This window comes from Panthera onca, chromosome E1 (assembly GCF_046562875.1).
Source record: "Panthera onca isolate mPanOnc1 chromosome E1, mPanOnc1 haplotype 2, whole genome shotgun sequence".
Taxonomy (NCBI): domain Eukaryota; kingdom Metazoa; phylum Chordata; class Mammalia; order Carnivora; family Felidae; genus Panthera; species Panthera onca.
The window spans coordinates 55,062,007-55,183,902 of NC_138352.1; the positions used below are offsets into that span (position 1 = coordinate 55,062,007).

General features: G+C 51.8%; 4 protein-coding genes and 2 non-coding genes across 11 annotated transcripts; 1 reads left to right on the forward strand and 5 right to left on the reverse strand.

Moving 5' to 3' along the window:
• Window positions 1–18,649: 18,649 nt before the first annotated feature.
• On the reverse strand, window positions 18,650–82,062 carry PLXDC1 (plexin domain containing 1). Of its 2 annotated transcripts, XM_078437203.2 has the most exons (14): window positions 81,731–82,052; window positions 73,349–73,527; window positions 52,432–52,575; window positions 52,069–52,138; window positions 51,321–51,443; window positions 50,822–50,940; window positions 48,847–48,946; window positions 38,702–38,797; window positions 34,656–34,737; window positions 31,469–31,529; window positions 29,692–29,827; window positions 23,686–23,721; window positions 21,281–21,441; window positions 18,650–20,023 (listed from the first exon to the last, which is right to left on the reverse strand). In XM_078437203.2, the coding sequence occupies exons 1-14, from the start codon at window positions 81,804–81,806 to the stop codon at window positions 19,904–19,906; spliced, it is 1,503 nt and encodes a 500-aa protein (XP_078293329.1). In that variant the 5' UTR covers window positions 81,807–82,052; the 3' UTR covers window positions 18,650–19,903. The 2 variants fall into 2 exon arrangements, with proteins under 2 accessions (XP_078293329.1, XP_081647390.1); XM_081791264.1 differs by lacking the exon at window positions 23,686–23,721 and having other exon boundaries at window positions 81,731–82,062.
• A 1,822-nt stretch (window positions 82,063–83,884) lies between these two features.
• TRNAC-GCA (transfer RNA cysteine (anticodon GCA)) lies at window positions 83,885–83,956 on the reverse strand. Its single transcript has one exon. It is a non-coding gene; the product is annotated as a tRNA-Cys (tRNA).
• Window positions 83,957–84,632: 676 nt separating this feature from the next.
• TRNAC-GCA (transfer RNA cysteine (anticodon GCA)) lies at window positions 84,633–84,704 on the reverse strand. Its single transcript has one exon. It is a non-coding gene; the product is annotated as a tRNA-Cys (tRNA).
• Window positions 84,705–85,357: 653 nt separating this feature from the next.
• ARL5C (ARF like GTPase 5C) lies at window positions 85,358–92,577 on the reverse strand. 2 transcript variants are annotated; one of them, XM_060646221.3, is made up of 7 exons: window positions 92,026–92,577; window positions 90,807–90,974; window positions 90,134–90,194; window positions 88,828–88,975; window positions 88,072–88,155; window positions 87,464–87,615; window positions 85,359–86,215 (listed from the first exon to the last, which is right to left on the reverse strand). In XM_060646221.3, the coding sequence occupies exons 2-7, from the start codon at window positions 90,850–90,852 to the stop codon at window positions 86,167–86,169; spliced, it is 540 nt and encodes a 179-aa protein (XP_060502204.1). In that variant the 5' UTR covers window positions 90,853–90,974; window positions 92,026–92,577; the 3' UTR covers window positions 85,359–86,166. The 2 variants fall into 2 exon arrangements, with proteins under 2 accessions (XP_060502203.1, XP_060502204.1); XM_060646220.3 differs by lacking the exons at window positions 90,134–90,194; window positions 90,807–90,974; window positions 92,026–92,577 and adding an exon at window positions 89,404–90,126 and having other exon boundaries at window positions 85,358–86,215.
• Window positions 92,578–95,594: 3,017 nt separating this feature from the next.
• On the reverse strand, window positions 95,595–114,511 carry CACNB1 (calcium voltage-gated channel auxiliary subunit beta 1). Of its 4 annotated transcripts, none has more exons than XM_078437200.2 (14): window positions 114,209–114,511; window positions 111,668–111,754; window positions 107,830–107,949; window positions 106,843–106,965; window positions 106,242–106,378; window positions 105,948–106,024; window positions 104,529–104,548; window positions 104,168–104,248; window positions 103,684–103,742; window positions 103,409–103,518; window positions 103,111–103,262; window positions 99,960–100,055; window positions 99,349–99,534; window positions 95,595–97,459 (listed from the first exon to the last, which is right to left on the reverse strand). In XM_078437200.2, the coding sequence occupies exons 1-14, from the start codon at window positions 114,290–114,292 to the stop codon at window positions 96,995–96,997; spliced, it is 1,797 nt and encodes a 598-aa protein (XP_078293326.1). In that variant the 5' UTR covers window positions 114,293–114,511; the 3' UTR covers window positions 95,595–96,994. The 4 variants fall into 4 exon arrangements, with proteins under 4 accessions (XP_078293326.1, XP_078293324.1, XP_078293327.1 ...); XM_078437198.2 differs by lacking the exon at window positions 104,529–104,548 and adding an exon at window positions 105,377–105,531; XM_078437201.2 differs by lacking the exons at window positions 104,529–104,548; window positions 111,668–111,754; window positions 114,209–114,511 and adding exons at window positions 105,377–105,531; window positions 110,294–110,376.
• A 2,534-nt stretch (window positions 114,512–117,045) lies between these two features.
• RPL19 (ribosomal protein L19) lies at window positions 117,046–121,581 on the forward strand. Its single transcript, XM_060646213.3, has 6 exons — window positions 117,046–117,172; window positions 118,102–118,208; window positions 119,491–119,613; window positions 120,240–120,360; window positions 120,897–121,007; window positions 121,377–121,581. The coding sequence occupies exons 1-6, from the start codon at window positions 117,168–117,170 to the stop codon at window positions 121,498–121,500; spliced, it is 591 nt and encodes a 196-aa protein (XP_060502196.1). The 5' UTR covers window positions 117,046–117,167; the 3' UTR covers window positions 121,501–121,581.
• Window positions 121,582–121,896: the final 315 nt, after the last annotated feature.

Here is a 121,896-nt window from a genome sequence, read left to right on the forward strand (position 1 = left end):
ATTTGCTCTGCTCCCCCAAATGGCCTCTGTCCCCTTCCTTTCCACCTCTCTGCTTCTTTCTCGTCTGCCTACAAATCTGTTATCATCTCACCCATTCCAGAAATCCCATCTTCCTCCAACCCTACCTCCCACCACACCGCCCTGGTCCTTCCTTTCTTCTCCCCATGGCTGCCAGGGCCCTTCAAAGAGCGCTTTAGCTGGCCGCCCCCAGGCTTTCACTGCCCGCTCCTTCCCTACCAGACACCATCTGGATCCCTCAGCAGCGTCACAGTCACTGCGCCCTCTGTGGGCTCTGGTGACCTCCTGTTGTCAAATCCTGCGGGCTTTTTCAGACCTCGTCCCACTGGACCTCTGAAGCATCTGGTCCTGCTGATCACCTCCCCCTCGAAACCAGCCCCCTCCGCGATGCCGTGCTGCGCTTTCCTGGTTTCCCTTTTGTCTCTCCAGCTGCTGCTTATTCTCTTCCCTTGGTGTGGGCATTCCTCAAGGCTCTGCCTCCGAGGCTCGAGGCTTGGGTCTTCTCTCTCCTCTGCCCCGTGACCTCACCCGCTCCCAAGATTGCCACTGGAACCTCTCTGCGGATGCCCCCCGGCTCCAGAGCTCCCGCTGCATTGCCTCTTGGCTAGCTGACTTTGGGCACGACCTGAAACTCAAAGTGTCCAAAATGAAAATCATCCTTTGACTGCCTTCCCCCACCTACGTGCTTCTCCTCCTGGTTGTCTTATTTCTATTAATGGCCCCATCATTTTCCCAGTCATCCTAGGATCCTTGTTTTTGCTTTCCACCCCCACTGGCCATGCCAGAGATGCTCTTACTGAAGTACTGTGGATCGCCCACCTGACCATTTCTAACTCCTCCGTCACTGCAGAAAGGTCTCTGGTGCCTCTCCCCAAACCATCTTCATAGCATACCACAGGTTTGGCTTTTTTTTTTCCTTCCTTCCCTCCCACCTTTCTTCCCTTTCTATTTCTTTCTTTCAATAAATATTTAATGAGCACCTACTATGTGCCAAGCTCTGGGGAAACAACGAATTAATGCAGTGCAGGACCGGACTCAAACTCACGAACCACAAGATCATGACCTGAGCAGAAGTCGGATGCTCAACCAACTGAGCCACCCAGGCGCCCCATGTCCTTAGCATATTTTAATGGGTTTTCATCAAGTGCCCAGCCTGCTTGTTCAGATGCACCTCCATGGTTTTCCCTCTCTGTCTTCCCCCATGGCCCACCCTCTAGATGGGGTTCCCTGAACATGCTCTGTTCCGGCTTCTGTGCCTTTTTTTTTTTGTGTGTGTAAATGTTTATTTATTTTGATGTGGGGGGGGGGGGTCGTGTAGAGACAGAGAGGGAGAAAGAGAATCCTAAGCAGGCTCTGCGATGTTAGTACAGACGTGGGGTTCAAGTGAGATCATGACCTGAGCCGAAATCAAGTCGGACACTTAACAGACTGAGCCACCCAGGTGCCCCATGCATCTGTGCCTTCTGCTAATAGTTCCATCCCCCCGTCACCCCTGCCTGTAAAAATCCCAACCATGGGTCTATTTCCAGCCCTGATTCCGGGAGGTATAACTCTTTCCTCCGTTGGTGCTTCAGACCATTTCATCATCCCTCCAGTGTGCAGGAAACCACTGATTCGGTGAGCAAACCCGCTGCTGGAGACACAGAGAGCTGCAGCATCACCCAACTGTCTGGGGTCAGCAAGCAACCCCCCGAGAGCCATCACCAGCAGCAGCCAGGCTTCCACAGTAAGTGTAGACAGCCCAGAGCTGTTAGGGGGCACCTCGGGCTCATGGAGGAAGAACGCAGATGGGACCAGAGCCAGCGACACTCGGTGAGCCCCCGCACCGCTGTCATGGTGAGGCGATGCTGAGAGTAGACCCAGCGGGTGGTCTCTTGAGTCTGTTTTACACGGGGTGTAGAGCATGTCACAGAGTCCTGGGGGACATGCTACATCTCAGGTGCCACCAACGCTTTCCTGAGTTCTCCAGGTCACGCTTTACTGCTATCACCTTTCAACTCCCATGACGTGCTGTTTTTTACACCAGTTACCCAGTTGCAACCGCGACAGTTGGGATGTTCTGCCTTGGAGTCCTGCTTATTTGTGTACTTTGTCTTATCCCCCCTGCTAGACTCGTAAGCTCCCTAGGATGGGGACCACGAGCCCCGTGGCATGAGAGACGGGGACTCGCAAAGTATTTGCGGATTTCAATACAGAGAAACTTCTTCCACTGCAGTATAAAGCAGGAGCTATATTCTATTCTTGGTGTTTCCAGGGTGACTCACACACACGTGTTCTCAAGAAATACTGCTTGATTGATGGATCCAGCCCTTGAAGGGTCCCTTCCATAGTATTTCAGTTGAAACATTATGATGAAATCCCAAACCAAACGGAAATGCGAACCACAAAAATCAAATCTAAATGTTTAAAAAAACCCAAGCATTGGGTTCCTGCCACATAAAAATTCCTAGGTCAGCGTCTGACATATGGATGTGCTGAATAAATGTTAATGTTATTCCGTGAGCACTGGACAGCCAACTCAGTAATGTGTCCTGAGATAGCACAGCTGGAAGAAACTGGTTCGGTAACATTTTCTTTATTTTTTTATTTTTATTTTTTTACATTTTCTTTCCTATTTATTTTTTTAATGTTTATTTATTTTTGACGGAGAGAGACAGAGCATGAGCAGGGGAGGGGCAGAGAAAGGGGGAGACACAGAATCCGAAGCAGGCTCCAGGCTCTGAGCTGTCGGCACAGAGCCCCACGTGGGGCTTGAACCCACGAGCCATGAGATCATGACCTGAGCTGAAGTGGGACGCTCAACCGGCTGAGCTGCCCTATGTTTTTTCTTTAGAGAGATGCTACTGGGGGTAACAGGCAGGAAGGTTTGTCCATATGGCCAGGTGGGCGGGTCTTCATGGGGTTGGGCTGCCAGAGGGGCATTTTTGGACTTAGCAGATCATGACTGTAGCCTCCCCACATTATGCTGAAATGCCACAGGCGGCCAGGGAATGCTTCATTCCCCCCTGGGGGTGATGTAAATCTTACACTTTTTCTGGACATTCTGTGGCAATCTCTCACCCGGGGTCATTATTTTGAGGGAGTCAAGAGCACAGATTTAGAGGATCTTTCTCTTTTAGAGATACAAACTGAATTGTTAATGGATAAAATGGCATGATGTCTAATGTTTACTTCGAAGTAACCTAAAAAAAGAATGGGCAAGCATAGAATGGCAACAAAGGCTCTGTGTTGATGATTGTTATAACTTGGTGTTGGGTATATGGCTATTTGTGGTGCTCTTCTGTATGTTAGAAATTTCCCATAATAAAATTTAAAAAACTTTTTATAAAGACCTCTTTATTTTTTTTTAAGTTTGTTTATTTTTTAGAGAGAGAGAGAGAGAGAAAGAGAGTATGTGTGCATGAGCAGGGGAGGGGCAGAGGAGGGAGAGAGAGAATCCCAAGCAGGCTCCCCACTGTCAGCACAGGGCTCAACACAGGGCTCAAACTCACGAACCGTGAGATCATGACCTGAGCCAAAACTGAGAGACGCTTAATTGACCGAGCCACCCTGGTGCCCCTTATTTTGTTTTTTAAAGCACAGATTTTAGAGCGTTGGCAGAGCTGGCTTCAAATCCCTTCTCTGCTACTTTTTGTCTGGTTGATCTTGTCATTTAATTCTTCCGAGTCCGGTTTCCACATTTCCAAAATGTTAATAAGAATAATTCCTGGCTCACACATTTGTGGCAACTATGTAGATAGAGACTTAGGGCAAAGCACATGGCTGGAATCAGTAATGCTACTGGGGGTTTACGTGAGCCTAACTATGCTAGTTACACCAACTCTTAGAAACAGTCGTGGTTAGAACCACAAACCGTGGCTGCTGGCAGACGGTAGACCCGAGGTCTTGACCACACGGGGCCTGCCACGGCTTCTCTAGATGAATTGCAACTGGGGATCAAATTATAGGCTTCAGACCCTTTACTAAAACCCGTAAAGAGCATTTCTTTTACTATTATTATTTTTTATTTTGAAAGTGGCAGGGAGGGGCACTTGGGTGGCTCAGTCGGTTGAGCGTCCGACTTCGGCTCAGGTCACGATCTCACGGTCCGTGAGTTCGAGCCCCGCGTCGGGCTCTGGGCTGACAGCTCAGAGCCTGGAGCCTGCTTCCGATTCTGTGTCTCCCTCTCTCTCTCTGACCCTCCCCCATTCATGCTCTGTCTCTCTCTGTCTCAAAAATAAATAAACGTTAAAAAAAAATTTTAGAAAGAAAGTGGCAGGGAAAGGAGGGAAGAGGCAATGGTAAGGTTTAGTGATGCCAATTCTCATGGCTGTGAGTGTTCTGGGTTCACAGCTCTGTTGTCACTGTGAGGGGGACAGACCAGGAAAGCAGACCCCTGGAGTATAATGTCACGGGAGCTGGGTGGGGGGGAATCCCTTTTGCAGATCCCTCCTCTTGTATTCTGTCCTCGACTTTACTTATTTATTTAATTGGAAAGAGAGAGGGAGGTGGCAAAGAATCTTTTTTTTTTTTTTTTTTTTAATGTTGGGGAGAGAGACAGAGACAGAGAGAGACAGAACATGAGCAGGGGAGGGGCAGAGAGAGAGGGAGACACAGAATCGGAAGCAGGCTCCAGGCTCTGAGCTGTCAGCACAGAGCCCGATGCAGGGCTTGAACTCATGAACTGCAGGATCATGAACCAAGCCGAAGTCGGACGCTCAACCGACTGACCCACCCAGGCATCCCGGGGCAAAGAATCTTAAGCAGGGTCTACACTTAGCTCAGAGTCCAACACGGGGCTCGATCCCAGGACCCTAGGTCATGACCTGAGCCAAAATCAAGAGTCAGATGCTCAACCGACTGAGCCACCCAGGCACCCCATGTCCTCGACTTTCATCCGTTAGCAAGCAGCCAACAATTCACAGGCTGCACTGGGACTCGGGGTTCCATCTACCTGGGCACATTGCAAGCTCCGGCTGGCCAAGCAGCCCTGTTGAGTTTTGCAGAGGAGGGTGTGCTGGAAGGAGAGTGAGATCACAAGGAATTCATTAGCATCCCAGATCCTTCCTCTTCTCCTCTCTATGCCTCTCCCAACCCTGAGTCCCAGTCCCTACCCCCAGCAATGTCTTTTTTTCCCCTTAGAGTAGCTGAGGGAACCTGTCAAAGCCAGGCCAGAAGCTTGCCTTTTCTAAAGACACAGCATTCAGCCCTCACCAGATGGGAACCTGTCAGCACAGCGGGCAGATAATTATCCTTTCAGTGCTGGGAAGCCTTAGCATGAATGGAAATTCAGATGTTTGCTGCAGCTGTGGCCCCACAGCCAATCAGGGAGGCTGTCTGTGCACATGAAGCAAGTGAGATTTACCTAGGTCAAGTCTGTAGGACGTGCTGGGCAGGGAGGTGGCCCGAGTCGTGTGTAGGGCAAATTAGGGCACCCTTCCCCACAAAGCAGTGATGAAACTGCCGGACCTGTATCTGAGACCTCTCCTTAGAGGCCAGTGCAAGCCAGCCTGTCCTTTCGGCCTAAGCTCAAGTTGGCTGCCTCCTCTCTGAGTATACGAAACTCAAGGACAGAACTTAGGATGATGTCTCCTCATTTAGTGGAGGAAAATCTAATAAGCAGGTGGCCAACAATAGGGCATGCTGCCAGGAAAGGTAATGACCTCCCCATTACCATAGGTATTCAAGCAGATGCTAGCCGTCTGTCTTCCAGGAATGCTGCAGAGAGATGACCTGACTTGGGTGGGAGTTCAGCTCCTCTGCCCTCTGTCAAAGGTTCCAAATAGCCAAAGCAAAGCCAATGAATCACTGAAGCAGTAAATAGGAGAAATTTATTGTGCACACACCAAAAAGGCAGTTTGCAAACTGGGAGCACTCAGACCAGAACATGGAATGAGGCTCAGGAGTATATTGCTGTCAAGCAGCTTAGATAATGAGAAAGCAGTGATTGTTTATTCTTCACAGTGATTGGTTACAACGTGACAATTTTCAGTGGTTCCCTCCTAGCAAGCTGGGAAACAGTTCAAGTTTTGCTTATCGTTTGCAGAGGCACAAGCAAGAAATAATCCAGGTCAGGTTAGCCTTGCAAAATAAGCTAAATTAAGCTTTGCCTGCATGACTAAACTGGTTCTGTCTCCTCAGGGAACCTTTCAAGGCCGGTCTCTCTCTCTCCCTCTCCTTGATTTTAACACCTCCAAAGCCTTCTTACCTCTGTAGTTTCTCATGGGGATGAGAACATGAATGAGGAGTTGTCATAGATCCAGGTTCGAGTCCTGGCTCTGCACTTGTTGAATGGATACGGGCAAGTCACTTAATGTCTTTATTTAAAGTAAATTACACATAGTTTATTTTCCTGATAAAGGATGATCATGGTTAAAAAACCAATTTAATGGTTAAAAAACCTGAGTGGCTCAGTCAGTTAAGTATTCAACTCTTGATTTTGGCTCAGGTCGTGATCTCATGGTTCATGAGTTCAAGCCCTGCATTGAACAGCACAGCACAGCACAGAGCCTGCTTGGGATTTTCTCTCTCCCTCTTTCTCTTTTCCTCTCTTTCTCCCTCTCTCTCAAGATAAATTAATGAACATTAAAAAAAAAAAAAAACAATTTAGATGGATTCCATCACAATACACATAGTTTTAATTTACCCCCTTATTTTATTTTTTAATCAAATTTTGATTTAATCAAAATTTTAATTTTATTTAGTTTTTTAATCACACATTAAGGGAGTGAAATTAATTTTAATAACTTATATAACTCAACATAGCCAAAACATAATTTCAATAGGTAATCAATATCAAAATTATTAAAGACATATGTTTACAATCTTTTCTCTGGTATTAAATTTTTTAAATCCAGAGTGTATGTTACACTTATGGCACATCTCAACTGGGACCAGCTGTGTTTCTTTTTTTGTTTGTTAATTAAAAAGTTTTTTTTAACGTTTACTTATTTCTCAGAGAGACAGGACACAAGTGGGGGAGGGGCAGAGAGAGAGGGAGACACAGAATCCGAAGCAGGCTCCAGTCTCTGAGCTGTCAGCACAGAGCCTGACACGGGGCTCGAACCCACAAACTGTAAGATCATGACCTGAGCTGAAGTCAGGCACTTAACTGACCGAGCCACCCCAGCAGCTTGTGTCTTTTAAGTGCTAAGTAGTCATGTGTAGCTAGTGGCTCCTCTACTGAAAGGAGCGGCTGGAGATCTTCCATCTTGGTTTTCCTTGGGGCTACCGTACCTCCGTCTGAGAGTTACCAGTTTAGGCCATAAATGTGGATTCGGTTCTATGGTTCTCTGTTCCATGCGACCTCATCTTTCTCGCAGACTCTACCTAAGTACCGTAACTGTGACTATGCGACTAGCTCCTCTTTTCTATATGCCCACATCTCTTGCTTTGCAGGGTCCAAGGTCAGGTGCCCAAGAGGCATGTTTTCATTGACATCAGTGGGAATCCCCCATGAGTAAAGGTCATGGCCTCCCTTCTTATCTTCTGTTGAAATGCCACCGAAATGCTTAGCACTGCAGGACCACAAAAGACACTCCATAACCTTAGCTGTCCTTGCCATATTATTGGTGGTGGGCTAAGGTGAAGTTCCCATGCGGTGTTCCGGTCCGAGGTAGTGGGGCCTGGGAAAACCATTAATGCTCTGAGCTTCAGTTTCCTTTATCCTTACAATGAGATCTAGTTTCTACCCTGCCAACCTGGAAGAACTAGGGAGCTCAGACCATAACCGAGATATTGAGAAAATGTTCTTGACCACTAAGAAGATTAATCGCTAAGACGTATAGTTATGCTTATACGGAACTCAGCATCGTGCTCGGCTGGGGCTGGGGCTGGGGCTGGAGAAGGGACAGGCAGTCGAGTGTCCCCAAGGCTGGATGGTGTGAGCTCTGCTTGCCCTGCCTTTGAGACCTGAGTGTGTGAACGTGTTTTGAAAGCTGTAAAGCCCCCTAGGAGGGATGCTTTTATTCTGAGTGAGTGTGGAGGTGGGAGAGGAGCCCTGTATATGCCAAACTGCTGAGGCGCTTTGTTTTCCGGAGTGTAGGAAATACAGGTGGTGCGGGAGACTCGAGCTCATTTAGGCTCCTATAATTGCTAGTTGTCAAATCTGTACAGTTGCCTGAAAGGAAGGAACTCAGACGGAAGTAACAGAAACCGCCACAGCGGTGAATTATTTCTTTAACCATCAGATCCAAGTCAAGGAACAGAGAGAAAGCCTGGAGGAGACCCTGTGGGGTCTGTTCTGCGTCTCTGAGATCTCAAAGGCAGTTACTTCCTCAAAGGGCCTTTTTGGTAAATCTTCACTAACAAAGGAAAAGAGAAATTCCTTTGTAGCCTTTTGGTGCTTGATTCTAACCCGCCCTGGGCCATGATCCCACACCACCCACTCTCCCAGGGTGTTTATATAGCAGTAAGTGATTTTCCCCAGAAACTGAGAATCTGAATTGCGAATACCAGGCCAGGAAGGAATTCGTTCCAGAAATGCTCCAGAAAGGCACCCGGTGCCTCTGGCAGCTTGCTCTGCATTTCTTCATTTTGTGTCCTTTCTTTATGCAGCAGGGCTGACTATGAGTCATCTATTTGGGTGCTGAGGACTGAGTTAATTTATGCTTTTTTGCCAAATAACCAGAAACCAGCAGACCCAGCCTGTGCTGTTTCTGGAAGCTGTTGGGACAGCGACCTTCTCTCCTGAAGGAGGGGAAGCCTCCAAAGGGAGAATTGAGGGTTCTAAATTTGGGTTTTCTGGGTATCCTGTGGGCCTAGGGATTAGAGGTCCCCTCCTCCTGCTCTCCCTGGGGCCTGTGAGCCTGCAGCCCACCTGAACACATACCCTATAAGAGAGCCACATCTGGACTTGTCTTGGCCTTATGTGCCTTTGGAAGAAAATGAAGGCTTTTCACCTTTCTTTCTTTTTTTAATGTTTATTTTTGAGAGAGAGAAAAAGAGAGAGAGAGAGCGAGCAGGGGAGTTCTGTTCTGAACTGTCAGAACAGAGCCCACCGCGGGGCTCAAACTCACAAACCGTGAGATCGTGACCTGAGCCAAAGTCAGACGCTTAACCAACTGAGCCACCCAGGCACCCTATAGGTGCTTTATTAGTTTAATCTGTTTTGTTTTTTTTTTTTCCATTCCAATATAGTTAACAGTGTTATATTGGTCTCAGGCATACAATATAGTGATTCCACAATTCTATACATTACTCAGCACTCCTCATGATAAGTATACTCTGATGGGGTTTTGGGGGTATTGGTGGAGGTTCTGAGCTGACAGCTAAGAAACAATTCTTGAAGTCGTCTTTGGTGTGAAAAGGTGATTTTATTAAAGCACAGAGACAGGACCGTGGGCAGGAAGAGCTGCACTGGGGCTCTGCAGAGTGACTGCTTATCTACTGTAGAGCTGGGGAAGGTAAAGTCAAGAGGAAGTTTTTTAAAGGGATTTCCATATGCTAAAGAGGGTTTACAGATTCCTGGAGGCATAGGTATTGCCAAGCTAAGGTTGTTTTTCCCTCTAGGGAAGCATTATTAAGATAGTAGGGAGTTCCTGGAGATTAGGCCTTTGATGAGATATTTGTAAACTGATGGAGACTCTATCACTTTAACCATTTGTTTTCTGTCCTTCCCTTTGTTCTTGGGCAGCCTGGAGTGCCTGAGTAATGTCACACATACCCCACCTGGTGGGGGGAGTGGGGGGGCGTTGTGCTAGCTTGTGCTTGGCCCTCAGCTTCCTTATGGCTTCTCATCATACTCTAATCCCCATCACTCATTTCACCCATTTCCCTTCCAATAACCATCAGTTTGTTCTCTATAGTTAAGAGTCTGTTTTTTGGTTTGTCTCTTTTTTTCTTTATTCATTTATTTTGTTTCTCAAATTCCACACGTGAGTGAAATCACGGTATTTGTCTTTCTCTGACTTATTTCACTTAGCATTATACCCTCTAGATCCATCCATGTCATTGCAAATGGCAAGATTGCATTCATCTTTTTTTTTTTTGAAAGAGTGTGCGGTGTGCATGCGTGCACAAGCAGGGGAAAAACAGGGAGAGGGAGAGAGAGAATCTTAAGCAGGCTCCATGCCCAGACCATGAGATCATGACCTGAGCCAAAATCAAGTCAGACACTTAATCAACTGAGCCACCCAGGCGCCCCTCCCAGATTTCATTCTTTTATGGCTGAGTAATATTCTACTGTGTGTGTGTGTGTGTGTGTGTGTGTGTGTGTGTATCCTATCTTCTTTATCCATTCGTATATAGATGGATACTTAGACTGCTTCCATATTTGGGCTATTGTAAATAATGCTGCAATAAACATAGGGGTACATATATCTTTTCAGATTAGTGTTTTCATACTCTTTAGGCAAATAGCCAGTAGTGCAATTGCTGGGTCGTAGGGTAGTTCTATTTTTAATTTTGGGGGGAACCTCCATACTGTTTTCTATACTGACTGCACCAGTTTGCACTCCCACCAACAGTGCATGAGGGTTCCTTTTCCTCTACATCCTCGCCAACACTTGTTGTTTCTTGTTTTTGATTTTAGCCATTCTGACGGGTGTGAAGTGGATACTTCATTGTGATTTTGATTTGCATTTCTCGGATGATGAGTGATGTTGAGCATTTTTTCATGTGTCTGTTTGCTCTCTGTATATCTTCTTTGGAGAAATGTCTCTTCATGTCTTCTGCCCATTTTTTAAAAAGTTTATTTATTTTTTGAGAGAGAGAGAGAGAGAGAGAGCACAAACAGGGGAGAGGCAGAGAGAGAAGGAGAGAGACAGAGAGAGAGAGAGAGAGAGAGAGAGAGAGAGAGAGAGAATCCCAAGCAGGTTCTGAGCTGTCAGCACAGAGCCCTAAGCGGGGCTTAAATTCACCAACTGTGAGATCAAGGACCTGAGCTGAAACCAAGAGTCTAGTTGGATGCTTAACTGACTGAGCCACCCAGGTGCCCCATCTGCCCATTTTGAAATTGGATTATTTGTTTTTTTGGTGATGAGTTGCATAAGTTCTGTTTATATTTTGGAGAGTAACCCCTTTATCAGATATGTCATTTGTAAATATCTTCTCTCATTAAGTAGGTTGTCTTTTGTTTTGTTGTTTCCTTTGCTATGCAGAAGATTTTTATTTTGGTGTTGTCCCAACAGTTTATTTTTGCTTTTGTTTCTCTTGCCTTAGGAGCCATCTAGAAAAATGTTGCTCTGGCCAATGTCAGAGGTATTACTGCCTGTGCCCTCTTCAAGGATTTTTATGGTTTCAAGCCTCACATTTAGGTCTTTAATCCATTTTGAGTTTATTTTTGTGTATGGTGTAAGAATGTGGTCCAGTTTCATTCTTTTGCATGCGGCTGTCCAGTTTTCCCAGCACCATTTGTTGAAAAAACTGTCTTTTCCCCATTACGTATTCCTGCCTCCTTTGTCAAAGATTAATTGACCATATCATCGTGGGTTTATTTCTGGACTTCTCTATTCTGTCCCATTGATCTGTGTCTCTATTTTTGTGCCAGTGCCATACTGTTTTCATTACTACAGCCTTGTAGTAGATCTTGATATCTGGGATTGTGATGCATCCAGTTTTGTTTAGTTCAATCTGTTCTTAATTTAGGTTTAAAAGGAACTAGAAAAGAAAACCCAGTGCCTCATCTAGACTACTTACAAAACAGTCAGCCTTGGGTACTGAGACCCTCCTTCAAAATTAATCGCTGAGAGCAGTTTTCAGGGGTTGATTTCTGCGGAAATTCTGCAATATCCCTTTCTCATATTCCTCTTTTTTTCCCTCTAAAGAACACGAAACTAACTTAGTGTTTTGAAGATAAATATAGAAAGCTAAGAGTGAAGAGTGAGGAGACATTTCAGTGCCTGTTTCCTTTAGAGTCACAAGAGCCACCCCTTTGCAAGGATGTCTGTCGACGACGTCTGTCCCCACCCTGGGGTAAGTGGGAGGCTTTCTGAGAGAGAGATGCTGCCTGCTGAACAGGTCGCCCAGCAGAGCACCATCTTCTGGTGGAAACGACACCCAAACATACAGGCAGTAGAAGGTGCTAGAAAATCCATTCGCCCCCAGTGATAATACATCATGCTGCAGTTAGTAATTAACAAGTGAAAAAGAGGCAAAGAGGGGCCCTTGGGTGGCTCAGTCGGTTGAGCGTCCAGCTTCGGCTCGGGTCATGGTCTCAACGGTTCGTGGGTTCAAGCCCCGCCTCGGGCTCTGTGCTGACAGCTCAGAGCCTGGAGCCTGCTTCGGATTCTGTGTCTCGCTCTCTCTCTGCCCCTCCCCTGCTTGTGCTCTGTCTCTGTCTCTCCAAAATAAATAAACGTTAAAAAGAAGGAGGAGGAGGAGGAGAAGGAGAAATGGAGACCTGGAGAGCACTTTCTGAGTGCTCTGCAAATGCTAGAATATTTAATCCTTACACAGCCTGATGAGGCAGGTGCTCCTATTTTCATCGCTTCCGTTTAGCTGATGCTGTAAGTGAGCAGGGATATGGAGCAATTGTGTGAGGTGACAGAGGGGGCATGTGGCATCGCCAGCATTCAACCGAGGCCCAGGGGCACCAGAGCCCCTGTGCTTTACCCATCGCACATGCTAGCTCTGAGAACCAGCAAGCCTGGGCCCTCCTGCTTTCTCTGTGGCTGTGGGAGAGTCATTCTTGGCCTTCACGGGGCTCTGCTTTCCCTCTGTAAAACTAAGGGGTTGGGGAACTGGACAAAGCCATTCTTGTAATCTGGGCTCTTATGGACAAGAAAACATCAGGTAACAGTCTTTAAGATGTATGACCCAAAGGATAGGAGGAGCACCACAAGGGGGTTCATTTCTAGAGAGCTTAACACCTAGTGAACTGGGCGCCCCATCTGGGCGGCCTGAGAGATTTAAAACCTGAGGCGATGTTGCCTCTTTTGATCTAATTCCATTCCCTGGCTTCCATGGAGGACAGAGTTCACAGGGCCTTTGACGGAGGGCAGGCCTGACCCCAGGAACCAAAGCAGAGACATCGAACAATAGGCCAACTGACTTCTAGTTACCTTTGCCAAGGTTTAGTTACTTTGCCTGAGCGACCTAGCTGGTGATCTGGAGCAAATTTCCTCCTGTGCTTTGCACCTCAGTGGCCTCCTTGTAAGGTAGAGCTAACAATAACACCTGCCTCCTAGGTGATAATACAAATAAATCTCATACCACATTGCCTGGAATATAGTCAGCGCTTAGTAAATGTGAGCTGTCTGCCACCCGCCCCCATCATCTCAGAGGACAAAAGTAAATGGGATCAGGGCTTTTGTAAGTAAGTTTTGCCAATGCCCAATTTTGTTTGTTTTGGTTCCTCCCTTGCAAGGAAGAGGGCTGGGTGCTTGTCTCTGGAGGCAGAAGAAAGAGCAAAGGCAGCTGGGAAGATTTTGCTCAGTCCATAGAGGTCTTGGGGGAGAAGAGTCCCAAGGAACAGAGAGGAGTGTGGACCCTCTAGAGAGGGGACAGGGTGGGCCCTGGGACCGGCTGCCCTCTTGGCCTTGAGGAGAGGCTCTTTGAATCAGTTACTGTTCCTTGGGAGAGAGGAGTCCGGGCAAAAGGCTCACCATTAGGCACTTGATTCACCACATCTGAGTTTCTTGAGACCTGTGGGTCCTTGGGAGAGAGATGGGATTTGTTTTCTTGAGGATTTTCAGACTTTCCTCAGCTGGACCTGGTGAGCCTTAGATTATACCTTCTGGACCCTCCATCTGATCCCATGGTGGTGACAGTCAATTTCTGAATTGAAAAGGAAACACTGAAGCTGGAAGGGAAGGTTGGATTGTACGACGGGGAATGAATGATGAAATGTTATTGGCCTATATTCAGATATTTCTTTTTCAGTGCTTTTAACTTTATGGAAAACTGTGGGCATGATTTAGCTATCTCGAGGGACCAAATGTAAAAATGCCTCATGAACGTCAGAAAAATCGTCCCCCAGAGACTTTCTCTTTGGTTTTAGCAGTTCAAGTGAGGACTCCCCCTTCCCCCCTCCCTTCTCTCCAGCCTCATTGTGGCAAATGAAGTAATCAATTATCCTCCATTCAAGAAGAAAAATAGCACAGAGGCATGGTCCTTGTTCTGTAAAGCCTTATGGAAAGTGCTTCCAAATCTTGCGGAGAGGGTCTCCCAGGGGGGGACGGGGTGGAGGCAGCAACAATGAGGACCTTTTCAAGCTCTTGGGACTGTGGAGATAAATACCTGATAAGCTCACAGTTCCAGGAGCCAAGAATGAGTATCTGAAGTCATTGTTTTGCATCTTTTTGAGGCTCCCGACAGGCCTGGGAGGACTCCGTTTACTCTGCAGTCAGCTTCGACAACTGAACCGTGGCTGTGTGGTTCTGGTGCCGCCCTGTGGTGCACAGGCAATAACCTCTGATGGGAACCCCAAGTCCTGGGTGTGGAGATTGTCCCGGCTACTTAACTAGCTATGTGACCTGGGGCAAGTCACTTAATGGTACCCAGCACATGCCACACGGTAGGTGCTTAATGAGTATGGGTCAAAATTAATAAACAAACAAGTATAACCCCCCTGTCTGAACCTCAGTTTCCTCATCTAGGAAACGGGGGAATAATGCCTCCCCAGTGGGCTGGTATCATGTAGGTAAAATTGCTTCCTGGAAGTGCTTCCTAAACTTTCTTGGGTTTCACATGAGTCACCTTGGGGAGCTACTCAGGCGCAGATTCTGACTCAGGAAGTCTGGGTTGGGTGGGCCTGACTTCTGCATTTCCGGCTAATCCTTAGGGGTTGCCTATAGAGACCACACTTTGAGTAGCTACGTCCAAGACTCTAAAGTCCTTGAAAATTTTTGTACCATTTTTTTTTTTTTTTTAAAGTAGACTTCACACCCAGTGTGGGGCTTGAACTCAGGACCCTGAGGTCAAACGTTGCCTGCTCTACTAACTGAGCCAGCCAGCCCCGCCCCTGCCTACAGTGCTTGAAATTATTAATCTTATCTTTTCAGCCTGTGGAGTCTGGATAGACTCTAAGGCTAGACTAACCAACTGGTGCTAGTCCTTGAGAGGTTTCCTGGGACACAGGACTGTCAGTGTTAGAAACAAGAAGGTCCCAGGCAGAGTAGAACAAGTTGGTAACCTTATCAGGATAATGGAAAAGGAAGGGTCGCTTGGGTCTGAGGTGCTGTGTGAAAGGGCGAGGGTTGTGGGGTGGGAGGTGGAAGGAGGTGAGGCTGTTTGCTAAGAAGACGAGCATATTCCTACCCAGAGAAGTTGGGCGACTTGGCCCACATCACACAGCTTCTCAGGGACAAGGCTGGGGCTATAGCTCCCACCTTCTGACCGGCTACATAGCTTAGTCTTTTCCTCACCAGCCTTTGTGGCCTTCTCCAACTCATTCCTCCTTACTTGGCGACGTGGCATGTTTATTTATAAATCAGCTTGTTTGGAGCCTGAAATTTGGCATAGCTAATTTTGGCCGTGAGGAGTTCAAATTTTTCCTCTCTCTGTTTTGGTCTGCCTAATGGTGTTTTGTGAACAAAAAAAACGCAGAGTGATAACACAAAGAGGCCGCTCAAGTGGTCTGACCGGAAGACATCCAGAAATGTGGCAGCCTCCTCTTCTGCAGATTGATTTTACATCTCTAGATAGATTAGAAACCCGCAAGGGTTACTTCCAGGGATTTACATACCCCAAACAAATAAATAGCTGGGATCTCTTTCCAGACTGTTTCTCCCGGAGGTAGGATGGGAGGCTGGGGGAGGACCCCTGATGGGCAGGTTGCTGGAGTGCTGCACCTACGCTCCTTAGTGCAGGAACTTTGCCGGGAGCAGCGATGTACAGGAGGTACTCAAAGTTCTTGGCACTTTATTTTGCACACAGCAGAAGTCATAGAAGAAAGTTGCTTTTTTATTATTAACACTGAGTGTAAGTTCAGGTAGTTTTTTTGTTGGGAGGTGGGGCAGGGGAAAAAGTGGGGAGAGAGAGAGAGAAGGAGAGAGAGAGAAAGAAAGAGAGAGAGGTTGGCTGCATTTGATCTGTGACGCTCCCGGGTGTGGGTTCCCAAGGCCAGGGAGCCTGAGTGCAGCCCCTGACTGATCAGTGCTCTGTCCAAATCTGTTATCTTTTCCAGGACTGGGAGAAGAGAGTCTTAGCCTTGCCCACAACCAGATGAGTGATCAGTTCAAGTGTTGAACACTCTGCTTTTCAAATAGTGTGGTGGGCTGGTGGCTTTTGCCACTGCCTTTTTTTTTTTTTTTTAATGTTTTTTAATGTTTATTTATTTTTGAGAGACAGAGTGCAAGTGGGGAAAGGGCAGAGAGAAGGGGAGACACAGAATCCCAAGCAGGCTCCAGGCTCTGAGCTGTCAGCACAGGGCCCAGATGAGGGGCTCAAACTCATGAACCGTGAGATCATGACCTGAGCCAAAGTCGGAAGCTCTACTGACTGAGCCACCCAGGGGCCCCAGCTTTTGCTACTGTCTTAAGCCTGAGCACAGCTACAGCTCCATCCAATGTTTTCAGCAACAAAATGTACATGTGTATGCACATATGTGTATGCATGCCTAAATATATACACACACAGGGGAGCCCTGCTAAGACACACAAATTGAAAAACTTCTAGTGGTCCATAGAGGACCTCTGATGGTGACAAAAGAACATTCTCAACCTCAGGCTGCAGGCTGAGACATGAAAAAGTGGCCTCTAGTGTCACCGCAGGCCTGTTGGCATGAGCGGGTGGCACTTGATTCTGGTGGGGGGGAGATGGCCAGTCATTCGAGTTTGGAAACCTCGTCTGCAATACCTGGGGCATTCCTGGTGCTGGGGTTGATGGCTCAGCTCATATGTTCTAGAATCCGAAACCCCAGGACCTTCCCGGACAAGCCCGCACATCTGGAGGCAGCAGAGTGAAGGAGTATGGTTGGTGCTGTTAGCCTGACCCAGGGCCCCTCTCACACCCGGCCTCTGCATTCCTCTTCTCCCCTCACACGGGCTCTCTTAAGAGTTCTGGTATAGGGGTGCCTGGGTGGCTCAGTCAGTTAAGCGGCCGACTTCGGCTCAGGTCATGATCTCACGGTTTGTGAGTTCGAGCCCTGCGTCGGGCTCTGTGCTGACAGCTCGGAGCCTGGAGCCTGTTTCGGATTCTGTGTCTCCCTCTCTCTGACCCTCCCCTGTTCATGCTCTGTCTCTCTCTGTCTCAAAAATAAATAAACGTTAAAAAAAAAAAAAAAAAAAGAGTTCTGGTATAAAACAGAGCTTCCCTGAAAACTTCCGATTTCTGGATACGACACAGCTTCCCAGAGCCCTGTTTCACAGAGTTGGAGCTTCCTGTCGCCGCGGTGAACTTCCACGGATCCTGCCCTCCCGCCCCGCAGTGAGATCATGGTGAGGACACCCAAAGGCACCACGTGGGAAAGGTACCTGCCAATGACCTGCTTTCCTAGGAGACTATCTGCCTGTGGGACAGAAGGTCCTGGAAGTCTGCAAGCCCTCTGTGGTTGATCGCGCACTTATGTGAGGTGCTACTGGCCTTGCTGGACTGTCACCCACACGTGGAGGGTTGACCACCAGACCCCTGTGTCTCCTTCTGGCCACTCATTCTCCAAGTGAGGTTCTCTCGAGCACCCCCGCTAACCTGCTCTAAACCTTGGCGTAAAACTCCCGAGTCTAAGAAATGCTTATCTTGTCACAGATCCTAAGGGTAGCCGGGAACTGGCGTTAACTCTGTGAGATGCCTGCCTCTATAACTCAGGAGCATTGGTTATGTGTTTTGGCTCGAGAAATCTAAAGACTCTTCATGTCCAGGGGCCTCTCCTAGTGACACATTTTTAGCTCTTTTTGCTGTAAACAAACAAGGCCACCTGCTGCCAAACGGCTCCACTGCCGTCACCACTGTCAACACAGGGGTCAGCCGGGCTTGCTCTGACCTGGTAGAGGCATCCCGAGTTTTCTCCACCTGCGGGGGCTACGGCACAGGCCTCACCGAATCCCCATGCCTTTCTTCATTCTCCATGTTCTTTCCCTTCAGGAATCCTGAACAGTGGGCAGAGCTGCCACTTGGGAAGAAGCTTGCTGGAGTTTGGGAGGGGGGCGAATGGTGCTGTGCCCTGCATTGGGCCACAACAGAAACTGCCCCACTGGCTTTTTTAGACACGTAAAGGTCATAGATGTTTTGCTAGACAGGCAAGGGCAAAAATCACCCTCCTGCCAGCCGGGAGTGCTGGGAGCCCAGCTCATTTTAGCGCCTGGGCTGGCCTGGCTGCTCTTCTCTCATTAAGAAAGCTCAGTTATAGACCTTTCTGTCCTTCAGCAGCTTGGAAAGGACCCCTATTCTCTTGAGTGCACTTTTTTTCTTTCTCAGATTCTGACCCTCTCCATAGCTCTTCCTTGTCTGGTTTATGGGAAAATATTTATATGCATATATAATATATATTATTATATATTATATATTATGATTATATATTATATGCATATATTATAAATATAATATATATTATATATATATATATATATCCAGCATTTTCCCCACGTGGCTGTCAATAGTGGCCTCACTGAGGATAAATCACGAAGCATCTGGAAAACATTGGGTCAAGTGTTCCCATGTGTCTGGTTATTGGCAGACTCCCTACCCCCACCTCAGGAGGCCTTGTACTTTAACTTCTTTCTTCTGCAGTGTCCCGGGTGACACACGGCAATACGCATAAAAGGGCGTGACTAAGTAGAGGTTGATTTAGCATTTATTTGCTGCTGCTGTTCTTTACTTTGAATGAGGTTGAGCTATGGATTTTAAGTGTAAAGGCTCTTCAGGAAGCAGCCACAATTCATCCCTGGGACAGAATTCCCTTAAAACCAGGTGAAGTTTGCGAGCCTAGCTCTTTGCTCCAAAAGCTTCCACCGGAGCTGGAAAAAGATGGAAGCCACTTTCCAGGTCAAGGTCGCGTGGAAAGTCCTTCCTGCCCGTGCCGGCTTCCTCTGGCCCATCCATTCCGGCCGCTTTGCTCCTCAACAGAATCCAACTGAAGTTCCCTGCCGAGTAGGTCTCCAGAAGCCCTCCTGCCACCCTGTTTCTTCTCTTTTTAATGGCTAGAAACATTCAGCTCAGAGGAGGAAAAGAATTAGTCTGGCAGGCCCTGCCTTTGAAGGTACCTGCTGACACTGACAGGCCAGGCCAGTGAATTCAATGGCCGCCGGACGTGCCATTGGAATCAAGAGCCCCACACCGCGGATGCGGCCACACACAGCACGGCTCGCCAGGCCAAGGCTGGGCCGCAGTTGCGGTAAAGGCCATGATGTGGGCTGCACGCACGTTCGTTGCGGAAGGACTGGTTGCCAGCAGAAAGGATAAGTCAGTCGAGAGAGGGTAAATGCAACTTTCCCCCCCAGTTGTTTTGTCTCCTCCCATTTGGCTTTCCTCTGATGACAACCTGCCATACAAAGCCATCCTGTGCTTAACAGATGGATAGAACTTCTTCAGACTTCCAGAACCACAGAGGCTGGGGAAAATACACTGAATCCATAGCCATGAGGACCAGCTCTGGAGTCTATGGACCCTGGAATGGGGCCGCCCCAATCTAGAGTTTTGGCCTCTGTGTCACACGGAGGGGCGTTAGGCGACCGGAGCAGGGTGTCTGGCCATCTCCAGGTGGGAGGGGCCTCTGGGGCAGTACCACCGAGGAGACCACTGAGAGACCGAGAAGGGGACAGAGACCCCTTACATCAAAACAGGATGAAATCGGGTTGTCATCCCTTAAAAACCTCACGTGGTTGCTTTTCTGCCCCCTGCTTCAGGATATGGGGTGTGATGGCCAAACTGTGGCTCTGGCGACACAAGCCATGGTCTCATCTTCATCTTCCCAGCCAGGACATGTTCAGAGGAAGCCAAGGAAAGTCACTTCTCCGCTTTGCTTTTGACTGGTCTTTTCTGGGGTCCCGGGGTCTTCTTTTCTGTCCTTCCAAGGGGAGACCGGGTGCTCTCAGCACTGTTCAGCCTCCACGAAGCCCTCCTTCTCGTGGCCCGAGGGCTCGACCTCCGTGTAGGTGGCGTGGTTGGGGTGGTTGCGGAATTTCACAGCTGGCCAGTGGTGAGGTCTCCGCTGTCGGGGGCACAGACGCAGAGTCAGCGGGCACGGCCTCACCCACCTGGGACTCCTCCACACCCCCAAGGACAGTGCTGAGCACCGAGACTCTCTTTACAAGGGTGCTGGGGGCCTACTGTGAGCCAGGTGGAGTTCAGGGCCCTCCTCCCCAGAAGCCTCCCCACTGTGATCCATCAACAGCTGGGAACCTTCCTGGGAGCCCGAGGAGTTTGAGAGGAGGTCATTTCGCCGCTCGCGGCATTGACTGCAGGACTGTAAGAGCCTGAGCAACGTACCGCATGGAGCCCTGAGACTGAAAAGTGAGGCAGTAGGTGAGAGATGGAATGATCTGGGAGGTTCTGAAGAAGCCACGGCAGGACAGGTCCTGCAGCAGAGTCAGCTGGGGAGTTTGTAAACATGCAGATTCCTGGACCTACTTCAGACCTACTCTGTCAACATCCCTGGGGCTGGGTGATACTTAAGACTGGTTAGGGCTTACAAGAAACAGGGGCTTCTAAACAAAGAGGAAAGCCCCTCGCAAGCACCCACCTGCGCCTCTGATTGATGAGGTCAATGGGCCTGTGACCTTTGTGGGGAAGACTGTGGGCACAGAGGCAGCACTAATGGACCAGAGGCAGAGCTGGGAGGGACTGAGAGCGGAGGACAGGGGAGGGAGCTGCTGAGCCCCCGTGGCCCAGAGAGAAGAGGGCTGGCTTTTACTTCCCCCGCTGCACTTTGAGCTGCTTCTTCTGAATTCTGAGACATTCCAAACCATAGCATCCTCAACGAAAGCTCCCAGAGAGAGCAACTCTTAGGATTATCATGCCTTGTCAATTCTAACCTAAAAACCCCCAGAGCAGGCAAAGAGGCAGAGATCCCGGTTCCATTATGGCTTTGAATAAACACCAGGCCTGGAATATGGGGGTGAGAGACCACAAATCATTAAGGAGGGGCTGCGCAATCCCTAGTGATTTCTCTTTCTTTCCTCTGGAGGCTCTTCTGATTTCAGAAATGGGGGAGCAAAGGCAGACGGGCTGTTCAACAGGACAGGAGGGGTGCCGCACTCCCGGGGGAGCCCTCGGGGTTAGGGACTAAAGGGGCACCAGCCAGTGCACAGTGTGCAGGATGGAGTCAATGAAGTCTCCTCAGATTGGAAGAGGAGTCGGACATGTGGGTGTGAGGCGTGAGGTGGGGAGAGGCAGGTACCCAGTGGCTGGGGAAATGCTGATGCAGAGGCAGACAGACAGCAGAGCTGTGGCCAAATTCAACACTGACCTCGATGAAGAAAAGCGCAGCGTTGGAGGTGGGGTGGCCGTTGATGTAAATCCCAGCCAGGATGATGGCTGCTACCAGGAGGACGGCCAGCACGATGCCCACGATGGTGCCCAGGTGCACGGGGGGGCCCTTTGTCTTGGGGGACAGGTTGTTCTGAAGGCCTGTGGAGAGACCATTTAGGGTAGGGAGTGGCCACAGGGGAGCAGGGAAGGTGGGGCCATGAAGCCCCAGGTTCTGACAAAATCTCAGAGATGAAATCTAGAAGAACCTCAGGGTCTGCTTATGAAATATGTAAAAAGGTGGGGAAGGAGTGGGTGGTGTCATGAGCATGGCATTTATGTTGCCCTTGGCATGGTTCAGGTGGTTTTCCAAAACCACTTAAAAGTTGCCCAAATTCCTAAAACGGATCGCAAGAGAAGTTTTTTCCAATACTCGCGCCACAAGTGCCTTTAAGGAATCCTCAAAGGGTATGAGATGGTGAGGAGTTTCGGATCTGGAGTATGGCGGCATGTTCAAATCCAGGGTGTGCTAACTTACTAGCTGCGTGACTTTGGGCAAATTATATAACCTCTCTGTGTCTCACTTATCACTTCTGTCGATGAAGGATAATAATGACTACCTAATAGAGTTTTTGTAAGGGTCAAAACTAGACAATTCACGTCAACTGCTGAGGACCAGGGCTGGTGTCTTGGATGACCTCAGTGTTAGCCATTATGATAACAAAATGACCATATTTTCACTTGTCACTGTCCACTACCAGACTGTGGCCTCCTGGAGGGCAAGGACAGTGTCTTATTCATCTCTGTGTCCTTAGCTCTTAGGAAAAATGGCGGGCCTCATGGTAGGAGCTCAATAAAAGAATGAATCAGGTCCTCTGAAGGCTCATATACCAGGAGGCAATCTCTGAGAACACCCTGAGCATTTGAGATACATCCCAAGGAGGAGACTGAGTATTGCCGTAGACTATCAACCTGGAATGTCATCTAGTCCAACCCCTTTCTTGTACGGCTGGGATAATGGAAATACAGAGAAGTAAAGTGATTTGCTCAAGGACACAGTCACGCCGACCACTAAGAAGCCCATGTTCCCTTATTGCCTGCGGTGGCTATTTGTTTCTGCTCCCTACCCTAAAGGGATGTGGAGAGAACGAAGTAGAAAAAGACAGATGAGCACATAAGCAAAAGAAATCATTTTTCTTTTTTAAAGTAGGCTCCATGCCCATTGTGGAGTCCAACACAGGGCTCGAATTCACGACCCTGAGATCAAGACCTGAGATCAAGGGTTGGATGCTTAACTGTCTAAGCCACCCAGGCGCCCCTCAAATCCTTTTCACAGAGCTAGTGGGTGGAATGAGAATCAACAGGAGGTGGGGATTTTTAATGGGATGTTGCATACATTCCAATCCTCGCCCTCCCCAACCCCTCTTCTCCGTAAGCAGAGGAAACCCAAGTAGGGAAATTGTCCCCGGGGCACTCCGATGCATGGTTAGTGCCACTATCTGCCAACAGGTGGGACAGTTGAGGTGACACACCCCAAGCTAGCTTCCCCTGACCTGGCAGTCAGCCCGCAGCCCAAAGTGACCCTGGTGATCTGATGGTCAGGGTTTGGGGCTGATGAGCGTGTGGTGCAGAGCAAGGGGAATGTGGCCCAGCCCCCGCCCCAGACACACAACACACACTCAAACCAGCTGCCCGCAGAGCAGTAATGGCTTCACCTCTGGTGGGAGACTGGATCAAACCATGCTGCTTTAACAGCCTCTCCTCTCCTGCGGGAACCCAGGACAACAATCTCCCAGTCCCTAGAGCTGGAAGGTATTTTCATCTCCCCCGTGCAGTGGTTGCAGCAAGGGCCAGAGCTGGCTCTGGGCAAAGGGCAGGGGAGGTGGGCCACATCACATCACCGGAGAGATTATCCTCCCAGGTAATCTTGGGAGCAAAGGACCCCAACTTCCGGCGCCTACAAAAATTGGGGTGGACAACTTTTGTGTACTCTCTGCCAACCCAGGCTGGGAATCAAAGGAAACCTGATGTGGGAAAAGCTACTCTCCACCCCTCATGGACCATGAGGCCGGTGGGGACAAGAGGCCAATGGTGAGGGGCCCCGCGCTACCGTGCCTGCTCTAGCTCAGCCTTTCTCTCCTCTCGCTGCTTTCAGGACAGTGAGGATTCAAGACAGATCTACAGGAGGTTCCTGGCTGATGACAAGTGTCTAGACACATTCCTTCCATCTAGTGGGCCCCTGCCCAGGAGCCCAGCAGGAGGTCTGGGAAGCTCAGGCTGCCGTTGCTCCCCTCCTCCCCACCTCAGAACGGAAGCAAAGAGGCCAGGTGACTGATGCACCCTCTTCTGGGGGGTAGTGGGGGTAAGGGGTGGTCCAAGGGGCAGGGCAGGCAGCTCAGTACTCACCATCTCCTCCTGCATAGGGATTCAACTTGGTGTCGTCTTTAAAGAGGAGAGAAGGCATAAGATTAGTGGAATCATTTAGGTCCAGATGGGACTTTAAGGAGGTTTAGTCCCACCTTCAATTTAATTTTTTTTTTAATTTTATTTTTAAGTCATCTCTGCACCCAAGGTGGGGCTCAAACCCACAACCCTGAGATGAGTCGCATGCTCTACTGACTCAGCCAGCCAGGCGCCCCTCCGCCTTCATTTTAGAGGCAGAGAAACTGAAGCACAGAGCGGGGAGGTGACTTGCTTAAAGTCACACAGCAGTGTAATGACAGAAGTCCGCAAACAAACCAACTTTTCCTAGTCTTGTGTTCATTCATCCAAGCAGGATTTACTGGACGCCTACTACTGAGTTGAGCACTGGGAGAGGGTACTGGGGGTAGACACGGTCTCTGCCCTCAGGGAGTTAACAAGCAGGAGAGATGGAGTGACAATTAAAACCCAGCAAAATGGAGCTCTGACTGGGGGCCTCATCCAGACAAAGGGTGTCAAGATGGAGGGGTGAGATGTGGGGCCGGGGAAAAAGGGTTCCAGGCAGAGGAAAAAGCACGAGCAAAGGCCCAGAGTCAGAGAAATAAAAGGCAGTGCAGTGCCGCTGGAGGGTGGAGAGGGTAAGAGATAAGGCTGGGGGTGGGGGATGGCTGCCTGCAAAGCCTGGGTGAGGACTTTTCCAGTTCTCCTTCCCCTACGGGCACCCGGGAAGCTGAGGAAAGGGTGTGTCACCAGTTCAGATCCGCTGGAAGACCACCCCCTCCCCACGCACAACTTGAAGGACAGATATCATGCCAACACCCTTTCTACAGCGCCAGGTGTGTGTCCTGTGGTTTCCTACATAAGTTCCAATGGTTGACCATTCTTCCCCAAAGATTCTCTGGGGAAAGGCAAGCAAGAGTTCCATGTCAGGAGAATGCTCTAGAGGACAGAGGGTTACTGCTTGAAGCACCGAAACGTGAAACAAATTGAACAACCCGGAGTGTGTCGCCTATAAGGTACATTTCATTCCTCTTTCCCTCCTGCACCTCCATTGCCCATGTCATTTTAAGGACTTTTACGGGTGGGGGGCTTCTGGGGGGCTCTGTGGGTGAAGCATCTGACTCTTAATTTTGGCTCAGGTCATGATCTTGAGGTTGGTGAGTTCGAGCCCTGCATCAGGCTCTGTGCTGACAGTGCGGAGCCTGCTTGGGATTCTCTCTCTCCCTCTCTCTCTGCTCCTCCTCTGTTCTCACTCTGTCTCTTTCTGAAAATAAATAAACTTAAAAACATAAAATAAAATAAAATAAAATAAAATAAAAGTTTTTACTGACTCCCCTTTGCTCACAGATGTTCAAGGCTCTTCACAATCTGTCCCCTCTCTTCTTTCCTCTTGTCCTTCACCACAACTCAACACCACGGCAGTGGCCATAACAAGCCGCCCAAGACTCCCGAGACCTTGGAGACCTCTCAGACCTCTGTGTCACTGCATAAACTGTTCCTCCTGCAGGGAATACACTTCCTCCCCTTCACTATTCCTCTTTGAAAAGTCCCACCCCTGAAATGCCCTCTGTAGGCCTGGGATTAGCTCACACAGTGAAGCAGGGTCCCATTCTGTCTTTTTTTGAAGTTTTGATGTGTTGTTCATTGTGGAATTTTTGGCAGCAATTTTGTTGTTGTTTTTTAATTTTTAAATTTTTATTAAAAATATTTATTTAATGTTTTTTTATTTTTGAGAGAGAAAAAGAGAGACAGAGTGTGAATGGGGGAGGGGCAGAGAGAGAAGGAGACACAGAATCTGAAGCAGGCTCCAGGATCCGAGCTGTCAGCACAGAGCCCGACGCGGGGCTCGAATTCATGAACCGTGAGATCATGACCTGAGCCAAAGTTGGACGCTTAACCGACTGAGCCACCCAAACTCCCCTATTTTTGTTTTTATAAATATTGCATTAAAATATTATTTATATTGATTATTGCTTTCTTTTTTGGTGACTCCTTGAATTTTATACCTGAGTGGAGAGCCTCATTTGCCTCACCCCAGTCCTGGCCCTGTCACTTCCAGAGGACAGGTGGGTGTGTCCTCCTCTGTGTCTTATTGCATTTTGGTATCTGTTTCTACATCTCAGGTCCCAGTTTTTTCCCTGGACTGCAAATCCCTCAACATGCAGCATATTTACACTCCCAGTGCCTGGATGTGGCTTCCTGCTGTGCTATGCATTTCCAATAAATCTTGAAGTCTCAAAAAAATCACATTGATCTTAAAAATTCTTGTTGTGGAATCATTTTCTGGCGAAATCCCTTTGTCAAGCAAAATTTTCGGCCTCATGGGAGCTGAAGTCAGACAAGTTTTTGATGAAGTTAACAGGACTTTGGTGAGCTTGTAATTCTACTTTATATCCTGAAAGATAGTTTAAAAAAACAAAAACAAAAACAAAAACAAAAACAAAAACTCCCAAAGAAAATCACTCCGGTCTGAAAACTCATCTTTGGGGGGAAGAGTTAAGTGTCCAAGGTTATAACAGCTGATGAGGTCAGAGGGAGCTGGCCTGGCAACTAGACTCTGCCCCTCCACAGTGGACGGCTTCCAGCAGAAGTGAGTCTAAATTCTCCAGTAGACGATACTGATACCAGGGAGGACAAGGGAGTGGGTAGGGTTGGGGTATTAAGATACAGGCTACTACATTTTATCCAATGGTGGTGGGAGAGGGGTACCTGGAGAAAACAAAGTCAATCTTTTCCTTTTTTGAAACGAAGCTAAAACATGAAGAAATATATTTTTTGTTCAATAAACATGGGATAGAATTCCAACATCCCTAGCCACAGGGCCAGTTCCACTGAGAAGTGAACAGTGGGGGCTCCAAATTTTGCAAGCATTTGGGGAGAGGGGAGAATTGGCTTTCTGTTAATTGGCAAATGTTCCAAAGAGTCTCTGTTTTCGTTGGGAGGTGCTATTATATATACACATGTATGGACCAGAGTCTCTGATGAGTTTATAAGGTTCAGAAGAGATGGTTGATAAAATCTTGCGTTTTGCTAATTTATACCAGTACAAGCCCAGTAGAACTCAAAAAAAAAAAAAAAAAAGCACATTGGATAATGGGGGAATAAACTATAGATCATTAAAAAAAATTTTCCCCCTATAGGGAAAAGAGGACTGGGTTGAGGGGAGAAAACTAGAAAGTAAAATTATTTGAATATACCTGATTTTCTAGATTTGACTTTGGATCCATGTAAATCATCATTTAATTATGAGATAATTATAAAAATTAAATTTACAAAGCACCCCTAAAAAGTGAAAGTAAAACAAAACAAATAGAAAATTGTAGACCTATTAATAGATGTTTTCTTCAGAGATTTCAATAAACAAGGGATTTTAAAAAATATCTTTTATAGTTCATTTTTTTATTTTGAGAGAGAATAAGCATGAGTGGGGGGAGGGGCAGAGAGAGAGGGAGAGAGAGAGAATCCCAAGCAGGGTCCACTTTGTCAGCATGAAGCCCGATCTGGGGCTCGAACACAAAACCATAAGATCATGACCTGAGCCAAAGTCAGAGACCTAACTGACTGAGCCACCCAGGCACCCCAACAAGGGATTTGAAAACAACACTGAGTCTATTTTGTTACTGCAAGTGGAAAACAATGAATTGGCTAGTCGAACCAACCAACATCACCCTAAACATCATTGGGAAAATTAACCTGATTCAAATCAGTTTGTTTCTAATCTAAACCATTGAAAATCCACTATAGCCCAGTCCACATCTACCACTGGCAGACAAAAAAGACCTAGTGCTACCTACAGCCCGTCCCTCCCATAGTGACTGAAGGTGGCCACCCTGTGCCCACAACAGCTTTTCTCTCACTCACCAAGGGCTGGTTCCCGGCTGCCATCTTGTTGGGGGTCCACGGAAAGCAAACTGGCTCCCCAATTAGTGGATTGCGGTAGAGTCCCGTGAAGACTCACAAAGTGAAGAAGTGTGTGTGATATGTATTGAATGAGTGGTCATTTCTCTGAGTGAGTTGTCACTTCTTGCTGCTATATTGGGGTGTTTCGTTCAGCTGCTCATGAGATGAGCCTTTAGATTATACACAGTTATTCTGGGGGAGGGCCTGGCTCTGCTTGTAATAAAATGCATGGGCTTTGTGGCAGCTGCTTGCTACTCAGAGGTCATTCTGGTTCACTTCAGTGGGTACCGTTCGATTGCAAACGAAAACTCTTAAAATCCAGCCCTATACCTCCTGCCCCCCACCCCCCCCCGGCCCTCTCTGCTCCTGTGCCTGGCTGGTGCCAGAGGGGTCCACGCACCCTCCAGCATCCTGCTCCCACTAACTCCTCTGCTCTCTGGCTCTGTGCTGCCCAGGCGAGTCCCTTTGGCTGTATCCCCTTCGTTCACATCTCCTTGTACCCCAAGATAGACTCCAACTCCTGGACTGAATTACAAACTCCTGAGGACAACCCATCTCTTCCTTTTCTTTTTTCACTGAATACACTTAACCCCTGTCTCCCCCTTAGCAGCCAGGAGTTGCTCTCAATACCCAGCCTTACCCAGCTCCCTCCGGACAATTTTAGATTAATGGAAGCTACCCGATCTGCCTTGCTTGTTCACCCTTTGCTGTATTTCTCCAGTCCCCCGAATCCACAAAGACCTTTAAAAAATTCTTTTCCAGCACCAAGGAAAGCAGTCGAGGGACAAGATTGCTGCTTTTGAGCTGAATGAGACCTGACCACCTCTTCCTGGTCGTGTGACCCTGGGCAAGTCACTGACCTCCCTGAACCTTCGTGTTTCTTCTATAACATGGGGATCTGACATCATTAACGTGCAGGATTGTTAGGAGGACCAAGTGAGTATTAATGTCTGCACAGCGTTAGCACCCTACCTGGCACATGGTTAGGCCCCTCAAAATGTTAGATCACCTTCATTTCTTCCCTTTCCTCTAGGATTCCCTCTGGCCGGATCCATGGGATCTGGCTCTCCAGTTCTCTAGGCTGCAGTTACAAAGGCAGGGGGCACCAGGGAAAGACCATCCTGCCACTTACCTTTCACGTAACCCCGAGTAACCGACTTTGCCCCTACGGGCCCTTTTCCACACACACAAAATGGGACTGTGGCTGAATAATGCTTTCAAACATTTGGCTTTTTCTTTTCTCCTTTCCTCTTTTCCATTTGTCCCTTTATGTGGCTCCGTAGAGGTGGTAAGAGCCCACATCTTTCATTCTGAGCCTAAGGAAAAAGGGCTAAAACCTAGATGTGATGTACCGAAAAAAGATGGGACGGGAATTTTTCAGTGGGAGCCAAAGGATCCCGGAGGGGCTTGCACAAGGCTTCTCCGGATGCTGTGTGGTACCTCTGGCAGGTTGCAAGACCCTCAGGCCTTAGGATGGCGGAAGTCCCCGGGGACAGCCAGATCCTGAAGAGGCAGGTGCGGATCGCCAGCCATCCTCTGGGACACAGCTGCCCCCACTCTGACCCTCTGTCCACACAAGGTCACAGGAGCAGGAAGCCAAGCCCCAGAACAGCGGAGGTCCACCACTCCCCCCGAGCAAGGGTTCAGAGCCAGAAACACCACGGTAGAAAAATGAGGCAATCTTTCTCTCACGTCTGAGTGTGTGGACTGAGTTCACACCTGCTGCGGGGCTGAGAAGACCTCACGCTTTCTGTGAGGAGTGCTACTGAGATGAACTGAGGTGGACTATATATAAAATACCGGGCCCTGAGCCGGGACGGTAATTTTCCCCTCGCCGCAGTGACTTCCATCCCACAGTCCCGATGTGGGCCAGCACAGCAGTTGGAGTCCGGGCACGGAGTCCACTTGTTTGAAACCTGGCTCTGCCTCTGCCCAGCACGCGAGCCCAGCTCTCTGAGACTTAGGTCCCTCATCTGTGAAAGTCAGGGCGATTCCTATTCCCTGAGCTAATCCCTGGCAGGAATAGTTGTGATGTCCCAGGGCGGTAGCCCTTTCCCATGGCTTCTTTCGCCGCTGGGGCTCAGGCCTTACCTTCGGTGGTGAGGCTATCGATGAAGAGGGAGGAGGAGGTGGTGGTGAGGTCCCCGTCAAAGGGGCTGAAGGAGCCGTTGGGGGAGGACGAGGAGTGGCCCTCGTCCTGGAAGTCCTCACACGTCCTGCCCTCCGCCTGCAAGAAAGACCCAGCGCCACCCTGGACCTCACCGGCCAGTGTGCTACGCAGAAAAGAGCCCTCGAACGGGAGGACGGAGGGGGCCCCTTCACCCCTCAGCGGCCAGAAAACTTAAGACTCCCGTGCTTGGTTCAAGCATGGTAAACTAACCAAAGCTGAGCCCTGAGTGCATTTAAGCCTCCCACTTTATCCTGAAAACGTCTTATCTCCCAGGGCAATTTATCTGTCCGCTGCTTCGAATCCTTCCTCAAGGAAGGAGCTGAGATGCCAGTCTTAAACAAATAAAGCAAATCTGTACATTCAGCACAGCCAGTGTCAGAAGTGGGCTGCTAGACAAGATTTTTTTTTAAGGCCTTAGAAAGCTCATCCAGGCTTACTAATAAATAGGTGGTGGTGAGCACACAGCCGTGGGGTCTGGGGGTTTATGTTTATTTAAAAAAATTTTTTTAACGTTTATTTATTTCTGAGACAGAGAGAGACAGAGTGTGAGTGGGGGAGGGGCAGAGAGAGAGGGAGACACGGAATCCGAAGCAGGCTCCAGGCTCCGAGCTGTCAGCACAGAGCCCGAGGCGGGGCTCGAACTCACCGACCGCAAGATCGTGACCTGAGCTGAAGTCGGACGCTCAACCGACTGAGCCGCCCAGGCGCCCCTGGGGGGGTTTAATGTTTAAATGTGGGGCCTTGTTGGGGTGCCTGGGTGGCTCAGTCGGTTGAGCGTCCGACTTCGGCTCAGGTCATGATCTCGCAGTCCGTGGGTTGGAGCCTGCTTCGGATTCTGTCTCTTTCTCCCTCTCTCTCTCTCTCTCTGCCCCTCCCCACTCGCACTCTGTCTCTCTCAAAACTAAATGAACATTTAAAAAAAATTCTTTTTTAAATGTGGGACCTTGCATTTTCACTATCCCACCGGTTGTGAGAGGCAGATCAAATCATTATATCTCTCTATGCCTCAGTTTTTTGTTCTGAGCAGTAGGGGGCACCGGCCCCCAGCCCCTGGAGCTGCTGGGATTCAATCCGAGCAGGTGTAGGCACTTGCAGGGAAGGGCTGGGCGCACACAGTGTGCTCATACTGCAGGACGGGATGGAGAGAGGAAGGAAGAGGAAAAGGATGCACGGATGAATGGATCTGTCTGTGTGGGTGGAAGGTGTAAGAACAGGATGCTCCCCGCCCAGAATCAAAGCCGTTGTGCGTTCCGGAAAACTTGAGCAGTGAGAAGGAACCTGTATGGGATTCCAAATAGGAAATCCCCTCCTCACTCCCAGAACACTCCTTTTCACTCCCTGAAGAGCCTGAGGGCTGGAGGCAGGGCAGCTGCTCCGAGAATGTCACCAGCCTCCCAGAGGATCCAGCTGTGGCCAACACCATGCCCAGCACACCCTCTGCAAGCACCAAAACAGCTCCCGGAGAGCCGCCCACTCAAGGCCAAGTTTCCAGAAGGGCTTTTTTCAGGGATCCGCAGAACCCTCTAAAATCTCCCGAGTCTGATCTAACTGGCTCAGAGCAGTCTGAGAGACAAGTCCCAGATGGAAGGGAGAATTTCTTTGCCAAGAAACCAAGACGGCTTGCAAAGAGCTACAGGGGGGACGGGTCTGCTGGCAGCCCTGCCCCTCCCCACAACCTGGCTCACTTAAGCCTCTCACCTCCTGGGCACAGCCGTAGGCCAGCCACTCCTGGCGGTAGCGGTCAAAACCACTGGAGCACCTGCGGGGGGACCAGAAGGTAAGAAGTGTGATGGGATTGACGGAGAAGCCCTCCTCTTCACTCTCTCCTGTTCAGTAGCAGCTCTCCGATGACGGGGCAGAGGGGGCTAACATCCCAGGGCTGCGGTGATCCGGACCACCGGGCAGGTGCCCTCCTTGTCACCTGGCACCTGTGGGATCAGGAGTCAGACCCTTCTTCCCCAACTACTCCTCCAAAAGGAAGGGAAGGTGTCTGGCGTCTCCACTCTCCTCCTGACCCAGCTCCCCAGGACCAAGGTCACATCTGCCCAGATGTGTGTATATAGGGAGCTAGATGAACTGTATGACCTCAAATGAGCTCTAAGATCCCCTTGACTCTAGGCGGCCATGAAATTGCTGAGAGTTCAGGGAATTCACAACAACGTCTTCTGGGGAGAGTTTCACTCATTCACAGACAATCCTTTTTCTTTGTGGAGGGGCCTAAACTTGGCAAGGAGAAGCTGGGCTGAAGGTGGACTTCAGCACATTTAGCCAATACCTCCTGTGTGATCACTAAAGGGCAGAAAGGAGGGTCCTGCCAGCAGCTAGGAGAGATCGAAAACCAGCTGACCAGCGTCCCGGGAGAGGACACTGTGCAGCTCAGCTGGGCTGGAAGGTGCCAAGTGCTTCCCTAGGGAAGGGATGGGGGTATGTGGATGAACTAGAAAATGTTCTCCATGGCACCGTGCTCAAATGGAAATTCTTCACTCTGGTGCCAGGGGAATCCACCAAGCCCTGCTCAAGCTCTGGAACATCTGCACGGGAAGAATCATATCATGAGCCACCAGTGCTGAGGAAGAATTCATCGCTAGTTAATTTTCTCCACTAACAACCGCCCACCCATCTGCCAGGGACCCAGTGAGGCGGAGGTCAGTTTTTCCTTCTGAAGATGCCTCCTGGGGCTCCGAGCTGCCCCTCCTGCAGCAGGGACAGCTGAACTGAGCCCCCCCCCCACTACCCCTCCCAGGTCCTCTGTGCCCACTACTCTGGGACATTGAGGACTAGGCGGTCTAATGGGGGCTGGCAACTAAAGTTTCTTTTAAGCCAAACTAATTGATTCTTCCAAGCACTGAGCCTTTGACATAGGTCTGGGAGCACCACGTTCTAAGCTCTGAGCCAACCAACCCAGATGCAGAGAAGAAGGACATCAGGCATGGCCACTATTGGGCACCTCCTGAATGCCAAGTGCCGCCGTGGCCATATGCTGCTCCTATAGTATTTCATGGGACCCTCACAAGGACACTGTAAAGCAAGGATTATGACTGTTCATTCCCCGGGCCAAATCCTGCAGTTAAAGTCATTTTAGACTCCAGAGTGGGCCCTTGGGGCGGGGGAGGGGCAATGTGGACTAAAAGGAAGACACTGGCCCTGGTAAATGAAATGATCTAAACCAGATCCAGCCCCAGGGCAAGGAGGGGAAGCTCTGGGAGGCTGCAGAAGGCTGAGTGGGTGGCGAGGAAGGGGAAGCTGAGAACCCACACGGTGACTGCAAGCAGCTGTTGGTGGGAGAGTCCATGGGGCTGGCCCCTCTGCACCAGCCCTGCCCTCTGGCTCTGTAGAGACCTGGAGTTAGCTCTCAGTTGGTGCTGAGGCTCCAGAGAGCTGGCAAGGAGGGGCCCACGCTGGGGTGAGCCCAGACCCATGGGCATCTGGGGACAGGATTTCAGCACCACGTCAGCCTTGATTGCTCTCTGATGGAACTTCTGTGCCCTATAGCTGACATAACCACAGCAAAAGCGGTGTCCACACCCAAGGCCTTGCCCTCCCCTAACCTGACCAACCCTCATTAAACTGTCACGGTCTCTGGGTTTGGGCGTATGTGTTAAATGGGGATGTGTCAATGGGAGGGTTTTGCTTTCATCTGACCCATTTTGAAGTTCTTATGGCTCAGCTCTCGCTGGATGCTGAGTCATGTGGTGGCAGCCAGCCCCAGGATTCCGGGGCTCATCCGAGGTCACCTGGATTATCTCTCGGCGCTGAGACAGTAGCTCTCAAACTCGAGAGTGCATAAGATGGATGGTGCTGCAGAGCTATTCTCCAGGAGGACCCCAACCTCCAGGTAGGAAGGACACGGGAAACCCCTCTCCCCTTGGCCCCCGGGGCTGTGTCCTGTGCCGGGCAGGCCACCTTTTAGTTCCTATTTCTGCCCTGGGCTATTTGAAAGGAGCAAAGGAAACACTGACAGATGCTTGCCAGCTGCCTGGAACTCAGAGACACTGTAATTTGCAACTTTCAAGATTGCTTCATAGGGCTTCCCACTCTCATGAGAGCCCTGGTCCCCAAAGAAGTCATTTTGTTTCATTTTGTTTTCCCTTCCTGCTATTTATTTATCTTGGACAGGAGAACAGGGCTCGAATTCTGAGTCTAATCTGTGAGGAAATGATTTCAGAACAAGGAGTGGAAGATGAGTGGGGATTTAAGAAATTTATCCCTCTTTATCCCTCAGCCTGAATCTCACCCAGAATTTTCCCTGTTTCCAACACCAAGCAAACACAGCTTTGTAGCTTGCCCCAACTTTCCACGGATGCCCGCAACTTCCACACCCCTGATTTTCAGGAAACCCCATTACAGCCCGAGAAAGATCTTAAGGCGGTGTTTGGGGGGGTCACGGGACCCTCATCCAACCGCAATGGGTCTTTGGAGCTGGCGGGTCTCACATTTGTTTGCAGATGAGGCACTGTGTTAATATGCAGGTTTCTGGGCTTCTCTCCCAGAGATCCTGATGCAGGGGTCCTGGGGCAGGTTCCAGGAATCTGCATGTTCAACACGAGACCTAGCTGATTCTGGGATCCTCACATCTGTGGACCGTTCTCTGGGAAGCCCTGCGCTAGGATGAACCAACCCTTCCGGGTGTAAGGAGGCGCTACAGTAGATAAAATCTCTGAATAATCTTCCAGAAACCTAGTGTCACCATGGGGACCCTGCCACACAGTCACCTTGACTCGGGGAGAAACTCACTTCTGTGACATTCTTGTGCTACGGGGCACAGTGGGCTGGCTAGAGATGCTCTCATGTTGGCAATGAGGCCCGAGGCAGGGAGGGGGCCGTGCCACCCTCTGCCCCTCCTTCAAGGCCTCCTGGGGAACCAGAGGGTCAGCCCAGCACAAACCTCTGGAGGACGTGGCACCAGCTGCAGTTGAAGGTCAGGTCCGAGGACACGCAGGCATCACAGGTCCGATGCTGCAAGCAGGCTGCAAGAGAGAAGGCAGTGGTCCCTGAGCATCAGACCCTCCACAGACCTCCAAAAGGCGCAACTCTCCCAAATGCTGGGTCCTTACAGAACTACGGAGTCTCTGACTGGCAGGGACCCTAGAGGTCATTAGTGCCACCCTCCCTTGAGTCCAGCCCTGATTCTTCCATCTCTTTCTCACTCCTTCCCTTTTCCTCCTTCCTCCTTCCTCCTTCTTTCTGTCACCAGGGGGGCAGGCCCCCAGCGGGTGCTGGGGATTCTGCAGGAAGTCGTCTATGCAGAGGCAGACTCACTCAAACAGATAATCAAACAAAAATAACTACATAATCACCATTTCGATGAGGTTTGTGAGGCACGTACAAAGGGATCTCACCTAGTCTGGGAAGTTATACTGCTGGGCTGTGGCCCACAATTACAGGGTTGCGAGGGAGTTCAATGGACCTACCAGGTATTCATCCACTCATGCATGCATTCATTCATTCTTTCAACAAATATTTACTGAACGCTTACCACGGGCCAGGCCCTGTCTCGGGTGCTGGAGATGCAGTGGTGAAGGGGCAAAGACAGAAATGCTGCCTGCATGGACCCTGCAGTTGAGTGGAGGAGACGGCCAACAGATACACAGACAAGGGGGCGCCTGGGTGGCTCAGTCGGCTAAGCATCTGACTTTGGCATCAGGTCATGATCTCACGACTCATGAGTTCGAGCCCCGCGTCAGGCTCTGTGCTGACAGCTCAGAGGCTGGAGCCTGTTTCGGATTCTGTGTCTCCCTCTCTCTCTCTCTCTCTCTCTCTCTCTCTCTGACCCTCCCCCCGCTCACACTCTCTCTCTCTCTCTCTCTCAAAAATAAATAAACATTAAAAAAACAAATACACAATGAAGTCTACACTAGGGTTTCCAGCACGGGACTGTGAAAAAAAGTGGCACAAAACAAAGAGGCAGAATGACAGGGGCGGCGGGGGGATGCATTCTGGTCAGGGAGGTTGGTAAAGGCTTCTCTGAGGAGAGGTCGTTTAGGCAGAGCCTGGGAGAAGGCAGGAAGCAAGCCCGGCTGCTCTCCTGGAGGAGGCGAAGTACAAGCAGAAGAGCCCTTGCACGCAGAGGCCTGGGAGGAGCGTGTTTCAGCCTTTCAGCCATGTTCTCAACAGCAGCCGGGATGCTAACAGGCTGGGTGGAGTAGACAAGCTGAGGGTGATAGAGGAGGAGCGAGAGCTGGGGCCTGGCCTGGGGCAGTGCAGAGCCAGAGAGCAGAGGGGTTAGTGGGAGCAGGCTGCTGGAGGGTGCGTGGACCCCTCCTCTGGCACCAGCCAGGCACAGGAGCAGAGAGGGCCGGGGGTGGGGAGGGCGGGAGGTATGGGGCTGGATTTTAAGAGTTCTCATTTGCAATCGAACGGCACCCACTGAAGTGAACCAGAATGACCTCTGAGTAGCAAGCAGCTGCCACAAAGCCCATGCATTTTATTACAAGCAGAGCCAGGCCCTCCCCCAGAATAACTGTGTATAATCTAAAGGCTCATCTCATGAGCAGCTGAACGGAACGCCCCGATATAGCAGCAAGAAGTGACAACTCACTCAGAGAAATGACCACTCATTCAATACATATCACACACACTTCTTCACTTTGTGAGTCTTCACGGGACTCTACCGCAATCCACTAATTGGGGAGCCAGTTTGCTTTCCGTGGACCCCCAACAAGATGGCAGCCGGGAACCAGCCCTTGGTGAGAGAAAAGCTGTTGTGGGCACAGTGTGGCCACCTTCAGTCACTATGGGAGGGACTGGCTGTAGGTGGCACTGTGTCCTTTCAAAAGAACGAGAGCTCTCTGGCTGCTTCGTTCCCTGGTGTATCCAGAGGTCCCAGAATAGCACCTGGCACGTGGTAGGCAGTTTACAAATGTTTACGCAATTGATGTATTGATGCTTTCGTTATCCCCATTTTACAGAGGAGGGAACTGAGAGGCTTACAGAGAGTCATGAAGCTAAGAGTGGCAGGTCTGGGTTTGAGCTGAGGTCTGTGTGAGCCAAAAGCCCGAGCTCTTGGCCTTGAGATCCCACTGTGGGTTTCCCTGCCCCCTGATCCCACCCTCAGCCCACGCCACCTCTTCATGAGTGTCTCTTCTAGACAAGGGACCGGGAAGAACCAACCACAGAGCACAATGGCTTAGAGACAGCCCATCCACACCTCTGGAAGAATCTTGGCTAAGTCCTCCTCCACCCAAAGGTAACAGAGCCATCCTGCACTGGGGGGATGCAGAGTTTTCTCAGGACCAAGGTAACCAGCCTTCCAGGGGTTCAAATCACAGCCATGGTAGCGCTGGCCCCTCCCCTGCAGCTGTATCTACATGGGCGCCCACACAGGAGCCCATGGCCTGCTCATTCCAGTGACTCCAGAGGCCCCTTGAAAGGCTCTAGTCAAAAAACCCTGGGAGCTTCCGTGAGGTACGTGTAAAATCTACTGACCTTTAATTCTCGTCTGCATTTCAGATGTCCTGTGCGCTATTAAATGCTCACGAAATTCACCGGAGGGGTGAGAAGTGGCTGAAACATACAGACGGTGTCCCAGAAACGTATTCCCAGGACGTTTCACTTCTGCCCAGGCAGTTACCCTGCCCTTGGATGTCCTTGCTCCTAAGTGCAGTTTATTCAAGGGCTAGGACTGAGGTTTGCTCTCAGCGTCCTTGAGGAGCCCCTGGTTCTCAGGCCCCACGTCTTTCCTGCCCGGAAAGAGCGCAGTGGGGGTGAGAGTGGCGCTGTGACCTGCAAGTGGTCCTGTGACCCTGTGGTGTCTGTGTCCTTCCTCTTTTCCAGGGGAAGACACCTGCTGAGCCCAAATAAACCTTAACAATTAAAAAAATAAAAAACAAATAAAAATGCAAGAATAAGGGACACCTGGGCGTCTGGGCATCTGGCTCTTGATTTGGGCTCAGGTCATGATCTCACCGTTGGTGAGTTCAAGCCCCATGTCGGACTCCAGCCTGCTTGAGAGTCTCTCTCTCTCAAAATAAATACATAAACCTTTTAAAAAATGTTTATTCATTTTTTGAGAGAGAGACAGAGACAGAGCATGAACAGGGCGGGGGTGGTCAGGGGGAGTGGGGGGCAGAGAGATAGGGAGACATAGAATCCGAAGCAGACTCCAGGCTCTGAGCTGTCAGCACAGAGTCTGACGCGGGGCTCGAACCCACAAGCCGTGAGATCATGACCTGAGCCAAAGTGGGACGCTCAACCGACTAAGCCACCCAGGCGCCCCCAAATAAAGAAATAAACTTAAAAGAAAATGGCAAGAACAGGAGTGCTGTCCTCCTCTCCCTCTCTCTCCCCAGCTGCCCTGACCATATCCTGAAGAGCATCTAACCTTGATCCTGTGGTGTCAGCAGCAGCTGGGGCCTCAGCCATAGTGTGCCTTCAACTGTAGGTGAGTGGGGTGGAGGGTGGAGGGTGAGTGGGGTGCGGGGGGGGGGGCGGTGCAGAGGGCCTGGCCATGGTTCTTGGAGGGCTGCAGGATAAATTGCTTTACTGCCTCCTGCCTGTGGACTCCCACATTGCCCCTCCTCTAAGGAAAATGCAATAAGAAATTTAAGGACTGATCCGTTCAGTTCCTGGATTACCTTCCCTGGGGGCTGAGTCTAAAAATTCTGGGAGGTACACCTTCCCTGGGTTTAATTGTGTGTCAGTAACAATAGCTGTCATGTGCCAAGTACAAACCACGCCCCAGGCCGGGGATGCGCCAGTTGGTTGTCAGAGCTTCCATTCACTCATGTCCTCGACTCTACTTACTGTGGTTCTCACTCTTACCACAGCTCTGGGAGGGAAGGAGTGCCAGGCCCATGTGACACATGAGAAATGGCAGCCCAGAGAAATTACGTGGCCATATCCACCCAGGGATCAGTGGTGGGCCTGGGAATGGAACCCAGATTGTCTGACTATAACGCTCTTTGCAGGACAGTGGGAATGACCCCTACTCACTTGGCAGTGGGGTGAACTCCACAGCTGACATGCTGGTGACCTTGCTGGGGTCCAGCTCCACACGGTGGTATTCGAAGATAGTCCTCCGCCGAGATTCTGAAACAGAGGCAGAGCCTGTCATCAGGAGCACCTCACGGCCGGAGGGCTCCAAGGCTTGTACCTGGAGCCTGACAGGTGGGCAGGGGATTGCAGCCAGTGGAACAGGGAGTCAATACGCAGCCATTGAGGGCAGGAAGTAAGCTCATCAACCTGGGACAATGATGTTGGAGCTGCAGGGAGACAGGAAGACAAGAACTGACCCTGAGAGGAGAGCTTTGTATTCTAGGCAGGTTAAACTGCTCAGGGCAGAGGCCCGGCTGCTGCTGTCAGGACATAGGAGCTCCCATGCATCTGCATGGCTCTGAGCCTTCACAGCTGCTGTTCTCTTGATTCATAATGTTCTTCCACCCCTTCTCTCTTTGTCTAGCTCAACCTTCCAGATCCAGCGCAGGGTTCCTTCCTTAGCCAGCTCCGTCCCCGTCTCCATTCAGGCCAGGTGCCATGTTCCCACTGCACTCACCATATTGTGTGGTCATTAGGGTCTATTTGGAGGGCGGAGCCATTAGACTGGGAGCATCTGGTCCTGAACCTGACCCACAGTGAGCACTCTGCAAACATCTGCAGATGCACAGGCTGAACTTAGAGAAACTCTCCCCTCCCGGATGGAAGCCAGAGCAAGGTTTAGGGCCTGGGGCTTGGCTTATGTCCTGCCTCAGTCCCTGCACGAACTCCCTACAGGACATCAGAGTCAAGAGACCTGAGTTCTGATTCCAGTTCTGCTCCCCTTCTTAGGCCTCAGTTTCTCATTTGTGATGTGGAAAGACAGAAACACCTCCCACAACACCCTTGGGAGGAAAAAAGTGGAATTGTAGATGAAATGACTTCTCCTAAAATGACAATCTGTGATGCTTTGATGTTTCCCACGACATCCCCATACCCACCCAAGAACCATGACTTGGGGTTGATTTCCTTAGGCTCTGAAAGGCAGGCGGGTAGGTGCTGAGCTTTGTGAATGAGCTTCCCTACAAGGGGAAGGGGTTGCATAGTGTTTGGTCTGCCCAGCACCCCTTCTTCCTTTAGGAAACAGCATCCCCTTTGGGGATACTACCCCTAGTCCATTCCTACATGTGGCCCGCCCTGAAGCTACCATTTTCCTCCATGACCCCGCCTCCCTGGCTACACAGTGATTGGTCCAGGGCTGGGCATCTGATGCAAGCTGGGCCAATCAGAGACCTTCCCTGGGACTTTTCAACTGTAAACAAAAGACCCTTTGCTTTCTAGTAATGAAGCTGAGAAAATGCACGCTCCAGGTCTGTGAATGGCCACAGGTCCAATGAAGCAGGAAGTTCTGGTGGCTTTCTAGGCTCTGGTGTCCCAGGACCTGCCCCGGTGCCTGTCTCCCTAGCCATCAATTCTTCCTTTGGTTCTTTGGGCTACTTCATATCCCCTTTTCCACTTAAGCTTGTTGAGTTGGGTTTTTATTACTAGAAACCCAGAATAGGCAAGGATACATGTTTCTCTCTCAGCTGAGCATCTCAACTCTCAGCATCCTGTGCAATGGCTGGATGTCCCATCCCCCCACCCCCTCCTGAATGAAGAATCCAGGGGAGCATCTGCTTCCTAAAAGAACATCTCATCTACGTTTCTATCATATATTTATCCCCAATCTTGGAATCAATGCCTCCTACTTAACCCAGGATTGAACCCCCAGTTGGTCTGGTGCTAAGACATACTGTCTTCCTATGACCCCACACTGCTCTGCAGCAGAGTAATGATGGACACCTCAGCCCCTGAAACATTCCCAACTGCAGAATGTCCTGGAAACATTCTATGCAATGCATGAGTCCTGACTTGTGGCATCTGCTGATTTCTGTGATGTAAATACTCCCCGTGCTGATTCCAAACTACCAGTTTGGAGTCACTGAACACAGAATTGGGGAAAGATGTGGTCACTCTGCTCGTGTGACTCCTCACAAAGGTCTCTAGCGCACCATGGTTATGGTTTCTTTTTTTTTTCTTTTGAAAAAATTTTTAATGTTTATTTTTGAGAGAGAGAGAGACAGCATGAGTAGGGGAAGGGGCAGAGAGAAAGGGAGACACAGAATCCGAAGCAGGCTCCAGGCTCTGAGGTTTCGGCACAGAGCCCGACGCGGGGCTCAAACTCACGCAACTGCGAGATCATGACCTGAGCCGAAGTTGGACGCTTCACGGACTGAGCCACTCAGGTGCCCCCATGGTTTCTTTACAGTAGTCCTCCTTATCCGCAGTTTCCCTTTCCACGGTTTCAGTTACCCGCGGTCAACCATGTCATTCGCCATGTCATCTCATCACACAGGCATTGTATCAGTCACCTCCCATCCTCGCGAGAAGGGTGAGATTGGTACAATAAGATATTTTGAGAGGGAGACCACATTCACATAACTTTTATTACATTATATTGTTACAATTGCTCTATTTTATTACTGGTTGTTGTTAATTTCTTACTGTGCCTAATTTAGAAATTAAACTTTATCATAGGTAGGTGCATATAGGAAAAAACATAGTATACATAAGCTTCAGTACTATCCTGTGGTTTTAGGCATCCACTGGGAATCTTGGAACATGTTCCCTTGGATAAGGTGGGGGACTACTGGATTTGTGTTTCTAAAAGAGTAGAAGGGAAACGTGTACTATTTTTTTTTAAGAATAAATAATCAAGGGGGCGCCTAGGTGGCTCGGTCGGTTAAGCGTCCGACTTCGGCTCAGGTCATGATCTCACAGTCCGTGAGTTCGAGCCCCCCGTCGGGCTCTGTGCTGACAGTTCAGAGCCTGGAGCCTGCTTCGGATTCTGTGTGTGTGTCTCTCTCTGTACCTCCCCAGCTAGCACTTTGTCTCTCTGTCTTACTGTCTCTCTCAAAGATAAATAAACATTAAAAAAAAATTTAGATAGGGGACACCCAGGCAGCCTTCCACAGCTCCATCCCACCCACCACCCCCAGAGGCTGTCTCTCCTTCTGAAAAATCATCCTTTTGAGCACAAAAATGTAATAGGGGGGAAAAAGTGAAATTCCAGGTCTTCCAAGGAGCCTGAGACCATGGGGTCTGGAGTCTATGTGAATCTTTCTTCCTCTATCTGCTTCCTCTTTCAAGGCTAGCTCAAAGGTCATACCCTCCTTGAAGGCTTCTCCACCCTCCTTGGGCACAGTTAGTTGGTGGCCCCTCTTCTGAGCTTCACAGCCTCCTGCACAATGTCTAGTGTCACCTGTTACACTGCTCCATCAGTATCAACTTTGCTGGCCACCTGCCCCACCAGGCTGTGGGCTCCCCCAGGGCAGAACCTGCTAGTTATTTGTCTCTGTCCTCCAGCCCCTAGCACCGGGCCCTGCGCATAACAGGGCCTCAAGAAATGACTGTAAATGAATGAATGGATTATAGGTAGCCACAAAAACCTCAGCAACTTATTATAACTTCAGCCCACAGCCCAAAGGAAGAATGCCCTTCCTCCCTAGCCCACCACAGGCCACGGCTTCTCCCAAAAGGGCGGCCCCCAATGGGCTGCAGAAAGCCAGACATGCCCCTTCCTAACTGAGAACTCCAAGTGGAGGGAGAGCTGGCTTTCAGGATTTCCCCCCCTGCAAGGATGTGAGAGAGACCTTGCACCCAGGATCAGAAGGAAGGAGAAATGGGAGGGACCAATGGAGCCAGGGTTGGGCAAAATGGAGGCATGAACTTGTCAAGGCGCCCAGTTCAGGGGTAGAGACAGACACACAGCAGCCAGGGAAGGCGAGGTTCCCAGCAAACCTCACACCAGAATCTAGGGATGGGTCTCCCCACCACCTGGGCTGGGGAACAGAGTTGAGGATGTGCTTCAAGTGAGGATGCAGCCAGACAGGGTCAGATGCCCTGCAAAACCTGACAGAGCCCTAACCCAAGGCAGGGGAGATGAGTGTGGTAGGAAGGGGAGGGGGTGAGGGTGGGTGTATGGAAATATACCTCTGATTAAAAATATTTGCTCACTTCAACTGTTGGCAACTTGTACTTGATTGAGTGTATGGCTTTGGGAATATTTTTATTTCTCTATAAACAGAACTCTTAATATCCCCGCCTGAGTTATTTGCTTTTGGATTAGCTCGCCAACATCTGGGGCTCACCCAAGGACGATGACGTCCATCTGCATGACCAACAGATCTCTCCAGAACTGAGACAGAGGCTGCCCCAAAGCCACATTTCTGGCAGTTTGAGACATTCTGCTTTATCTCTGTTTCCACTCATCAAAGATTCAGAAATACTAGGGTCCAGACACAGAAAGCCCAGCTGCCCAAACAAGAAAATTAAAAAAAAAAAAATTTTTTTTTTAATGTTTATTTTTGAGAGAGCAAGTGAGACAGAGTGCAAGCGGGGGAGGGGCAGAGAGAGAAGGAGACACAGAATCTGAAGCAGCCTCCAGGCTCCGAGCTGTCAGCACAGAGCCCCACGCGGGGCGTGAACTCACAAACCGTGAGATCATGACCTGAGCCAAAGTTGGATGCTTTAACTGACTGAGCCATCCAGGCGCCCCACCAAGAAATGTTAATGGCTCAAAAGAGAGGTTTGCGTGTCCCGTTTTGTTTCAAAACAAGACACCAGTGGGGAAGGGTGGGATCAGTCAGAAGAGATCAGACTGACAAGTCCTGTCACAAACTGCCCTCCAAAATGGGTGGGTCACAATACAAAAGATATAAGATGGCAGTTCCAGAAAAAGTCTTCACTTACTCGTTCACGTATTTCTTTGCTCATTTGATTATTCATTCAATAATCATGAATGGAGCCCTAGCAGGGACCCCCAGAGGTAAACACAAAGGAACAGGACTACAGTTTGGAGCCCTTAATAATGAAATCCTCATTAACTGATTCCACTAATTCAGCATCTCAGTTTTGTCGTCGCTACACTAACGTTGCTTTTATGCTGTCCATGAAAGAAAGAGTTTTTTAAGCAAATGAATAGAGGAAATTATGCTGACTTGTGGGTGAATAGAGGAAATTATACTGACTTCTCGGGGCCCCTGCAGCCAAATAAAGAGCATGTAAGTTACCCTGTGTGTTTTGCCTGCCTCTGCAAATAGCTGCTGCTAACTGCACGTAGATCTTTGCATCAGGCACGCTCTGCAGATTCTCTGCTGCAAAATCGATGTAGCAGTTTATATATGTAAATGGCAAGAAGAACTCTGGCCGCTTGCAGCACCTCCTCCCCTCAATCCCAGGAGTGAGACTGCTCTGAATTCCCTCCACCCTCAGGTAAAGGTGGGAGGAAGGTATTTGGAGCCTGGGGAAGGAGACGGTCCCCCAGGCCAGGTTCAGGGGCTGGGGGTTTCTGGAATAGTGGGGAAACCAAACTCCACCTCTCCTGGCACTCCAGGCAGGGAGGAGCTAGGTTTCAAAGACAGGGACACCCTCCATTCTGGTGGCGGTGTCCGAGGTGGGCTTGAACAATGGGAATATCTGTGGCGATAATGGGAACTACAGACCAGAGAGCTGTCCTTGGCTTTGCGTCTCATTTAAGCCATGGTTATTTGGGATTTACTGTTATTTGGCAGCTCAACGTAAGCCAAACGAATTCTCTACTTGTGGGTTGAATAGCAGACCCAGAGGAATCTGACCTCTCAGCCACATCAAATCCATCACTCCCCAAAGCAGAGGTGGTGGCCCATTTAGAAGCCCCGTGAAGGCCATGGATGCTGTCCCAGAAAAATGCATGCATATGAATATGCCCCACCCACACCTCAATCTTCCTCTTCACGTCTATGCCTGGAGCCCAGGCTAGAGATGCAACTAATTACCCAAGTACTCGCTCCCCACCGCAAGTGACATCAGGCCCCTGTTCTCACGGGGGGGCACCAGAGAGCAGAGGACAAGGTCCCTTCGGTGACACTCATTCTTGTGCGATTTTTTCATTTTTGAGTGTCTGCCCCGCGGCAGGCACAAGGCTGAGCGCTGGGGAGAAGGTGCTTGAGGAAACCGTGAGTTCTGCCGCACGGAGGAGGCAACATCTGAGCTGCAGCAGTGGATGGGGAGAGTTTTGCCAAGTGGCAAAAGAGTTGAAATGGGGGCCGTGTTAGGCAAGGAACCGGGTCCTAGAGATGTGGACAGCCCTTGGCATGCTTAGGGAACAGAGCATGCAGACCGGTGATGCCCTGACAGAGAATGGCAGGTGATGGGAGGGTCTAGAGAGGAGTCTATGAAGGTAGGCCGTGCCAGCTGCACGGGGCCTTGAATGCCGCACTAAGGATTTTCACTTCATGGTGCAAGCAACAAGGAGCCAGAGAATGACATGATCAGATCTGGCAGTGACGAGAAGGAATGGGGGACAGGAGGAAGGGGATGAGAGGCTGGGAGCGGCGGGGCAGTGTCTGGGGCGGGGGGGGGGGGGGGGGCAGGTGGCGGCTCTCCCTGGCGGGTGGACCTCACACCTCAGCAAACAGCACCTGGAGCCCCTAATCCAGCAGCTTCCACAACACAGCCCTGCCTCCTGTGGTGTCAGCTGGGCTACCCCCTGCCCTTCCTCCCGCCTCCCCGTATCTCCCTGGCTTGCTCTAAAACAGCCTTTCATTCCAGAATCACAGAGAAACCTCAGAGGCAGACACTCCCTGGGGGATCCGACTTCCTCTAATTCACCCTCATACAACAGCTGGATCCAACACACATTTCCTGAGACTCCGCCAGCCCACAAAGCCCTGTGAGGGAGCCACCGAGGAGGCAGGCGGGGTTCGGCAATGCGCACGGGCAGCGGGACGTGGACACTCAGAACTGCCTTTCCCGCAAAACAGCCTGGGAGGTGTGGGTGTTTTGGGGAACTGAGGAGGAAAGGATTTACCCCTCTGGTTGGAATGGGGGTGGATTAGATTTAGCAAGTCTCAATGGTCGACTCCAGGGTTTAAGAAAAACAGAAGATCTGGGTTTCAGGTCTCTCTCATAGCCACGTGACCACAAGCAAGTCATTTCGCGTCTCTGAGCCTCTGTCCTCATTTAGAAAGTACAGACCCCACTTACAGTGCTGGGAGGATGACTACATAAGATGCTGTAAAGGTCAGGGGCGCCTGGGTGGCTCAGTCGGTTGAGCGTCTAACTTTGGCTCAGGTCACCATCTCACGGTTCGTGGGTTTGAGCCCCGTGTCGGGCTCTGTGCGGGCTCAGAGCCTGGATTCGGTCTTCCTCTCTCTCTCCCCTGCCCCCCTCTCGTGCTCTATCTCTCTCAAAAAAAAAATAAAACATTAAAAATTTATTTAAAAAAAAAAAAGATATTGTAAATCTCAGAGCCTGGGGATGGGATTATCCGTGTGGTGATCAGGCAGCCTCTAACATGGCCCCCAGTGGCCCTGCCTCCTGGTGTTGACACCCTGTGGAATCCTGTCCTGAGTGTGTTAGACCTAGCGACTTGCTTCTAACCAGCAGAATATGGCAAAAGTGATGGGATGGCACTTCTAAGATTAGGTTACAAGAAGACCGGCCTCTGTCTTGCTCACCCTCTACTGCTCTCTTGCTTGCCTGCTTTGGTGGAAGCCAGCTAGCATGTTATGAGCTGTCCTATGAGGAGGTCCACGTGTCAGGAGCCAAGGGGGGGCCTCCTCAAGGAAGTGAACCCTGCTAACAATCACGTGAGAGCTCTTGGAAGCAGACCCCCACCCCAAACAGTTGTTGAGAGGGCCGTAACCTGGCAAGCACCTTGAGAGCAGCCTGTGCAAGACCTTGAACCAGAGGACGCAGCTAAGCTGTGCCTTGCTTCCTGATCCACAGAAACTCTGGGATAACGTGTGTGTGTGTGTGTGTGTGTGTGTGTGTGTTTAAGCTGCTAAATTTCAGGATAATTTGTTACGCAGCAATAGCTAACTAATACAATCAGAGTGACACTGAAACTATTTAGCAACCAGCTCAGTACATGTGCTACCCAACCAGTTAGAACTGATGCTGCCTGGAGCAGAGGCTTGGTGAGCTGCTTGCTAGTGTCCTGGGTGTTCAGGGAAGGTCAGGATGGGTAGGTGGAGTAGTGGGAACATATTTTATGGAAATACTCACAAAGGGGCATAAAAATAGCTGTTTGCAAGAATATTCACTGCAGCGTTATTTGTTGTAGCGAAATATTGGGAACTGTAAAGCCTATGTCCAGGGGATTGGCTAAATTAAGGTACATCTATGCAACAGGCTATCAAGTAGCCATTAAAAAGAACGAGGTGTGGGCTGATACGGAAGGATGGGCAGGATATACTTTGTTCAAGTGCAGACCAGTGACACCACATGCCGTTCTCTGTGTTAAATATCCAAACATATACTTACCTGTAGGCTTATAGCTCTAGAAATAATCGGGTAGCCCTGGTGGCCTCCAGGAAGGGAAATTAGGGGACAGGGGTCGGGGATGGGAGAGAAACCTGATTTTTTCTATACCGCCTTTTGTATCTTTTGAGTTTTAGACCGGATACATTTATTCATGAAAAAAAATATCATCTTATAGATTCCGATAAGGGAGAGCATTCATAAAGAGCAGGATGGTAATTCATGTTTAATGGCACAAATCTCCAAGGTGTGGTGCAGCAAGTGCAAACAGCCACTCTAGCATGTGACTTTTTGCTACTCGTTGCAGAAGTCCCATGAAAGTGCCGTGGTCCTGGCATCTGACCTATGACACACCAGCATCAGGACGTCACGTGCTCCTCTTTCTGCACTGTTTGCTACTGTACCAGACGCCCTGCTGGACTATAAAATACTGAGTCGCGTGATAAAGGCTGGCAGGGAAAGATATTCTAATATAGGACTCACAAACTCGACGTGCCAGACATCAGGCCAAACACTTATTGGACGTCACCGTGTTCATCTTCACAAGTCACTGCAGGGAGCATGAACCACTTATATCCCCAACTGCCGACAGAGAAATCAGCTCTAAGAGGTTAAGTGACTTGCCAGGGGTCAGACGCTTACGGAGAGTTTGGACTCGAATCCACGCTTCCAACTCCAGAGCCAAGCCCCTAGCACTATACTCAACCTTGCACGTGGCGGCTCCTGGATAAAGACTTCTAACATGAGCCCTTGGTCCCTTCCCTCAGATTTCTGTTAAGGACAGAGGCTCTGCTCAGATGACGAATCCCTCCATATCTTCCTCTTCATCGTATCTCAGTAGCACCCAGAACATAGTGGCCCAGTGCATAGCAGGAACTCAGAGCATGTGTATTGATGGAACTCAACCAACAGATGTAAGTAAATACGCTTCCCCAGGAAGCCCTGGAGTGTCCAGAAAGGTAGTGCCGTGCCCGTCTACAGGATAGCACTTTGGTGGCCCCCAAGCACATCCTCTCAACCAGCCTGGTGTGGCTAGGGTGGAGTTCAGAATGTTCCTTGGTCCCATCAAGCACCGGTAGGGACAGAGAAGAGCAGACAAGGGTCTCCTGCTTGGGGTCCTGTAGGTTAGACAGAGGGACTTTTGTATACACAGCATAGCAGAAGAGGTCGGGTTCAAAAGACTCTGAGCCAAGGGTCCAGAAGCAATGGATAGTGTGCCTACAGTGCCTCCCCCAGAAGTGTGAATTCAAGACCCCCATGGGGGTGAGCAGGGGATCAGAAGAAGAAAAAGTGCTGTGATGCCAAAAAATATCAGAACTGGAGGAGGACCAGGAAAGAAAAAGCACTGTTCCAGCTACACCCCCATTTTACAGATGAGGCAACTGAGGATAGAGAGATGTGATTTCCTGAAGTAGACGGTTAATAATGTGGCTGGGACTGGCCTCCATCCCCTGAACCCCCAGTGATGCTCCTATCACGTGGGGTGGGGATGTAATCATGGTTGTGTTCTGGAAGGACTCAAAAACCCTAATCTGGTGCCTGTGGAGAATTTCTAAGTGGATGCGGTGCTGAGTGGCTCCCCTTCCCCTCCAAACCCAGAGCGTCGCCTCCCACTGGAGATTTCATTGGGAAAACATGGTTCCTCTGCTTTAATGAAGGAAAATCAGAACTCATTATATGTTTCATCCTCCTTCAGCGCCCCTCAGCAATCAGCCATCCAGCCACCTCCACCACTGCCAGTCCCCCCGCCCCCAACCCAGTCTGGGTCAGTCGGAGCTCAGTCCAAGCCCGCTGAGCGCTCCACGGAACCCCTGGGGACTCACCTGGTACATCCGGGGACGGGTTGAGAATCATGAAGGCATCTGACAGGCCTGCTTTGACGGGGTGCTGGGAGGAGCTGATTTCCAGGACAGACATAGGGATCTGCAGCCGGGGAGAAGAGGCTCCATCTACCCCCTCAAAACACCCTTGGACCAGCCTGGACGTCCCCTCTGACCTCCACAGCCCTCTGCCTGCTCCGTGCCACCTCTTGGAGGACTCAAGGACATCTCAAATCCAGTGGGTCCCCATTCAAATTGCAAGTCTACTCCAACCATCTCCAGCACATTTCCTTTTTCTTTGCCATACCTCCACGCAGGCCGGAAACCTGGGAGTCACCCTTTCTTTCATCGCCGCCCTCCTCCACCTCACACATCTCTGAATCCTATTAATTAGCCTGCTAACTGCCTCTTAAATCTGTCCAGTTCTCTCCATCTTACCCTACCCTACTCCAAGCCGGCAACACCTCTCTCCCCAAAACCATCTCCCAACCTTTCCTCTGAGCCACCAACAACCTGTTCTCCATTGTGAAGCCAGAGTGACCTTTCTCAAAGGCAAATCTGGGTGTTCTCCTGCCCTGTCTTGCTCCCCACTCTCCCCTCCAGTCTGGCTGTCTTCTTTCTATGCTTTGTACCAGCCATGCTCTGTCCTGCCATAGGACCTTTGAATGTGCTTTTCTCTCTCTTCTTTGACTCCTCAACTCCTACACATCCTGCAGATTTCAACTCTTTTCCTCAGGGAAGCCTCCCCTGACCTCTGCTGAGGTAAAAAGCCTCATGAAAGAGAGAAAGAGAGAAAGAAGGAAGGAAGGAAGGAAGGAAGGAAAGAAAGAGAGAAAGAAAGAAAGAAAGAAAGAAAGAAAGAAAGAAAGAAAAAACAAGAAAGGAAACAAGAAAGGAAGAAAATAAGGAAGGAAGAAAGGAAGGGAGGAAGAGAAAGAAAGAAAGAAAGAAAGAAAGAGAAAGGAAGGAAGAGAGAAAGAAAGAAGGAAAGAAAGAAAGAAAGAAAGAAAGAAAGAAAGAAAGAAAGAACAAGAAAAAAAACAAGAAAGGAAGAAAATGAAGGAAGGAAGGAAGGAAGGAAGGGAGGAAGAGAAAGAAAGAAAGAAAGAAAGAGAAAGGAAGAGAGAAAGAAAGAAGGAAAGAAAGAAAGAAAGAAAGAAAGAACAAGAAAGAAAACAAGAAAGGAAGAAAATAAGGAAGGAAGGAAGGAAGGAAGGAAGGAAGGAAGGAAGGAAGAGAAAGAAAGAAAGAAAGAGGAAGGAAGAGAGAAAGAAAGAAGGAAAGAAAGAAAGAAAGAAAGAAAGAAAGAAAGAAAAAACAAGAAAGAAAACAAGAAAGGAAGAAAATAAGGAAGGAAGGAAGGAAGGAAGGAAGGAAGGAAGGGAGGAAGGAAGGAAGAAAGAAAGAAAGAAAGAACAAGAAAGAAAACAAGAAAGGAAGAAAATAAGGAAGGAAGGAAGGGAGGGAGGAAGGAAGGAAGGGAGGAAGAGAAAGAAAGAAAGAAAGAAAGAAGGAAAGAAAGAAAGAAAGAAAGAAAGAAAGAAAGAAAGAAAGAGGAAGGAAGAAAGAAAGAAAGAAAGGAAAGAAAGAAAGAAAGAAAGAAAGAAAGAAAGAAAGAAAGAAAAAACAAGAAAGAAAACAAGAAAGGAAGAAAATAAGGAAGGAAGGGAGGGAGGGAGGGAGGAAGGGAGGGAGGAAGAAAGAAAGGAAGGAAGAGCATCATGAAAGGCTCCCTTCGCACCAGGCACCTCGACTTAGGAACACTTGTCACAGTGGTGATTCTACGTTTGTCCCTGCAATTACTGTCCATCTCCCCAACCAGACTTCTAGCTCTACAAGGGCAGGGCCTATGGCCATCTCAGTACCTGCTGTCTGCCCAGGACCGAGGCCTATGCCTGGCACGTTGCAGGTTCTCTACAGATATTTGCTGAATGAAAAACTCCAAGACCCGGCCGCCTCTGCAGCTAAGCTCACTCACCTCTTTGTAGCCAAATACAATGCGGCCGTCTTGGTGCAGAGCTGCCTGGAAAGTGAAGCTGCCTCTGTCTTCCCGGCCTTGGAGGTAGACGTGGTCCCACTGAACAATAAAGACCGTCCCTAGGGAGGGGAGCAGAGACCCGGCTGGACAGGAAGGTAGTGCAGGGAGGAGGGCCCCGCAGAATCGGCGGCCCACATAGGTCTGAGGGTGATTGGGTGCTCAAGGGACAATCTGGTGAGAGTAAGAAACAACAAAGGTCTCTGATATTTGTCACCTCTGCTAAGAGCCAAGCACTTTTCTTCTGTTATCTCGTCAGACCCTGCTAGGTAGCAGGCATCTTGTTGCCATCTTCTAGATGAGGAAATTGAACACGGGAAGGTGGGGTGGTGGCCTTGCTGTGTGCCCGTGGGTAAGTCCCTTGTCCTCTCTAGACTTTGGGCTCTGCTAAAGGGGCTGTGCCCTGGAGCCAGGTGACTTAAACTCTGAGATCTGTTCTCACCATTGTCAAAGTAAGCGACTGTTGAGTTGTCAGAGTAGCCAGGGTTGAAGTTGGCCATCAGAGGCGCCACATACTGAGTAGCTGTGAGCATCCGGTGGATCGTGTCACCCATGAAGATGAAGCCTGGGGTGCGGACAAATGCACAGAAGTCACTAGAGAAGGCCTAGAGAGGTTGCTTCCTTGTTCAGGAAGGGACAGTGCAGGTGGAGCCGTAAGAGAATCTTGGACCTCTGTCCCCAGCCCCCACCTGCTGGGCTCTGGGTCTGGTGTGTGGAGCAAAAGGGCCCCAGGCCAGAGAAGGTTCTCCCTGCCCCTCCAGGTGGGCACAGAACTCCCACCTCTCCCTGTCCCTGGGAAAGGGCACAGGAATCAAAGATGGGCCCCTCATCTTGACAAGGAGCCTGATCCCAAGAATCACGTTCTCGTGAAGTCTCCTCCTCTCTCTCATTCACAGACTCAGAAGCTCAGGGACCACAGGGACTGCCCACGCTAGCCTGAGCTGGCCCAGAGGGACACACGCACACACACACACACACACACGCACACAGGCAAGTCAGCCAACATCAGGAAGGTGGTCCAACACACACACACTGTTCTCCCTCCTGAGAGTGAGGTCCCGAGAGAGCCCAACGAGGTACCCTCCCCAGTCTCTCTATATACCCCTGTCTCCAATAAACCTCCCCAGGTAGGTCCCTCACGTTCTGGCTGAGACTCCAAATCTCCCCCAGTCCCACCAACACAGCCTTACCTCCGGTTGCTATGGTGATCTGCCGCAGAGGATGCCCGTAGAAAGGAAAATCAAAGGACAAGACCACTCTCTGCAGGGCACGGGAGAGAGTCAGCATGGGCCATGCTGTAGGCCAGGAGGCTGGGCGCCCACACTGCCCCATGCTTGTCTGGACAACGTAGGGGGCAGGCACGTCCAGGGCAAGCCCCCAGGACCACAGGTGGCCACCTTAACTCTGGCCACCGCCCCCCTTCCCAGGGTTCCCCGGAAAGCATCTCCCAGATCACAGACCTCAGGTCACAACCATGCCCACTGAGCGGGCATGGAGGGTTGGCCCCCAGCCTCCCAGCCCAGGGCAGCGCTGCCAGGGTCTGGCATACTCACCGAAGCCTGCCGGTGAGTGTTGGAGAGGATTCTGTGGACCTTCACTTGGCTCTGGTTGGCCTTGGCCACGTCTACCCACAGCTCCCGGCTGCGGGGCTCGCTGGGGCCGTATAGACGGGACACATAGTAGCTGTGGTTGTCTTCCTGCCGCCACCAAGACAGAGCCCACGGGAGTTATGAGGAGCAGGTGGCCAGGAGCCATCCTCTGCTCCCCCCCCCCCACACACATGCGAAGTCACAGCCCTCCCTGACACTGGGCCTGTAGCCTCGAAGGCTCGTGTAGGCCTGGATGTCCTGGGCTCCCCTTGGCCCCCGACGACAGTTCAGTACCAAGCCCCTCGCCATGCCCCAACGGCTCTGGCCCCAGCCAAATCCACACCCGCTGTACCCACGCTTAGCCCTGCCGTTCCCAGACAGGCCAGGAGGCTTTCCCTGTGGCCCCTGAGTACCCACAGAGCACGCCCAAGGCAGAGCTCAGCTTGGGACATGAGGGAGAGACGGACAAGGCAGCCCCAAACAGAGCTCTTGTCTTTGGGGAGCCCCCGGACTGAAGGGGAGACCCAGTCCTTGCCCTGCGGTTACCCTGCTTAAGGAAAAAGAAAAAAAAAAATGGATCTTAGAAGCCACCAGCCCAAAGATGGAGGCAGACCCTTGATCTTGGGAAATCGCTAGTCTGATGGAGGAGGTGGGACTTATGCGAATGGAACACACAGACACAGACCTTCCCGCAGAGAGAAAGGGTAGAGAAGCAGCAATGGTTCCTTCGAGACATATTTTTAACTTCTGCTACGCGCCCAATGCGGGGAGGTTAGAGAACAAGCCAGAACGCGGCAGGCTGGGAGTTCATTCTGTAAAGCCTCTTCTGCACGGGAGAATTTAGGGCCAGGACTTTTAAGAGGACAGAAAATAGCAGAAAGGGTGGCAGGGCCAGGGGAGGAGGCGATGTCACAGCATTTCGGCCCATCTGGGAGCGCCAGCCATGGGGGGAAGGAGGCAGAACAGGCTGGTTCGCTTGGCTGCCGCTGCCGAGACGGGGCTGCTGACCCGTGAGGAGACCTGGACGCGGTGGGTCATTAATCAGGCTGTCCAGTGGCAGTGGCTGCAGACACGTCAGAGCAGACCATGTTGTCCCTGCCAAGCCGCCAGCTGCCCAGCCAGCTCTTGCCCCAGGACCAGCATGAGCAGCGACGAGGGATGCCTGTTCTCTCCACCCGCCAAGAGGCAGACTCTGCTCTTCTGACAAGGGACATGCTCTGGGGACCTGGGGTCAGGGCAGGGTGGGAGGGAAGATGAGCAGAAGAAACATGGTGTGGCGGGGAGGGGGCGATCTCCACCGCCACTGCCTGGTTCCTTCCCTCCGGCCTCCAGACTGCCCACCCCTCCACCCACCCTCAGCGTGGCTGTCAAACACACATAAAACACGTGCGAGGCCACATCGCTCTGCTCACAAGCCATCTGGGGCTCCCACCATCCTCCAGACAAAACCCAAACCCTACCCTGACATGCGAGGTCTCATCAGGAGCCAGCTCCACTGTCTCTAGCATCACTGCTCTTGCCTTCTCTCATGCCCCGTGCAGCCTTGTGCACCCACTCACCAGCTCAGACTCCCCTGACAGTCTCAGGCCACCAGTGGTCACTCATGCCTTTGCACGTGCTGATCCTCCTGCCTGGAACGACCTTCCTTGCCTTCTCCCCTAGCAGATCCCCACTTCTTCAATGCTCAGCTTAAACCATCACCTTCTCATCGATCTTCTCCCCGCTACTTGCCCAGTGAGGACATCCATCCTTTGCAAATAGCCCCCGCCATCCACGGGAGTTCTCAAGAGGTGACTCGTGTGCTATTTGGGTCACATGGACCCACCTTTGTTGGATTTCTGGTTTTACTCATAAGACCACCTGAGGGGCCCACCCTGATGCCACCACCCCTGGGGTAAGGGCCAGTGCTCCTGCCAATGATGCCACCTCCCATTGCCGCCGGTTATCCACCCTGGGGACCCAGAGGAGGAAGCGCTGCTTCCTAGCTCCGCCCATGGGCACCGAAGCCACTGTGCTGGTGCCCAGAACTCACAGCCTCCCTTGGGAAAGCAGTTCCTTCAGGGTCTGCTTCTTACACCCACTCCCCAGGGGATCAGATGCCATATGTCTTTGCCCCCTGCACCTTCAGCTCTCCTCCACCTCTGAGGAGGATTCCCATCTTGACCCCCAAAAAATGAAAACAGAAAAAAAAAATCACCCGCCAAGAAACAAAGCTCTATGCACACCGACTTATGCAAAGAGATGTGCCCAGAAGACGAGTGTGATGGCCCCCAGCCCGTTTCCTGGGACTCACGTGTGAGTAGTTTTTACTCCACCTCAAAGCAAAAAGGGAAGGGGACCTGAATAGCACTACACTGGACAGTCTGAAGGACCCCAACTCTGAAGCCAGTTTAGGGTCAGCTATGACCACCTGCCACAGCCATGGCTCCAGCCTGCATTTCCCCCCACTTACTCCAGACAAAGAAGTGGTTTATTAAAGGGCATCAGTGAACCTAAAATTTTGCCTGCTGGAAGAAAGGCACTCACGTTTAGATACCATTCAGCCCATTATTTAAATGTCTGCTCCCTCCATGCCTCCCCCTACCCCAAGCTATGAGCCACTGACACGCAGGGATGGGTGAGGCTGCCCCTGCACCCGCGACTGAAGACCCTCACATGCTCAGAGCTGAAGACGTATTTGCCAAGGTGAGGACAGCCCCGTGCCAGGAGCCCAGACCCCTTCCTTTTGCCTCGTACCTGGCACTGGGTCAAAATTTTGGAAGTAAACCCACCTCCCTAATTTCTGGGCTGTCTTCACGGGTGAGGGGGAAACGAGTAGCCCAAGAGAGCAAAGCAGCATCTAGATGGCACATTAGTCCCTTTGCACGCCCTCCAGGATTGTGTCCTACAAAAAAGGTATATTCAAGTCCCAACCCCTAGTACCTATGAATAAGACCTTATTTGGAAGTAGAATCATTGCAAACATAATCACTTTAAGATGAGATCAGACTGGGGGGTGCCAGAGTGGCTCAACTGGTTGAATGTCCGACTCTTGGTTTTGGCTCAGGTCATGGTTCGTGGGTTCGAGCCCCACACCGGGCTCCACGCTGACAGTGCAGAGGCTGCTTGGGATTCTCTCTCTTCCTCTCTCTCTGCCCCTCCCCTGCTCGTGCTCTCTTTCTCTCTCAAAATAAATAAATAAACTTTAAAAAAAAATGATGAGGTCAGACTGGATTAGGGTGGGCTCTAAATCCAATGGTTGGTGTCCTTGTAAAAGAGAGAGAGAGATTTGGATATAGACACACAGGGAAACGGGGAAGAAGGCCATGTGACGACAGAGGCAGAGATTGGAGTGATGTAGCTGATGAGCCAAGCAACACAAAGGAGAGCCAGGAGCCACCAGGCTAGGAATAGGTAAGGCAGGATTCTCCCCTCGAGTCTTCAGAAGGAGCATGGCCTCTCTGACACTATGATTTCAGACTCCCAGCATCCCAAACCGGGAGAGAATAGATGTCTGTTGCTTTAAACCACAACGTCTGTGGTAATGCGTTAGAGCAGTTCTAGAAAACTGATATGTAGGCCGAAAGATATGTGTTGCTGTGACTCAAGTAGGGCAACCCTGAGTCGTCTCCCCCTTCCATGTTATCGCCCTGCTTAGAACGATCTATGGCTCCCCAGCTGTATCAGGATGCAGACCACGCTCCTTACCATGACCTACAAGGCCCTGTGGGGCAGACTCTGGACATGCCTATACAATATCTACTCCCTCCTCCTCTTTGCTAACAGAACATTGGGCCTGTAGCAAGCAGCGATGTAGCCAGCTGAAACACCTCATTCCCTGGATGTGTTAAGGGTTACCACGTGCTATAGGCTGGCTAATAAGTGAAGATTCTCGTGCAGCTCACATTTGACTGCTTGTCCGTCTTCCCTTTGCCCTTCTCCTTATTCCTGCCTGGAATGTAGATAAGATGATGGGAGCTTCAACAGCCATCTTGTGAGGATGAGGACAAGAGCCACGGAAGTATGGTGAAGTGATGAGCTGGATGGAACCTGGGTTCCCAATGATATTCTGGAGGGATGCTCGTTCAGCCCTCTGTGACACGAAAACACAAACCCTTCCTGATACATGGTAGTCTGGCTCCCACCCACCACCCCCATGTACTTCACACCCTGTGTGCTTCAGCCCCGCTGGGCTTCTTCACTTCCTGAAATCACCAAGTGCTGTCTGCCTCAGGGCCTTGGCACCTCCTGGGCCTCAAAACCTCTCTCCCACTCCATTCAGGAGCTGAGTCCTCCTTTTCCTTTAGGCCTCAAGTCAGCAATCACTAGCTCAGGAGCACCTCCCTGATGCCCCCGTTACTCACCCCACCCTGGATTTCTCCCTCCCAATATGCTGCACACTTGTGATGATTTACTTGGTTTTTAGACTTCTTATCCTCACACCTACCTTTCCTGTGAGACCATTCCCACACGGGTGAGCTCTGCCTTTAGCTACGGTGGTTAAGCACAAGAGTATAGGCTTTATTGGAGGACGTGCTGACGAGTGAACGGTCACAAAGCACAGCCCGTCGAAGACCTGCTTATCCTCTGTTTTGTTTCTACCACCACGCATTCTGGTGTCCAGAATGGGATCGTGTTACCCAACAAAGCGAGGCGGCACCAGACGGGGACCAGACACCCGCCGGTGTGGTGGGAGTCAACCAGATGCAGCGCTCAGCTAGGAACCTGAGCAGACCTGTGTTTAAAACCGCTGCTTGGAGGCTTGGAGAAGGGTCTGGTTTCCATGACCTCCTTCCTGGGACTCACCAGTGAGAGCTTTTGCCAAATCTCCACGCATCAGACATGAGGGGCCTGGGCAGAAGCCACGCTCTGCGGTCGGAAAGCCCAAACAGATGCTAACACGTCTCTGCTGCCTCAGCTAAGACGGCAGAGGGTGGGGTGACTAGGGACGCGTCTCACTGGCCCCATCTGAAACCGGGGCAGTCACGCGCCATGACAATGGCTTTTCCTCTGTCTGTTGTTTCTCGGGTCTTTAAGTTACTGCCCCACTGGAAGGTGCCGTGGGCCACTTTTCAGTCATTGGTTAAAACTTCTCACATCAGAAGGACCAGCGTGGGTCCTTTACGGGACACAGAGCTTAGGGGACCACGTCATGCTCATCTCCTCACCCCCAGCACCTACCTAGTGCAGGGTTTGGCACCTGGCACCTGGCAGGCGTTGGGATCTGTCTGCTGAATGCGTTCAGTCACAAGGATCCCGCAGCCGACGGGGCCGGAGGCTGTGCCGAGGATGCGTGGTCTGGTGACAAGGACAGCATCCTCCCTCAGCACCAGTGGCAGGTGATACAAAAGCCACGTGTGAAGGAAACAGCTGCTTCCTCTGGGAAGACTTTCCAAGTCTGTGGAAAGCATCCCATAGCCGGGACGTCCTACACACAGGAGGAAGTCCCCTGACTCCTCAAGCTCTTCTCTGAGGAAGTGAAAGTAGCTAGGGAGTCGCTCTCAGAGCAAGGAAGAGGTGCCCTCGGCTCCACCAGCTGAGACACAGCAGAGTAGGGGCGAGTCCGTCAGGGCAGCAAGCGCAGAACGTGGGTGACTGTGTCCTAAGCGTGACTGCTTGTCCACAGAAAGGAGAAGGAAGACCTCATGTGCATCTGGCTTCAATAAATAGATGCTGGGTGAGTAAAAAAAAGAGACAAGAATTGGGGCTCCTGGGTGGCTCAGTCGGTTGGGCATCCGACTTCGGCTCAGGTCCTGATCTCACGGTTCGTGGGTTCGAGCCCCGCGTCGGGCTCTGGGCTGACAGCTCGGAGCCTGGAGCCTGTCTCTCTCTGCTCCTTCCCTGCTTGCACTCTGTGCCTCTCTCTCAAAAACAAAAATAAAGAAAAACATTAAAAAAGAAAAGAGAGAGAGGCCAGCACTGAGGTGGGCCTGAAGACACAGAGAAAACAGCCCTGGTTTCTGACTGACTTCCGGGTTTCTGAGGTCAGGCTGTCCGTTATCTCCATTCTTTGGATCTCACGGTAGGTCTCTAGCCCTCGGTAAATATATATTACTTTTTGAGAGAGAGCGAGCGCATGCCAGAGGGCAAGCAGGGGAGAGGCAGAGGGAGAGGGAGGGAGAGAATCCCAAGCAGTTCCACACCCAGCACAGAGCTGACAATGGGGCTTGATCCCAAGACCCTGATTTCACGACCTGAGCCGAGATCAAGAGTCTGACGCTCAACCACCTGAGCCACCCAGATGCGCCTCTACCCCTCACTATAAACCTTTCTCCTGACACAGTTCAAATAGCTCCTCGGAACCAAAAGGGCACTAACTAGAAGAGTCTTGTTCATGGGGTGATCAGAGGGTCATCCAGAGAGACCCCAGACGTCCTTCACTGGCACAGACAGTGAGAATATGAATGGGAAGAGAGAAGTGAGAAACTCAGTTTCTGGGAGAATTTTCCCTGACGACACACAGGCCGCCATGTTTTTCTTCTATAAAGCCAGTCACTGATGGCTTCTTGACTGACTACAGAGGGGAAAAGAGCCAGTGTGGGATTCCCCAACCTTAGGGGCATTTCCCATTTTCTCCTGCAGGCCTCTGTTCATGCTGCCACCAGCACCAGCAGTTTTGATGTAGGAAGTTCACCCGTGACAGAGCTGGATAAATGTTTCCCAACAACCATTCTCTCCTTCTTCCTTTAGAAGCAGAACCTTCCAGGGTTTTTTAATGTTTGCATTTTATTTGTTTTGAGAGAGAGAGAGAGAGAGAGAGAGAGAGCATCTGAGCAGGGGATGGGGCAGAGAGAGAGAGAGAGAGAGAGAGAATCCCAAGCAGGCTCCTCATGCTCAGTGCAGAGCCCCATGTGGGGCTCAATCTCACGAATCATGAGATCATGACCTGAGCCAAAATCAAGAGTTGGACGTGTAACGGACTGAGCCGCCCAGGTGCCCCCCTTCCAGTTTTCATTAGGCAAATGGCCACTCACCTAAGACTACGTTTCCTAGCCCTCCTTACAGTTAAGTGTGGCTACATGACAATGTCTGGCCAGTGGAAGGCCAGGAGGATGATTGTCCTCAGTAGGAAAGGGGAGCCATCTTGGACCACAACATAGAAGACGTAAGTTGCAGAGGGGAGAACAGCAAGATAGAGGGAAGCTGGGTCCCCAACACCATGGAGATGCTATGTCAAGCCTGCTTACTTATGCTCACACTATTACATGTGGGAGAAGAATAAACGCTCGTGCCCAAGTCCATCATCAGTTGAGCATTTATTAAAATAGCTGAATGTGTATCCTAATTAATACAAGCAACTTGCCCCAGGAGTTCACCCAGTTCGGGCCTGTCACTGACTTGCGGTCTGTGGGGAAGTCCCACTACCCCTGAGGGCGGCCCTCCAGACACTGTGGACTGCAGGCTAGAAGCCATGACAGTGGTGGCCTGACCTCACAGAGGGTCGGGGGCATAGCCTGAGCCAGATGACTTGGCAAGTCCACCAAAGAGAACTGTTTCCTTGAAAAGCCCCGCTCCGCAATCCACATTCGTTCTGGCAGGCGGCATGATGTAGATTTCAAACATTCTTGGTCATGAAATCCTTTCTTCCAATTAATCTTCCGTGGAAACTTAATACATGCATCACATCAAAGTATGACTGTTCTGGGGGAAGGAAAAAGGGCCTGGAGCCCGGCCTGCTATGAGACTTCCTTCTCCACCACCCTCCATTCCATGGCAGTCCGTGCAGGAAGCACCTCTGCGAACCCTTAGGGTTCCACGGGGTGCACTTTGAAAACCACTGCTCCGAAAAAAAAAAAAAAAGAAAGAAAGAAAGAAAGAAAGAAAGAAAGAAAGAAAGAAAAGAAAAGAAAAGAAAAGAAAAGAAAACCACTGCTCTAGGATCAAGTGCAGGGTCTGTGGAGTCAAACGGACCCAAGTTCAAAAGCTGGCTCTACTACCTAGTAGCTGGTGCCGAACATTACTCTCCTCTCTGAGCTTCAGTCCCTCGTCAGTAACGTCGCTCACAGACTTCTTGAAAGGATTAGACACAACATATCAATGTGAAGCTCTTAGCCCAGTGCCTGGTCCACAGTAGGTGCTTGCTAAGTAGGAGCTATTACGATGATTTTGTGGGACGTTTCCAAGACAGGTTTTCATGGTGGAGGCTGCCTCCTCAAAACCAACCCCAGCTCCATCCTAAACGTCCGCTGTTACAATGTCTCTTCTGCCTCAATTATTCATGCCTGGAGCCCGCCAGGCACTTCATTTCTGACAGCGGGACAGCATTTACCTTGGCTGAGCTCAAGACGTTTCTGGACAGGAACTCCGGCTAAGCTGTCACCATCGGCCCATCAACTGCCAGCCAACTGGCAGGTGAAAATGCTGGGGCAGGCAACCAAGGGCACCCTGCGGGGCCTGCTGGAGAGGCCTGGCCAGCCAGGCTTGTCAGGACGGTGCTCCAGGCAGCTGGGTCCAACCCAGGAGGTGCTGGTGGGATTACTGGGGGAAGGAGCATCCCGTTCACTGCCACCCCCATTCCATGAAGCCTTATGAGACCCTAGAATGTTTTTCTAGATCCCTGCTACTCAAAATATGCCCCACGGACCAGCAGCATTTGCATTACCTGGGAGCACATTGGAAATGCAGAATCCTAGGCCCCACCCCCAAACCTGCTGGGTCAAAATCCTAATTTGAACAAGCTTATCAGGGGATTCTTTTGCAAATAAAGCTGAAAATCACTTGTCTAGAAGCACCCCCTGTCTGGACCAATATGCCACTCATTTTCCACAATGAGATAGTGGTTAAATCATTGGACTCCAAAGGCAGAAAGACCTGGGTTCTTGTCCTGGCTCTGTCACTCATGAGCTCTGCAACGTTGGGCAAGCTCTTCACCTCTCTGGTCCAAGATAGTATTAGAAACATTTGCCTCCTGGGCGGTAGGTGGGTGAAGTAAACGTAAGGCCAAAGAATGAGGTCTGCACTCAGGAAGGGCTCCTATAACATCACCTGTTATTCTTATTTTCCCTTGCCTCATGTATCCACATAATAACCTCTATTTGCCCTCTGGAGGTATTCGAGCCTCAGGTTGAAATAAACCCGCACAGAACACTTGTCACCACAGAAGCGCAGAAAGCCCTGGAAAGGGAGGGACCCAGGCCGGACAAAAGGGCACTGGCATCAGTACTGAGGGCCTAGTGTAAAGAGGTGTCAGGATGGATGAGGCTGACCTAGGGAGGCCCTGGAAGTGGGGGGTTGGACCAGACTCAGAAAGAGGGTACGGACCAGCTTTCTAGACCAAGCATTTCTTAATGCCCCTCACGCTTCTTGGAAATGGAAGAATCATCTTATCCTGGCTCTGACTCAACATGTGGGCTGTGGGAGGAGTATCAGCCAACCCAAGATTTTGACGGCATAAATATATATCATACAACCACACAGAATTAGGACAAGGAAAAACAAAAGCAAAAACAGACTCCCCCATCCCTCATCTGTCCCATGCTGGCATATCTCCTTCTCGTCTTTTCTATGTGTATATAATTTCACACGGTTATAATCCTGCTGATCATCCATTTGTGTGGCCTGCTTCCGCCAGGTTTCATGAATACCTACAGCAGTTTTTGATGTTGAACGTGATCTTTTAACTATCATTTATAACAGCTCCCTGGCCATCTACTCAGAAGAAAACCCACAATTTTCCTAACTATTTCTCTATTGTTGGGCATTTTGGTAGCTTCAAATTCTTACGCTCTCATAAATATTCCTGTGATTAATTTCTTTTTTTAATGTTTATTTATTTATTTTGAGAGAGAGAGAGAGAGAGAGAGCACAAGGAGGGGCAGAGAGAGATGGAGAGAAAAAATCCCAAGCAGGCTCCTCACAGTCAGTGCAGAGCCTGACGTGGGGCTCCAACTCACAGACTGCGAGGTCATGACCTGAACTGACGTCTGGACACTTAACCGACTGAATCACCCAGGTGCCCCTCCTGTGACGAATTTATTGATGTACTTTCCACATCCAGGATTGTTTCCCCTGCTTGAAAGCGTTTGGCACAAAGCAGTGCTTCTCAAACCTTGATGTGCATACAAATCACCCGAGAATCAAATTCTGATTCCATAGGGTCTAAGTTCCTGCGTTTCTTTCTCTCTCTTTCTTTGTTTCTTTGTTTCCTTCTTTCTTTAAAAAATTTTTAAGCAATCTACACCCAATGTGGGGCTCAAACTCATAACCCCAAAACCAAGAGTTGCATGATCCACCAACTGAGCCAGCCTGGCACCCCTAGGCTCCCAGGTGCTGCCAACACTACTGGTCCCCCACCATACTTTGAGTAGTGAGGATACGAGGCATAGCACCTGAAGTTTCAAGGCCAGGAAATCCTCTTTGTTGCTAGCATACTGGTTTTGTAGTTCCAGGTAAGATCTGGGGGGAAAGCAATACCTTTTCCACCCCCCTACCTTTCTGGTTAACCTTCTCAAGAAATTAACTCACCCGGGGCGCCTGGGTGGCTCAGTCGGTTAAGCGTCCGACTTCAGCTCAGGTCACAATCTCACGGTCCGTGAGCTCGAACCCCGCGTCGGGCTCTGGGCTGATGGCCCAGAGCCTGGAGCCTGCTTCTGATTCTGTGTCTCCCTCTCTCTCTGCTCCTCCCCCGCTCATGCTCTGTCTCTCTCTGTCTCAAAAACAAATAAACGTTAAAAAAATTAGAAAAAAAAAAGAAAAGAAATTAACTCACCCAATTTTTATAACAATTCCATGAGCCATTCTCAGTCCCATCTTATAGATGAGGAAACTGAGGGGGTGCCTGGGTGGTTCAGTCGGTTAAGCGTCTCATGAGTTCGAGCCCCACGTCGGGCGCTGTGCTGACAGCTCAGAGCCTGGAGCCTGCTTCGGATTCTGTGTCTCCCTCTCTCCCTGTCCCTCCCCACTCATGTTCTGCTTCTCTCTCTCTCAAAAATAAATAAACATTAAAAAAATTTTTTTTTAATAGATGAGAAAACTGAGGTTTAGAGCGATGATGTGGCAAGGATACCTAGTACGTACCGTCCCTGGGACCACAGTAGGTTGACCAGCCATCCTAGTTCACCTGGTGACTGGGATCTCCCAGGATGTTGAAAGTTCATTGCTAAAACCAAGACCATTCTGGGAAAACCAAGATGACTGGTCACCTAGACCAGGGCCTAATTCAGAGTCAGCTAATGTTTATCATTCCTGCCCCTGTGCCAGGCCCTGAATGTACATTCCTGTAGAACACCTTTGCAATTACATTTAGACAACAGCATCCCCATTTGACAATGAAGTGAGGTTAAGAAATCTGCCCAAGACAAAAACACAACCCAATTAAAAAATGGGCAAAGCAGGGGCACCTGGGTGGCTCAGTCGGTTAGGGGGCTGGCTTTTGGTTTCAGCTCAGGTCATGATCTTACGGTTCATGAGTTCAAGCCCTGAGTCGGGCTATGTGCCGACTGACACGGGCTATGTGCTGACAGCATGGAGCCTGCTTGGGATTCTCTCTCCCTCTCTCTGCCCTTCTCCCGCTTGTGCCTGTGCACACACTTGCGCACAAATGCTCTCTCTCTCAAAATAAATAAATAAACTTTTTTAAAAAAGAATAATTTTTTAAATGAGCAAAGTGGCAAAGGAGACATTTTCCCGAAGAAGATATACAAATGGACAACAAGCACGTGAAAAGATGCTTAACATCATTAGTCATTCGGGAAACACAAAGCAAAACCACGATGAGATACCACCTCTTTACACCCCCTAGGATATTATAATTTAAAAAAAAGAAAGAAAGAAAGAAAGAAAGAAAGAAAGAAAGAAAGAAAGAAAATAACAAGTGTTAGCAAGGGTGTGGAGAATTTGAAACCCTCACACATTGCTGGTGGGAATGTAAAATGGCTCAGCTACTATGGAAACCAATTTGGAGATTCCTCAAAAAAAAACGTTAAACATAGAATTACCATTTGACCAGCAATTCCGCTCCTAGGTACATGGCCCAAATAGTTGAAAACAGGTCCTTAAAGAAATACATGGCCACATGTTCACAGCAGTACTATTCACAACAGCCAAAAGGCAGAAACAGCCCAAGTGTCTATCAACAAATGAATGAATAAACAAATTATGGTCTATCTGGACAATGGAATATTATTCAGCCATAAAATAGATGTAGACGTGAAAACATCATGCTAGGTGAAGGACACCAGACACAAAAGGTCATACATCATATGATCTCATTTATATGTGAAACATCCAGAATAGGTAAATCTATAGAAACAGAACACAGGTTGGTGGTTGTGAGGGAATGAAGGGACAGGGTTTAAATGGTACAGTATCTCCTTTTGGGGTGATGAAAATGTTCAGGAAGTAGATAATGATTGCACAACATTGTGATGTATTAAATGCATTTCACTTAGAAGTGGTTAATTTTATGCTATGTAAATCTCACCTCAACAAGAAGGAAAGAAAGAAACCAACCAACCAACCAACCAACCAACCAACCAAAAAATCTACCTAAGGGAAAGGAAAAGGGTCACAAGACTAATCTTTGTGGGAGATGGACGTCCTGGGTCTGAGCAACCAGGATGGTCCTTGGCACCCGTACTGAGCCCGGAAGCGGGTGGGTGGGGAGATGACAGGATCAGAGAACTCATCATGTGCCTCGCATTTTGCTCTAAATTTTGCTTTAAATCTCACCCTAATAAGATCAGTATCTACTACCCCATTTGGGAAATTTGAAACTAGTAGGGGTTTGCAGGGGCTCCCAATGCCGGGTTCATTAACTCAGGGGGTAAGCATCCAGCCCAGGGTCAGGCAGCTGGTACACGACTGGGGGCCGGGACTGCTGGACCGTTTCCACAGTGCTGGAGATGAGACGTCTGGGCTCCACACACCCCCTCCCAAACACCCCTTCTTCCTACAAAATCTCTTTTTTTTTAATGTTTTTTTTTTTTAAATTTTTGAGAGATAGAGCATGAGCAGGGGAAGGGCAGAGAGAGAGGGAGACACAGAATCGGAAGCAGGCTCCAGGCTCTGAGCTGTCAGCACAGAGCCCAGCGCGGGGCTTGAATTCATAAACCACGAGATCATGACCTGAGCCAAAGTCGGATGCTGAACCGACTGAGCCACCCAGGCGCCCCTATCCTATAAAATCTCTTATCTTCTCTCTTCATGACCTTCCCCTCCCTCCACCCACCTCACACGCTACTCTCAGAATTCTCCCAGTACTGGCCTCCTCACCTCATCCCCTCCGCTGGCCCACCATAGTGTGGTCCTTCCATGAGCACTGCTTGTTCTTCAGGCGTCTGTGCTATGAGTCTGTCTGTGCCGTCTCCTCCAGGCCCTTCGATCTGGGGAGGAGGCCTTCTAGAAGTCTCCTTTTGGAAACTCTGTCTTTTGAGAGGTTGTAAAAACCAGGCATGTATTGCACTCGTTTGTCCCTCTTGCTGTCCACTGTCTCAGACAACATGGTGCCTGCCTGGCTGCAGGGCCTCTCAGCATTCTTAGGCCCACCATGGTGGGGAAAGAGCAGGGAAGTTTTACTTGGGCCAGAGAGGAGAGGAACTTAGGGAAGCCGGGCCATAGGGAAGCCTGGAGCGAGGGGACGGAGCTCTTCCTATCACAAAGAGAACTATTCAATTACAGGGGAACCTCCAAATCTGAATGTTCTCAAGCTTGGTTCCTCCCAAACTCTGGCCGAGATCTGAAACACAGAACCAAGAAAACCTTGCACTATGACTGGAAATCCCCAGGCTGGAAAAGGAATTTTGTCCAAGGCCTCCCCTTTCCAGCCTCTCAGAATAAACTGTGCCACAAGCCAGGGTCTCTGACTTAGCACTATGGCTCCCCCAACCCCCACCCTACCCCCTCCAAAAACAGTTTCCAGGGTTCCAGGGCCTCAGAATTGGTCTTTGGTGGAAAATCTGTGGAAACCTGGTCCAGAAAAGAGTCCTATTTCCACTGGGACGTTGGTGGTAGTGTGGGCGTGAGAAGAAAATCTAAGGAGAGGGCTCTGGTCAGGGCCCTTGGGGCTGCCAGCTCACCCTGGGAGGGCTGGCTGGAGGCCTCAAGGCCTCAAAGAGAGACGGTCTGAGTTGGAAGGAGCACTGTGTGAGGTGGCCAGGCCGGGGATGCTGGGCAGAAGGGATTGAGCAGAGGACGCCCATCAGGGAGGCTGGGCAGAGGGGCTGGGTAGGAGGGCTGGTTAGAGGTCTGGGCAGGGATCTGGGGAGAAGGGGTTGGGCCGGAGGGGGCAAGACAGGAAGACGGTCAGAGAGACCGGGCAGGGAAGGTCTGGGATGGGGGCTGGGCAGAAGGCCCGAGCAAGAAGGGAAGCCCACGGCCAGGAGGGTGTACTGAGGAACAACGAAGGAAGATGAGAGGCCTCTGGGGTGGGTGTGTGGGGCAGCAAAGGGAATGAAAGCCCACCTGCCAGGCCCTTGGCCCCTTGATTTGGCCCCAGAGCAGAGGCATGTAACAGGCTGTGATATAGAGAAGTAGCAAAATGCTTTCCTGTTGAGGCTCAAGAAACCCTTTTAAAACAGACCAAACCAAATTAGCTGAAATATCTTCTTCCTACCACTCCCCTCTCGCCCAGCCCTTTGCCACCAAGCCATTGTCTAGATCTGGTCTCCTCCAGCCAAGCAGACCCCAGCTCTCAGGGCCACTGAGCAGAGACTCGGGAGAAGCGGGTGTCTCTGGGGCCCTCTGCTGGGCCCCTGAGTGGCTGAGGCTGCCCCACTGTCCAGGGCAGGGTGGGCACAGAGCCTGGACAGGGATGGGAGGGGGGCCTTGAGGCCTGGCTGTGCTGAAAGGGGTGGTCCTCAGTGTCCCCCATCAAACACCGCCCGGCGCAAGGCCTAGTGGGTTCCGGGCAGAGTTGGGAATGGAGTGGAGGCCGTCCTGAAGCCCAGTTGGGTGGCGGCTGTATGCACACATGTTCTGGTGTGTGTAAGCACTGCCGTTCTCTCACGTGTGTGGGAATCCAAGAACCAGTAGAGTTGGAGTCCTTGGAGGCACTGAGTCCCAGGACAGACCCCAACGCAACCTCTTCTCTTCTACAGTCCCGTCTTCCGAGGTCTCTGGGGATGGAGAAATCCCTACTTCCTCTGTTCCTCCAAAGGAGGAGCTCCTACTGTGTGCCAGGCACTGACAGCCCGGTCCTCAAAGTCTCGGGTCTCGTGGTGCTTCCATTCCAGGCAGAGGACAGGCAACATAAACAAATAAATAGATAATTCGGTGCAGGAAGTGACAAGTTCTATGGAGAAAAATAGTCTATTCCCTCTGCAGCAGTCACAGCCCTGCAGCTGTTAGAACACAGCCAGAGTCAGAGCCTTCTCTAGACCAGGCTAAATGCCCACGGGCTTCTTCAACCATTCTGGAGTCCCCTGGTTTCTAGATAGCCATCTCATAGGGGGCACAAGCCCTCCAGCTTTATGGTCAGGTCAGGAAATACCTCCATAGGACCTCCAGAGCCCCAGCACTGGTGCCCGGATTTCTGTGGGTTTCCGTGAACACAGCCAGCTTTCCCACCTCCACCCTTGGCAGCCACTTCACACTCCTGACTCATCCCCAGCCCACAAGCAGTGAGGAGCCCCACAACTTTTCCTCATGAAGTAGCGCTAAGCCACATCTCTCCCACCTTAGTTTAAACGAAAGTGCCAGGATTTATATTTATCCTGGTAGTTTCATCTGGCATGAAGCCGACAATCACTCAGCCTGCCAAGGCAGGCTTCCGGATCCCAGTCTGACTTCTGAACTTACTTGCAGCTAAGGTAGAAGTCTGATCCTCCCGTCCTGCCGGCAGAGCTGGGCACAGCCCCCCGGGGCAGTCAAAGGGGTTTCCTGCCGGGGGCACCTTGCTCCTTCCCAAGGACGCTAGACGTGTGGCTGTCGAGGGGGCCACAATGCTCCCGGGATGGGGGAAGTCATGTAGTCAAGTATAGCCACGTGATACCTGGGAAAGCTTCAGGTTCTGGTGGTCGTTCTAGTAACTGCTTTCAAAACTGGCTTGAAATATTACAGATCAGAAGTCCCCACATCTAGATGACCATCAGGATCACATGGGAACTTTTAAAGGAACAAATTCCCAGTCTCCATCTCCAACGTTTCTGAACCAGTCTGGGGTGGAGCCCGAGAATTTGTGTTGTTTTTTAAGTTCTGGGGTTATTGAATCCATACCGGCTCTTAATGATCCCCACTGCCCTTTCTGAATCCCCACAGACGATTGCTTCCAGAAGTCTGCCTCTTTGTGGCTCTCTTCTGCAAGGGCCTCTCTGCATGGACTGGGACATGGCCCTTTGACCATGGTGTCCGGCCAAGAGCAAGTATCAGTCCTTTCACTAATGGCCCAACAAAGCTGGGGCAGGGGGGAGTGGGGAAGGGTGTCCAGGACCCCTTACACCTCTCCTGCCTTGGCCTTCCACCCCATCACCCCACCATGGCTCCTTGGTTCTAGAGGATGGAGAAGACAAGGCACAATGGGAAGTGAGTTGGGGCTTCGTTCTCTGAGGTTCTACCAGGTTCCACCTCAAAGATTAGGTGAGGCGGTGAGGCCCTGACCTCAGGTATAATGCTTAAGTTGGCACTAACAAACCCAGTCATCAAGAGAGAGGAAATTTTAAATATACATATTTTTAAGTTTATTTATTTATTTTGAGAGAGAGAGAGAGAGCACATGCAGGTATGTGAGCAGGTTAGGCTGCAGAGAGAGAGGGAGAGACAGCATCCCAAGCAGGCTCTGTGCCATCAGTGCAGAGCCTGATGCAGGGCTTGATCCCACAAACCATGAGATCACGACCTGAGCCGAAATCAAGAGTCGGATGATTAACCGACGGAGCCACCCAGGAGCTCCAGTGTAGAGGATATTTTAAAGCAGTATTTTAAAACAGAAATGAGTTCCAAAAAATCCACGATCGGGGCAACTGCATGGCTCAGTCGGTTGAGCGTCCGACTTCAGCTCGGGCCATAATCTTGCGGTTCGTGAGTTTGAGCCCCATGTTCGGCTCTGTGCTGACAACTCAGTGCCTGAAGCCTGCTTCTGATTCTGTCTCCGTCTCTCTCACTCTGCCCCTCCCCTCACTACACACTGTCTCTCTGTCTCTCAAATATAAACATTAAAAAAAATTTTTTTAATCCATGGTGAAAAAAATATCAAAATTGTAAATAAAGACAGGATCAGTAATAGTGCCAAGCTTTACGGGAGCCTGAAGTAAAAGGAAAACTAAGTCACAGAAACAATAATGCAGAAAGAGGGAGAGTTTAGAGCATTTATGACTCTGCTCCCTTCCTACCAGGCTGCAAGTTGGCTCTGGTCCCTCTTCAGTCCCCACTGCCACAGCTCTTGGAAGCAGACCCTCTTGCAGAGACAGTCACAGCTCTTGCTGGTTTGGGTAACCACCCTCCCTGCCAGCACAAGTGTAGACGTCTTAACGGCTCCTGCTGCTGTTTCTAAGACACTTTATCATCCCCTGCTGTTTTCTTCACCCTGCCCACTCCTGGGTAAACTGTCCCTGCATTCAACTCCCCCACTAGAAAGCAAGACAGGAAAACAAAGTCAAAAGACAAGAGGGAAGGAAGGAAGGGAGGGAGGGAGGAAGGGAGGGAGGGAGGGAGGAAGAAAGGAAGGAAGGAAGGAAGGAAGGAAGGAAGGAAGGAAGGGGGAAGGAGGAAAGGAAGGGGGAAGGAAGGAAGGAAGGAGGAAAGGAAGGAAGGAAGGAAGGAAGGAAGGAAGGAAAAGAAAGGAGGAAGGAGGGAAGGAAGGGGGAAGAAAGGAAGGAGGAAAGGAAAGGAGGAAGGAAGGAAGGAAGGAAGGAAGGAAGGAAGGAAGGAAGAAGGAAGGGAAAGAAAGGAGGAAGCAGGGAAGGAAGGGGGAAGGAAGAAAGGAGGAAAGGAAAGGAGGAGGGAAGGAAGGAAGGAAGGAGGAAGGAAAGGAGGAAGGAGGGAAGGAAAGGGGAAGGAAAGAAAGAAGGGAGGAAGGAAGGAAGGAAGGATGGAAAGAAAGGGGGAGGAAGGAAGGAAAGGAGGAGGAAGGAAGGAAGGAAGGAAGGAAGGAAGGAAGGAAGGAAGGGGAGGAAGGAAGGAAGGAAGGAAGGAAAGAAGGAAGGAAGGAAGGAAGGAAGGGAAAGAAAGGAGGAAGGAGGGAAGGAAGGGGGAAGAAAGGAAGGAGGAAAGGAAAGGAGGAAGGAAGGAAGGAAGAAGGAAGGGAAAGAAAGGAGGAAGGAGGGAAGGAAGGGGGAAGGAAGGAAGGAGGAAAGGAAAGGAGGAGGGAAGGAAGGAAGGAAGGAGGAAGGAAAGGAGGAAGGAGGGAAGGAAAGGGGAAGGAAGAAGGAAGGAAGGAAGGAAGGAGACAGGAGGGGAGGAAGGAAGGAAGGAAGGAAGGAAGGAAGGAAGGAAGGAAGGAAGGAAGGAAGGAAGGAAGGAAGGAAGGAAGGAAGGAGGAAGGGAAAGAAAGGAGGAAGGAGGGAAGAAAGAGGGAAGGAAGGAAGGAAGGAGGAAAAGAAAGGAGGAAGGAGGGAAGGAAGGGGGAAGGAAGGAAGGAGGAAAGGAAAGGAGGAGGGAAGGAAGGAAGGAAGGAAAGATGGAAGAAGGAAGGAAAGGAGGAAGGAGGAAGGAGGGAAGGAAAGAGGAAGGAAAGAAGGAAGGAAGGAAAGAAAGAAGGGAGGGAGGGAGGAAGGAAGGAAGGAAGGGAGGAAGGAAGGAAGGAGGACAGAGCAGGAAAAAAAAATATTTAAAATTTTAAATTATCCTAAGACAGAAAAGATCTTACATCCATGACACAAGAACAGAATGCCTTTTATTTTCCTAAGGAAAGAAATAATCGGAAAATAACAAAGAGCTCTTAGAAATTAAAAATGATCATAGAAAAAAGAATCAGTAACATTCAGAAAATAAAGTTGAGAAAAGCCTCCCAGAAAATGGACCAAAACCAACAAGCAAACTCTGCAAATAAACAACAGAAAAGAGAAGTTCAGTGATCAATCCCTGAGATGAACATTGAATCAAGGAGACCTACAGAAAGAAGGAACTAGGCAGAGAGAAGATTGTCAAAGAAATAAAACAGGAGGACTTGCCAGAACTGGTGGGTGTAAGTCCCAGAGTCAGAGCACATCACTGCACTTTCAGAATGTGGGGGTTACACCTCAAGAGCTTCCAGAGCAGGGAGGGAGCACATATAAACAAAGGACAAGAGTAAGAAGGACATCAAACCTCTCAACAGTGACACTGGAAGCCAGAAGATGCCTGCAAACCTCTGAAGGAAAATTATTTTTAATCTAGAATTCTATATTCAGCCAGACCATCAATCAAGTGTAAGGATAGAATAAAGGCATTTTGGGGGCACCCGGGTGGCTCAGCCGGTTAAATGTCTGACTTCAGCTCAGGTCGTGATCTCACGGTTCGTGGGTTCCAGCCCCGTGTCAAGCTCTGTGCTGATAGCTCAAGAGCCCGGAGCCTGCTTCGGATTCTGTGTCTCCCTCTGTCTCTGCCCCGCCCCCAATTGTGCTCTGTCTCTCTCAAAAATAAACATTTAAATAACTAAAAATAAAAGAAAAATATTTTTTTTAAAAAGGGCATTTTCAGATATGTGAGTTTTCTAAAGAATGTTCCCTCCTGTGTAACCTTTCTCAGGAAGCTAAACAAACAAGGGGGGCAAGCAGGAAAGATTGAGAGAATAGGGCACCCAACACAAGAGACAGATAAGGGGGTTCCAACCTTGGAGGAGAGGGAGATCCCACAACGACCGTGGGGTGGGCAGGTGGGCAAGCAGCCAGCCCAGGTTGGAGCAGGACAACAGGAGAGAGGTTTCTGGGGGGTGGGGGGTGGGGGTGGGAGGAAAGGACAGGTTGTACCACACCAAAAACTCTATTTGAAGCCAGTAGATATATAAGAATATATAGCTATGGTAAGTACAGAAAAGTAAACAAACAGGGGGTTGGGGCAAGGATCCAGGAAAAACAAAAACTGTACAAGAAAGTCAACAATAATATTACCCTGCTTGGATTAGTGGTGAACAATATTTACACGATTATCATGATATAAAGCAGAGCACACAGATTTAACAAAAACACTGGCAGTAGAATGACAGTCGAGGGAGTGCATAAAAGGCAAATTTTCATCTACACAACAGGTAGTCAACAGACAACGTCTAAGGAAATTAATCAAGAGGCGGCAGCGTGAGCAAATTACTTAGAAATACGGTGGTAACCCACCGTATATTGTACATAATATACAAAAACCGTCAGATGCAGGTGCGAACACACGCACACGTGACGACAGATTCACCCCCAGACACAGAGGCCCCCCGTCGGCCTCCCAGAAAGCCCGCTGGAGAGCAGGGCCACACGCTGGGAGGACAGCACCTCCTCTGGGCCTTGACTCTCCTAGCCCTGATGCACCAGCCCCAGAACTGCCCCAGGCAGACGTTCGTTCTCGTTCTCTCGTTCTCTCACTAATTGTCTTCTCTACTCAGTGCCCTGCCCTGAGGCTAAGCAGCCTGAGCCTCTTTGGCCGTTAACCCTTTGGGGCTACAGGGTCTGTAAATGGTGCAGGAATGAGAAGGGAGAGGGGCCTGAGCGGGCAGCTAGATGTGACCAATAATGCCACCTTCATTCAGTGTTTAGCGGAGGCCTCGGGCCACGCAAGAACCCACGGCCAGGAAGCCTGTGCACATGCTGTGCATCCTTGAGCAAGTCACCTCACCTCCCTGGGTGCACGAGGAGGTGGGCGATCTATGAAGCTCTGAGATGCGAAGATTTAATGTCCCAGGCTGGGCCCTGCTCTCATCCCCTCCCCTGGGATCCCTCTCTCCATGCCGACAACCAAGGCCAATCCCAAAGGATATGTGATTTGCAGGGCTGACAAGTTTACTCAGGGCACCTGGGGAGTCCCTCACCGCCACTTCCCTCCCCTTCCACGTTCCTCCAGCACTCACCACCACCCTGGTCCCGTTATCTGGCAGTGTGTCAATGGCCAGGGTGCCCCCACCCGGGTCTTGGCTCAGCTGGGTCCTGTCCGACTCTGATGCCTGCCCGGGGCTCTCTCGGGCTCTCCGACTCCATCCCTGCGTGATCCGCTTGGCAGCCCGCCCAGAGCCTCCGCCTGCATCCTGACCTGGGAGAAGGAGACAGTAAGCTGAGTCCCGGCAGTCCGGAGTGAAGGTCCAAGCAGGGGAGCAGCCCATTTACTCTGCAGAGGCCCCAGCGCCACGCCATCACTGACCGTGGGGACAGCTGCCAGGGCAGGAGACACCCATTGTGCACTGAGCGCCATGTGTCACCTCCGTGCCACACACTGCACACGGCACACCGTTAGTCCTCACCCAGCCCTCCGCAGGAGATAGGATGCTCTCCATTTTGCAGACAGGAATCAAGGGCTCACAGAGGTTAAAGAGAGTCGCCTGTTGGGTTAGGGAGGGAGATAAGTTCCAAATGTCCAAAGGGGTAATTATTCTCAACCTCTGCTGCACACAGAATCATTGGAGGAGCTTTAACAATTCCTACTGTCTGGTTCCCACCCCAGAGATCCTGATATAATTGTTCTGTGGTGTGGCCTGGGCATTAGGATTCTTAAATAATCCCCAGGGGAGCTTTTGGGAAGCCCTGAACCTAACTCTGTAAACAAGGGTGAGCACCTTTGCTCTGGAACATTCCAAACCAGTTCCTGATTTCTCTGCCAGAAATGGCACATAAGCTCATCTTCCAGGAGACTCCAGGGACTAGAAGTCAGAGAGTAGACTTCTTTGAGTTCAGGGCTTCTCAACATTAGCACCACTGACATTCTGGACTGGAGAATTCTTGGCTGTGGAGGCTGTCCTGAGCATTGTAACATGTTCGGCAGCATCCCCGGCCTCTGCCCACTAGATTCCAGTAGCACCTCCTCCCAGACTGTGACAATCAAAGATGTCTCCATAGCGCGGACCACTGTGTAGTCCTGTGACTACCTGCAAACACCTTGGGCAAGTCCCTTTCTCCATAAAACATGGAGCTTAGCCTCCATCAAAGATGGCAAATAGGTTTCATCTCAAAAGCCATCTCCGGGGCGCCTGGGTGGCGCAGTCGGTTAAGCGTCCGACTTCAGCCAGGTCACGATCTCGCGGTCCGTGAGTTCGAGCCCCGCGTCAGGCTCTGGGCTGATGGCTCGGAGCCTGGAGCCTGTTTCCGATTCTGTGTTTCCCTCTCTCTCTGCCCCTCCCCCGTTCATGCTCTGTCTCTCTCTGTCCCAAAAATAAATAAAAAATGTTAAAAAAAAAAAAAAAAAAAGCCATCTCCAATCAATTAGTGACAGCCAGGAGTGCTCTAATCGAGACAAACCCTGAAGCCCCATCAGTGTTTAGCAGGAAAGATTGTCACAGTCGATTAACGATGTTTGCCAGGGCCCCGGATGGGGAAGTGGCCGCACTGGCCATTCTGCAGCCATTCCTAGACTCGGTGTTCTCTGTCCCGCCTAGGTCATTACCTTTATTCTGAATGGCACAGAAACCATGTTTTTCCTTTTTAGAAAGATTTGTGCCCCTAAAGATGTGTCTTATATTGTCACTGCAATTGTCACACCCAGCCTGGACGTGTGTATGGGACACAGATCACCAGAGAGGTGGGTCTGATATTTCCTGTGATATTCATCGATTTCAGGCCGACCCCGTGTCCAATGCCCTTGTCCGCCACTCGCTAGAGCTTCTGGATGTAACCCTCTTTCCTAGAGCACCCACTGTGCGTAACTACGTGTCTGTCCCTCTGGCAGACGAGCTCCCCCAGGACTCTCCCCACCTCCTGCAAATGTGCATTCTCAGTGTCTGGCAAACAGTAGGTGCCCAATCACTGTACCATTGAGGACGCGATAGTGGAGGTAACTCTTGGGAGCCTGCAAGGACAGAGGTTGAGACAAGGCTTGGCCAGCACCGGGCCTGGGGCTGGGGCCAGGACTCTGCTGTGGGGCCCTGGTTTGTCATTAGACATTTCATCCAATTAAGTCATTCTTGGCTGCTGGTGCTTGCTGGACCCTTGCCGGCCCTCTCTCACTTCTCTGCCCCTAATCGCAACCAGATGCTCTGGAGGAGGTGGGGAGTGGGGCGGCCCCCAGGCCTCTTCCCCAGGTTGCCCACTGGCTGAGACGGGCCTAAGCCCAGGGCTGGGAAGGCAGCCTGCCATTGGCTCAGACCCCAAGCCAAGGCTGTCTTGCCCCTCTCGGGTGGGGCCCACAGCTGCTTCTGAAGATAGAACGGTTTGTGCTGGGCTGCTCTGCCCAGCTCCCCGGGTCCTCCTGCAAGCAGCCCTCAGGCCTGGGCTGGAGCCAGAACAGGAAAGGAACGTGTGCAGAGCACGTAGAAGAGCTTAGCCGGCCTGGAAAGGGATGCTAGAGGTCTGCACGCATCACAATCCTGCAACTGAGACAGGAGGGTGCCTGCAACGTGGGGGCCCAAGGCCTGAGAAGAGGGCTGGGAAGGGGGGCCCAGCCAAGATGAGGGGTCAGGGAAGGGACGCCCGCGCCCAGAAGCTGTTTGACCTTGGACCCATCTGCTTACCTCTCTGAGCCTCAATTCCCTCATCACTAAAACGGGGGTGACAATCATGTCTACAGGGCAGGCTGCCATGAGCATCAAGTGAGAAACAAATGAGAAGGCTTTAGAATTAGAGGGTTCAGGGCCAAGGTCAGAGGCAAAGAGTCCACTAAGTCGGACAGGGAAGGGGATGGAGAGGGAGACTGCCCAGGAACCTGCCCTACCCTGGCCCGGCCCTGAGTCTGACCCTCTCAGCCCCCACGACATCTGTCTCCCTGCCACTCTTCCCCCTCCCAATTGGCGAGGACAGGACATCACCCCCTCAGCTTGTGGAAGGAGCCAACGCAGCTGGTTGCTCACGTGTATCTGTGTGTCGGGACCCACGTGCCTGTGCACACGCAGACTTGCCTGAAGGTCCGGGCCGTCCCCCCTGCATGCTCACACATGTGTTGCACACTCTTCCAACCCTCGGCCACTCTCTGCTCTACCTTCTGTCTCGCATCGGACAGCTTCACCTTCCCAGCACCCACGTCACGTGAGTGCACCTGCCCGTAAGTGACGGTGAGAAGCTCCCGGAGATCACGCCGTTCTTTATTCATCCACGCATTCACCCATGGCCCCAGGCAGCATGCTGTCACAGCGGCAATAGGAAGAATAAAAATGACAGCTAACTTTTCGAAAACACTCACTCTTTGCTACCACTCTTCCAAATGCTTTAAAACACATTAACGCATTTAATCCTCCCAATAACCCCTTGAGATCGGTGCTAGTTTTAGATCTATTTTACGAATTGGGAACTGAGACACAGAGATGTTAAGGAATCTCCCCAGGTCACACAACGAGTCCATGGCGAGATTGGCACACAGGGCAGGTTGACCTTAGGGTCTGCTCAGGCCACAGAAAGTGTAACAAGAAGCGCCCAGCGACCCCAGGCTATTTCCTAAGGTGCAGGGGCAGCCCAGGGAAGGACAGGCGTGTGGGCTGGGCTTACTGGGGACCACTGGGCCTGAATTTTGGAGCTGCCCTGGGAGACTGTGTCCCCTGGCATGCAGGAGGGCGGCCCAGCAGCAGTAGAACCCCAGGTCTCTCCACGTGCCACTGCCCTGCTCTGGCACAAGAAACCACGGGCTGACTTCAGGAGGCCACGTCATGCCACCCCAGTGCCTGGCCAAGCCACCCTTGTCCCACCCGTCACCCAAGCTCGCCATTCCAGCCCCACAGCCACAGCCTCCGCCCTTAATGCCCTCCAACTAGTCTCTCACACTCTCTCCAGGGCATTCTTTCTAGAGGACACACGTGATTCCATTTCTCCCATGCGTCCAGCTCTCCACAGCCCTCCAGCTGAAGGCCCTTCCTGACCGGATCCCTCCTCTCTCCTCCGGCCTCCTGCCTCCCTAAAGCCCTCGCCAGGATCCAGCCCTGCTCTCTCTGGCCACAGGGCCTCACACACGTGGCTTTCCCAGCCGGAACCACTCTGCTCCATAAATGAACCCTTCTTCTGATGACCTTTTGATCATCTTTCAAGTCCCATAAGATGTCATCTCTCCCCAAAGCATCCCCTGACATCTCTCCTCCTCACCCCAAATGCTACATGCATCATCCCGGCCCTGATCCCAACATGTTGTGACTGCCTATGCATCTGCAGGCTCTAGGTACCTGATACAGAGCAAAGGCTTAGAAAGTACATATAGATGAAGGAAGGAAGGAAGGAAGGAAGGAAGGAAGGAAGGAAGGAAGGAAGAAAAGAAAGAAAGAAAGAGAAAGAAAGGAAGGAAGGAGGGAGGGAGGGAGGGAGGAAAGAAGGAAGGAAGGAAGGAAAGAAAGAAAGAAAGAAGGGAAGAAAGAAAGAAAGAAAGAAAAAGAAAGGAAGGAAGGAGGGAGGGAGGAAAGAAGGAAGGAAGGAAGGAAGGAAGGAAGGAAGGAAGGAAGGAAAGAAAGAAAAAGAAAGGAGGAAAGAAAGAAAGAAAGAAAGAAAGAAAGGAAGGAGGGAGGGAGGGAGGAAAGAAGGAAGGAAGGAAAGAAAGAAAGAAAGGAAGGAGGGAGGGAGGGAGGAAAGAGAGGGAGGGAAGGAAGGGGAGGGGGATCTTTAAATGCCTTGGTTACTTGAGATCCGCAAAGCTGAGAAAACCCTTCCCCTGGGGCACAGGCCCACTGGAAACCCTCACTGCAATGCCACAGCAATAAAGGAGCACAGGTTTGGAATCACACAAACTTGAAGTTGAACCCTGAATCTACTACTTACTGACTGTGACGCTGAACAAATTACCTAATCCCTCTAAACCTCAGCTTCCTTATCTGTAAAAGGGGAATGATAAAACCTACACTTGGAGTCTTTAACAAAATACTATACACAAAGCACCCAGCAAAGTTCCCCTGCCTTCTCTGGATTTTACATGAGAACCAACTTTCCAAGGAACTTGAGAGAGTCTCCAGACTCTGAGCTGAAATCTTGTGCCCTAATACAAAGTCCCCAGTTGCATCCTCTTGCTGGGAAACCCACTGAGGCTCCCACCATGGACCTTCCCCTGGGGAGAGGGAAGGAGGCACAAGGGATTAGCAGGAAGGGACCACCAAGTAGTCAGAGAAGAACGGGAGAGCAGAGAAGTGTGAGTTTCTCTCGAAGGGAGAGTCTGGGGTCCGTGACCACCTCTGATTCACTCACTCATTCAATACACACTCATTGAGACCCTACTGTGTGCCAGGCACTGCACTGGGTGCTGGGGCAACAAGAGGGAATGGGCAGACACAGCCCCTGTGCCCGTGAAAATTCCAGTTGGAAAAGACTCCTGCAAAATGAAGAATGTGGTGAACAAGAGAGCGTGCGGTGGGGACGGGTGCTCTAAGACAGACGGAAGTGTTGGGCTTTATTTCTACCCTGGGCAGCGCCATCACGGTGAGCCTGTGTGCGGAGGAGGAGGTGGCCCTTGAGCTGAGACCTGAATGAAGAGAAGCCCGTGTTACTTGAGGACCAGAGGGGACACAGCCTGGATGTGTTGAGGGATGGACCTGGGGAGCATGAGAGCAGGTGCCGGGATGGGGGGGGGGGGGGAGGGAGGCTATCCACTCTAAGAAATTTGGACTTTAAGGCAATAAAATCCAAGCTCTTATTTATTAATGTTTTCCTGAGAAATGGAAATTTTTCCCAATTGGAAAACAAAACAGAAATCTGGACTTTAGTCTCAGTTTGTTTGGAAGTGTCTGGTGGCAAGAAGGAGGTTGGAAGCAGAAGCATGGTTATAAGGGGCCCTAGACACAATCTGGCCCAAACCCCGTTTTATAAAAGAGGAACCCAAGGTGCAGAGAAAGGAGGAAGTGGCCAGGATCACCAGGGATTGGGGTTGGGCCTGATCTCCCGACTCCCAAACCAAAGACATGCCCTCCAGCTGCCTCTTCTCGCTATAGCTGTTTTAGGCAGCGCTGGTCCCACTGGGGCCGAACCCTGCTGCCCCTGCCAGTGCCTCCTAAGGCCATCTTCCTGTCTGTCCCCCTCTAGTGGTCTTCCCTCCCCTCCTGACTATATCTTTGGGTTACTCATCTTTCTCCTGCTTCCATTCTAATGATGGATGAAGTTTCAAGGCTCCACCAAACAAGCCAACCCATCAAGAGGGAGGGGAGACCGCAGCTCCCTCCTGAGGTCCCCCTGCCCACAGAGCTTGGAGCCTTGGGGCTGGATGATGCCCCTTCACATCCAGCTCCCCGCTGCCCTTTCACCAGGCCCCAGGGCTCCGCCACTGATCTGAGCCAGGCTGTCCCTCCTTAGAGGCCTCCCCTAGAATATCCACCCCTCCACCTCTTCCTCCAACAGACAACGCCCCCTACCTCCACACAGACCTTTCCTCCAATCCAGCCGGGCCTGGTGAAAAAAACCGCTGGACCGAGTCAATAGCTGCCCCCTCTGGCTTCCTAGAGCTTCCTTAAGTCCAACCCATCTCTCCTGCTGCAGAGAAAGTCCATTTTTTCCTGGCTGAATCTCTGGCAAAGCTGAGAAGACAGGGTGTCCTCTACTTAGAGATTTGAATTAAGTCTCTGCCTGCCCCCCTCTTCCCGACCTCCCCAGGTATCTACGACCCCAATCCGACTCTGAGGAGGCAGCCCTCAGCCAGGCCCCAGTCTGGCCACCATCCCCCAGCACATGCTTGTTACCTCTCAATTCCCCTTCCCCAACCGTCTCCACAGTTCTCCCAACTCAGCCAGGGGTCCAGGGCCCACCCCCCTCATCAACCCAGTCACATCCTGGGTTCAAAAGATCCCACCAGGTTTGGGGCTGCAAAGGACTTCAAAAATTGACCTGTCCAACCTCTTCCTTTTTATATCTATTTTTTGAATTATCAATTACCCACACATGTCACAACAAATCTGAAAGGGCACGACAGTCATAAAAAAGAAAAAAAATCTCTCGGAATCCCACCACCAAGAGGTAAAGATTTTGCTCACAGCCTCCCTTTATAAGTGGAGAAACAGGCCCAGAGAAGGAAAGTAACTTGTTCAAGGTTACACAGCAAGTGAGATGTTGGGACAAGAAGCCAAGTCTCTGGCCCTTGCCTGTGTGGTCTCCCTGAAACCTGGTGGTTCTGAACCAACAGCCTCTTGCCACATCAGCTTCCACTGCTCTCTGCCCACATTTTCACCACCAGTACCCTTTCCCACCCTCCTTCTCAACAGGGACCCAAGCTTGTCTCAGCTACATACAAGGACCATTAAAGTCAAGAACGCTGTCACTGATGCTGTGCCTGATGTAGCACACCTCAGAGACAAAGCAGCCCCAACTACAGCATCTCCCGGACAACCTCGTGCCACTGCTCTGTCCCATTTAAAGGACACCTATGTCAGTGAGGCATAAAGCTCTGTCTTCCCAATTCTGTCAAGAGGCTAGACTGCAAAGCACCCACCTCCCCAACCCCAGAGAAGGTCTGGGTGCCTGAGGAGAAAGGAGGGGCATGTAAAATTGCAAGCTGAAAAAATGGTTCTTTTATAATATGAGAGACTCAAGGTAGACCTCAGAAAGGACTTCCAGGTGGGAGAGATGATTGTGGAGAACGGTGTAGGGGAGAGGAGTGTGCAAATAGGAGCCCCCCCACTATCCAGAGCCAGAGCAACTAATGGCCAGAGTCCACAAGGACAGTACAGCAAGAGTGACAGGGGGACCCTGGAGGCTGGGGAAGGGGGGAGCAGCAAGTTGCTTCTTCGTGGGCCCAGGACTGTTCTCCAGGCTCCAAGCAGGGAGACGAAGCCTACTAGCAAGCCAGGCTGCTACAGAGCTTCCTCTGGGAGAGATGCTGGGTCTCCACCATTCCCCTGATTGCTCCCACCCAGCCCCAAAATCCGACTCAGACCCAACCGGGGTCAGCTTGGGGGTGGGGGTGGGGGTGGGGGGGCGGTGGGGCAGGAAGAGAAAGAGGAGGCAAAGCTGGGGCAGGAGGCACCCCAGGCTCCCCATCTCATCAGATTCATCCTCCTTCAGCGTGACCAGGGGTCTCTACGACTCCCCCACTGTCCCCTTTGGGGCCAGAGTCACTGCCTTATGTAGCCCCCTCTACTGGGGTCCCTCCAGTGTCCTTCCAGGAGGAAAGAAGTGGGGGGTATCAGTGTCTGCCGCCTTTACTCTCACTCACGCATGTGTTTAAAGAAAGTGAGTGGGTCCCTGTCCACCTGCCACAGCCCACAGAGCTCTTGGCCCTCCGCGGACAGTGCCCCCCCCCCCCCACCTCCAGCCCGACATCGCCAGCCGGTGGGTACTTGCTCGTGCCCACGCCTGCCTGACTGCCCCCTCCCGGGCCCCGGCCCACCCCCCTCCCCCCCCCCAACTCCGGCCAGTCCTACCTGCTCCGGGCGGGGGGCTCAGCGCCCGGGCAGCCTCCCTGAGCACCAGCACCAGGAGCCAGAGCTCTGCCCGCATGGTGGGTGTCGGGACCCGCCCCCGGCCCGCTGCGGCCCGGGCCCCGGCGAGGGAGGGGCCGGGCTCGGGCGGCGCGGTCCCCGGGGCTGGCGGGCGGAGGAGTGGGCGGCGAGGCGGCGGCGGAGCGCGGGGCCCGGCGGGGCGGCGGGAGCGGGCGCGGGCGCGGGCGCGGGCGGGCGGCGAGCGAGCAGAGCGGCGGCCTCCCCTGAGCGCGGAAGGGGAGGGGGCGGGGCGGGGGGGCGCGGCGCCTCCCGAGCGCTCCCGGAGTCTTCCCGGGTCCTCCCAGCCCTCCCGGAGCGCTCCGAAGGCGGTTGGGGGGGGGGGGGGGCGGGGGGGGGTGCTGGGGGCGGAGTAGGGGACGGGGCGGGGGACCCTGGGCTGGGAGAAGCCCTGGAGAGCAGCCGCGGCACCCCACCCCGCACCTTAGCTCCTGCCTCCCTTCCCCTCCTTCCCTCCCGTGGGAAAGCCGGGGAGACAAAACCCTGGTGGGGGGTGCACACTCCAGGAAGGGACAGGCCGCCTCTTTCCTCGGACGATGGACTCCTGCCATACCGACCCCCCAAGCTCTACCAGGCTTCCCGACTTTCTGGGCTGTTCCTCAGAGTTCTGTGGCTTTCTGATGCCCATCCCCACCCCAGGAATCTCCCCTTGCAGCAGAGACCCCCCAGCTTCTCTCACCAGTACAGGCCCGAATTCCACCCACCGACCCCGTGGCTCCTTTCTTTTTTTCCCGTCACTCCCCATTTCCAGCACCGTCTTGCCCACCAGCCCAGCAGACACGGGAGGCGGGGGGGGGGGGGGGGGGGGGGGGGGGGGATGAAGGGGGCCTGGCTCACACCTACTTTAAAATAGCCTGCACCTCCCCTCACCCCCCGGCCAGAAGGTAGCCGAAGCCACCCTTCTCTTTGGGGACTCCAGGCCTGCTCAGGGTCCCAATCAATCTTCAAAGCCAGCCCCACAGCAAGAAGACGTCTCACCCCACCTGCCACCACCTTATGACAGACTCTGGGGAATAGATCACCATTTTTTTTTTTTTTTTTCTTCCAGGACAGAATAAAAATACCCGCAATTTAGGAGATTTAATAGACGGCAGGGAATCAGGTCAGGACACGGAATTGTCTCTTCCCTCCCCTGACCTACTTTGTGCGATACCAAGGAGCTGGAGCACCGGGGGGGGGGGGGGGGGGGGGGGGTCGCGAGTGAGGGGTAAGGGGCTTCTGGCTTCTTCTGGGGCTGGGGCCTAGGGACTGGACAATCGCGGACAGGTAGGGTATGGACTCTGAGTGCCCTTGGGGGAATTCCCCAGGAAGAGGGATACGCGTGGGGACAGGAGAAGGAACAGCATGGGCTGGAAGAGGGGTGTTCCCTGACAGGCCAAAGGAAGGACCTGAGAAGGAAACAAGAACTAAAAGACCCCCTAATCCCTCAGAATCCCAGTTCCTCCCTCCTCTGGATTCGGGGTCCCAGAAACAACCTCCTCCAGCCCTGAACTCTTTAATCCTTTACAATGGGACAAGGCAAGGCCTGTCTATAAGTTCTTCTCGTTGTCTAATTCAAATCCCAATTTTGCCCACTCTCAAGTGGGAATAGGCATCCGCCTCCAGCTGTGGCTTCTTGCTGCCCTCTAGTGGCCACATGGAGAGACGCGGTCTGTCTTACAAGGTTTCTTTTAAGGGCTCAGGCTGAAAACAGCAGCTTGGAAATAATTAGAAGCAAGGGACGTAAATTTTTTTAAATGTAAGCCTCAGGATCTTGAGTGTACATCAAAATCACCTGGAAGGCTTATTAAAACACAAATTTCTGGACGCCACTCCCAAGTTTCTAATTCAATAGTTCTCAGAAAAAGCGAGAATCTGCATTTCTAACACGCCTCCAGGTGGTGGTGCTGGTCCGGGGAGCACATTTTAAGAACCATAACTTGAGAATTCCCGCCTTTTGCAGGCTCTCGTCTTTCTTGCACCAATTGTCGTCTCCCCAAAAGAGAGGTGGCGAAGGAAATGTCAACATGAAATTGTGGACAGGGGGAACCTTTAAATAAAAACGCGCATGGACACCGTGGTCCACGAAAACTGATCCTAAGGGGGCACCCGGATTTGAACCGGGGACCTCTTGATCTGCAGTCAAATGCTCTACCACTGAGCTATACCCCCTCTGCTGACGTCTTGGCGCGGTAGCGTCTTAGTGCTTCTGCTGCGCAGGCGCTTTGACGGATTTGCGAAAAGTGGAGTCCGACGTTTACGAAAATTGGGAATGATCTCAATCTCAAAAGATTACTCTCCTGAGCGCAGAACTTGTTTCCCGAAAATGCAGTTTGGGAATGTGGGAGGAGAAAGCCCTCGAGATCATTCGAGAGCCCTCGATTCGGAGACATTCTCTTGCGCCGGGTTCCCAGTTTCCTGCCCTGCTAGAGCTCCTTTATTGCTTCTTGGCGCCCCTCTTTCCGTCCCGCACGCTCAGGCGCGCTTTTCTGGGCCTTCCTTCCCCAGCCCAAGCCTGGCCCTTAGATACTCGGCCTCCCTCCCCAGGAAAAGCCGTCGGGTCACTGGCCAAGCGGACCTGGGAGTGGGACCGCCTCAGCCGTAGCACTACCGAAGTGGGCCGTCTGTATCGTCCATCTAGGGTTAGCCCGGAGCTCCTTGCCCTCGCACTGCATCCCTCTAGTCTACACACGCGACCTGAGTGCGTGGGTCTGCGAGGCCGGGACTCCACCCTGGCCTTCCTGCAAAATGAAGTAACAGGGCCCTAAGTTGCACCCCCTCTCCCTTGCTAGGGCACTTTGAGAGGTGGACTGCAGGACAAAGAAAACACGAAAAGGCTGAAACACAGAGGGGGCACCCGGATTTGAACCGGGGACCTCTTGATCTGCAGTCAAATGCTCTACCACTGAGCTATACCCCCAGCACGCCTTTGGCTTCTTCTTAGAATAGATCTCTGTAGTATAAGAAAATATCAAATTACGCTGTTACCTGAGAGCTGTGCCAAAACGATCTAATGGAAAGAGCAGAATCTGAATGGGGATGGCTAGGATTGCTGAGTTCTTCCTCCACAATCACGCCTCAGGAAAACCACAGGGTTAAGGAATCCTGGGACCTCTACAACTGTGTCCTGACTGTCCCCGAGATGTCCACTGCCTGACTTGGGAAGGAGAGAGACCCACAGGTTCCAGGACCATCCCAGGTCTTATGGGGTAACGGCACTGCTCCCTGTATACAGATGGACAGCCTGGGTTTCCATCCTGTCTTCAGCTCTACCGAGATAGGACTGCTGGGCTTTTCAAATCCCTAAGGGCCTCTACTTCCCTCCTCCATGAGTCAGCATCAAGCCCCTCCACCCCTAGCCCCAGGTACAGCCGAAAGTTCCCAGTCCTGGCAAGCCAAGTGTCAGTTACCTGGGCAGAGGGTGATAGAGCCCAGGACCAAAGAGCCAGCCAGTCCTCTGGGCAGATGGACCTTAAGGCACCACCCCCTCTATTTCCAAGGAAGATTTCCCCCTACCTGATAGCCCCGTACAAAAACCAAAAGCTAGTTTGAAGCACAGGTAGAAGGAGCAGGCAGAAATAAGAGGTGAGCAGTTTTCAATGGCATTTATTACACTTTTATAAAAATTCTAAAACAATGTGGAAAAAAGTCATTACAAAAGATGGTCAAGATAGGCACTCTGTAGGAATCGGGGAAATTTGGGAGGAATGGGATTCACATTGGAAGGACCGGGAATGAAGGGCATAGGATGAGATGGCTGAACGCTCACAAGCTGTGGTCAGAGCCAGCATCTCAGAGGGAACAGAAAGGCCTGGGAGGAGTGGGACTCCCCGCCATGCAAGGGACTGTCCCTGTCTGGGGTGTCCCGTCCTCCTCCCTTCCCACCAGTTTTTGGCTTTGCCCTCCTTCCCCTGAGCCCGCCCCTTCACCTCTCTGGAATCTCCTTTCCTCAAAGATGGCTGAGGGGCCAGAGAGCTGGGGTGGGAGCCAAGGGGCCAGGGGTGGGGTTCTAGGAAATAAAGAGCAATTCCACGGGTCTCTTACTCCGCCCCCCCCCCCATTTTTTCCTCAAAGAGGCTGCAGGCCAAGGGGACTGGGCTCCACGTCCTAATCCCTCAACATGTCCAACAGCTTGCCTGGTGCCTCCAAGGACACCTGCTTCCACGGAGGAAAGGGCAGCTTTTCTGCTGTCCTATCTACAGCAATTCAGGGCATGCAGTCAAACTCACAGGGTTGGGTGGACTGTGGCAATCTCACCTCACTGTCCATAGCCGACCCAGCTCCCATCCGAGAATCGTAGAAAAGGAATAGTCACTTGGGTTTTCCACCCACGTAGTCCAAGCAAAACCCCCAAAGTATTTGGATGGCCTCAGCCTGGGACATCAGTTGGCAGTGGTCTGAGACTGCATCCACTGGAGCCCCGCGGGCAGCCTGCAGGGAAGGTGGAACAGGGCAAAGATCAGCATATCCTGCAAGGATGACGGCCTCCAAGCCCCCGGCCCCTACCCAGAGCTGACGGAGGGGACAACCAATGTCGCATCCAATCTCTCAATCGACAAGCATAAATGGACTGAGTACATCAGGTACTGTGCTAGGGGTTGGGGTTACTGGTGAAAAAAAACAGACATGCCCTCTGCGGTCTACCGTCTGGCAGAGGGGATGGATGTGGGTTGCGGGAGGAGGGTGGCAAGGACGCTATCAGAAACATGTGGTTCCTTGGGCCCACCTGCCTAAAGTCTCCGGGCGCCTGGGTCCCCAGCCTGCTGTGATCCCACTTGAGAGAGAAAAGAGAACTTTCCAAGCCTGACTCAAGGCCCTTTCTATGTGACCGTGACCTGGTTCCTTCACATCCTTCAGGTATTTATACTCAGCAGCTACTTTCTGGTGGCCCCTCCCTGGTACCTTATCCAAAATGGCAACATTTGCCCACGTACTTCCAATCTCCTTTGCCTACTTGATCTTTCCCAAGCATTTATCACTTTCTAACTTACTATATATGTTTCTTATTTTTATTGTTTAGTGTCTGCCCCCCCCCCCCCATGGAAAGTAACCTCCATGAGGGCAGGGGATTTTGTGGTTTGTTCGCCGCTGTTTCTCTGGTGCCTAGAAAAGTGCCTGGCACAAATTCAGGGCTCGATAAATGTTGAATGATTGATGTCACGTGCTCTCAACAGGAACTTACAGAGGGAGTAGGTATACTCACCCTCCTCTTTACAGATAAGAAAACTCAAGGTCAGAAAGAGTCAGCAACTTCTGCCTGGAAGGCTTGCCCCCAGGTCTTCCCATGGCTGTGGCCGTCTTCTCCCCATTTGGATTGCAGCCCAAAGGTCATGTCCTAGTAGAGGGCGTCCCTGACCACCAGAGCTGAGTCAGACCCAACCCTGCCCCGTCTATCACTGTTAATCCAATTTCACTTTATTCAAAGCACCTCTCTGTACCTAAAATGTTTGTGCTGAGGTGGCCTGTCGCCTGTCTTTCAGAATGAGCCTGAGCGCAGGCACTCTATCCTGCTCACTGCTTACCCACAGCATCTCAGCTGTGGGTGGGTGCTTGACTGACTCGGCCCAGGATCTAAGTGTGAGCCAGATCCTGACAGGAGAGAAACAGGAGAAGGTTCTGATGGTCAGCTGTTCATTGGTTGGGCCGAACCCTGGAGGTGCAGGTGGGGCAGCCACTAACCCTTCCCCAGTGAGGGCACAGCATCCCTGTATGTGCCACGGGTGGTCTTTGATGGCACTAAGAGTGAGGAATTGAGAGATTTCCACGGTGGTCATGGAGTTCTTCATATCCTGCTTGTTGGCAAAGATCAGGACGGAAGCATCTCGCAGAGCCTGTGGACAGAAGAGCCCAGCCCCAGTCACCTGCAGGAGAGGCCCATGCCCAGGTGGGACAGGGATAGGGCAACCACATCAAGTGAAAACAACCACATCCATGGACACCGACAGCTCACGGAATGCCTCCCAACCAGCTCATATGATCCTTACAACGGTCCCATGAGGCAGTAATTTGGTGATCCCTCCCATTTCATACTTGGGCAAACTGAGGATGCGAGAAGTGAGGCGACCTGTTGGGGGGTCCCACAGTGAATGAGAACCGGGGTCAGGACCCGAACCAGCAACTCTGGCTTCTGTGACCAGTCGTGCTGAGGGCATTATTGCTCTTCAGACTGCCGGGGTGGAGGCTCTCAGAGACTGGGGGATCAGGAATGAAGCTCAGAGAGGCTAAGAGAGTCGGCTGAAGTCACACAGTGAGGACACTGGGCTCTCTCCCAACCTCAGGGGCCTTACCTCATGGGCCAGCATCCTGTACAGCTCCTCCCGAGTGGTCAGCAGCCGATCCCGGTCCGTGCTGTCAATCACAAGGATGATGAACTGGCCAGCAGAGGGGAACTGTGAGCGGTGGGCTTTTCCTCTGATGAGCGTGTCTCCTGCCCACTGTGCTCCCGGACCAGCCTCTGCACCACCCGGATGTAAGCCCCACAGAGAACTGGTCTGGTCTCAAGCTCTCACTGCCTCGTTGCATTTTAATTCCCTTTTCCACCTAGGCAGTGGGGGAGGCGGGGCACACAGCACAACCTCTGATTGCGCGCCAGAGGCTGGGCCAAGCCCTGGCCATTCACGACTCCGGTCAGGTCCCCCGTGCCGTTGGGACCATTATGATCCCCATTTACAAATGAGGAGACGCGTTCCGCAGGAGGACAGATCTTGCTCTATGACACACAGCTGGTGAGTGGGAGAAAGTAAGGCCCCTGGAGACCAAGGGCCTACCCCATGCAGTGTATCAAAGTGCAAGCAAACAGATCTGCCAAGGAGTATCCAAAAATCTTAACTGAACGCTGTGCTGCATTAAGTATTTGAAACATATGCATTAGCTATTGTTTTATTATTTAAATTTCACAACAATTGAGGGAAGTCATTGCAATCTCCACCTCACCAAGCGGGGACTGGGGGTGGGGGGGAAGCAAGGCTCAGAGAAGGCTCAGTGACGGGCTCACATCACACAGCTGCCTTGAAGGCCCCTTCCGGCCCCGACACTCTCCTCACCTCAGTGTTGGAGTAGTACGTGTTCCAGGTAGAGCGCAGAGCCTCCTGTCCCCCTATGTCCCACATGAGGAAGTGTGTCTTTTGCAGAACAATCTCCTCCACATTGCTACCGATGGTGGGAGATGTATGGACCACCTCATTCATCAGGCTGGGGAGGGAAGAGAGGTCACCAAGAGCATGGCCCGTTCTGTTCCCACCCCTCTGCTCGCAAGTCAGGCTGAATCAAACTCAGAACGGCTCAGCCCCGGGTTGACCAAGTCTCTGGGCCCAGGGGAGTGCAGGCAGGAGTAAGACCGAGTCTTGCCCTGGTGCAGACCCAAGAGATGGGAGTCTAATTAGAGCAGTGTCCCCAAACTTTAATGTGCAGCTGAATCACCTGGGAGTCTTGTTAAAATGCAGGTTCTGATCCAATGAGCCTAGGCAGGGGCCCAGTGTTTTGCGTTTCTAACAAGCTTCCAGTTGATGCCAATGCGGCTGGTCTGTGGACCACCCTTTGAGTAGCAAGGGATTTTGGGAAAAGGAGACCGATACAAGCGAAGGCCATCAGAGAGGAGCTTTAACATAGAAAACACTCACCGTTTTATATGTAGGGAGTGCCTCTGGAAGATCCGGGCATTAGGGCGGGGAAACTTAGTTTTCACTGTATGCGTGTGTAGTGTTTGATTTTCTCTTTTCTTCTGGTTTAAAATAACCATTTACATACACTACTTTTTCAGGGGAAAATCTTCCTAAGTAAATACTCTGGAGGCTCCAAAGGAGAGAGTTGCCATCCAGAGACTGCATATTGGGAAAAGCACCGATGGATAATTAGTCAGCACTTGTGTCCATCTCGGCTGGATCGGGAGCCACAAAGCTCAGCCAGACTCCAAACTGCACCCTCTCCCTTTTGGGTGTGAAGAAGGGGACAAAGTTAGGAGGCAAAGGTGAGGTGCGGGAGTTAGAAAGGAGAGACCGGCCGCTAGGGGGAGCGAAGAGCAGGGAGGCGGGAAGAGAAGTCCGTTTCTGACAGCTTCAGGGCTGCACAACCTAGTCTGGTCGGTTCGGGGCCGGGGGCGGGGGGGGGGGGTGTATGGCGGGGAACACTAGGGCTGCCCATACGAGCAGGATTCGAATCCCAGGCGAGGGGCCACAGGTCTGAAGGCTCACTGTACCAGGAAGGTCACACCAGCGTCCCCCCCTCACCACTCCTCCTGGCTACTGGAAAAAAACCGGGGACCCAGGGAAGGGCTCCGGTGATTGGTCCAAATGTCTGTCAGTCTGGTGGGAAGACCCAACCCCCACCTCTTTCCATCAGAGGGTCACTTACAACTGGTAGAGAATGGTGGTCTTTCCCGCATTGTCCAGTCCCACGATGATGACCTTGTGCTCTGGAGTCATCCAGGGGGAAGGACAGGGTCAGGGCCAAACTCAGTAACCAAGGGACCGTGTGCCCTATCGGGCTTCCCCAGAAGAAGACGAGTGTTTCCAGCGGGCTGGGAGACCTCTGCCCACTGTACCACTTCTGCTCCCCTACACCCCTCCCCCACACAAAACCAACTGGACAGGTTTGCTTCCCACCCAGCCCCGGACACCCGCGCCACTCCCAGACAGTAGAGACGAGAGCTGAGCGCCACCTCCGTCACTCCATATTTCCAGAAAAGTGGTTGTCCGAAAGGTCAGGGGAGCCCTGGGCTTGCCAAGAGAAGGGGTCTGGGGAAAGAGCCGAGCGCGAAATCGCCATCGCAGGAAAAGCGGCGGCGGCTTTTAGCCAGGAGGAAGGAGGCTTGTCCAACCCTGCGCCCCGGGGTGCACCGTAGCGCGCGACCCTCGAAGAGCAGGCGGGGAGGGGGCAGGGGAGACCGCGGAGTCTGCAAGAAGTGCCCACGCAGGGCTCTCGGAGCCCGAGGTCCCCCAGCGCATCCGCCCCCACCCCAGATCTGGGGAGCCCCAGGTGGGAGCCGGATCAAAGCCGTCGCTTGAAGGCACTGTGCGCCCTTTACCCTGGTTCGCGAAGATGCTCATCAGCTTGGCGATCAGTAGTCCCATAGCGCGTCCCCGGCCGGAGAGGGGCAAGACTCAGCGACCTTCGGGCACCCGGGTCCTTCGGGCACCCGGGTCTACCCAGGGTGCTTGCAGCCCCGCCCCCCGGGGGGGGGGTCAAGTTTTGCCTGTGAGGTCACGGAAGTCCCACGAGTCACCTGCGGAGCCTGGGAATCCCCTGGGACGCTGCCCCCGCCCCCCGCCCCGCGTGTGCTATGGATGTCACGGTGACAATGAACAAGCTACTTGTCTAGAGCCCTGCAGGTGCAAGGAAAATGGGGTCCAGACTCCACATCCTCCCCTTTGCCCTGAGAAAACTCCAGAGGTTCTCTGGGCGAACTGCTCCCTCACTGCATATCAAGGATGCTCACCGCAGTGACCCACAACCAGGCCCCAGATCTCCCTTCTCCAAGTGCCATGTCTGGGTCACTAGACTGAAGCAAAACCCTACTTTCTGCACCTGCCAGCTATGGGAGCAGAGGGCTCACTGATCCTCTCTGAGCTGGGAGAATATTCCAGCTCTCAACGGATCTCTAGTGGTTTCACTAGTGTGGGGCTTGTAGGCCCCCTCAAAGTTAGTTCTCTTAGGGAAGGGCAGGGTCTCCCAAATCCCTTGGTGAGAGGCAACTTCTAGAAATAAATCAGTACTGCTTCTATAATTCATTAGCAAACCGACTGCTCAGGCGCAGCCCCCAGATCGTGGGCTGGGGGGGGGGGGGGGGTTGGACATCTGAAGATAGGGATGGAACATAAAGAGAGATCTCACAGCCAGAGGCCGTATAGAGGGGCGCCCGATACTAAGAGCCAGGAGAAGAGAACCTGGGCCAAGAGAGAGCCGGGCTGGAGAAGGAAGAGGAAGGAGGAGATTTTTGTTATGAATTTCCTTCTTTGCTTAAACTGGGAAAAACCAGAAAACAAAAAGAGAAGTGGAGAAGGCAAACCAACCTCAGGCTGAGGGGGCAGTTAGTTGAGGCCGTTATCACACAGGAGAATCAGCTCCTTCTGCCCCACGGCCACTGCCCTCCTAGAGCCATTAGTGCTCCGCTTCGCTAAGGGAACAACCTCTAACTTGTCTCCCTGCCTCTGCCTCCCCCTGACTCAGCACAGCCCTATTCACCTTTGTAAAGCACAGCTCAGATGATTGCCTATCGCCCACTGGCTTCAGATCAGTCTCCTCACCTGACGTTCAAGAGCCTCTGTGAGCAGCCCTCACCTGCCTTTTCAAGTGATCTCTTATGTCCTGCATCCACTGGTCCTTGCCCACATAGGCCGAGCCCCTTCCAACTCGGCTTTTGCTTCTGTGTTCCCTCCACCTGAATGCTTTCACTTTCCCAGGAAGGTGGATGGACTCCTAAAACTTACTAGCTGCCTTCCATAAAAGCCACCTACTTCCCAAGCCCTGGCCTGGTGCTCCAGACAAATGGGGCTTCTCTTTAGCCTGAGATTGTAGACTGGCCTGTTTGTGCCAATCAGCTGTGAGACCTAGAGGGTGGGGTTCATGTCTTGTTCGCCTGTGTTCTGCTCCCCACTCCGGGCCTGGTCCCCTGCCTGGCACACATAAGAAATGTGCGGCTATTGAAGTACAGTAAGTTATGCCATAGCTTGAGAGATGGTGTTTCGAACATTTAAAAAGAGGTGTGAGCACAAGTTGAAGAGGAATGAGGAAGGCTGGGAAGTTCATGGAGAGAAGAGGGAAAACAATTGGCTAAATAAGGAATTTTCATCCCACCCGCCTTGGTGCCTGGAGTTAGAAGGAAGGAGAATTGACTACCAGAGCCCGTTTCAGCCCCAGGAAAGGAACGCGGAGTGTGATGGCAGGTGCAGGGTGGGTAGCGGGGTGGGGGTGGGGGTGGGGACACAGAAAGGTGCTGGGGGAAGCAGCAATACTTTAAGCCCTTTTACCATCTGTTTCCGGGGGGTGGGGGGGAGGAACCTCAGTGCATCCTGCTCCCAACCCCCCCCCCCATTACCACCACCAAATTGCAGAATTGAAAGTGACATTCTGCTAGCTGGAACACATTCAGTAAACAGACAAGGGCTGCTTCTGCTGTGAAACCTAGGGCCTCGGTCTTAGGGGGCATTCATTCATTTATTTGACAAATATGAGTCAGGAGTTAGGAAACATGCCAAGTAGACAAAACAGACCCGGTCTGGCTCTTTTGGAGCTTACGGTCTAGTGGGAGAGAGAAATATACACACCAAAAAAACAAAAACAAAACCAAACCCTGAGAGACAGTAGGTAGGATGGCCTGACTTAGAAGGGAGTCACAGCTCACTTTTCTGAGGATGTGATTTTGGAGCTAAGACAAGATTTTCCTCTAGGGTACCGGCTGGAACACCCCTTGCTCCTGGGCCATGGAGGTCCCAGCTCAGCTCCCTTGACTTTCTGGAAGGTGGAAACCTTCAGCCACACCCAGGACTCACTGTGGACAGAAGCTACTGGTCAAGGAATGAGATGAGGGGTCCCAGATAAGAGGGGTCCCAGCACCTCAGTTCCCCACTCCCTGAGGTGACCGTGGTGGTAACATCAGCCTCTCTAGACCTCATCCCAGCCGACTTCACGGTTGTTGAAATCTTCACATGTTGACAACCGCCAACGTGCTGAGTGTACATCAGTTGAGGGCTTGTGGTTACCAAAAGACAAGAATCTCTCTTTCTTCATCTCTCACTATCTCCACGCTACCTCGAAATGCCCCCGCCTGCAAGTTCCGGGCAAATGCAATTTCAGGCAGCAGACGCACGAAGAGAAGACAAACATATTCAGACACCTGCTTCCTCCTCCCCTTGCAGAAGCTGGAGCGGGGGGATTAGCACTAGATTTAGGGCTCACAGGCGCCACAGAACTTGAACTCCAAAGATCTGAATTCAAGTCCTTGCTGCATACCTGTGCAGCTATGGACAAGCTGCGAGCTTTATCTATAAACTAAAGTTAATCATCTCCGCCCTTGATTCAAAATATCAGCCTCCACCCCAGATAGAGCTCTCTGCCGTTCCCCGATTCTCCAGACCAAGCACCCATCTGTCTCCTGCTCTTCTCTTGGACATCCTCCCGCAGGCACCATAAACCCACCTTGTCCAAAGCTAGACATCATTTCTGTCTCTAACCTGGTTCTTCCACCTGCTTCCTCTATGTCTGGAAAGACCATCACCCAGAGTCACCCCGTGATGCCTCCCTCCTGCCTCCCTCCCTCTCTCTGGCCACCTCCAAGAGCCAGATTGGAGAGCTCTTGATTCTCCCTGCTAGATGGAGGCAGCCACCGCCTCCTTTCCCATTCCACTGTTGTGGCCCATTGCAACCCCGCCCCCCGCCTCTTACCTGGAGTATTGCAGCCGTTTCCAGGGCAGGCCCTCCAATTTATGCTCCAAACTGCAACCAAGGCAACTTGGCCATTGCTACTTACAATCCTTCACTTTCTGCACACTAGCTTCAGGACAAAGTCCAAACTCCTTAACATGACTCAAGGCCCCCATGACCTGGTCCTGCTGACCCCTCTCTGACCATCACCTTGAAAGCACACTTTGCCTGTGAAGTGCCAAGAAGATGCCACGCATGCCACCCGCTTCCTCTGCCTTGAACACTTCCCCCCAGGCTAACTCCTAACCAGCCTTCTAGATTCCACTCGAGCCTCACCTCCTCTGAGAAGCCTCTCCTGTCCTCCCCAGGTTAAGGGCATTACCCTTCTTCCAGCTTCCCATAGAACCCAGTGCTTCTCACAGCAGAGAGCTCATCATAATGTCCTGAATTGTCTGCAGCTCCCTTTCAGACTTGGGCCTGGTACTTGGTAGGTGCTCAATAAATGTTCAGAAAGGAGTAAAGGATTGATTCCATTGAAAGGCAGTGGGGTGAGAGCTAGGCTGGGAGGCAGAGACTGGAATCCAATCCCAGCGGTCTTTGCCATCAACTCCCAGGGACGTTGGGCCAGCCACTTGGGTCTGTTAACCTCTCACCTGAAAGGCCTAGATGTCTGTTGCCCTACACACACACACACACACACACACACACACACACACACACACTTTGGGCAGAAGCATTCAGATGAGAGACCCAGGAGCTCTAGTTCCCCAGGTCCACCATCCCAGAAACAAGAACCAAGAGAATGGAGAAATGCCATGGCGAGTGCCATGTGAGGGAGACACAGGTGAGAGCAGTCACAACGGTCAGAGGTCCACATCCTGCCAGCTGGTAATGTCACCTGCTGACTGTCACTCTTGATGTTCTCAGGCTGGGGCTGGGGGAGTCTCCGTTCTCTCTCCCCCGCCCCCCAAGTAGACCTCTTCCCCTCTCCCAAAGCTGGCTAGCGGGGCATCAGTGGATGAGGGAGCTGGTAGGAACTCAGCCGCTCTCTCTCAGGTGTTGGGAAGCAGTAGAGGCCACAGGAGCAGAAGAACGAGCACATGCCCTTAAGACATCGTGCCAGTGGGTCTGGATCTTACCCACTGAATAGTGCCCGTGACACCCCATTTCTCCACCTCAGGTTTCCATTTTTCCTGGCTCTACTTACAGGGAAACAGGTTAAGACTTGGGGCTGGCTTGAATGGGAAGGTGAAACTGGCCACACTGCTCCCATCAAGCTTGATCATAATGCATCAGAGCCACAAAACAAAGTACCATCTCTCCTGCTGAGTAAACAACTTGGGGCACAGCTTCCTGCGCCCACCTCTACCTCTCCCCCTGCATGTGGGCAACTCCCACATGCCCGGCTGGCCGCCGTGTGGCAGGAACAAAAAAAGCAGGCTCGGGAGGCAGCTGCAAAGGACAGGACGGCGGTTTTATATGTGGCAAAATACTTCTAGGGGAGTACAGACAAACAGACAGACAGGTGGGGGCACAGGACACCAGACAGGGAGGGAGGAAGGTCGGGCAGTGGTGTCTTCTAACCAGTAAGTGGAAGCTGCACCCCACCCCAGGTGGGGGGGTGGGACAACATTGGCACAGGAGGTGGCGAGACAGGCATGAGGTGCCCATCCCTGAGGCGGGCAGCCGGGCAGGGCCCAGTCCTCGTTGGCACAATCGGCTCTCTCTGGCCCAGCTGGGTGCTGGAGAGGGGCAGGGCTGCTGGGCTGTAGGGATGCTAGGCAGAGGGACACTCCAGGGCAGAGGGGGTACCAAGACCTCTCCTAGAGGGAGTGGACATGGGTAAAGGACAGGGTCCCAAGAGGCAAATCCAGAGCAGCAGCAGCAGCAGCCAAGCCCCCCAGGGGAGATCCGAGGTCCCGAGGCAACCGCTGGGGTGGTGATCGCCTCTTGGGCACCCACCCCCAGGGCCTCTCCCCTGGGGCCTCCGGGTGAGAGTGAAGGAGCAGTTTTTTGGTTTCAAAATGAGGCGGACTAGAGTGTTCCATGGGTGCCACACCCAGGTGAAACAGGGTGGGGGGCTCAGACGCAGAGGGGCCCCCCTCTTCAGACGGCAGTAGGCAAAGGATGTTGTAGGCAAAGCTCATTCCTGGGGTAGGCGAAGGCTGAGGCATGGAAGTGGTGGGGTGGGTAGCAGTGTCTTGGGCTGCCCACTCCTCAGGGGTCTAGGTCCTGGGCAGGCAGAGGGCACTACATCTGATGCCTGTCCCCTTCTACCCAGACCCCTCCCCAAGACAAGCTCCCCATGGGGCTTCCGTTCCATAGCTTCCACCCACCAGACAACGCTGCCAGGAAGCTGGGGAAGGGGTGGGCACGGTGAAGGACTCTGGACCTGGGGTTTGGGGAAGAGAGCCCTCGTGGGAAAGAGTCTGTGGTCTCCCTCTCCAGGAAAAGCCCCCCACCCTTCCCAAATACTCCAGGTTGGGGAAAGAAAGGGCTACCCCATGTAGGACCCTTATTTAGAGCCCCAAGTAGAAAGAGTTAAGGAAGTGCACCTTTTCTCTGGGAGTGAGGGGAGAGAGCCCCCTGATGTGGGGAAAAGGGGACACTGCAGAAAGGTGGGCATCCCCCTATCCATCCACAGCAGGTAAGTGAAAAACCTACAGTTGGGGCTTAAAGTTATCCCAGGAGGTGGGATGCTACCACCAAAGAAACCCCAAAAATCGAGCAAAGGCATCTGAAAGGTGGGAGACAGCGCCCCCTGGAGGAAAGATACATCCCTGTGGTGAGTCCCTCTGTCCCGCCCCTCCCCCGGGCTCAGAGCCCTTCCCCCCACTGTGTGGCCCCTGCTTCTCAGCGGATGTAGACACCTCGCCCCCAGCCTTCCAGCTCATTCTTGTTGCGCCCCAAAACTGGACCCCCACCCTCTGCGCAGTAGCGGGCCTTATTCCGGCCGCGGTTCCGGTTGTCGGTCAGCTCCTCTTCACAGTCTTCTTCCTCATCCTCCCAGGATCCCTGCCGGGCTGGTGGGGTGCTGCCCCCTGCAGGGTCTCCAAGCCCTGGGCCCTCTGAGGGGTCAGTTTCCATGTCCACACATGAGTCTCCCAGCTCCGTGTAGGCAGAGTTTCGGTTGCCAGAGGTGTCGGCATCAAACGTGTCTTGGCGAGACAGTGCCCGAAGGGTGCCCGCCCGGCCTGGTGGGTGGCTGCTGGGATAAAGGCCTGGGGGCTGGCCCAGCTCCCCCGGGTACTCGTGCACGCTGGCGTGCTCCCCGGTGGCCCGTTCCAGCGACTGGTCCCCGGAAGCAAGGTAGGGTCCCTGGTTAGCAGACGGACAGCACACACCATGCAGATCAGGCAGGGGTGAAAGAGACACAACAAAGCAAGGCAGGTTAGTAATGGCACCAAGATACACAGCCTGGCTACAGGAGGTGGGTACTGGCTCTAAGGGATGGGCAGTCAGGCAAACGGCTCTACAGCCCAGCCAGAGGACAGACCTCAGGGCATTTGCTCCTCTATTGGGACGGAGGCACCCAACATTCATAAGACGTGAGGAGGCATGAACTTTTCCGGTAACCATGGTAGAGAGCCCACGAACAATTTGTCATTGCTTCCTCAATGCACGTCATTAATGCTGTCTTGGGCTAAATCATCATTAACAGCTCATTAGTATCGCCACTTGTTAGTGGTTGATTGGGTTAGTCACTGCCCCAGTTTTCCAAATACACTAAGGGAATTTCAGCTCAGAGCTCACTAACCCCAGCTCCTTCAGCCCAAACCAGACCCCAACCGCAGGCTTCCAGAACCCCTACGCTTTCCCCTAGCCAGTCCCTAGTCAGAGAACAAAGTTTCCAAGGTTGATGAGATTCCCGTGTACCCCCAGCAAAGATCGAAGCAGCAGGCTGGAGAAAGCCAATGGGTCTCTATCCCCCAGTAGAGACAATGAGGTGGCCCAACATCCTCAGCACCAAATGCCACGTGAAGGTGATCTGATGGAGGTGGTTGGGTGAGGTGCAAGAAGGCCTGGGTTCTGGTCCCATCCCCTGCCACTTCAAGCTGTATGACCCTGAGCAAATGACTCTCCTCTCTACGGCTCAGTTTCTCTGTGGTGGTGTGATAGGGATTAGACCAGCAGTTTCTAAGCTGTTCCCTGGAGACCGAGGGTGGAGTGGGAAGGGCACAAAAGTGCTTCAGGGGTCCCTGAGGAGGTGAAATGGAAGCTAAGCCACCAGCTCTCTCCGAGTAGAGCAAGGACACTTTATATACTGAGGCTCCTTGTAAGTTGCAATGAACAAATGGGCTGTTACTGAAAACAAATTTGAAAAGCAATGGTCTTAGAATGATTTCTTGGCTTTCTCCTGGCTCTAATCTAGAACCAAACAGTGGTGCGAGCTCAGAGATGGGAAGCAGCTCCCATGGGAGGAGGCTGAGCCAGGGCAGGGCACCCACAGGAGGGCCTTCCCTGGAATGTGTTTCACCGGGAGAAGGATGGGAGGTATGGCATCAACTCATAGAAGATACTTCATTCTGGGGCCCCTCTGAGGAAACTCCTGGGATTAGGGCTCTGGGAGAGGGGACAGTCTCTTTGGGTTTAATGGCCCTGCTCCGTGGGATTCCCTGGGTCTGAGGGCCCTAGCTCTATTGGGTCTAAAATGCTGTGACTTCTGTGGGGTCTAAAATGGGTGTGGGGGCACCTGGCTGGGTCAGTTGGTAGAGCATGTGACTCTTCATCTTGGGGGTCGTGAGCTCTAGCCCTACACTGGGTGCAGAGATTACTTTAAAAACTAAATAAAAATAAAAATAAAATGAGTGTGGAGTCCAGTGAATGAAAATACCAGTCTTCCTTATGTTTTCTTCCTAGTCAATTGTCTCATAAGGCCCCAGTCAGGCCTCATATCCAAAATCCCCTAGGGCAGCAGATACAGTCCTATGGGACCAGGCCCAGGGAGGCACCACGAGCCAGCCCCAAACCCATCAAAAACCACAGACACCAGAAGCTGCCACTCACCACATTTTTTACAAAATAAAGCTCTTCCCTTCCTTCCCCATGTTCCCTGAGCTCCAGTCCCGAGCCTTGGGCAGGAGGGGAGATGGATGGGACGCCTACATGGCGTGCTCCTGCTGCTGGGGCACCGACCTGGCCCTCTGCGAGGCGTCCAGCCCGCCCCAGAAGCTGAGATTTCTCCTGAGTGAGGTGAGCACCTGTACCTGGAGGTTGGAGACAGGGGCGGGGCTGGCGGCCAGAGCTGCAGTAGCCATGGTGCGGTTCAGCAGCGGATTGGGCGGAGTGCTGCTGGGCGGGTGTGTGGCCTTCCAATAGGCTTCCAAGTATTCGGCCAAGTGCTCGCAGGCATCCTCCAATTGGTTCTCGTCCAGGATGATGTCAAACATTTCCTGTGGAGGCGGGGTTAGGGGGCAGGGCTGGGATGAGCTGGGCGTGACCAAGGGGGTGAGGGGTGTGGCCTGGGTGCAGTGGGTGGAGTCAAAGGGTTGAAGGACAAAGTTAAAAAGAAACCTCTGGATGTCCAGGAAGAGGAGGACTCTCAGATACATACATTGTCAGAACTACCAAAGGTCTTGGCACCCAGAATAGTCCGACTCTCTCATTCTAGGTAGAAGGCAACCAAAGCTGGAAGAGGGGCCTGTCTCCCCACAGAGAAGTGGTGCTTCCGGGGTCCAGCACCCTTTTCCCCTCAAGACCAGGGCACTCTAACAGACCCCACCCTGGTGCTCTTGGTCACTCTGTCTCTGACGCAGGCCAGAGGAAACAGGACAACCCCAATGTCCCCCTTTCCCTTTCCCTGGGTCTGAGCACTCACCGGGGGACACTGTGCCAGCTTCTCTGAGGCCGCTATTTGGACATTGAGGTGTTTGGACTGAGACTTCCCTCGGGACTTGATGAGCCTCTGAAGTACCTGGTTTGGGAGGAGAGAAGAGGAGCTAGAGGGACCCCACAACACATCCTATCAGAGAGGCAGGTCCTGGTTGGCCCCAGTGTGTCAGAGCCGGGGGGATGTTAGAGGACTCTCAGCCCTGGCCACGTCTTCAGAAATGACCTCCCCTGCCCCGTGTCTGTCCTACCACAATGCCCAGGCTCTCCTGGGAAGTGGCTATTTGAAAGGGGGTGATTCTCCTTCCTGAACCCTCTAACCTTCTTCATAGCTTCATTCTCCAGGCAGACGTCTCCACGTTAACAGCAGCAGCCAGCCTTTATGGGACACTTGCTCTACACAGGCACCATGTTGTGCTTTCGTGGTCAATTCATTTTGTCCGGACAATAATCCCATTAGGGAGCCACGATTGCTACTCTCATCTCAATAACGATAATGTTTACCAGTGATAATGGTAAATAATAGTAAACATAAAGCCACAGCCTTAACTAAAGGATCAAAGTTAACATCACCAATTACACAACAGAGACACATCGCTCTGGTGCTATTCCCACCAAAAATGCAAAATCTGAACCTCATCACAATGAAATATCAAGCAAACCCATACTGAGGAACAGTCTACTAAATCAGTGATCTGTACTCTTTAAAGATGTCGGTGTTGGGGCGCCTGGGTGGCGCAGTCGGTTAAGCGTCCGACTTCAGCCAGGTCACGATCTCGCGGTCCGTGAGTTCGAGCCCGGGGTCGGGCTCTGGGCTGACGGCTCAGAGCCTGGAGCCTGCTTCCGATTCTGTGTCTCCCCCTCTCTCTGCCCCTTCCCCGTTCATGCTCTGTCTCTCTCTCTGTCTCAAAAATAAATAAACGTTAAAAAAAAAAAAAAAAAGAATGCTAAAGAGATAAAGCAACTAAATGCAACACATGATCCTGGGTTGAGGGGGAAATTGCCAAAAAAGGCATTATTGAGACAACTGATGAAAAATGATAGACTGTTTTAAAATATTTCTTGGGGCGCCTGGGTGGCTCAGTCAGTTAAGTGTTCGACTTTGGCTCAGGTCATGATCTCACAGTTCTCGAGTTCGAGCCCGGTATCAGGCTCTCTGCTGTCAGGGGCTCTCTGTTGTCAGCGTAGAGCCTGCTTCAGATCCTCTGTCCCCCTCTCTCTCTGCCCCTACCCCCACTCATGCATGCGCACTCTCTCTCTTAAAAATAAACATTTGGGCGCCTGGGTGGCTCAGTCGGTTGAGTGTCCGACTTCGGCTCAGGTCATGATCTCATGGTTCGTGGGTTCGAGCCCCGCCTCGGGCTCTGTGCTGACAGCTGGGAGGCTGGAGCCTGCTTTGGATTCTGTGTCTCCCTCTCTCTCTGCCCCTCCCCCACCCGTGCTCGCTCGCTCTCTGTCTCTCTCCCTCTGTCTCTCAAAAATAAAATTAAAAAATTAGCATTTAAAAATAAATAAACATTTTAAAATATAATATTTCCTGAATTTGGCAACTGTACTATGGTTATATAAATTAACATCCTCGCTGCTAAGACATACATGATGAGGTATTTAGGAATAAAGACATGATATCCGCAATTTACTTTCAAATGGTCCAGAAAAAATATATATACATATAACATAATACATATATACAGAAGGATAAAGTAAGTGTGGCAAAGTGTCCAAAATTAGTGAATCTGAAGAAAATTGAATAATATACTTTAAATGGCTGAATTGAATGGTGTGGGAATTATCTCAATAAAGCTGTTAAAAAATGAGTGAATCTGAGTGAAGGGCAGTCAAAAGAATGGCAGTTCTTGTACTATTCTGGCAGCTTTTCTCTAGACTTGGAATTATCTCAAAACAAAAAATCTTAAAAAAAGAAAAATAAAAAAGTAATAGCCGTAGAACTTGGTAGGTACCAGGCACTTTGCCTGGTTAATTCACTTATGCAATCCTCACCACCACCATTTGAGGATCCCTACTTTGCAGGCGAGGAAACGGGCACAGAGGAGTTAGGGGGTTTGCCAAAGGAGCACAGAGCTGGGGAGCAGCAACGCTGGTAAACTCTGGGCATTCTGGCTCCAGAGTCCCCACCCTCAACCTCAGTGCCCAGTGGGAGAAATTGAAGCATCTGTTACTTTCTAGCTCACAAAGTGTTTTTGTATCCATATTTCATTTGATCCTTTCAACCACCCAGGAAGTACTTAAATCCTATCATTCCCTTTTAGCTCATCAGAAACTGAGGACTCAGAAAGGTTAGGGTTAAGGAACTGGGTAGCATCACGAAATAAGAGTTACCGCCCTTGGTTGTCATCATGAATCAGACAGAACTCTGGGCTCTTTACATTATCACCTGAAATCCTCTCAACGATAACAAGGGAGGGTTTTTAATTCCCATTTTATAGGTGAAGAAACTGAGGCTCAGAGGCTAAATAAATCCCCCAGAGATCCCAAGCTCAATAAACAACAACAACAACAACAACAACCAAACAACAAAATTTAATTAATGAATTAATTAATAAAGACTTGAACCCAGTGCTATCTTCTAACTTCAAATACTGCACCTGAACTCGCCCTCCACGTTTCTCAAACCCCCACTAACATCTAGGAGGAAAAACTCACAGAGCTGTAGTAGGAAAAATAAGTAAATTAGCCTTCCTACTGATTCATCTCTATCAAGGTCCAACTGAGGACAGTGCAGCAAAAAGGGACAAAATCAAATGACAGTAAAGACCTCCCAACTGCCAAGCAGTTGGGTGGCACTGCAACAAAAAGCACAGAATTCTTTCAGTTTCCTCCACCAAGGATGGGAGGTCAACCAGAGTGGAGACAGGGGACTGGCCTGCATGACCCTATTAATGATATTTATACTAGCTAATACATGAGGAAGCACATTATACCAGACACTTTGCTAAGTGCTAAGCATTCACATTAGGTTCAATCTTCACCATGTCCATTTGATGGAGTTTTACCGAGCAGGCAAATAAGGCTCGGGGAGATTCAGTCACAGAATTAATAAGCAGTTGCTGAGATTTAAACATAGGCCACCCGACTCCAGAGCACTGCTGTCCCCACTAAGGTTAGGCTCCCACACCCACCTTTGGAGAAGTAATCTTGATGTAAACAATGATGGGGGCCAGTGAGGTCTTGGAGAGCTGGGCTGGGTGGTTGATGGTGTCAGCATCCAGAGCCACCAACTGAAGGGTCCGGGCCAGCTCAAAGATTCGCTCGATCTCGCTCTGAACCTCAGCTGGGAGACATGGAGTCATGGGGAAGGGGGCATGTAGGGGAGCCTCCCCAAGAGACGGTGGGCAATAGAACACTTCTGGAGATGCCCCCCCACCTCCCTCCCTTCCCAGGTCTGGGCCCGGAAGGGGGGTCGCAGGGTGGGCTCACCCAGGCTGGAGCGTGTGTTGGAGCGCTCAATGATGATGTGTTTGCTAGGGTTGTTGAGGACTGAGCGCTTAGCCAGGGAAATGTCCGCCGTCACACGAGTGATGGAGATCCTGAGGGATGGGACAGGGGGATTGAGGGGTCAGGATGGGCTAGAATCCGCTGCCCACTCCCAAGGCTCCAAGTCCTAGACCTCAGTCCAAGAGTCCCAGAATCATCATTCAAGCCACCCTGCCCATCCCCAGCAGCACAGGACTAGAGTGAGAGTGGGGTCTTACCTGCCATCAAATCGATGCTTCAAGAAGTCAAATAAAGCTTTCTGCATCATATCTGTAACCTGAGGTTGGGGGTTGGGGGGGAAGAAGTCAGGTGTGGGTGGGCTGCTGAGTATTTACACCCTCACATTCTATTTTCTTCTCAAATTCCTGAGATAAATGGGCCTCTAAGGGGGGGTGGGGGAATTCTTTCTGGGTGTGAGGAGCTTCCAATGGGATCTCTGATTCCAAAGGTTCTTCTAGGTGGTATCTCTGGGGGGGACCCTTCTCGGGGGGGGGGGGGCGGTCTTGGGAGGGGGGAACCAGATACTTCTGAATGGGTCTCCCTGTGGGTCAGGCCCCTCTGGGCCTGTAGGTCTGTAGCCCTCTGGGGAGATACCCTGGGAATCTGGGCCTTTCCAGGAGATCTGTCTGGGGTATGAAACTCTGTAGCATCTCTCTGGAGGTCTGGGCCCCTCTGGGTCCACTCCCCTCTAGGGGCTCCTACCTCATAGCCCTTGAGCGACGGTCCCACCAGGATGATGGGCCTCATGGAAGGTACCACGTCATAGGGGGGCACATGCTCTGTCTGAGGGGGAAGCAGGGAAGGGAAAGCCCAGAGTGGGGATGACATTAGCCCCTCTTCCCCAGCCTCCAGGCTCCCCCATGCATTCTTTCCTCCCCCAGGTCCCAGAGCCCAGATGTGAGGATTGAGGTGGGATGGGGAGGGATGGCCAAGGAGAATCAGGGAGGGTGAGAGAAGGGTGGGGCGGGGGAGAGGTGGGGAGGGCACAAGAATGGGTGTTAGAAGGTCCCACTAGCTCATCCCAGGAGGTGGGGAGGGGGACACAGAAAGCTGTGATACTCACCGACTTCTGCTTCTGTTTGGCTGGGTCCAGAGATTGCCAAGAGTGGGGAGGTGGGGGAGAGAGGGAAGGGCACCCAGGCAGGGGCAGAGGGCAAGGAAGGAACCAGGACAAGAGAGGGAGGGAGAGCGGGCAGACGAGGAGAGATAACAGGGCATGCGTGTTAGTGACAGACAGAGCCAGAGAGAGGGGACGGGACCCCATGCCAAGGGGGAGCCAGAGATGGCCCTAAATCAGGGCTGGGAGGGCTGACAGTCAATCCAGCGGATTTGGGAATATTCAGACATACCCTTCCCCTTTCTGGGTCTTGGGAAAGAGCTGGGAAGGGTGACAGCCCCAAATTTGGTGCCCATCTCCTACCCCTAATGCAGTCCAGGAACCTTCCCATTTTAAAGGTTCCTTTAACCGTCCTGCTATGCAGCCAGGAGACCCTCATGTGCCCACACTAGACCCACAGAGTCCACAGAGGACAAAGAAGGGTCACCATCCCAGTGTCTCCTTCGCATGCAGGGGCGAGGACATGGAATATCCCAGTGCTAGCGAGGGATGAGGCCAGGTTTCATTAGCACTGAACCCTGATTCCAGTGGTGGTGGGGTCAGGGGGTACCGCCTGCCAAGAGCAGGGGTGTTTCAGCTGCAAGAACCGTCCCTTCCTGGGGGGTGGGCCAGAGTGGGGTTGTGTGTGGAGCCCGCTGTGCCCATTCCCCACCCGCTCCCTGCTCCTTGGCAGGAGGCCCTGCTCCCCACAGAATCAGGCTGGTACCGCATCTGAATCCATCCTGGTCCCCTCCTCCTGCCCCAGAGCTGGGCCCTGACCCCTCGCCCCCTTGCCAGGGCCCAGCAAGAATTACCTTCTTGAAGAAGGGGATGCGTTTGCCATGGGGTGGCGGGGTGGTGACACTGCTAACACTAGTCTTGGCAGAGCCGCTCTGCTCCCCGAGCTCTGCCTCCTCGTCCTCTAGCTCTAGGGGGTCTAGTTCAAAGGCTAAGTTAGTCATTTCATTACCTGGACCGCAGTCAGGAGAGAGGAGGGAGGCGAGGTGGGGAGGAGTGGGATGGACATGGAGACACAGTACAGAAGGCAGGGATGGGATGGGGAAAAAAGAGAGAAGAAGAGGTGAATGGAACAGAGCTAGGAGAAATGAATGGGGGTGGGGTGGGGGAGGGAGGCAGAGAGACGGAGCTACCAAAGAAATGGGAAGGAGAGACATGAGAGAATGGGCGCGGATGGGCCCAGCTGGGGGGGGGGGTACCCTACTCTTCACAGAGGGGGTACCGCTGGGTGTATTTGGAGGACTCGGGACTGGGGTGCCCCCTACTGCAGGGAGAAGAGAGGACAGGCGATGGGAGACCACCCCACCGAGGAGCTCCTCCCAACGGCCTCCCCCCGGCCCCGTTCCCTAAGGTGGCAACGGCTCTTACCACTGGCAGGGGGCGTGGGGCGGCGGGTGCCAGTCACCACGTCTCCCAGGCTGGAGCTGGAGTTGTCACCTGATTTGCTGTGTGGGCAGAGAGGCAAATGGAGCTGTGAGCGGAGGGGTGGGCGTCAGGGTGGGGGAGCCTTGTTCTCTCCCGTGCCGCCTGCCCCCCACTCCCCTGGAGACCCTCCAGCCCCACTGGTGATGCCAGAGGCAGCTCTGTGCGCTCAGGGCAGTGGATCGACCCTCGAGGCCTAGTCCCAGCTGGATGGCCTCTCTGCGGTCCCCAGCTAGACACCTGGAGCTGAGGCGGTTCTGGCGCAGCTTCTGTTCCTGCAGAAGGCGCAGGCTGTCCAGTTTGACGGGGCTGGGGATGAAGCCAACCTCACAGCCCTCCTTCACCAGTCGCCCAATCCACCAGTCATTATTGTATTTCTGCAAACAACAGCGGGTGGGGTGGGAGAGACCAAGAGGGAGATTGGAGTGGCGAGCCAGCAGCTACTGGACCCGCCAACCCTGCCCAGGAGGCGGCACCTTCAAAGAGCCGGCCCCTGGCTCTGCCTGTGCCGTGGACCACCCTACCCCCAGCACATCCCTGTCCCACCACGTGCCCGCCCTACCCTCGAACGGCAGGGAGAGGAGTAAATGCTGACCCCTACGTGTGCCTGCATGCCGCCTCTCTACCTCCAGACCTCGTCACAAACCCTCTCAACAACTGTGTGACCTGGGCATCGCCGCCCCATTTTACCAGGGAAAATTAGAGGCTCAGAGACGTGAAGAGATTTGTCTAAGGTCACACAGCGGATTCCGCCAAGCTCTGCTTGGCTCGGAGCTCCGGCTGCCCATCTCCTGGTACCCACCCCCCTGCCCTCCTTCCAGATACCAAGTGCTCTCTCCACCTCTTTGATGTGCAGGAAGTCCTTGGGCTCGAAGGTGATGGCCACTCCCTGCACCGGCACCTCATCCCCCGGAGACGGGTTGTAGCCGACATTTGTCCTCACAGCAAATGCCACCGGCTTGGTCTAGAGGAGGTGCACGGGAAGGATAACAACCAGAGGGTTAAACCACAATGTAATGTGCCGGGGGGAGGTGGGGGCATGATGCGGAGGTTTGTTTGGTTGATCGCTAAAATGTATACCGAGTGGTTTCAGTAGTGTTCCTGTATGTATGTTAAAGTTCACAATAAAAAAATAAAAATTGACTTCAGCCTTCTCAGGATGGAGGGGGCCACGGGGGACAGTAGGTATTAGCCCAGAATGACACCCAGAAAAATCTTAGTAATAATAATATAATGACAGTAGCTATCATTTACTGCTCCAGGCATCGTGTTACATGCTTTACAAGCATTACCTCACTTATGTATCACAAAAACCTTAGGAAGTTAACTACTAGGGGCTTCCGGCAAGCTCGGTCAGTGGAGTGTGTGACTCTTGTTCTCGGGGTTGTGAGTTCAAGCCCCACATTGGGTGTAGGGATTACTTAAAAGAAAAATACTAAAATCTTTTAAAAAACAAAAAAGAAGCTAACTACTATTATCATCTGTATTTTAGTGAATGAGACTAAAGTTCAGAAAGGTTAAGTGGCTTGCCTAAGATCACACAGCTAAGAAGAGTTAGCCCAGGAAGTATGACTCCAGAAAGAAGTAGAAAGTCTCAAGTTCTTATTACGTGTAGAAACACTATCAGGCTCTTATTATACTATATAAAAAGGCAAGTTTTATAGCCCACATTTTACAGCTGTAAGACAGAGGCATGTCAAGGCCCTGGGGTACACCAGCTAAGAAGTGGCTGGGACAAGACTTGACCCTGGGTCTATCCAGGCCATCTCTAAGGCCTGGGGGTAAGAGAAATAATGCCAGGACAGCCCCCTGATTCTGTATTTCTCACCTTGGCTTTCTCGAGCTGGGCTAATGCCTGGCGTTCTGCCTCCTTCCTTAAGGCTTCCCGGTCCTCCTCCAGAGACACATCAGAGTCCGATGGACGGCTGGTGTAGGACTCCGCTGAGCCCTGAAAACAGATACAGGGCCAGCTCAGGGCCAACACTGCCTCCCAGTTCCTGGGCCTCGGAAGGCACAGAGGTACCAGCCACCTATCATGGATGCCTCAAGCCCCAGCCAGCCCAGCGTGATGCCACAGGGGCTAGGAAAAGGTGGCATTAGATGAGAGAAGCCAGGGACTGAGATTTGCAGGCCCCTGGGGAAAGTGTGGCCCTAGGAAGGGTGACAGCAGCAAGCAGGGGGTTAAGGCAGATCCAAGGACAGCTGCTTGGGGCCCAGGGAGGGGTGGGAACCTGATAGGGGCACAGCGCAGGGGAGGAGTGCCAGGGGACGAGTCTCCGCTCCCAGTTCCTCCTTCCCTCCCCTGCCCCCAGCACCAGCTGAGATAGACTCAGCAGAGGCCCACTGAGTCCTTCCAGGGACAGTAGCCACCAGCTTAGGCCTGAGGTCTCTGCACTGTGGGCAGAGGGCAGCCTGCTCTTGCTCTGCATGACGGGGCCGCCAAAACTTTTGCTATCTTCTGCTCAATGGTGAGGGAAGATAGAATCCTACTTCTCCGGCCAGAATCAGAGAAGCCCCAACCCTCAGGCTCTCACGAGATACAAAAGAGAACCCAAGATTCCTGGGGTAGTGCAGGCAAAAGAGGCAAGTTAAGAGCAGGACAGGGGGCAGGCCCTCTCTCCAATACTAGGGCTGCTGGCTGCTCGGGGTAAGGCAGGCCCAGAAGTCTGGCTAGGCCAGGAAGCTGGCCTTGACCACACTGACCATCCCAGAGCACAAGAAACTCTGTCAGGGATGCGGGCACATGTGTGAGACATGTAACCTGTCCAGACCCAAAGTGTCAATGAACATGCTTATTCACAGGCGTGCTTGGATGTGCAACTTCAAATGTGTTTAGAAGGGTGCATTCTATGGTATGTGCTGAATATACATGACTGAATGCATAGAGGGGCACATGAGCGCAAACAGGGGAGCGCCCTAGGCGTCAGTGTCCCTGACGATGTGTGGCACGTGAGGGCAGGATCCAGGAGGTGTGAATTTGTGTGACTGGGAAGTGGTGGTGTTGCTACAGGGGCAGGAGGTGATGTGGGGAAAGAGCAGGACTGCAGACACGTGACGGTTCTTTCCTGAGGCCATGAAAGGGTCACTTGGCCAGGAATGCCCATTAGCTTGGTAAGGAGGGGACCTAGGAAAGAGAAAAAACGAAGTCCCACCTCCCCCAGAAGGACCTGGTCATTAGCTAGTGAGGTTGCCCATTCCTTGAGCAGCCAGAGCACAACAATGGGAGACTCGGTGAAGGCACCAAGATCGGGGTGGGGGTGGAGACGCTAATGGAAGGTAGAAAAGAGACAAGAAGGATCAACAATAGCCAAAGTATGGAAAGAGCCCAAATGTCCATCGATGGATGAGTGGATAAAGAAGGTGTGGTATATATACAATGGAGTATTACTCGGCAATCAAAAAGAATGAAACCTTGCCATTTGCAACGACGTGGATGGAAGTGGAGGGTATTATGCCAAGCGAAATTAGTCAGAGAAAGGCAAAAATCATGGGACTTCACTCATATGAGGACTTCACGATATAAAACAGACGAACGTAAGGGAAGGGAAGCAAAAAGAATATAAAAACAAGGAGGGGGACAAAACATGAGACTCTTAAATATGGAGAACAGGGGCGCCTGGGTGGTTCAGTCGGTTAAGCGGCCGACTTCGGCTCAGGTCATGATCTCGCCGTCCGTGAGTTCGAGCCCCGCATCAGGCTCTGTGCTGACAGCTCAGAGCCTGGAGCCTGTTTCAGATTCTGTGTCTCCCTCTCTCTGACCCTCCCCCGTTCATGCTCTGTCTCTCTCTGTCTCAAAAATAAATAAACGTTAAAAAAAAAAAAATTAAAAAAAAAAAAGGAGAACAAACAGAGGGTTACTGGAGGGGTTGTGGGAGGCGGGATGGGCTAAATGGGTAAGGGACATTAAGGAATCTACTCCCGAAATTATTGTTGCACTATATGCTACCTAATTTGGGTGTAAAATTTACAAAAGAAGAGAGACAAAAAGGAAGGAGAGCGAAAACCAGCTAATCCTCCACTCTCCACCCCTCCTGAGGGGAGTACTCAGGGTCAGGGAGACAGATGCCCAGAGAGCCAGAGAAACAGACCCAGAGACAGAGTGACTGAGAGACATTTACTGATCCTAACACACATACGCACACACGCACACACACAGACATGCGCGCACAGAGACAAGGAGCAGGAGCAGGAATGGTGAGGAGACAAGGAGACAGGCTGGAGTGAGCACCACCCCCCCACCAGCTTTCCCTTTGGGGCTGCTCCCACCCATCCCTACCCCATCCCTAGCTCACCACTACGAGGGTCCGGCTGGGCGCCTCCATCCCGGCGCCCTCAGTGCCTGGCCCTGCTGGCCTAGGGGGTGGCCCAAACTGCCCGTTCCCCCGGGGGGCTCAGGTTACAAGCAAGTTGCTACATGTGCAAACTGCTAGGGTATATTTAGCTCAGAGATGTGGCAAGGCCTGCTCCCCCACTCCCCGCCACCTACTGGGGGTCAGAGAGAGGGAGCTGAGAGGAGGAAGGATTAGAGGCTGGGGTCTGATCCCCTGTGGTGGCAAACAGTGAAGGAACCAAGGCCCTTCTCTGTCAAGAGGCGTCACACCGAGCACGGTGTCATTCCTCCTAGCCCTGGCCCTAGTCCAGCCCTGCAACAGGAGGAACGCGGAAAAGACTGAAGAAAGGACTTCTTATCCGTCTGTGTACTTGGAAGATGCTGGGATGGAGGGCTCCCTGTCTGACCCTCTCAAGTCAGGCCTGAGCTCACAGGTGCCAACCGTCGTGGAGAGAGAAGAATCAAAAAGAAGAGCTCACTCCAATCTGTGGTGGATCTGCGTGGCACCTCTCTCTCTCTCCAGCCCAAGGGGGGCTGACCTCCCTACTGTCCTCTGCCCTCATATGCCCTGCCCGTTTCCTCTTTGGCACACTCCCTTTCCTTGTCTGATCCCAAGCCTCTCTCGCCTTTTTTGGGTACCAGGCTTTGTTGAGATGCTCTGTAGTCATAGCAACCACATGCCTCTCTGGCTGCCTCTCCCTGAGCCTGAGATGGCCTGGGGTTGAGAGTGAGAACACAGAGGAGAATGGCATCTTCCTGACTGAGAACAGAAGACCCCAGAAAGCTATCCACTTATCTCCCTTCGCTCAGGGGTGCTGCTCTCTGAAACCAACTCCCTCCTGCCCTCACCACCACCAACACACTTTCTGCATATTAAAGACCAGTCATAGCTGGGCATGCCGTGGGCCTTTCCCTGACCCTTACCTACCCGGGGCTCCAGGGACCCAGATGACCTGGCTCTACGTTTCTTAGGCTCTGCTTCTACCCCACGCTGTCACAGATTCTGGGGGAGGACATGGAAGCAGACAGCCGGCAGGGGGAGTGGGTGACAGCCCGAAGCAAGCTAGAAGGAGGCAGGCTGTCCCTGAAAGAGATGACGCAGGCAGGCAGCAGGGGCTGGTGCCTGGAGCTGGGGGAGGGGCGGGGCGGGGGCTGAGGGAGTGGGTGCAGCTGACAGTATATGCAGAGGTCATGGAGGTAAGGGTGATCCGGTGGTTCCAGGCAGGTGACAAATGACATGGGGGTGGGTGCCTGGAGAAAGCCTCAGATCCAGCTCACTAATGCTGGTCTCCACCAACCAGCCACCTCCTTTCTCTCAGCCCAGCCTCCCCATTACCTGGCGGACAAAACTGTTGGATGTCGTATCCGAGGACGTGCTCCCATCCGACCTTTTGAACCGCCCTTTCCTCTTGCTGTATTTGCCCTGGAGAAGCCAGGAAGGGACAAGAGTGGAATCAGAAAGGGCCTTTCCCAACCCTCATCCCATCAAGCCCAGAGCTACAGCCAAGCCTTGGGAATATCAGCCCCTGATCTGAACAACCCTTCCCCCCATCTTCTTCCTGAGATGGTACAGCCCTAAGGGGAGGGAAGGCCCAGACCACAGCCCTGGGGTGGGGGACAGTGCAAGAGAGCCCCAGGAAGCACACACGGAAACCCCCAAACCAAGCCAGAGAGGCTGGGAACGGGGAGGCGCTGAGAAGCTGGAGGCTCATTAGGCAGCAAAGCTAATTAAGATGCTGGGCAGGCTGCAGAGGCCTCCTGGGAAGGGAGAGGCTGCCTGCAGTGTTAGGGGGGCAGAGAGAGCTGGGGAGAGTCCCCCTCCCTTTCCCCCTTAGCTGGAGCAGGGGGGCCGAGTATGCCTGTAGCCCCCAGGGAGAAGAGGAATCGCCAACCCAGGCCCAGCTTAGCTCTTCCTGTGACCGAATCTTGCCTTCATTTTTCCGCAGAGTGGGGAGGGGAGTGGCAGCTCTCGGCCCTGGGAGACCCCAAACTAGATTTCCGGGGAGGGGGCTGGGGGAGGGCATGGAACTGTATTTAGAAAGGAAACATCTAACCCCAACCCACTCCAGTGGGCAGCCCTCAACCCGACCCCGCAGGACTTTCCTCAGCCCCCTCCTCACAATCAGTGGTCACACCCCTCCCCTTGGGGAAAGGGATCAAGCTTCCACTGTTTAACCCCTGGCTGCCACTGCCTATGCCCCGTCCCCACGGTCCCCACCAGGCTGCATCGAGTTCAATGCCCCTTGGCCCTGCCCCAAGACAAGCCTGGGACACAACCCCCACTGTTTCCTGGGGTAGGCTGGCTCAGTCTCACTGGCTGGGCTCCTGGCTTGGGTGGAGTGGACCCTGTCTGACCTCTCTCGATCGGCCACACATTCAGGTATTTCCAGGCCTCCTGTAAAGGGGGCTGCTTCCTTACCCTCCTTAACTCATATACACACGTGGCCCCAGGCCATTCCAAAGTAGGGCGGGATGATTGAGGGTTCAGGCCCTCCAAGCCCTTACCCCCACTGTCAATCCTAGAGTTTCTTTGCCAAAGAAGCTAGATTAGATATGATCACATTAGGGGCTCTGGTTCCTTAGGCCTGAGTACAAGGAGCATGGATAAATGGGAGAGAAGGGTACCTGGGAACCCTTCAAAAATCCTCCCTCCCATCCCCTTCTCTCAAACCAGACAAATACCCAACCTCTAGGATTGAGGATCCCTACAAACTTAAGAGGATCCTTCAGTGAGCCCCAGACTCTGTTTCACACCACCACCACCACCACCCCAGGATGGGAAAAGGGAGTGGCACCCAGAGAGACAAGGGACAGCTGAAAGGAAGGCTCCAGTCAGCTGCCTCCAGGCTCCAAGGGGCCTGGGGTGGAGAAGGGAGGTATTTTTAGGTCTAACCTGCTCCCCCCCACCGCCATGCCCATCAACCACATTATCATGGTGGTTACAGTTGCTCTCCACTGGCAAGAAAAGAGTTAATGGTATCCTAGCCTTGGAGTGTCGCCAGATTAGAGAATGGCCTGGTCCCAGAGAAATCCCTTGGAACGACCACCCCAGACCCTAACCAGCCAGCCCAGATACTGCTGGTCACTCCACGGGCACACACCACACCCAAGAATGCCCCTTCCTGGGGATAACCCAGGTTGCAGGTAAGTGTGAGTAGGGGTGGGGCGGCAGACACCCCCCACCACCCAGGTAACACAGCGTCTTCCCCTCCAGGACAGTGAGTTGGCATCCATCCAACTTTCCAAACTTTGGAGGCGTTTTCTAAGGCTGGGGAGGGGAGGGGGGTGGAGTAGGAAAGATAACGTGGGTGTTGGGGTAAGGAAGCTGGTCCAAAAGAAGGATGTAGCTGAGGTGCCAGGATGGGGGGGTCTAGCCCAGGGCTGGCCCCTTCCCCACCCTCTAAGGCCAGTGTCTGCGGCTCCGAAGGCCTGCTGGCACCGCCCTGACCATCGCCTCGGCCATCACCCGGTGCCTCCCCCGCCCCACCCACCCCCGCCTGGCGCCCCTGAGCGTGCTCTGCGTCGCCCCCTTTGCCTGAGCTCGCTCTCCAGCCTCCCTCAACCCTCGGCTGCCCCGCCAGCACCCCCACTCTCAACCCATGGAGCCGGTACCCAAGCAGCAGAGACCCTGACGCGGGGGAGCCGAGGCGAGGGTGACAAGAGGCCCGATCGCCCCCTCCCCGCTCCGCCAAACCGCAGCCCAACTCCGGGCCAAGCGCCCATCAATCATTAACCCGCAGGGACTGGGGGCGCGCAGGCGCCCCTCGCCCCTCCTCGCCGGGCACATAACTCCTTCTTCCCCGGCGTCCCTCGAGCCGACCCCACAAGGTCCGCGGGAGCGGCCCCCCTGCCCTCGGGCCCGGCCACCACACCTCACCTGCGGGCTGGGGTCGAAGACCTCCATGGGGATCTCCTGGGAGGGTGGGTAAGGGCTCCGGGACATGCTGGTCTTCTGGACCATGGAGAGGAGCCTCCCCTCCGGCCGCCGGCCCGGCCCAGCCGGGCGCCCTCAGCGCATGAAAGAGGCCGTCGGAACCGAGAGCAGCGCAGCGCGGCCGGCACCCGCTCCAGCCACCTGGCCCGGCCTTCGGCTGCCCTGTTCCAGCCTCCCGTCCCTCCTCCCGCTCTCTCCTCTGCCGCCGCCGCCTCCTCCGCCCCTGAAGCCTCAGCATCTCCCCCCGCCCCCTCCGCTCCCACCTGCCCCTCCTTCCCTCCGCCCTCCCTCCCTCCGCCCGCCCCGGCCCCGCCCCTCGCAGCCCCTCAGCAGGCTCCGCACAGACAATGGGAGGGCAGCCGGAGGGAGGCACGCCCCTCCTGGCTCCGGGAGGGGGTGACCGCCGGCCTCTGACCGGCCCGGGGAGAAGGTGGCTCACTCTGGGTACAGGGGTGGAGGGAGGAGTGAAACCCTGCCTTGGGGCGGGGGGGGGGGGGGGGGGGGGGCGGTTTACCAGTGGATGCCAAGCGCTGATGGAGGTGAAGCGCGGATTGACACGGCCCCCCGTTTCCGTCCCAAACCACTCTCACTTAGCAGGTCTGCCCATTCCACTCCAGTGGGGGCCGCCGGAACTTCCCGATCCCTTTGATCCTGGGACCTGGCGTTAACCCCTTTCTCCCCGGTGTGGGCCTAGACTGACTTGAACCAAACCGGAAGGGCCCACTCCCTCCGACAGGACCGTGACGGCCCGCCGGTCAGCCAACCCGAGACTGAGGCTGGGGTGAGAAGGATGTCCAAAGGGAGTCCCCATCACAGACAACAAGAAATCCCAGAGACCCAGCGGTCTTTCTGCCCTAGTCCCTAGAATCCCCCCAGACCTTCCAGAAGGCAAGGTCCCTGCTCCTTGGAAAAGAGAGGAAAGGGTAGGAAGAAATGCGGAGTTGAGAGAGGAAAGTAGCTAAAATCAGATCTAGTGACTTTTGACCTAGAATTGCTCCCCCCTTCATCCTTGATTTGGGGACAAATATCCAAGGCCTGGACCCCACCCACCACTACCTATGGAGAGAAGAGGACTAGGGGATTCTAGCAAGCATTCTGGTGTTAGGGTGCCTGGCTGGCTCAGTCGGTAAAGCATGTGACTCTATGTCAGGGTTGTGAGTTCCAGCCCCACATTGGGCATAGAGGTAAGTTTAAAAAAACAAAACAAAACAAAACAAAACTCTAGTGTCAATTTGGCTCAGGCTATTTCTGGTTGTGTGGCCCTGGAAAAGTCACTACCCTTCTGTAAAATGGGGTTGCCCATACTGTGGTGTCTTTGTCACTTGGGATTACTGGGAGGATGAGGGAGAATGAAATTAAATGAGGACTCCTTAGATGTTTGGAGATGCTGTAAGACGCTGAACAGAGGTCTGTCATATCATGACAGGAGGAACTGTTACCTCTCTATCCCTTCCTTGCTCCTCAAAGAGGGGAGATGAGAAGGGGAATGGACAAGATTTGCCCAGGTTCAGTGACCTGAATATAAAGGCCAGCCTGCTGTCTCCTGCTGGAGGAGAAACTGTGGAATACACTGACTCCTTCTCACCCTGGGTTCTACAAGTGGATGGCCAGTTAAGTCATTTCTCTGATCACATTACTTTGAGGGTGAGGAAGGATGAAGTACGTCAGCGTTGTTCTATGAACAGATCCAACCCTAAGCAGGGGTTTAATCTGTCCCTTGGACACAAGCGAACCTGGTATGAGAGAGAAAGCATGACTACTGAATTTGGAAAGACCTGGATTTTCAATCTCTTCTACCTCGCTCGGCTGTAAAATGAGAATGACATCAACTGTGTTGTTTTGAAGAAGTGGCATAAATTTTGCTTTTCTTCCTCTCTTTCCTCAGCTCTTTAGCAACCAGGAAAGTTCAAATGATAGAGATGGGTGATTAGCTAGAGCCAAACAAGTAGTTAGACCCAGGACTCAAATCTAGGTTTCTTGAACCCTAGAATAGTCTCTTCGGGTTTTTGCATTGGGTGTTTCAGAGCAGGAGAAAAGAACTATGGATGTCCCTGTCATTCCATTTTTTTTTTTTTTAACTTTCACAAGTATTCATTCACTCAGCCAATGCACTATTTCTCAAATGCTTACTATATGCAGAGCCCCATGCCTCCTGTAGTACAGACAGTGTGAGCCAAACAAGACTGGTTCCCATCACCAAGGAGCTTGTCTTCATGTCCTCCTTTGCAAATTAACTCATATGGTTTTCACAAGGGATGACAGAAATATTAGGATTACGTACACTTTACAAAGGAGCAAACTGAAACACTAAGATAAAGGACTGCAGTGGCGCAAAAACATAAACTAGTGTCTTTGGTGATCTACCCTGTGCTGCACGGGTTCCCAATGTACTGCGACAGTGAATAAAAGGTTTCTCTTAAACTCATCTCTACGCTCGTTATCTTCTCTCACTCCATTCACTAATCCCAAACCCCCCACCTCCGCCCCGCCCCGCCTCGCTAATAAAACATCATTCCTGAGAATCCAGGACGCCTGCAAAGAATAGGCCACTCCAGCAAAACTACAACCCGCCTGCGCCCATCCAGTCGTAACTTCCGGCTTCCATTACCCACGTGATCAGATACGCTTGCTGCGCATGCCTAGTAGGAAGCCGGGCTATACCACTTTGCCTCACCGAGAGGGTATATTTTGTATGTTTTTAAGTTTAAAACCGATTCCCGAGATTACGCTTGTATTATCTCGGTATTCACAGAGGATAAGAGTAAGTTTAGGGTGGCAGGAGATGAAAGGACCGGAGGAGAATATGGCGAAAGCGGAGCAGGGGATGGGCTCTCCCCTTCACAGATAATGGGAGGAGCCTGGCCAAAGCGAGTTCTTTCCTTTCGGCGCTGCGGCCGCAGCCATGAGGTGAGGGCGCGTGGGCCTCTGATTCTAGCTGATCCGAGGTGCGGGAGGGCGACAGGGCTTCCTTCCACGGCCCCGGGTGGGAGAGATGAGGTGGAGGCTGCCCTGACGCAGCCGGTCCCGGAGCTTGGGCTAGGCCGGAGCACACTAGGCCCCGGCCTCGAGGAGATGGGGGAGAGCGTCCCGAGAACTCTAGGCCGCGGGGAGGGCGGGCCCCGTGCCCCATACGGATCGCGGGTGACTTGCGCAGGCAGAGGAAGGGCTGCGGGGACTAGGCTGTGGTCACCTTACTAGCTGGGTGCCCCGAATCGGAGCCGGTCTCTGCTTCCATGTGACGTAGGACACGTCTCTCGTAGGCCGCGGGCCTCAGACTGCTTGGAGTGAGGCGATCCCTAGCACTTTAACGCCTTCCACCCCATGGACGGTACATAAGAAAACTCTTAAGGCTAGCAGAACATAAGTTTATTACTGTGGTAAGACGAAAACTGGCCCAAGAAGCAAAGGATTAGCAAACCAGATACACCTGCCTCGGACTCTTCACATTAGACGCTTGTTATTAGAGCTCAGTCCAAGGAAGGGCAGAAGCCCCCTCTTCATCCAATTTTATCCGGTTTTACCTCTTTTTCCAGAGGAGAAGCCTGAGGCAGAAAAGTTACGGAATAGCTTGGGCTTTGTTTTCATTCCAGGACAGCCCGTTGCCCCACAGGAATGCCCAGCACAGGGTTTAACAAAGGTCTTGCTATAGGAAAGATACTTAATATGGGGTTGGAGAAAGAGATGTTTGCCCTGAATACTGAGGGCCTGCACATCATCCACTTTCCATGTTGTGTGTGTCACAACATTAAATGATTGGAAGGCAGGTCTTGCTGGGGATGCTCGTTTTTGCCCTGGAATGGATTCCAGGGCCTGATAGTGTTTTCTATTTGTCACAGTATGCTCAGGCTTCAGAAGAGGCTTGCCTCCAGTGTCCTCCGCTGTGGCAAAAAGAAGGTCTGGTTGGATCCCAATGAGACAAATGAAATCGCCAATGCCAACTCCCGTGAGTTCTTGGGATCTTCTTCACCTTATCCCTTCCTCATTCTTTATGAGATGAAAGATTTCACGATCGTATTGACTCTTAACAAACCTAGGAAAGCTCATAGTCTGGGGTTTTCTAAAATGGAGGGTCCAAGAAATTTGGAGATGCCAGAGGTCCTGTCCCTGCCATTTGCCAGAATGACAGGATAGAAGTCAATGAAACAACCCAGTGTCGTATTTATGATTATTGCTAGAGTTGATATTTTGTTTTACAGCTACGTGAAGGAGTTTTGAGGAGACAGTACAAGGACTGGGAGTAGAGATGGCCAGGGAAATGGTGAAGTGATGGATTGGGCAGACCTGGGGCCTCAGGCTTTAGCAAAGGCCGCGTGGCGTATGATTATTCAAGGCAGTTAAACAGGTGTCAGTCCTGCAAATAGCAACATAACCCACATTACTTCCATGTAATCATTGTTGCAGAAAAAAGTGTTCAACGATCTTTGTTAAAGATAGTAAGGCAGGCTTTATTCAGGACCATTGCTGCCAGTGTAGGACCACTGCAGTGGGATTTTACACTGGGGGACAGATTGCTGTCCAATCTGAACATAGCATGGTCAAGTAGGAATTCGTGGCGAAGGAGGGTGATGTGACGGTCAGTGTATGGAAGATTATTAAAAGGAAACCTTAGTGTCAAGGGGGATTCTGGCTAAACTGAGCTAACTGGGTTGTTGCTAAAGACCAGGCCAGGATGATCAGGCATTGCCTAGGAAATGTTGGTGGATGAAGAAACTGATATGCTATCGGGGTAGGGGCTTCTGCTTAATTAAGCAGGCTTCTTAAAAAAACTAGAATTTACAAGGAAGTGCATAGGTGGGCCTAGGAGGTGGTTTGGGAGCCTGAAAGTTTGGTCAAGCAAAGAAGGTTGGTCAATATCAGGGAATTCCTTAACCAGTTTGAATTCATGGTATTGTGATATGTGCTCAAAATATCCTAATCTTCAGAACAGTGGGTAATAGTTGAGACAGGATCTGAAGGACTAGGCCATATCTGCACACTATTTTGATCACACGTCCCTAAGTACATAAAATTTGAGTGTGCTGTAAAACATCTCGAGAGATAGGGGGGAAAATCTTAACAGAAGAGAAACGAGCAGAAGTTCTAGTATTTGTACCATTTTGGAGCCCACTGGGCCAGGGATGTGAGCGATGTCTCTGGCTTGTCCTGTTTGGACTCTGGATCGTGACTGGTATTCTTGGGGCTAGGCCCCAGCACACTGACTAGATAGATACATTATGTTTTCCCAGGTCAGCAGATCCGGAAACTGATCAAAGATGGGCTGATCATCCGGAAACCTGTGACTGTCCATTCCCGGGCTCGATGCCGGAAAAACACTTTGGCCCGCCGGAAGGGCAGACATATGGGCATTGGTAAGTGTGTTCTTCCCCTTTCTCCAAGACTCAAATTAGAGCTGCCTGAGTCTAAACTGAGCTATATCCAGGGTCTACCCCGCCCCATTTTGTCTCCTCTTAAGCCCTTTTCTTACTCCTTGATCTTTAGTGAGCTTTCTTTGTGTGCAAATCAAAAAGTTGACGATAGTGTTGGAGTTGAAGGTATTAGTAAAAAGAGGTCCTGTTTATTGAGCCCCTACACTATGCCAAGGATTCTGTTGGGTGTTTGAAAACGTTGCCCAGCAAATTCTAAAACTACTTTCTAGGGTTAGGATAATTTAGGGAGGTGAAGGTCACACTGCCTTTAACTTACCGTACTGCCTTGGTGCACACCCTGTCATACACACGTTATGCACCAAGTGAATGGGGAATAGTAGCCTTGTTGAGGCTTCCTTAAAATGAATAAATGAAAGAAATGCTTAGTCTCATTATCTGTAAAATGGAATTAATAGTACTGAAAATGAGTTCGGGCACTTGCCACATGACTGAATGAATTATAAAGTCTATTAGAAATTGGTAGCTGTCCTTGTGACCAGTCAGCTGGCTCTAGTAATGGACTTGAGACCCAGGGGCACTACAGTGGGCTTAACTTCTCTTCCCTACAGGTAAGAGAAAGGGTACTGCCAATGCCCGAATGCCGGAGAAGGTAACCTGGATGAGGAGGATGAGGATTCTGCGCCGGCTGCTTAGAAGATACCGTGAATCTAAGAAGATTGACCGCCACATGTAAGCACACCCTCTTCTTGGCCCACTGAGATTCATTTGGTACTCTGACAGCTTGTTCTCTGCACAGACCCGCAATCTGCCTCCATTGGCCTTGGGGAGGGAGCCGTGTCTTACGTTTGTTATTGTTTTTAATGTTTATTTTGGGAGACAGAATCCTATGGGGCTTCATCCACTAACCTCGAGACCATGACCTGGGCCGAGATTATGGGGTCGAATGCTTAACGGACTGAACCACCCAGGCACTCCTGTCTTAGGCCTTTTTAAGAAAAATTCTTCCATTCTGTCCTTTGTTGTCTGCCTACCCCCTCCTCCCCCCAAACACACACCATCAGAATAGCCCAAAAATTGAACTTACCTGCCAGGCAAGCTCTTGTATCTGGAAACTGCACAAAAAGTCTTGGTTTGGGGGAAACAGTCCGTACAGAACAGAGAGGAAAGGAACCTCGCATACTTAGGGACTTGGTGTAGAGGAGCAGACGCCGGGCCAGCCTCTGATCCCATCACTGACCCGAGCCTCTGCACCTTACACCCTGCAGGTATCACAGCTTGTACCTGAAAGTGAAGGGTAATGTGTTCAAAAACAAGCGGATTCTCATGGAGCACATCCACAAGCTGAAGGCAGACAAGGCTCGCAAGAAGCTTCTGGCGTAAGTTTTTTCAGGAATTGGCCTCTGTCGTGGGGGCAGGTTCTTTGATCTTCATTACAAAGGTTCTTCTGAGACATTTGAAATACACTAATGCGTAATTTTGACTTGCTTTGACAGCTTGTCGGTCAGACAGCAGTCTGTCCAGATCATAGCTGTTGTGTTAGAAATCTGTCCTCCTCTGTTCCCTACACCACCTACCATCATTGCAGGGTAGGGACTGGGTTAGTGGAAGCAGGAGCTCTTGGTGGCCCTGATGACTTATTCCTCAAGCTGACTAGGCTCAAAGGGAGAGGTCTGGGCCTGTGCTTCTGTATACTGAGCAGCTCATTCGTTCTCAAACTGACCCATCTTTTCTCTTCCATCATCCAGTGACCAGGCTGAGGCCCGCAGATCTAAGACCAAGGAAGCACGCAAGCGCCGTGAAGAGAGGCTCCAGGCCAAGAAGGAGGAAATCATCAAGACTCTGTCCAAGGAGGAAGAGACCAAGAAATAAAATCTCCTCTCTGTTGTCTGTACATAGTGGCTTTGGCAGCAACACAGATCAGTTCTTCAATAAAACAAATCTTTATCTGTCTGTCTCTGCGTCCGGAGTTTTTGGCCCTGTGGTTGGTCTTCACTATTTAGAGGGTCAGAACTAACCACACTGAGCATTGGGATGCCGGCCTTTCCTGGGTGCCTGTTTCCTTTCTTCCTTGACTCCCAGCATCTGGTTGTGCTTGTGTCCCTCCATCCGTGGGAGAAAGGGTTTTTTGTTTTTATCTTGTTTTAGTTGAGTATAGGGCTTAATCTGAAGGGAGGGGAAGAATGGCTTCTACCCAAGCCTCCAAAATCCTGTGCTTGAAAACTGCCCTTCACGGCAGACAGTGGGGGACATGTCGGAAGTGGTGTA

Bases quoted from the DNA above. Each gene is read 5' to 3' on its own strand.
- PLXDC1 (XM_078437203.2), bottom strand. From the start codon at position 81,806: ATGCGGGCAGAGCTCTGGCTCCTGGTGCTGGTGCTCAGGGAGGCTGCC. The intron at 52,576-73,348 runs GTGAGTGCTGGA...TGGTGGCGGCAG, and splicing joins ATAACGGGACCAGGGTGGTG to GAAGACAACCACAGCTACTA. The intron at 31,530-34,655 runs GTTTGTGCTGGG...GTCCCCCCGCAG, and splicing joins TGGTGCCACGTCCTCCAGAG to GTGCTCCAGTGGTTTTGACC.
- CACNB1 (XM_078437198.2), bottom strand. From the start codon at position 114,292: ATGGTCCAGAAGACCAGCATGTCCCGGAGCCCTTACCCACCCTCCCAG. The intron at 111,755-114,208 runs GTGAGGTGTGGT...TGGCTTCTCCAG, and splicing joins TCTTCGACCCCAGCCCGCAG to GGCAAATACAGCAAGAGGAA. The intron at 105,532-105,947 runs GTAAGAGCCGTT...ACTGCGGTCCAG, and splicing joins CCCCACGCCCCCTGCCAGTG to GTAATGAAATGACTAACTTA.
- ARL5C (XM_060646220.3), bottom strand. From the start codon at position 89,522: ATGGTTATTTTAAACCAGAAGAAAAGAGAAAATCAAACACTACACACG. The intron at 87,616-88,071 runs GTAAGGCCCCTG...TTCTGTCCACAG, and splicing joins ACAGGATGCTGGCCCATGAG to GCTCTGCGAGATGCTTCCGT. The intron at 86,216-87,463 runs GTTAGTGGCTGC...CCTTCCCTGCAG, and splicing joins TGTGCCCTCACTGGGGAAGG to GCTGCCCGCGGGGCTCCAGT.
- RPL19 (XM_060646213.3), top strand. The intron at 119,614-120,239 runs GTAAGTGTGTTC...TCTTCCCTACAG, and splicing joins GGGCAGACATATGGGCATTG to GTAAGAGAAAGGGTACTGCC. The intron at 120,361-120,896 runs GTAAGCACACCC...TACACCCTGCAG, and splicing joins AAGAAGATTGACCGCCACAT to GTATCACAGCTTGTACCTGA.